Source organism: Rhinoraja longicauda, chromosome 4 (genome assembly GCF_053455715.1).
Source record: "Rhinoraja longicauda isolate Sanriku21f chromosome 4, sRhiLon1.1, whole genome shotgun sequence".
NCBI classification, from domain to species: Eukaryota; Metazoa; Chordata; class Chondrichthyes; order Rajiformes; family Arhynchobatidae; genus Rhinoraja; species Rhinoraja longicauda.
In genome coordinates, this window is record NC_135956.1 from 43,564,493 (window position 1) to 43,694,196 (window position 129,704).

A 129,704-nucleotide genomic window follows, 5' to 3' on the forward strand; every position below is an offset into this window, starting at 1 on the left:
AGTTAGGATTCAACTACTTTGTGTAGGTGACCTGATCAGATCAAGGTGTCCAATGTCCTTCTCAGGAAAATATGACTGAATCAGATGGATTTCACTGATAAGAGGGGAGGGGGTCTCCATTGCTAATTCTAGTCTTTCAATAAATATATATTGAATAAATATACTATAATATAAATATAAAATAATATATATATTACAATAAATATATATATATTTAATCACAGGATATGAATTTATGTTCCCCAGCTTTAATGGTTAGCTTGTACCCCACATCTATGGAGTAATGTAGCTTCCAATTGCTGGTCTTGTAACCCAACCAGTAATTTTGCTACCATATTCCATGATCTTGGTAAATACATACAGCATTGAATAGGCCATCAGACAGCAGTTGTGCCATGCCTATACAAACTACTGCAGCCAGTTAACTCAGCTGTGCAAATCTGTTTGCGGCAATGAAGCTCAAGGTTACGTTATTCCATGTGGTATTTTGAGACGGGGATGGGGATGTCTACGATATTATTTGCCAATGTTAGGGCATCAGCACACAAACCCAGAAAGCCAAAACAACAGAGGAAATGGACAGGTGGAAAACCCAATATTGGAACAAATTTCATCGATTTGTTTGATGACTGACAAGCTGCAAAAATATTTCTTTTTTTTTTCTTCAATTATTGATCAATCAATAAAATCAGTGTGGCTGGGGGCTTGAAAAACGTTGTTGGAGTGTGGACTCGGATAAGAATGGATCTTTCTGGTAAATCTCCCAATAGTCCGGTTGCGGTATGCTCAGTATCTTTAACTATTTACATTTTTGTGAATGAATTAGTTGATTCTGTCAGGTTCCCCTTGTCCCATGCTCTCTTCCACAGTGCACCACTCCTTCAGCAACACTTCACCAGTTCTGGTTTTCCTGCTATATGAAGGATGTCATGAATCGGGAAACAGTACAAAAAAAGATTTATGAGGCTATCTGTGACTTATAGAGGTTTATGAGGGGCATCGATAAGATTAAAGCCAGTCTTCCCCAGAGTAGGAGACACTAAAACAAAAGGACATAGGTGTAAGGTGAGAGGGGAAGGATTTAGAAGGGATCTTAGGGGCAACTTTAATGCAGATGGTAGTGGGTATGTGGAAATAGCTGCTAGAGGATGTGGTGTGGTTGAGGCAGGTAACATTTAACAGACACTTGGACAAATAGCAAAGGTTTGAGGAGGCAGAGGAAACTGCAGATAGTGGAATCTTGATACAAATTACTGGAGGAACTCAGTGGGCCAGGCAGCAGCTGGGGATGGAATGGACAGGTGATGTTTCGAGTCGGGACTCTTCACACTGATCAGTGGTCTGAGTTTCTCCAGCATTGGTTCTAGGGCTTGCTCGGTTAGGCCATTTGGTCGGCGTGGACGAAATGGGCCTGTTTTCGTGCTGTCTGTTCGAGTCGGTGCTCGTGAGAGTGTGACACTAAAACTCTGTCACCGACAACATCTACCCCTTCCTCACTGCGCAGAAAGAGTTGCTGCTTTTGGCTGGCGGGCGGGCTGGCTGCAAGGGCCAGATTAGCCTACAATACCCAGAGTGCTTTGCAGCGGGCGACATCGCGCGAGTGCGTCCTGGCCGCCGAGTTCTCGTGGCCGCGGTGGGTTTGTCGCGAGAGTTGGAGGCGGGCGGTGATGTAGAGCACAATGTCGGGCTGTGACAGGTCGTCGGCCGCCAGCATGGGTGAGTTGTACCGGCGGCAGGCAGCGGCTTGCCGCGCACCGAGTCCAGTCGCCCGCCCGCCCGCTCGCTTCGGCTTCGCTTGAAGGTCCGGTAAAGCTGGACCGCCTGCGGGTCTCAACTCGATGGTCGGAGGGCCGGTTAACAGCGCCTCTGGGAGGGGCCGGGCCGGGCCCGTTGCCGATCGGCGCGCCCTCGGGCCTGGGAGTCTCCCATCTCACGGCGCTCGTCGCCGGGCGCCGCATGGGTGGGGGGAGAGTCGGCCGGCCGGGGCCGAGAGGGAGACATGGTCCTGGGGCTGAGAGCGGGGATGTGGGGCCCACGAAGTGGCCCCCGCCGCCCATCCTTTGCGCGCCGCATGAACCATGTCTCTGGCAGCAGGAAGGGACTACTCTGTGCCTCAGACCAGCCTAACGAGTCTGGCTCCGGGAAGACATTCCTCCCTCCCAGTTCAACGTGGAAGCGATCTCATGAAAAACACACATTTAAACTGGATTCCTAATTTGTCACGGGTTTTCTAAGTTGTTGGAGTGTGGACTCGGATAAGAATGGATCTTTCTGGTAAATCTCCCAATAGTCCGGGTTGCGGTATGCTCAGTATCTTTAACTATTTACATTTTTGTGAATGAATTAGTTGATTCTGAGTTACATATATTTTTATCTGGTTATGAAGTGAACACTGGAATGCTTAATACTTTCTTTGTAACTAATACCAGAATGAATATGATGTTTTATTATGTTTAATAAAGTGGCAGAAATTTGGTAGGAATGCAGTGGAGTTGACATTTTGATTCATGGCATCTTCCACACTAGGAGGCCATTTGATTCTTTGAAGGGCTCTCCAATTAATTCCCTGAAACTTTCCTGTTATCTGATATGTTTTGCCTCTCAAATATTTTTTTTAAAAATTTGTAAAGTCCCTGTTGAATGCCCTTTCATAGACTTGAAAATGTCCATATTTTTTAATACTTTTCCTTCGGTCTTAATTGCTTTTTTCGATTAAAATGTTTTTTTTGGGTATCCTACCATTTCCCAAGCACTTTTAGCTTTGAATGCCCCTAATTTTGCCCATGGGTGTTTGGTCTAATGTTGCAGACATACTGAGGAGAAGTAGGAGGGAGTAGTCCACTCGGAATGTTGCGCCTGCACTGCCATGTCATTATTTATTTGCTCATCAGATTGTAATCTTCATTTTGGATCCATGTCTACCCACTGTAACATTATAATGCCGTATCACGGATGTGTCTGCTTCTGACATACAAAATATTATAGGTTCTGACTCCACCTTTCGAGCAAATTAGTTGCAAAGACACATAACCCTGTAACTTTACCAGATCTTTTCTTATGCACTTAAGCTATCTCTATTTCTTATCACCTTTTATCCATCGTTCCAAATAAATGTTGTCCTCTATCCCTGAAATATTAGCAATTCACCTGCAACTTACGCCTTGACATCCTTGTTGAAATGTCATCATAAACTAGGAGCATTGAAGCTGAGACTAAATCTTTGGTTTAAAAAAATTAAGTAGAGCCTCTTTTGGTGTGTCTGCCAGCTCATATGCTTATTTAATTCTAATCATTTTGCCGTCATCAAAGGCTTCCTGTGGCAGTTGCTCAACACATGATAGCTAATGTCCAATAAATAGAATCTATCTTGATTTAAAAAAAAATAATGCCTGGATCTAATTTTCAAGCAGTTTAATTATTAATTCATATTTAATCTATAATTATATCTGTAAACCGTTCCATATCTCCTCAAGCAATGTTATATGCAAATATGACGGAGCGTTGCTGAGTTGTCGCACCTCAGCCAAGCATTTCAGACATGGCAAGCCACAGTACTTCCTTCAGTTAACCTATCGATAAAAGGAATCTTTAGACATTCTGCTGCAGTTACTGGTTTATTTCAGGCAGCTGGAGGTTAATGCACATTTTCAAACCCCATCTTGTGCTGAAGGCGATACAGATCATAATCATACTTCATTAGCCAAGTATGTTTTGCAACATACAAGGAATTTGATTTGACATACAGTCATATGAATAAAAAGCAACAAGACACACAAAATACATTTTAACATAAACATGCTTATTTCAAATTTTAAATCCTTGTTTTCTAGGGCCATCTTGATCATGCACGTATAACATTCACGCTTATTAACCATTATTCTTTTGGCATCCATAGTTCTAAATTCAGAGCCCCTGATTTTAATGTTATTGTACTAAAAGTATCCCAATTGAATTTTTATAATTCCACCTTATATAATCAATAGTGGTGCTAATGTACCAAATGGCCTGAGGGTTCAAGTTGGTGAATTAGTCATTATATGAGACATGAATGAAAACAAATTCCTAGTTTGTTGTCTCTTGTTTTCCTTTGAACAAAAATTATAGTTTCAATTGAGTTCATTTTGTACAATACAAGGTACTTTAGTTAAGAGATACGCGGAAACAGGCCCTTCAGCCCACTGAGTCCACTCCGACCAGTGATTCCCGCACACTAACACTATTCTACACACACTAGGGACAATTTATGATTATACCAAGCCAATTAACCGACAAACCTGTACGTCTTTGGAGTGTGGAAGGAAACTGAAGATCTTGGAGAAAGCCCACGCTTGTCACAGGGAGAACATACAAACTCCGTACAGACAGCACCCGTAATCAGGATCGAATCCGGGTCTCTAGCACTGTAAGGCAGTAGCTCTACCATTATGCTACTGTGCTGCTCATATTCATAGCTATGAAAAGTTTTGGTAGCACACCAATGCGGATGATAGATGAGGCTATTTACCAAGGAGCCTTTGTCCACCCATCTGCCAATCAAACCTCCATCACTTGTATCCATCTGTCAATTGCCAGATTTCGACCTGCCCCCAACACATTTACAGCTTTCTCTCCCACTACAATCATCTTAAAAGACATTTTTTATGTGTCACCTCAAAATTGCTACTTGGCTTTATGATATGCAATGTATCTGTTTATGTACCACAATGTTGCCTGCAGTGGTGATATTTTTAATTGTATAATTGTGCAGTTATATGAAAGTTTAACAGCTGTAGAAAACAAACTAGCTGCAGCACTTTTAAAATAGTTTCTTTTTGGCATACTTGTACTAGCAATAGACGGTTTATTTATAAGCCACCACTTTTTAGTTGTTTGTGACCTCAAAATCTGATTTCTGTACTTGGAGGCATTGGTGGCATATTTCAGATTGGAATTAATTTATTATTTCAAGATCCATTACCAGAAATCCTTGCCATAATACTGTCAGTAAAAGTGAACAACGTCTATGGTAGAGTGCAACATTTGCATTCTAGACATTTATTGTTAGAATTAAGTTCTTATTATTAAGCCAATGTCACTGTGAATTCTTCTGTTTGGTCAATCATTTTTTAAAGTTAAAAGAACATATTGCCCAATTCCAGATGCTATAAAAAGCACCAAACACTTGTCTAATTTTGGGTGAGATCTGTTCGCCACAGTAGCACTATAAATGTAAATAAATGGCACTAGAAATAAATGTTACTCCAGCTACGTTATTGATAGTTATATTGGAATGTGAATGTTATCTTGGATATTCCATAATGCAAGGTGTTGATATGGTAGAAAGGTTAATTGAGATAATCTATTGAAGTACTTCCTATTCTGATCCATGTAAGAGTTTGTTTCTCGTAAAGCTGGGAAAGTACAGCCAGTACAGTAAAATATAATCAATGACTTTGTTGAACTACTGCAGTTAGGGTTGAATATCTGGACATTTCCCTTTACATGTACTAGACTTATTTCACAAAATAATAGTCATATACACAAAGGCCCAACTTATTCAAGCCAACCGCAAAGCCTCATCTAAGCTAGTCACATTTGGCCCATATGCCTCTGAACCTTTTTGAGATATTGTGATTTTTTATTCGGTGGGCGATGGGTTGAAGGACCTGTTTCCGGACGGCAAGGTGGCGCAATGGTAGAGTTGCTGTCTTACAGCGCCAGAGACCCGGGTTCGATCCTGACTACTGGTGCTGTCTGTACAGAGTTTGTACGTTCTCCCCGTGACCTGTGGGTTTTCTCCGAGATCTTCGGTTTCCTCCCACATTCCAAAGACGTACAGGTTTGTCAGTTAATTGGCTTTGTATAAGTGTAAATTGTCCCGTGTGTGTGTTAATGTGCGTAGATCAGTGGTCGGTGCGGACTCGGTGGGCCGAAGAGCCTATTTCCGTGCCATATCTCTCAACTAAACAAAACTAAACAAACCCATTCCTTCCCTCCAGAGATGCTGCCTGTCCTGTTTTGTGTCGAAACAAAACTAAATCCAGACCCATAGTTTTCACTTTGCAATCTAGGAGACAAATAAACTTGGTAGGCTCAGTGCTGTATCTTCTGTTTTCCAAAATGTAATTGCTTCCCCCTCCCCTCCTATTGTGATTGTGCCTTTAGATGTTGAGGTTGAGCTTTGGAATTCTTTCTCGAACCTCCTGCCTTAGATTTTTTTTCTCTCCTTGGAACCATCTTATTTGATCAAGCTTTTATTCATATGTAAAATATACCTTGCTTGCCGCCATTTAATTTGATAACGCTCTTGTTACACCTGAAAGAACGTGATTACAAAGTTAAATAAACTTTGTACCTCTGCCCAACTTGGTGCTTGGTCACAGCTAGGACTTGATCACTTATCTAATTGTCTTAGCCCAGCACAATATTAACCCTTGTTTCAATGGACCCCTTTATAACAGATGTGTAAGAAGGAACTGCAGATGCTGGTTTAAACCGAAGATAGGCACAAAAAGCTGGATTAACTCAGCGGGACAGGCAGCTTCTCTGGAGAGAAGGAATGGGTGACGTTTCGGGTTGAGACTCTTCTTCAGACTGAAGCAGACCCTTCTTCAGACCCTTTTATAACAAATTTTGGTTATTGAGGACGGACTTGCCGATGCAACCCCGGCTCGCACCTCCTACCCAGCTCCAGCTTCCGACACCACCCCCCAGCTTGCAAGGTGTAGCTGCGAGCCCTCCTTCACTTGCAGCACGGTCCTGTGGATGCGGCTGTTGCGGCTCTGTTGTCCGCCCTGGGGACAGGACTCTCTTCTGGATTGGTCACTGGGGCACCCTCCCCTCTCACTAGCTGTCACTTCTCTTCTGTCAATCCATTGCTTTGTCCACTTGGCCTCTTCACCTCTGCCTCCTCTTTTTGCCGTTTCTCTGCCCACTCAACCTCTCCCTCACTCCATTAGCGCCGCAACCTCCTTTTCCTGTTGTTTTGGTCATGGCCTTTCTCCCCCCCCCCTTCCAATATCCCCCCCCGTCCACCCATCCACCGCCACCTCTTCCTCCTCCCCTAGAGTCATCGACAAACTCAAACTTGGGAGTGGACAATGCGACAGCCGACAGGAAGAAGGAGTACTTGCTAATAAGGGGATGGAGCCCCACAGTGACCGAGTGTGACCTCGGTGGCAATGGCCTGATGAAAATGCTGCCGGCCAGGGGAAACAACGTGAACAGCAACCACAGCTGACTCAACCAGATCATGCAGCAGCTGATAAAGAAGGGCTCACTGGTTCAATCCAGCGGTATTGGCGGCTAGTTTTGAGGTAAAACGACATAGTGATGGAGTAACTCAGCAGACGGAATCATCTGAAGAAGAGTCTCAACATCACTTCATATCCAGTACTTTGTGTCCTTTTGTGTATTAACCATCATCTGTAGTTCTTTGTCTCAACCACATACAATGATAATATCTTACTCGGTTATAGCGGACTGACACTAACAAACACCATTCCTCCCCTATGGTCTGTTATAACAAAGGTTTATTGTATTTCCATGACAAAAGCAAATGGCTGTAGATGCCAGTATCCTAGAATGAAACCAAAATACTGGAGATTGTCTGATGCCATATCTGAGAGAGAAATGGCGTGAAACATCATTGACTTGAAATGCTATTTCCGTTTCTATCCACACGTATGCTGTTTGACCTACTAAGCATTTACAGCCTTTTCTGTTGAAATAATACAAAATACGACCATTCTGCTTTGTTAAATTTTGTTTTTCTATTCTATAATAGGAGAGGTTTATATTTGTTTGTCCAGTTCAAGAAATATTACTAACAATATAATGACAATATGGTAACAAATCAGCTTTTTGAGACAAGAGCAACTGATTAAAAAGTATTTTTGCCTTTTTAATGGATGAGAAATTTCAATATCTGAAATTCTGTACATAATTTATGGTGGGGGTAGTGGGCAAGAGAAGTACTGGCTTGTAAATATAGATTAGGGTGAATCATGGTTCATTCTTTTGGATGTAAAGATATGCTGGAAGTTGCTTGAGTGGATTTGAATAGTTATAATACTCAAATCTAGGCTGATCTGTAAAATAAAAGAATTATATTGTTGATGTCACCTGAACAATCAGACTGGGTGCTGTGGAGAAGTAGAGGGGAAGACATTTGGTGGTGACTTGAAAAACATGTTTATGCAGTGAATGATTGGTATATAAAATGTGCTACCTATAAATGTGGTGGAGGCAGGATCCAAAGTAGTCCCCAAGAGGGAATTGGATAAATATTTGTCAGGCCATGGAGAAAATGCTGAGGGGTGGAACAACAGAGTTGGCATGGACAATGGGTCGATCGACCTCCAAAGCGCTAACCATTTTATGATCTAAAAATAACGTTTGCATCTTAGAAAGAGTCCAGTCCATGCCAATTTTATTATTCCACATAAGCCTTTACCCTTCATTTAACTTTGGCAACATTTCCCTTTGTTTCTGTTTCTTTCTGCTTCTCAGGATTCCGTCAATTCCCTCAAACGGAGACGAGGAAAAACTTTTTCAGTCAGAGAATTGTAAATCTGTGGAATTCTCTGCCTCGGAAGATAGTGGAGGCCAATTCTCTGGATGCTTTCAAGAGAGAGCTAGATAGAGCTCTTAAAGATAGGGGTTATGGGAAGAAGGCAGGAACGGGATACTGATTGTGAATGATCAGCCATGATCACATTGAATGTTGGTGCTGGCTCGAAGGACAGAATGGCCTACTCCTGCACCTATTCTCTATTGTCTAAATGCGCCAATGGTCTTTATATTCCCTGATTGACTTTGATCTGCTGCACCCCTCTCCTCACTCCTGTTATGTTATTTCTCCACCCATACCATTTTTCTTTTCTACTCCCATCTTGTTCCTTTTCTGCCTCGCATAATCCCCTCCAAACCTTTCAGCTGCTTTCTTTTCTCCTTCCCTTTCTTGATGCTGGTCTCTGACCCTTCACCATTTTTCTTCTGGCCAGTTATTTCCTTTATGACATTTGCACAGAATAGTTTTCATGGGAGATAGGGAGGTAGTTATTCTGGCAATCGTATTGTGTACTTCTTTGTGGCATTCTGATAATGTTAATAAATGAACATTGTGGTACTGGCAAAATTGAAATGTAGAATGTTCTTAATGTTTTATGAGAAGTCCCGAATTGCACATGGCGAAAAGCCTGGAACAGCAGCAACCTTTGCAGAATGCTGGAATGAAGTGTACAGCTGGACCAAATCTTAATTGAGTTCTGGTGTCAGTTAGATCTGCCTCTAAGTAAACAGTTCTTGTAAAGTTTTGGTTGTGATCTTGCAGAAAAATTTACAGGTCATGTCTATCGTGCCAAATTAAGCAACAACTTAAGCTTTCCCTTGTCTTCAAAGTGCTGATGTTTGGCAGATTGCATTCTATTTTTCATCTTTATTCTAGAAATTAGGTCATGTTCTGTTTGTTAGTGAAAGAGAATGTCAGTTTTAGTTTTAAGACAGATTATAAATGTTTAAATTGGCAGTTACATTGAGTATGTAGTAAATGAGTTCAAGCAGTGCAGGATTTTAGTTAGATTTTCTTTTGGTTCCATTTACAGCTTATGTACTAAAGAACTCTTAAATGTTGTAAATTGCTTATCCTTGGTTGTCTGGTTTGGAATTGGGTTTTTTTTGTTGCTGACTACAAAAATAAAATTTCTCTGGCCATGAATGTAACAGATGACTTTGTGTAGGAATCATCATTGCGCATTTCAGTTCTATCTTTTTTTTAAATGGGGGTTCATATTTCTTCTGAAGTAGGGCCCCAATCTGAAGTGTCATCTGTCCATGGTCTCCAGAGATGCTGCCTAACCCACTGAGTTACTCCAGCATTTGTCTGTTGATATTTTCACTAATAGTTTCATATATCCAAATGGAGAAGTGGTACTTACATTATGCATTACTATTATAGTTAGTCTAATGGCAAAATCCAAAGATATCTCATGATTTACAAGAGAAATTACATTCTTTTCGGATATAAATATGTAATCCAGGTTAAAAATTGCTCGGCTTTAGATAGACACAGACTGACGAGGGATAGTCTGCATGGCTTTGTGTGTAGGAAATCGTGACTCTCAAATCTTTTTGTTTGGAGAGGTTACCATGAGGATTGATGAAAACAGGGCAGTGGACATTGTATATATGAATTTGGCAAGATCTGACATGGTAGGCCAGTCTGGAAGGTTATTTTGCATGGAATCCAAGATCAATTGGATTCAAAATTGGAGTAAGGTGTCTAAGGGTAGTTGTGGAGGGTTGCTTTTCTGATTGGAGGCCTGTGACTGGTGGAGTGTGGCAGGGGGTTGGTGCTGGGTCCCCTGCTGTTTGTCTATGCATTAATTATGTGGATGACATTGTTAAATTTGCACATGATACCAAAATTGGTGATTATAGCAGACAGAAGGATATCTGAGTTTACAACAAGATCTCAATTAGTTGGGATGGTGGGCCAAAGAATGACAAATGGAATTTAACTCTGGGAGGTGTGGCACTTTGGTATGTCATACCAGGGCGGAACTTGCACAGTAAATGATAGAGCCCTACATTGTGTAACAGACAGAGAACAGGGAGTACAGGTGCATGATTCCTTAAAAATGACAAAACAGATGGGCAGTGTGATGAAAAAGGCATTTGGCATGCTTGCTGTTATTGGGAAGGGTAATGAATACAAATGTTGGCACATAATGATGCAGCTGTATAAGACATTGGTGAGACCATGCTTGGTCAAGCTTGGTGTGTGATTCTAGTCGCCTAGCTATAACCATATAATAACCATAAACAACTACAGCACGGAAACAGGCCCGTTCGGCCCTACCAGTCCACGCCGACCACTCTCTCTGACCTAGTCTCATCTACCTGCTCTCAGACCATAACCCTCCAATCCCCTCTCATCCATATACCTATCCAATTTACTCTTAAATAATAAAAGCGAGCCTGCCTCCACCACTTCCACCGGAAGCCCATTCCATACAGCCACCACCCTCTGAGTAAAGAAATTACCCCTCATGTTACCCCTAAACTTTTGTCCCTCAATTCTAAAGTTATGTCCCCTTGTTGGAATCTTCCCCACTCTCAAGGGGAAAAGCCTACCCACGTCAACTCTGTCCGTCCCTCTTAAAATTTAAAAAACCTCTATCAAGTCCCCCCTCAACCTTCTACGCTCCAAAGAATAAAGACCCAACCTGTTCAACCTCTCTCCGTAGCTTAAGTGCTGAAACCCAGGCAACATTCTTGTAAATCTCCTCTGTACCCTCTCCATTTTGTCGACATCCTTCCTATAATTTGGCGACCAGAACTGCACACCATACTCCAGATTCGGCCTCACCAATGCCCTGTACAATTTTAACATTACATCCCAACTTCTATGCTCGATGCTCTGATTTATAAAGGCAAGCATACCAAACGCCTTCTTCACCACCCTATCCACATGAGATTCCACCTTCATGGAACAATGCACAGTTATTCCCAGATCCCTCTGTTCCACTGCATTCCTCAATTCCCTACCATTTACCCTGTACGTCCTATTTTGATTTGTCCTACCAAAATGCAGCACCTCACACTTATCAGCATTAAACTCCATCTGCCATCTTTCAGCCCACCCTTCCAAAAGGCCCAAGTCTCTGTAGACTTTGAAACTCTACTTCATTATTAACTACACCACCTATCTTAGTATCATCTGCATATTTACTAATCCAATTTGCCACACCATCATCCAGATCATTAATGTAAATGACAAACAACAGTGGACCCAACACAGATCCTTGGGGTACTCCACTAGACACTGGCCTCCAACCTGACATACAGTTGTCAACCATTACCCTCTGGTACCTCCCATTCATCCATTGTTGAATCCATCTTGCAACCTCACTATTAATACCCAACGATTTAACCTTCTTAATCAACCTACCATGTGGAACCTTGTCAAATGCCTTACTAAAGTCCATTTAGACAAATGGGAAGACTCCTGGCCCTATAAGAAAATAACTGCAGATGCTGGTACAAATCGATTTATTCACAAAATGCTGGAGTAACTCAGCAGGTCAGGCAGCATCTCGGGAGAGAAGGAATGGGTGACGTTTCGGGTCGAGACCCTTCTTCAGACTGACCCTGGCCCTGATGGCTTAAATAATGAATTTTATAAAAAATTCAGTGATTTGATCTCTCCACGTTTGCAAACTGTATATAGTCACGCCTTTAAACAACAGAGATTACCACAAACTCTGACTGAATCAACAATAATCCTCATTCCTAAAAAAGATAAGGATTCTGAAGACCCTGGTTCGTATAGGGCGATAGCTCTTTTAAATACTGATCAGAAGATATTAGCGAAAATCTTAGCTCAGAGATTAAGTCTAGTTATAGATAAATTGATACACCCCGATCAATCAGGCTTTATAGCCAAACGATATTCATTTTTCAACTTGAGACGCTTGTTCAATATAATTTATTCAAATAGACTATTAAATGAAGATTTATCAATCATCTCGCTAGATGCTGAAAAAGCATTTGATCAAGTAGAATGGCCCTATCTTTTCTCAGTGATGGAAAAATTTCAATTAGGTGAAAAATTTTGTTCATTGGTGAAACTTTTACATCCCCAACAGCTAGAATATTAACTAATCAAATGCTGTCATCTAAATTTCATTTATCTAGGGGTTGTAGACAAGGATGTCCACTATCACCGCTTCTATTTGCCCTTATTATAGAACCACTTGCTGAGAGTATTAGATCAAATTCAGATATTCATGGCTATAACACTAAACATACAACCAATAAAATTTCTTTATATGCGGATGATGTATTAATATATATTACAAAGCCAGAAATTAGCATTCCGAATTTATTAAATCTCATAACTCAATTTGGTTCATTTTCAGGTTATAGAATTAACTGGTACAAAAGTGAAATTATGCCAATAATGGAGCATAATCCGGCCATACTTCAACAATTTCCTTTTAAAATCGCCTATGAAAAGTTTAAATATCTTGGAATTTACGTGACTAGGAAATATACTTTATTTAAATTAAATTTTCCTCCTTTACTCACTAAATTACACAGAAATATCCAATTTTGGAAAACACTTCCTATATCATTAGTTGGTCGTAGTAATGTTATAAAGATGATCTTTCTTCCACAGCTACTATACTTATTTCAAGCAATTCCAATCTATCTTCCAAAAAAGTTTTTTTTTAAAATTGATTCAATTGTTACTAATTTTATTTGGGACTACAAGACTCATAGAATAAATAAAAGACATCTATGTAAGTCTAAAATTAATGGAGGAATTGCTTTACCTAACTTTTTATTTTATTATTGGGCGGTTAATATTAAAAATATAACCTCCTGGTTGGATGATTCTGATCAACAACCGGATTGGTTAAAGATGGAGAAAGAGGATTGTTTACCATTCGATATTGGTGCAATCCTCTTAGCTCCAATAAATTTAAATTAAAAAACATATGGAGGTAATCCCATTATACACAGTGTTATCCGTACCTGGAAACAATTAAAGCTTACGTTAAAATTGAGTAAATTATCTGTTTTCCTTCCTATTGCGAATAATCCTTCTTTTAAACCGTCTGTCTTAGATAGAGGCTTTGCTCAATGGAAAAGTTATGGAATTAAAAGGGTGGGAGATCTTTATCATAAGGGAACTTTTCTTTCTTTTCAGGATTTACAGCAGAAGTACGGATTACATGTTAATAATTATTTTAGATATTTACAACTTAGAGATTATGTAAAATCACACATGCAAGAATATAAGTTTAGAGGTCCAGAAACACTTGATGTATGCCTGAATCGACATTATAATTCAAATAAATTAATATCCTTTATTTATAATACTCTCCTTGACACTGACATTCCGTCATCAGAATCTTATAGACGAGCATGGGAGGACGAATTGAATCAATTTATAATGCAAGATATATGGGATGAAAGTTTACAACATATACATCAATGTTCATTGAATACTAGACATTCCTTAATACAATTTAAAATAATACATAGATTACATTATTCGAAGACGAAATTAAATAGGATTTTTCCTAGTATCTCCTATTTGTGATAAATGTCAATTTCAAGAAGCTAATTTAACTCATATTTTCGTAACTTGTATAAAAATGCAAAAATTCTGGTTGGAGATTTTTAAAATAGTTTCTAAAGTTATTAATAAAAAATTAGATATGGATCCAAAATTAATTATATTAGGATTATCAGAACATACTACAAATTTTACAGCAAGTCAGGTACATTTTCTTGATTACAGTCTAATAACTGCGAAAAAATTAATACTTAAATTTTGGAAAAAACCAATAACCCCCACAATTAAAATGTGGACTACGGAAATGACAGAGACCCTGCATTTGGAAAAAATAAGGTTTGTCTTAATCGACAAACCTGAGTTATTTTTAAAAATATGGTCTCCATTTATTGAATTTTTAGAAAAGTAAATGATTATATATATTGTCCCTAAGTATCTTTTCCATTAATTTTCCCACCACAGACGTCAAACTAACAGGTCTATAATTGCTAGGTTTACTTTTAGAACCTTTTTTAAACAAAGGCACAACATGCGCAATGCGCCAATCTTCCGGCACCATCCCCGTTTCTAATGACGTTTGAAATATTTCCGTCATAGCCCCTGCTATTTCTGCACTAACTTCCCTCAATGTCCTAGGGAATATCCTATCAGGACCTGGAGACTTATCCACTTTTATATTTTTCAAAAGTGTCCGTACCTCCTCTTCTTTAATCCTCATAATTTCCATCACTACTCTACTTGTTTCGCTTACCTCACATAATTCAATATCCTTCTCCTCGGTGAATACCGAAGAAAATAAATTGTTTAATATCTCCCCCATTTCTTCCGGCTCAGCACATAGCTGTCCACTCTGACTCTCTAATGGACCAATTTTATCCCTCGCTATCCTTTTGCTATTGACATATCTGTAGAACCCCTTGGGGTTTACTTTTACATTACTTGCCAAAGCAACCTCATATCTTTTTTTCGCTTTTCTAATTTCCTTCTTAAGATTCCTTTTACATTCTTTATATTCCTCAAGAACCTCATTTACTCCCTGCCGCTTATATTTATTGTATACCACGGCTCTTTCAAATTATTATTCTTTCCTTTCCACCGAACAGGGACATAAAGACTCTGTACTCTCAAAATTTCACCTTTAAATATCCTCCATTTCTCTATTATATCCTTTTCATAAAACAAAATGTCCCATTTCACTCCTTTTAAATCCTTTCTCATCTCCTCAAAATTAGCCTTTCTCCAATCCAAAATCTCAACCCTTGGTCCAGATTTGACCTTCTCCATAATTATATTGAAACTAATGGCATTGTGATCACTAGACCCAAAGTGCTCCTCAACACATACCTCCGTCACCTGACCCGTCTCATTTCCCAACAGGAGGTCCAACACTGCCCCTTCTCTGGTAGGTACCTCTACGTATTGCTGCAAAAAACTATCCTGCACACATTTTACAAACTCCAAACCATCCAGCCCTTTAACAGAATGTGATTCCCAGTCTATGTACGGAAAATTGAAATCACCCACAATCACTACTCTGTGCTTACTACTAATATCTGCTATCTCCTTACATATTTGCTCTTCCAATTCTCGTTCCCTATTTGGCGGTCTATAATACACCCCTATAAGTGTTGCTAAACCTTTCTCATTTCTGAGTTCCACCCTTCCTATAGGAAGGATGTTATTAAGTTGGGAAGAATGAATAAGAGATTCAGCAGGATGTTACCTGGGATTGCGAGGTTAGATTAGAGGGAGGTTAGATAGGGTGGAAATGTTTCCTTTGAGCGTAGGAGGATGAGAGGTGACCTTATTAAACTAGAAGATCATGAGGGGCATGGGTATAGTGAACAACCTCAATCTTTTTCTCAGAGTCGATGATTCTAAAACTAGAGGGCATAGGCTTAAGAAGAACACTCAGTCGTTTTCACTCAGTCTCACTATGCATAGACACGAACACGACTGTCCGCTAAGGCCTGCTGGAGTTCCTCATTGCAAATCATAACTGTGCTTTCTATACACTAACCTTTTTGTCCTTGGCCTCCTCCATTGCAAAAGTGAGGCCACACACAAACTGCAAGAACATCACCTTGTATTCTGCTTGGGTAGTCTGCAACCCAAGGGTATGAACATTAAATTCTCAAATTTTGAATAATACCTCCCCATCTCCCCTTTTTCCTCCTCTCATCCTGGTGCACCACATTTCTCCCTTCACCCACCACCCTGGTCACCCTGCTTCTTTCCCCTCCTTTATATACTGATCACCCACCCCCGAGGGCCATATTTCTGTTTTCTCTCCTGCTATGTACCCTTCCTTGCATATCCCTCCATCTGGCTTAACATCTCACTTCTCCTCTTCTGTTCCTTATCTAATGCCATTTTGTTTCCTCTTCATCGCTAGTCTTTGTCCCCACCCATTTACTCCACCCATCTACTAATCACACCCCCTCTTTCCTATATCCACCTATCATTTGCCAAGCTTTGCTCCACACCCACTTGTTTATTTCGCCCAGTTTTTGCCCCTTCTACTCCATTGGTCTGAAGAAGAGTCTCAACCCGAAATGTTTGTCCATTCCCTCACAGATGCTCCCTGATCTGAGTTACACCAGCACTTTTTACATTGAAAATCAGGTGTCCTCGTTGCGAGCATAGATCTTAATGGTCATGTGCCACAAGTCTAGCCACTACTCTGTGGCTGTTAGAAACTGAAAAACAAACGACAGAAATGCTCTACTGATAAGATACATGGTTTAATGTATGTTAAAATGTTACCAATATTGCCAAACCTTGGCTTTGCTCTTTGATATGTGTGATGTTTTCCTACTAAAATGGAATGTTCACTGTGATAGGCAAAACAGAAATGTTATGTCTGCGTTGCTAGGAGTCTCCGTTTGGATTCTGAAGCTTAATAATTTTTCCCAGACATGTAGGTGATTCGAAATCACTACATGAATAAATAGATAGTACTAGATAATTTTCCTATGTGAAATCCATGTGGCCATCAATAAATCATTTGCTGGCAATAAACTGAAATGCTGATGACACACTGAATTTGTGAAATGTGAAATCTGGCACAGGTTAGATTCAAAATTGTCCTTGGGAGTGGTAATATGTTTTAATTTACTATGACCTTTCCCTATAGTTCTTGAGTTTGAGTTTAGTTTATTGCCAAATGTACCGAGGTACAGTGAAAAACCTTTGTTGCATGCTAACCATGTCTTTCTTGAGCATGTCTTCCGCTGCAAGTTTTCAGATTTAGTTCAAACAAGATTTTGAGCGAGGGATGTGTTTTGTTAAACCTTGCCAAGAAGAGAAAAACTAGTGATGATGAACTTGCATTCTATCGAACTTTCCATCAAACTGAACATAAAATGCATACTAAAATTCAAAATTTGTAGTTGCAATTGGAATTTGTAGTCACAAAACCGCCTTCAGATATTCAACCTCCTTTCAACTTAATCAACTTAAATTTAAATTTATGAAATTCTCACTTTGAATAAAGTTGAATAGACCAAGGCAAGGATAAAATAATTAGACCACGAAGGTTCATTGCTTGTATTCATTTCATTAGTTTTCAGCTTTCAACACATTTCAAACTAAATTAATTTAGCAAACTTTCCAACATCTTGCATTGTACTTTAATTATTCAGATTTTTCAGGTAATCTGTATAACATTTAAGTCAATGTCAGACGGAGAGACAAGTGAAATATTATTAATTTTAGCCCACTGCAATAAAGAATTGGCTGATGATGGTGAAATAAATTCCCCTCAAGTTGCAAGCACCTTTGCTCCATAAAAATTATGTGAACCAAAGTTAGCTGTGCGGTATCATAAATGATATTAACTTCTGTGTGGAAGAAATTTGTCTCACAGCATGCATTGGATTTGTATTTAAAGGCTGGCCAGTTAACTTGCAGTGATTCAGTATGCAGAAGTGTGCTTTCTCTTCAAGGAACTTCTGTTCAAATTTTAAACATTTCTTTGGTGCATCCTTCCCCTAATCTAGCTGCGTGGAATATTGGTTTTAGTCAATATTCCCAACTATGGGACTCTGAGGAAGGTAGCAAATTTAATTACATTGGTTCAATAGGAAAAAGCAAAACGAGGGTACAGACTTTCATTATTTTTACATGATTTGTGCTTTGAATTACGAGTCACTTTCGGTCACATTAGTTATGAAAAGCAAGTGAACAAATTCTAAAGTGCATGTGTAAATTGTTGTATTTGTGAATCATTTGATTTGTATCAATGATTTTGTTTTGTTTAAATACAGAATAAATAATGTAGTTATATTTGAAGTCTAACTGTTTATCTCTTTTTTTTGTTTCATGCTCTGCGGGGGATGATGCTGGTTATTATACTGCATCTTATTTTAAATCTTCACGATGCCATTTGGATACTTCATTACTATCTGAAACTCTGGATTAACAACAGCGGTAAGTATCTGAAACCAAGTTATTTTGCCCAACAGTATGTGGAATTGTTTGGCTTCCTTGCCACTTTGTGAGTAAAATTAGGAAGTTTGCTGGAAATATAAACTCAATTTAAGATTTGGCTCTCCTACTCTTGAGAAGGTGGTTGGTGTCAATGAAATATTAAACTATTCTGCTGCAGAAACTAATTGCTATTATTATGTTACAGCAACAAAAGAATCTTGAAGGATATGTGGGGTTTGCCAACCTTCCCAATCAAGTGTACAGAAAGTCTGTGAAGAGAGGATTTGAATTCACATTGATGGTTGTGGGTAAGTGATTCAGAATGTATTGAATTTGGCAACATGTTTTTGTCATTTGATTAATGGAGACCTTGTTGAGAAACTGGTGAAAGAGATGGTATTAGCAATGAGTGGCTTTGTGCAGGCTGTAATTTTGAACTGTAAACACTAGAATGTCTTAAGCTTATTTCCTCAACAAATGAATTTATCTGCTGTTAGTTCAGATTACCTAAGACTAAGGGGAAAGGTCAGTTATTCATGTGTGGTTGTCAACCTAGAGCAGGTTCATGCTTGAGCCCTCTAAAGTAAAGTAGGCTTATCCTGTTAATTGAATAGTGTCCACTGGAGCTACATTTTGTGGTAGAAGGAGAAAAGGGGAAGAAAACTGAGGGAGAAGTTATGATATGTATATATATATAATGAAGCAAGGTAGTCTTCCAAGCAAATTTGGAAAAAATTGCATGTAAAGCCAGAGTATGTATTTTAAATTTGGCACAAACATTTAGTTTTAGGATCTATAATGGAAACCATTGAAATTCGATCATTCCTAGTGAAAAATTGTTAGATATTTGTGATGACTCTGCGAAAAGAAAATAGATAAACCTATCGGAATGGATGATAGGATCATGATAAGAGACATGATTAAAGACAACTTCATATTGCCAGTTGTTTTCGTGCATTTTCTTTTCGTGCATATTTTCCAACAGGCGTAGACCTAACTTTCTCTTGCCAACAGTATTTTGATGAGCTTCATGGTATGGTTTCCATTTAGCCACTTCAAAAGATAAAAATCATCTTTAATTTACTGTTCTCCCTTATTGGCTCAATAGTTTTTTTTGCATAATTTCCACTAATAAAGTGTCCAGCTTCTAGAGGAAGTGAAAAAGTACAGAAACACATTGAAAGGGACTATAAAAGTTAAAAAAAAAAAAAATGCTGGGGACATGTAGTTCTGATGAAGAATCTTGAACCTGAAACTTGAGCTCTGTACAGACTTTATTGGACCTGCTGAGTGTTTCTAGCATCAGTTTTGTTAGATTTCCTGCATCTGTAGTGTGTGGATTTTCTGTGAACAATGGTTTACATGGAGCACAAACAGTGACAGAGATCAGTTGGGTGGCAGGAGGCCTGTTTTGTGCTATATTATTTTGGGTATATAACTTTGGGTATTATTGGACCATAAAGAACATCAGAGGTTGAAATTGATTTTGTGGGCTATTGACAGTACTTTGAAAGTTAAGTGGAGCAGATAACCAGAGTGGTGCACTATCTGAAGAAGGGGGAATTAGGCAGGCTGGCCTCATTATTGTTATATAAATGGTGTCCTGTTTGACATGTTTATCTTAATCTTTGAGATGGGACAACTAATTTATTGTGTGGAAACTTGAGACACGGCAAACTAATTTGGTGGTTGGTATATTCATGTAAACATAATGTATATGGTGGTTGCTAAGTTATTGATAATTGCCTGGAGTAACAGCATGAGTGGAATCATAATACTTACGATGGCAATGTATTTGTTTATTGTCGCCTATGCCAAGATATAGTGAAAAACTTAGTTTGTCTGCTATCCAGGCAAATTATACCATACATGAGTATATCAGATAGTGCAAAAGAGAAAATAAAGTGCAGACTGAAAACAGATTATATTTGATTAGATTATTTTGGGTGTTTGTACGTGTATATACATATCAAAATAGATCATCAGCAATTGCAATTTATAGTTTGAATATGCTCTTTCTCCTGAGAATAGTCAGAATGTGGAACTTTTGACAATAATTGATGTGAATAACCATTTAACAATGTGCCTTTTTCTTGAGATTGGTATTTAATATCCATCTGTAACTTCTTTTAGAGGTGGTGTGAAAATCTGACTTGGATCACTGCAGTTTGTGTAGGAAGGCTTTTAAGGCGGATATTACAATTGTTACCCAGTAACAAGGGACAGTGCATTTCCAACTCTGAATGATTTGAGGCAGTCATATTTCTAAATTTACTCTTTGTCCGTGTCAGTAATGGTTCCAATTGCTATTGAAGAAACCTTGCTGAACAATTGTGGCCCATCTTCTACATGGCATGGTATGCTGAAAAATATGTAGGCAATAATTGCTTAAGGTTGCAGATGGGATTGCCAATCAAGAAGGGAAGTTCTGCCATGTTGTTGGAGGTATATTGATCCAGACAGAGAGCATTCTATCATACTCTGTGGGGGTTCATAACAGATTGTGGAAATGTTTAGAAGTTGATGATGAATCTCGCACCACAGGATACTCAACTTAGGATCTGCTCTTAAAACCATATTATTTATAACTGGCTCTTGTCTATGTCTTTCTTGAATGTTCATCTGAAGGAATTCTGCAGTAGCATTAGCAATGAATGTCTTTGATAGATGGTTTGACATTTGTTGGAAAATGGTCATTGATTGGGACTTGTGAAACATGACTGTTACGTAACATCTGTCATCCTGTGCCTAGATGTTGCCCAGGATTTGCCATGCAGGCATGCTCTCCATTTTCTGAGATGTTGCAAATGGAATTAAATGTTATGCAAAAAGAAAGTACTTAGCCCATGGCCTCAGTGCCATCTCCCAGCGAACCAATCCCAATATATAATTTGTATGATGTAAAATTTAAGCCAAAATTGTCTGATATAGTATTTGGGACAACTGCATGATGGTGTAGCTAAAATTCAACATGGAAACTAAGCAACGCTTTTATCAATGCTAATGTGAATAGACCTACGCAAAATGATTTTAGTTTAACATTCCATTTAGCTCAACTGATATTTTTGCTAATCATTGGGGAAGAGTGAGAAATTGCATTTTAAAAACGTTGCTTGAAAAATATTATGGTACACAAGGTTCTCGTTTATTTCTGGCCTCAGTGCTCCGCCTTTGCTCCCTCTCCCCCTAGTTGCAACAGAGACAGAGTCCCTCTAGTCCTTACCTTCCAACCCATCAGCCGTTGCATACAACACATAATCCTCTGAAATTTCTGCCACCTACAACGGGATCCCACCATTACCCACATTTTCCGATCTCTACCCCATTCCGCCTTCTGAGAGACCATTCCCTCCACAACTCCCTGATTAACTCATCCTTTCCCACCCAAACCACCCCCTCCCCAGGTGCCTTTCCCTGCAACCGCAGATGATGCAACACCTGTCGCTATACCTCCTCCCTCGTCTCTGTCCAGGTTAGTCCTCGACAGTCCTTTCAGGTTAGGCAGAGGTTCACTTGCACCTTCTCCAACCTCATCTACTGTATCCGTTGTTCAAGATGTGAAATCTTGTACATCGGCAAGATCAAACACAGACTGGGCGATCGTTTCGCAGAACACCTTCACTCAGCCCACGTGAACCAACCTGATCTCCCGGTAGACACAAAATGCTGGAATAACTCAGCGGGTCAGGCAGCATCTCTGGAGAGAAAGAATGGGTGACTTTTAGGGTCGAGACCTTTTTTCAGACTGAAATCAGGGGAGGGGGCGGGACAAAGATAGAATGTAGTCGGAGACAGGAACTACGATTCTACGCTCTGTGATTCCTCCTGCCCTCTGACTCTACGTTCCTGTCTCCGACTACATTCTATCTTTGTCCCTCCCCTGACATCAATCTGAAGAAGGGTCTTTTCGTTGTTTATCTTCTAGTAGTTCAGGATTGCTCTTTAGTTGTTGGTAGGATGGTTCAGTTGCTTGATAACAGCTGGAAAGAAACTGTTCATGAATCTGGAGGTGTGTTATTTTCACACTTCTATAACTTTAGTCAGATGGGAGAGGGGAGAAGAGAGAGTGGCCGGGGTGTGACTCGTCCTTGATTGTGCTGGTGGCTTTGCCAAGGCAGTGTGAGGTGTAAATGGGGTCAGTAGAAGGGAGGTTGGATGTGTGATGGTCTGGGCTGCGTCCACAATTCCCTGCAATTTCTTGTGGTCTTGGATGGAGCTGTCCCCAAACTATGCTGTGATACATACCAATGAAATGCTTTATATGGTGCATCTGTAGAGGTTGGTGAGAGTTGTTGAGGACATGCCGAACATCCTAAGCCTTCTAAGGAAGTAGAGGTGTTAGTGTGCTCATCCCAGTGTGTGATGGAAGTAGATGCAGATATTTATAAAATCTAAAAAGAGCAGCACAGTGGCGCAGTGGTAGAGTTGCTGCCTTATAGCACCAGAGACCCGGGTTCGATCTTGACCTCGGGTGCTGGCTGTACGGAGTTTGTACATTCTCCCTGTGACCGCGTGGGTTTTCTCCGAGTGCTCCTGTTTCCTCCTACACACAAAGACCTACAGGTTTGTAGGTTAATTGCATTTGGTAAAAATCGTAAATTGTCTCCAGTGTGTAGGATAGTGCTAGTGTACTGGGTGATCACTGGTCGGCATGGACCCCGGTGGGTGGAAGGGCCTGTTTCCACGCTGTATCTCTAAAGTCTGAAAGTAAAGTCTAATTGAATGTTGGATTTTTCTCAGTCCAGGATACGAAAGCCATGATAGATGTGCTGCTGTAAGTTACGAAAGAATGAGGCAATGTATGAGACCCCAGCAGAGAGTGAGGGACAACCTTGAAGCGATTCTGATTTAGACTTGAGCTGTTAAAGTAAAACTATTGAGATTTGATAAATTGAATAAAGGAAGTGGTTGTGTAGGGGATATGAGAGCAGGCTGGGAAAGTATGTGGTCTGAGTGAATAGCAGTTACAGTGGGTGTTGTTTGTGAACATCAGCAGGGTATTTGATGCACTTGCAGAGAAGGTCAAAGGAAGGATCCGGGAATGCTGTAGCATTTTTGTTCTTGTTGGTCCATTCACTTTATTTGCCCAAAATTCTAGGTGTGCTGAGCCCAACTGTAAATTAGGTCTCGAAGCAAGAACTGCAGATGCTGGTTTACATAAAAGTCCTGGAGTTACTGAGTGGTTCTGGAAAACATGCATAGGTGACATTTCAGGTCGGGACCTTTCTTCAGACTGATAGTGAGCCTGTAAATTCGTTTTAATCATGAACTGAAATCTTTTTATTATTGTTCATTTCGCCAAGCACTTTACTGGCCTCTAAGGCTCAGCTGCGCATCCTATAACTAAAAGAAAATGTAACTTGGGTTTGAATAGGTTGTCAAAATCTAGTCATTACCACTGGACATGCAAAACTTACTGAGCCATGTGAAATTGATTTGAATAGTTTGGTACAAAGGAAAACTTGCCATACCATACCCATGTGTGCGGCTGAGACTTCAATCCCACACAGTTTGATTTTCAGATGTCCTCAGGATAGCCAAACATATTCACTCAACACTGCCTTAAAGCAGCCAACCACATTCCAGATGTAATATTTTAAAGGATGAATGAAAGAGTCAGAAAAATGATACTTTTTTTCCTTTATATAGATTAAATCAAAATTTCATGATTTGTAAACATTTAGGCAAGATCCACTGCTTAAGAGTGGACTTTGCCTAAAGTGGAGTTGATCCTTGGCAGGACAGTGGTGCAGCGGTAGAGTTGCTGTTTACAGTGTCAGAGACCCGGGTTCGATCCTGACTATGGGTGCTGACTACGGAGTTTGTACATTCTCCCTGTGACTATGAGTTTTCTCCTGGTGCTCTGGTTTCCGCCCACATTCCAAAGACATGCAGGTTTGTAGGTTAATTGACTTCTGTAAATTATCCCTCGTGTATAGGATAGAGCTAATATATGTGATTGTGGTCGGCGTGTACTCGTCAGGCTGAAGGGCGTGTTACCACACAGTATCTCTAAACTAAAGAGATATGGAGGTGTAGGAAAGAACTACAGATGCTGGTTTAAATCGAAGATCGACACAAAATGCTGGAGTAACTCAGCGGGACAGGCAGCATCTCTAGAGAGAAGGAATGGGTGATGTTTTGGGTCGAGACCCTTCATCCCATTCCTCCTCTCCAAAGATGCTGCCTGTCCTGCTGAGTTACTCCAGCATTTTGTGCCTACCTAAAGAGATATGGACATGTATAGGCTGAGACAATAGACAATAGGTGCAGGAGGAGGCCATTCGGCCCTTCGAGCCAGCACCGCCATTCAATATGATCATGGCTGATCATTCTCAATCAGTACCCCGTTCCTGCCTTCTCCCCATACCCCCTGACTCCGCTATCCTTAAGAGCTCTATCTAGCTCTTTCTTGAATGCATTCAGAGAATTGGCCTCCACTGTCTTCTGAGGAGGGATATAGACTTTGTGCAGGCAGATGTGGAATTTATTTTGGCATAATGGTTAGCAGAGATATAGTGGGGCAAAGGGCCTGTTACTGTGCTGTACTGTTTGCATACCTTGGGTATGCAAGCAAATAATTTCACTGTGCCTTGTCACTTGTGACAATAAAGTATTCCGTTCCATACTGTTGTGGTTTATATCACTTATGTTAATTTAAAGAAATTCAGGTTCAATAAGAATCTGAATTCACTTGTGATATTACTTTTCTCTGGTGCAATAATATATTTTTCTTGGCACTGATTTCTGCTTTCTGGGTGGAGAAACTTCCTGCATTTTTAGATTGTAAAATGTGACATTTCAGATGTTAAATTGCTTAAATGAAGCAAAACAACAAGGAATATTTCCTGTTTGAACAATAGATGTTAAATGGTTCTTGAGTGGATTATGGATCCATTCACAGGTTCATCTTGAGAGGCTGTTTATGATTTTAGTGGCTCTATTTTTAGTTGTACATTAATAAATGTGACTGCTGAAGTGCTTCTTGGCGGCCCTCCGAGAAATCTGCTTATTCTGCCTTCTCGTACCTATTAGATGAAGTTATGAGCTAGAAGGACAAAGGGTTTACCTATGATTATAAGAATATCATTCCAGCGGAGAAAAAGCAAAATGTTTTCAATCCCATAGGAGAATAATAGCAGGAGTGTGTCATTCAGTTCCTTGATCTTTGCCTACCATTTTGTCGGGTCCTACATGATCTGGATTCTGTCTCTGTCTCTCTGTCTCTCTGTCATCCCTCTACACAGCCAAAACGGTACAGGACAGCGCAACAATTTTAGGCCCACCCTCCTCACCATTCCCATGTGGTGTGAATAAACCCACTTTTGTTACTTTTTTAAAATAAAAATCACCTAATAAAGGGGATGGGGGAGTGGATGGGGGGAGGGGAGAGGGGAGTGGATGGGGGGGGAGAGGGGAGTGGATGGGGGGGGAGAGGAGTGGATGGGGGGGAGAGGGGAGTGGATGGGGGGGGGAGAGGGGAGGGAGGGGTGAAGGGCATGGGGGAGGGGAGAAGGGGGTGCGACACCAATGCAGGAGAGGTTTGGACCCAACGGGTTCACTTGGTCTAGTTTGTTCTATATTCCTCAATAATCAGAAATAGTAAGTATTTCATGTTGACCTACTTTTGTTAGTAAGACACGATCTTTTTGGAAAGTGAGTTCCAGGTTTCCCATAAATTGAGGGGAAAAGTGCTCCCTGGCTTCCAATTCTCCTTTTTAATGTAATAGAAGGAGGCCTTCAGATTCGTGTGAAGGAAGGAACTACAGATGCTGGTTGACACCAAAGATAGAGACAAAATGCTGGAGTAGTTCCAGGCAGCATCTCTGGAGGAATGGGTGACATTTCAGGTTGAGGCTCTTCTTCAGACAGAAGAAGGGTCTTGATCCGAAACATCAACCATTTATTTTCTCCAGAGATACTGCCTGTCCCGGCAGGTTAATAGCTCGGCTTGCAGTGGAGGAATCCCGTTAGTTTCATTTCCTTTGCTTATTATGCAATTTATTCTAGCTTAAACATATTGGTGAGCTCCCCTTTGTGAGACTGAGAAGACTTATTAGGATTAAGGAAGTGTTTGGCATGGCATGGTACTGGCAAAGAGACTAATTAATACAACATAGATGCAATATCATTTTAGTGTGAAATTGGTTAATAGAACAGACTTACTCCATCCTATCCCTCTTCGTCCAATCTCTCCTGATCTATGTCCAAGATACCTCGCACACTCTTCGTCTCTTTAATGACTTCTTCTTTCCGTCTCCCCACTCCCTCATCTTTACTCTGGATGTTTAGTCTCTCTACACCTCCACCCCCCACCAGGAAGGCCTTAAAGCCCTCCATTTCTTCCACGATCACAGAACTAGCCAATTTCCCTCTACCAACACTCTCTTCTGCCTAGTGGAGCTTGTCCTCACCCTTAACATTTATGCTTTGACTCCTCCCACTTCCTCTAAATCAAAGGCGAAGCAATGGGCACTCGCATGGGCCCCAGCTATGCCTGCCTCTTTGTAGGATACTTTGATCAATCCCTGTTCCAGGCCTTATTCGCAAACTTCATCTTTGTTACATTGACGACTGCATCGGAGCTACCTCATGCACTCATGTAGAACTCATGGACTTCATTAACTTCACCACCAATTTCCACATTGCACTCAAATTCACTTGGACCGTCTCTGACACCTCCCTCCCCTTCATTGATTTCACCGTCTCTATCATAGGAGATAGATTATTTACTGACGTCTATTACAAACCTACTGACTCCCACAACTATCTTGACTGCACTTCTTTCCACCCTGCTTCCTGCAAAGATTCTATCCCCTACTCCCATTTCCTCTGTCTACGTCACGACCAAGATGAGGTGTTCCATTTGAGATGTCCTTATTCTCTACGGAACGGGGGTTTCCCTCTTCCATCATAGATGAGGCCCTCGCATGTGTCTCCTCGGTACCCCACCCTTGCAGGGACAGAGTCCCCCTAGTCCTTATCTTTCACACCATCAACCGTCGCATACAACACCTAATCCTCTGACATTTTCGCCACCTCCAACGGGATCCCACCACTAGTCGCATCTTCGAATCTCCACCCCTTTTCGGCTTCTGCAGAGACCACAGTCAACTCCCTGGTTAACTCATCCCTTCCCACCCAAACAAACCCCATCCCAGATACTTTCCCCTGCAACCGTGGGAGATGCAATACCTGTCCCTATACCTCCTCCCGCGACTCTGTCCGGGATCCCTGACAGTCCTTTCAGGTTAGGCAGAGGTTCACTTACACCTGCTCCAACCTCATCTACTGTATCCCGTTGTTCAAGATGTGGACTCTTATACATCGGCGAGACCAAACGTAGACTGGGCGATCGTTTCGCTGAATACCTTTGCTCCGCCCTCCTGGACCTACCTGATCTCCCGGTTTCCAAACACTTTAATTCCCCGTCCTATTCCCACACTGACCTTTCTGTCCAAGGCCTCCTCCATTGTCGGAGTGAGGCTAAACACAAATTGGTGAAACAGCATCTCATATTTGCTGATTGATTTCTCTAATTTCAAGTAACTCCTGCATTCCCTCACTCTCCATCCCTTCCCCACCCAAGTCGCACCAGCTTCTCATTCTCACATAGCAAACAGCTAACAAAGGCCTGTTTCCTTTATCATCGTTACTTTTTTGCATATCTTTCATTCATTTGTTCTATATCTCTCTACTTCAGTTTCTGTCTGTCTCATTTCCCTTTCCCCTGACTCTAGTCTGAAGAAGGGTCTCGACCTTAAATGTCAGCCATTCCTTCCATCCAGAGATGCTGTTGGTCCTGCTGAGGTACTCCAGCATTTTGTGTCTATCTTCTGCCCACTGAGGAATTTGAGTTGTGTGAATTATATTAAAATGGAATAAGAAAATAAAATATTGAAACGATTCAGGAGAGTCTGTGCAGTGTGTAAAAGTAAATAGAAGGCAAATTCTATAAGCATTTATATCAAGAGGACTGGAAAACAAAAACAGGTGTAATGCTGAGGTTCTGAGGTGCTGGTCAGGCCACATTTGCAGCACTGTGAGCACATCTGGGCCTCATATCTGAGGAAGGATGTGCTGGCTCTCGAGAGGATCCAGAGGAGGTTTACATGAAAGATTCCAGGAATGAGTGGGTTAGCATATGATGAGTGTTCGACAGCACGAGGCCTCTAATCGCTGGAGTTTAGAAGGTTGAGGGGGGGACCTCATTGAAACTTACAGAATAATGAACGGCATAGATAGCTTGGATGTGGAAAGGATGTTTCCACTGGTGGGAGAGTCTAGGACCAGAGGTCATAGGCTCAGAATTAAAGGACGCTCTTTTAGAAAGGAGGTGAGACACCTGTCCCTTTACCTCCCCCCTCGACTCCATCCAAGGACCCAAACAGTCTTTTCAGGTGAGGCAGAGGTTCATCTGAACCTCCTCCAACGTCATCTATTGTATCCGCTGTTCCAGATGTCAACTTCTCTACATCGGCAAGACCAAGCGCAGGCTCGGCGATCGTTTCGCTGAACACCTCCACTCAGTCCGTCTCAACCAACCTGATCTCCCGGTGGCTCAGCACTTCAACTCCCCCTCCCATTACCAATCTGACCTTTCTGTCCTGGGCCTCCTCCATTGAGGAACAGCACCTCATTTCGCTTGGGCAGTTTACATCCCAGCAGTATGAACATTGACTTCTCTAGCTTCAGGTAGTCCTTGCTTCCCCACTCTATCCCCTCCCCCTTCCCAGTCTCCCACTAGTCTTCCTGTCTCCAACTACATCCTATCTTTGTCCCGCCACCTCCCCTGACATTAGTCTGAAGAAGGATCTCGACCAGAAACGTCACCCATAATACCCTCTCTCCCGAGATGCTGCCTGACCCGCTGAGTTACTCCAACATTTTGTGTCCACCTTCGATTTAATCTGCAGTTTTTATTCCTACATAGGAACTTCCTTAGTCAGAGGGTAGTTAATCTGTGAAACTCATTGCCACAGTGGGCTGTGGAGGCTGTCAGTGGATATTTTTAAGGTAGAGATTGACAAATTCTTGATTAGAACAGGTGTCAATGACTATGGGGAGGCAGGAAAATGGGATTTGGAGGCAGAGATCAGCCATGATTGAATGGTGGAGTAGACTCGATGGGCCGAATGGCCTAATTCTACTCCAATAACTTGTGAACGTGAAAACAGAAGATCAGGCATGGATGGAATGAATGCTTGGAAAAAAATAATGTAAAATACATGATGCAAGGTGAATGAAGCTAGGAATTGAGAACAAAAGGGCATTTTGTAAATGCTGCTCAAAATTAAGATAAAATCTATTATCTGAAATTGTTGAAAGCAGCATTAACCCAGGAAGGATGGCATGTGAATATTTGAAAGATGAATGCTGTTCCTGAAGCGAACCTTGTGCTGTACTGACACAGCCAAGCTTGGAGTAAAATGGAGAATTAAAGTGACAGATGACTGGAGAGCAAATGAACCTCAATGGAGTAAACTGAGCTGTTCTGCTCTAATCATCTTGAGAGAAATTTGCATAGGTTGTTATAGAAAGGGCTGCTGGTAGCAAACTTTGTGTTAACTTCTCAGTATATGGCTGTATAATTAGATCAAAGTTATCTCAAACTAATCCTGCATGCTTTTTGTTTCCAAGTACATTTAATGTGCAGGATTGGTTTAAGATCATCTCCGGTTGGCATCCTTAAGCTGGACTGAAAAAGTAGAGGGGAGGGATCAGGCAAGATCAGGAGAGAGCGGGTTGATTGGCATATAGAGCCAGGTCGGGGAGGGAATGGTCGAAAGGAGTGAGAAGCTGCGAAGGGAATGTGGAGACAACAAAGGGCTCAAGTAATATGGGGCTAGTGTGTATTATCTGCTAACTGCAATGTAGTTATTGTTAAGGCTATTTCAGCAGCACTTCCAAGGCCTGTGCCTTCCAGCACAAAAAAAAATAAGGGCAATAGGGAACTTTGCCACCTACCATATTTTCTTGACTTGGAAATATATTGGTTCCCTCATTGTCACTGGGTCAAACCCTGGAACCTGTGATCATTAGCAAATGGAATTGTCTGCTGTGCCATTCAGTAAGAGAGAGGTTGATCATGTGTTTCTCGATCACCTTTACATCTGAATCACATTTCTGTGATTTGCTATAGTATTAAAAAATCTAAAAAATCTCAAATACAGTTGAAGTAAATAGAACAGGTAGTGCTAGCACTGTGGGGATTCTGTGCCACCAAAACAATACCTGACTCATGCTATTCAATTAAAATTTTTATGGTAGTTTTCAGGGGACTTCTGGGAAAAATAATATTGAGGAAGGCTGAATTGTCTTTATGAAACAAAGTGAAGCTTAATGATCTGAATGAATACTACCTGGGGATATTCATGATAAGCATTTAGCTTCAAAAGCAAAAGACTGGAGGTGTTTGAAATCTGAAATGAAATAGAAACATAGAAACATAGAAAATAGATGCAGGGGTAGGCCATTTGGCCCTTCGGGCCAGCACTGCCATTCAATATGATCATGGCTGATCATCCAAAATCAGTACCCCGTTCCGGCCTTTTTTCCCATATCCCTTGATTCCCTTAGCCCTAAGAGCTAAATCTAATTCTCTCTTGAAAACATCCAGTGAATTGGCCTCCACTGCCTTCTGTGGCAGGGATTCATAACTCTCTGGGTGGAAAAGCTTTTTCTCATCTCAGTCCTAAATGGCCTACCCCTTATTCTTATACTGTGACCCCTGGTTCTGGACTCCCCCAACATCGGGAACCTTTTTCCTGCATCTACCCTGTCCAATCCTCTAAGAATTTTACATGTTTCTATGCTGAAAATGCTGCAAACGCACAAAGCGCTATCAAGTCAAAACCTTTTTGCACAGTGCTGTGGTTCCTCTGCTTCTGAAACCTCCTATCTCACCATGCACCATTAAAGAGCTTAGTACCTGGGCTTTGTGGTTTCCTTTGCTGTGTGAAATTTCCTTTAAAGGAGATATGCAGAGTTAATCGTCATCCAATTAAGCCTGTCTTACATAGGATGAAGAACTGTTGATAGTGGAAAGATTGGGCTTCATATTAAGCCATTTAAGGTTCTCATTATATGCTCTTTTTAAGAAGTGATTTTTATTGACATGTTCCATTTTTATTTAAGTGGGAAGATTGAAGGTTTTTATTACAACAAAGTTTTGTTTGCTGCAGTAGCTTTCATGTGGTCATTTGAGGCGCTTGGAAGATGGGAATAAAATGACATACCCTTTGAGGAATATTCAGGCACTTGGAAAATACAGTGAATTATGCCAAGGATATCCAGAGGCTGGAGATGGGAGCTGGAACTTTATCAATCTTCATCAGAGGCTGTTAGATACATGCAGCTCTTTAACTAGATCTGAACCCAGATCTATTGAAATAGAAAAATAAACTTGGAAACCATTTGCTTGAAACTTTGGCAATTTGTTATTCAAATCCCTGTGGTTACAGCTTGCAATTTTATTTTGGTAAAGAAATTTTAGTTTGTTATAATTTAGATCAGCAAAATATGTTGTAATTTAATTTTAAAAAACTTATTTTCATTATGTAAAACTAAAATTAGGAAAGGACGAAGCAAATAAGCTTAGTCTTTTACAGGAAATGGGAGATTTGTGGTCAAGGTGTTGTAACTAGCAATTTCAATTCACAATATTTCAGTTCTAGGAATTAATCTTGGGTTTCAAATAATTTAAAAAAGCTATTAAGCATCCCGTTTCCGCCACATCTTTTATAGGACACTTGCATCTGAGAAATGTTCAATGTGAAAATAATTTGTCTCCTTTTATCCTGAACTTCTACTCATTTGGGGTTGTAGCAGCGAAGCAACTAAATATGTAATAGCATAATTTTCATTCGTGGTGACTTCAGCAAGCGATGTACATTTCATAATGTATCTCACCAGTTGCAGGTTATGTAGGTTGTTCACCAAAAATTACTGCAAAATATTTTCATCCAGCTTTGGCTGTTTCGGATCAATCTGTTACCTTTTTGATGAGATCTGCTTGAATGTCAAATTAAAACCTAACTCATCGTGGCCACACCTAACGTGACCGGAGTCTAAGAGCATCTGATTTTGTTTTTGTCCCTCAAATTTGGTGGATTGGTTAGATAGCTATACACTATTATAATATGGACGACAATAACATTTGATTGCACCGTGACATCTTCTCCAGTTTAAAACTCGTGTAAACCTTTGTTTTGTTAATTTTTTGAATGTCACTTCGTGGTTCTGTGTGGTTAAGAAGAATGGTATATATTTTTTTATGATTTTTTTCTCATTCTTCTATCAATACATTGTAGAACATGTCTGTGTTGATGAATTATACCAGCACCAACTGCCTATTTCGCTGAATTCTGCGTGCATTTCATCAGTGACTTGGTTTGTTGTTATGTATCTTCTGTAGATGTGCACCTATGACACGTTTCCTGATTGTTGAATAAGTGCAAACCACAGCATTGCAATGTGACAGGAAATTAGGCTTTGGTTTCCAAAGCATATTTGAAGGCATAACTAGAAGTGTAACCTATTCTGATGAAACAAGAAAACTGAAGTTGCCATTTTAAAAATTTGTTCTAATATCTATTTAAAAAATATTTATTATGCTATGGATATTGTTTTCTTGCCAAGCTGTACAGAAAGGTCAGATTGTGAATGGGAGGGGGAGTTAAAGTGCTGAGCAACCAGGAGATCAGGTAGGTTAAGGCGGACTGATCGCAGAGCCTGCGCTTGGTCTCGCCGATATACAGTTGACACCTGGAACAGCAGATACATCAGATGAGGTTGGAGGAGGTGCAAAGATAGTTGGAGTCCTAGGATGGAGTCGAGGGATGAGATAAAGGGACAGGTGTTGCATCTCCTGCGGTTGCAGGGGAAAGTACCTGGGGAGGGGTGATTTCGGTGGGAAGGGACGAGTTGACCAGGGAGTTGCAGAGGGAACGGTCTCTGCAGAAAGCAGAGAGGGGTGGAGATGGGAAGATGTGGACAAGTGGGTAAGATGTGTTTATACATAGTCCCCACATTTCAGGGCACCATAATGTTTGGGACACAGCAATGTCATGTAAATGAAAGTAGTCATGTTTAGTATTTTGTTGCATATCCTTTGCATGGAATGACAACTGGAAGTCTGCGATTCATGGACATCGCCATTTGCTGGGTATCTTCTAGATGATGATGCTCTGCCAGGAAACAGGATGGGAAGAAGTGTAGTCAAGATAGCTATGGGAGTCAGTAGGTTTGTATCTTGACCACACTTCTTCCCACCCTGTTTCCTGTAAAAACTTCCTCAATTCCCCCGTCTACGCCACATCTGCGCCCAAGATGAAGTGTTCCAAAAAAGGGCATCGGAGATGTCCGCATTCTTTAGGGAACGGGGGTTCCCCTCTTCCATTATAGATGAGGCTCTCACTAGGGTCTCCTCAATATCCCGCAGCTCCGCTCTTGCTCCCCCTGCCCCCATTCGTAACAAGGACAGGGTCCCCCTTGTCCTCACCTTCCACCCCATCAGCCATCACATACAGCATATAATCCTCCCAACATTTCCGCCACCTCCAACGGGATCCCACTACTAGCCCCATCTTCTCATCTCCACCCCTTTCTGCTTTCCGCAGAGACTGTTTCCTCCGAAACTACCTGGTCCACTCGTCCCTTCCCACTCAAACCACCAGGTACTTTCCCCAACAACTGCAGGAGATGCAACATCTGTCCTTTTACCTCCCTCTTCGACTCCATCCAATGACCCAAACAGTCTTTCCAGGTGAGGCAGAGGTTCACCTGCACGTCCTCCAACCTCATCTGCTGTATCCGCTGTTCCAGGTGTCAACTTCTCTACATTGGCGAGACCAAGCGCAGACTCGGCGATCGTTTCGCTGAACACCTCCGCTCAGTCCGTCTTAACCAACCTTATTTTCCGGTGGCTCAGCACTTTAACTCCCCCTCCCATTCCCAATCTGACCTTTCTGGCCTGGGCCTCCTCCATTGCCAGAGTAAAGGGCCTGTCCCACTTAGGCGATCTTTTTGGTGACTGCCGGCGACTGTCAAAGTCGTCTAAGTCATAGCAGATCGCCAAACTTTTCTTTTACCCGATGACAATGACCATGACAATGCCGAGTCAGGTCGAGTTTACAGCGTCTTCTGAAAATTCCCACGCTGTCAATGCTTCTCCGGCGTCCTGGTTTTCGCTGAAATCACTGACAAGTTGGTAAGTACTTGAGAGTTTTGAACTATAACACCTTGTATGGGTTACTTAAAAAACAAGCTTCACTGTAACAAGGAATAAATAGGATTTACTTCCAGTTTACTAATAGCTGTATTAAAAAGTGGTTAAGTGGATTTTTGTGAAAAGTGTGTGGGCATTCTTTGAAAATGTAAGGGAGATGCATATCTGGTTTCTGGGTTGAATATCTGGGTTTGGAGCCCACTTTAAATGTAATAGCTGAGGCCAAAAACATCACGTAAATTCCCACGCTTACCTGACCGTCAAACTGTCGCCTCCAATCTACCTGTCAAATGTCCTGACGGTAAATAAATTGGTTAAACACAAGCATTTTATGGTATTTTTAAATGACTTTACTTATTTTAATATTATGTGCTTCTAAATGCATCTTAAGAGAACCTATCAAACCTGGGGACAGCATGTGACAGCGACCGCAATAAGCTACGATGCCTGGCTGTCGGCGAGAGATTTCAAATCATTTGATTTCTCGGCGACGCGCCGAGATCCACTACGATCTTTGGAAGACTCCTCACGATCGTGACCGCGATACCCCGGCGAACTGTTGGCGACAGCCTAGTCGCCGGCAGTCGCCTTAAAATCGCCTAAGTGGGACAGGCCCTTTAGGCTCAGCGCACATTGGAGGAATAGCACCTCGTATTTTGCTTGGGTAGTTTACACCCCAGCGGTATCAACATTGACTTCTCTAACTTCAGATAGTCCCTGCTTTCTCTCTCTATCCCCTCCCCCTTCCCAGTTCTCCCACCAGTCTTCCTGTCTCCTAATACATCCTATCTTTGTCCTGCCCCATCCCCTAACATCAGTCTGAAGAAGGATCTCGACCCAAAACGTCGCCCATTCCTTCTCTCCAGAGATGCTGCCTGACCCGCTGAGTTACTCCAGCATTTTATGTCTACCTTGGGTGAAAATCTAGTTTTGTATAGGGGATCTAATAGAATCTTTAGAAAAATATCGATATGAACTATTATAGAAAAGGCTGAATTACTTTGAAGATGTGTGCTGTTCCAAGATAACTTGACATGACACAGCTGAGCTGAACAGCAGCCTGAGTGTAGTTGGAAATGATGCTTGTAATTTGAGTTTCCTGCCTGGGATACTTCAGTTCATTTCAACTGCCTCATTCTTTGTCAATCATGAGGGATATTTCCCTCCCAACTGTGACTTTAGTTGTGAACCATCTTTTGGAATGTGTAGCCATATGGGAAAAGAATTACTCAAAATCGTGGAACAAACATATTTTCCCTCTTTCTCAGGTTCACTGAAGATTGTACCATCTCTTGGACTAACAGTTGTGAAAGATAAACTCATACAAAGATATGTAGAAAAAAAATCACATTAATCAGTTCTTCCAAATAAATGCCCTAGACAGAGCCCTGGATTCTGTTGTAAAGCAGGGAAGCCGTTTGTACAAATGTAGCATCTTTATGGTCTCCAGATGTAACAAAGAATTCTGCATCTATACACTATTTCTGAAATGATGTCACATTTGTAATACATGGTTATGCAGCAGCCAGCTCACACACAATATTCCACATACTGCTCATGTCAATGTCAGTGAAGCTGGTTTAACAAGATTGGTTGATGGATTTGGGTTAGGATATTTGAAAGGACCGTTTTCCTTCAAATAGTACCAGGGGAGACTTTTTATATGTTTGAATGGTGTAAGATAATACTTTCTACAACAAGCAATCAAGGATGCCAAAGGAGACTTGCAAAAAAACAGGAGACTGAATTTAATCAAGTGGAATCCAGGGTCTGTGGCAGTGTCTGAACACCATCACTGGTTGGAAGCCAGTCAGTCAGGAATGATCTCTGACAACAATGTAACTCTGCCGGATGAGCTTAATGCCTTTTACAGTAAACCCTCGTTATAATGGCCAACAGGGGAGGGAGAGTGGGAGTGGTATCCGTTATTGCCGATTGTCCACTATAAACGATTAAGGGATTACCATTGTAGTTGAAACAAAGAACTGCAGAGGATGGTTAATATACAAAAGGATACGAAATACTAGAGTGACTCAGCTTGTCAGGCAGCATCTGGAGAACGAAGAAGAGGTGATGTTGGGATCCATCAGACTGATTCATTCTGCTGAGAAACTCCCACACTTTACTCTGGGCAAGAAGGAAAAGGAGGAGGTGGCGGTGGTGGAGGGGGAAAGGAGGCTGAGTGGACAGAGCAATGGGAGAAGAAGGAGGAGAAGGCAGCAGCCAAATACATGGGCTGACAGAAGAGAAGTGGCAGAAGGTGAGAGGGGAGGGAGCCCCACTGTGACTGAACATGTCCTGACAGTGGTGGCGACCTGAAGAAAGAGCTGTCCCCCAGAGCCAACACTGTGAGCCACAACGACAGCCAAGCTGACGGGATCGTGCGATGGGTGAAGGAGGGCTCACTGGTGCACTTTACGAGTAGGGGCTTGCGTTGGAAGCCGGAGCAGGGATGGGCATGTGAGCCGGGAGGTGGCTTGGCGGTTCTGTCCAGATACAGCATGAAAACAGGCCCTTCACCCACTGCGTCCATGCTGACCATCGGTCACATGTTACACTAGTTCTATGTTATTCCACTTCGTACACTCTTGATGCCAATTTCTAGAGGCCAATTAACTTACAAATCTACGATATGATAGAACTTTATTTATCCCAGGCTGGAAATTGATCTGCCAACAGTCTTAAAAATACAAAATACATGAAACATGAAATGAAAGTGATGAGTCGAAAGGCTTGGGAGATGTGCAAAGATTGGGGGGGGGGAGGGGGACAGGGAACGGGGAGTCGGTCTCATTCTAGCCCACAACAGAAGGTGGTGGAGTTGTAAAGTTTGTAAAGCCACAGGGCAGAAGGATCCTGTGGCGTTCTGATCTGCATCTTGGTGGAACCAGTCTGTGGCTGAAGGTACTCCAGGTTGACCAAGTGTCATGGAGGGGGTGAGCTGCATTGCCCAGGATGCTCCGCAGTTCGAGGAGCATCCTCCCCTCCAAGACCATCTTCCATGAATCGAACTCCGCCCCCAGGACGGCGCCAGAACCTGCAGGTCTTTTGGGATGTGGGAGGAAACCAGAGCACTCTGAGAAAATCCATGTGGTCATGGAGAATGTGTAAACTCTAGACACAGGAGCTTGGAAGACACAGGAGCTTGGAAGACACAGGAGCTCACATGGGAAGGCCATGTGAGCCGGGTGGTGGGTTGGCAGATCCGTCCACTATAATCAAAATCCGTTATAAAGGGGTCCTTTAAAACAAAGGTTTATTGTGTTTGAACAGGCAATCAAAGCTCCACCTGGGTGTTCATCTCTTGCTGGCTCTTTCTTTTGCACTCAGTGGTGGAAGTCAAATCTGCTTTCACGTGGCTGGCCCAGCTGAAGCCCCTGGATGAGTTCTGAAATTGTGTGCCAATCAATTGGCCAGTCTTTGATATCTTTCTCAGCCTCTCACTTCAATAATCTCCTTCAACTTCAAGGAAATCTGCATTATTCCAGCGCACAAACGAAATAGTGATCTGTCTTGATGATCTCTCCTCGGGAGCTCTCACATTAACCAAAGTCCTTTGAAAACGAGCCCACACCTCACCAATCTTGACCTGCAATTTGTGTACTGGAAAAATAGGTTCAAAGAAGACGCAACCTTCCTGCACTATATTCAGCCCTGGATCATCTTAACAATAAGAATGGTAAGCTTCCTAATAACTGTCAGTGGGTTAGCTTTGGTCATAACAGTTCCTCCACCTTGACCCTCAACACTAGTGCCTCTCGGGTTTGTGTGCTCAGTCCTGTTTTCTATTGCTGTACACTCATGAAGCTCTGATTCTTCCTTGAACAGAGATCTAATCTGTTCCCTTCAGCTAATGCTCCCCTCCTCCTGAATGAAGTTGTCCTCAATCACAACTTCTTTTTACTCCTTGCACTTTCTTCAGGTCAAAGGTGTGGCCATTGGTACTTGCCTGGGTCCAGCCAAGCTTATCTTTTTGTTTGTTATATTGAACACTGCTTGTTCCATATGTACCCTGATTCCATTCCTCAACTTTTTCAGCAATATTGATGCCTCCTGCACCCATGCAGTACTTAAGATAGACACAAAATGCTGGAGTAACTCGGCATGACAGGCAGCATCTCTGGAGAGAAGGAATGGGTTACTTTTCAGGTCGAGACCCTTCTTCAGAGGTTCTCAACCCAAAATGTCACCCATTCCTTCTCTCCAGAGATGCTGCCTGTCCTGCTGAGTTACTCCAGCATTTTGTGTCTATCTTCGGTTTAAACCAGCATCTGCTGTTCCTTCCTACACCATGCAGAACTTGTTGATTTCAATACTTAACTTCCACCCTGCCCACAAATTCACGGAGAATCATTTGAACCACTCTCCCTTTTCTCAATCTCTGTCTCCATCACAAGGGGAAGGGTATGTACTGATGTCTACACCAGACCCATCAACTTCCACAGTTATCTTGACAACATCTCTTCCAAAACTGGCTATCCCAATCCTTTGATATCAGTTTTTCTGTCTCTGCCAAATCTGCTTCCCAGGTGAGGTCTTTCACTCTAGCACATCCAAAATGCTCTTTTCCCCCAGTAAACATGGTTTCCTTCCCAGCTGTTATGGTTAGAACCATCGTCCATGTCTGCTCTCCTGTAATTTAGCTCTTGCTCCCCCGAGATAGAACAAGGAAAGAGTTCTCCTGATCCAAACCTTTCACTCCACTAACCTCTGCATCCCCACTAACATCTGGCACCTTTAATGTGATGCCACCACCAGTCACATCTTCTTGCTCCCATCACTTTCCAGTTTCTGTACACTCCTTCTGCAACTCCTTAGCTTACTCATCCCTTCCCATCTAATAAACCCGCTCACCAGCCACTGTCCCTGCAATTGCCGGAGATGTGATACCAGTCCCAACATTTACTCACTCGCTTCAATCCAGCAACTCCAGCAGTCCTTCCAAGTTAGACAGGTTCACGTGCACTTCTTCAAACCTTGGCTACTGCATTCAGTGCTCCAGATACAACCTTCTTCAGATTGTCGATATCAAGCATATACTAGGTTGCCAACACTTGCGCTCTTTCTGCCAAGGCCCGCTAACCATTTAACATCCCTTTCCAATCCTGTGTCAAGCTTTCTGCTCATGGGCTCCATTGCCACAGTGACACATAAGCTGGAGGAACAGCATAGAAACATGGAAAATAGGTGCAGGAGTAGGCCAATCGGCCCTTTGAGCCAGCACCACCATTCAATATGATCATGGCTGATCATCCAAAAGCAGTACCCCGTTCCGGCTTTCTCCCATTATTCCGTTCGCCCTAAGAGCTATATCTAACTCTCAATTAAAAACATCCAGTGAATTGGCCTCCACTGCCTTCGGTGGCAGAGAATTCCACAAATTGACAACTCTCTGGGTGAAAAGGTTTTCCTCATCTCAGTCCTAAATTGCTTACCCCTTACACTTAAATTGTGACCCCTGGTCCTGGACTCCACTAACATTGGGAACATTTTTCCTGCATCTAGCCCGTCCAATCACTTAAGAATTTTATGCTTCTGTAAGATCCCCTCTCATCCTTCTACATTCCAGTGAATATAAGCCCAGTCGATCCATTCTTTCATCAATATAAGCCCTGTTGACCCATTCTTTCATCATATGTCAGTCCTGCCATCCCGGGAATTAACCCGGTGAACCTACGCTGCACTCCCTCAATAGCAAGAATTAGGAGACCAAAATTGCACACAATACTCCAGGTGCAGTCTCACCAGGGCCCTATACAACTGCAGTAGGACCTCCTTGCTCCTAAACTTAAATCCTCTCGCAGTGAAGGCCAACATGCCATTAGCTTTCTTCACTGCATGCTGTACCTGCTTGCTTACTTTCAGTGACTGATGTACAAGCACACCCAGGTCTCGTTGCACCTCCCCTTTTCCTAATCTGACACCATTCAGATAATAGACACAAGATGCTGGAGTAACTCAGCGAGTCAGGCAGCATCTCTGGAGAGAAGGAATGGGTGATGTTTCTGGCCGAGACCCTTCTTCAGACTGATGTCGGGATGGGGCAAGGCAAAGATAGGATGTAGTCGAAGACAGGAAGACTGGTGGGAGAACTGGAAAGGGGGAGGGGATAGAGAGCGAAAGCAGGGACTATCAAGTTAGAGAGGTCAATGTTGATACCGCTGCGGTGCAAAACTACCCAAGCAAAATATGAGGTGCTGTTCCTCCAATTTGCGTTGGACCTCACTCTGGCAATGGAGGAGGCCCAGGACGGAAAGGCCAAAATGGGAGGGGGAGTTGAAGTGCTGAGCCACCGGGAAATCAGGTTGGTTGAGACGGACTGAGCGGAGGTGTTGAGCGAAATGATCACCGAGCCTGTGCTTGGTCTCGCCGATGTAGAGATGTTGACACCTGGAACAGCGGATACAGTAGATGAGGTTGGAGGAGGTGCAGGTGAACCTCTGCCTCACCTAGAAAGACTGTTTGGGTTCTTGGATGGAGTCGAAGGGAGAGGTAAAAGGACAGGTGCTGCATCTCCTGCGGTTGCAGGGGAACGTACCTGGGGAGGGGGTGGTTTGGGTGAGAAGGGACGAAGTGGACCAGGGAGTTTCGGAATAAACGATTTCTGCGGAAAGCAGAAAGGGGTGGAGATGGGAAGATGTGGCCAGTAGTGGGATCCCGTTGGAGGTGGCGGAAATGTTGGAGGATAATATGTTGTATGCGACGGCTGATGGGGTGGAAGGTGAGGACAAGGGGGACTCGTTACGAATAGGGGGAGGGGGAGCAAGAGCGGAGCTACGGGATATTGAGGAGACCCTAGTGAGAGCCTCATCTATAATGGAAGAGGAGAACCCCCGTTTCCTAAAGAATGAGGACATCGCCTTGCATGGAACACCTCATTCTGGGCGTAGATGCGGCGTAGATGGAGGAATTGGGAGCAGAGGATAGAGTTTTTACAGGAAACAGGGTGGGAAGAAGTGTAGTCAATTTAGCTATGGGAGTCAGTCGGTTTGTAGTAGATGTCGGTCATTAGTCTGTCTCCTGTGATGGATCCACTGATTCCTTCTCTCCAGAGATGCTGCCTGACCCGCTGAGTTACTCCACAAGCTTGTGTCTACTTTCGATTTAAATTAGCATCTGCAGTTTTCTTTCCTACCATTGAGATAATAACCTGCCCTCCTGTTCAATATAAGGCCAGTCGATCCATTCTTTGATCAATATAGAAACAGAAATTATGTGCAGGAGGAGGCCATTTGGCCCTTTGAGCCAGCACCACCATTCGATCCAGCCCAGTCGATCCATTCTTTCATTCATTTGCACTCATAATTCGCTTGGCTAGTGTACACCCCAATTGTATAAATATTGAATTTCAATTTCAAGTAATATCCCATCCTCCCTCTTTTCCATTTACGCATCCCATTCCTTTGCGAACATATTTCTTCCATCATCTCCCATTCCCCTCCTTCGTATGCTCATCTCCCATCCTTGGTCCCCAATACCTTTCTCTCTGGCTTTATACTTTATACACCCTTTTGTCTCCCATTCATCTCTAGCCTTTGTCAGTTATTCCACTCATCTGCCATTCAGCAAAGCCTTTCAAATTGGGTTTTTGATGTGTGCCCTGATTCTGCAAGCCTCCATCTTGGTCCAGATAAGGCGGTTTAAGTGTTATGACAACAAGGATATTCTTGCCATTGAGGGCGTGCAGCGTAGGTTCACTAGGTTAATTCCCGGAATGGCGGGACTGTCGTATGTTGAAAGGCTGAAGCAATTAGGCTTGTATACACTGGAACTTGGAAGGATGAGGGGGGGTCTTATTGAAACATATAAGATAATTAGGGGATTGGACACATTAGAGGCAGGAAACATGTTCCCAATGTTGGGGGAGTCCAGAACAAGGGGCCACAGTTTAAGAATAAGGGGTAGGCCATTTAGAACTGAGATGAGGAAGAACTTTTTCAGTCAGAGAGTGGTGAAGGTGTGGAATTCTCTGCCTCAGAAGGCAGTGGAGGCCAGTTCGTTGGATGCTTTCAAGAGAGAGCTGGATAGAGCTCTTAAGGATAGCGAAGTGAGGGGGTATGGGGAGAAGGCAGGAACGGGGTACTGATTGAGAGTGATCAGCCATGATCGCATTGAGTGGCGGTGCTGGCTCGAAGGGCTGAATGGCCTACTCCTGCACCCATTGTCTATTGTCTATTGTGTATGGTAGTTTCTTTTAAATTCGTGAATATCTTTATGGTAGGGTACTGGTTCTTAGCATGAATAAAACGTATAGGCAGCATTTGTGGACCACTGTCCATTATTTAAATTTCCTCTACTGATTTTTTGATATGCTCAGTAGTTAGGCTAACAAATTGATCCATGTTGAATATAATTGAGACTATTCAAATACACACTTCTTAAATTTGCTGAAATACATTCAAAAATCTAATGAGCATTGTTAGCAGTTTTTGATAATGCATCACCACTTGTCATTACTTCATGGTTCAGGTCAAATTGCTGACCACACAAAAATGTAAGTCTTGTTTGGACTTTCAAGCACCGATGGCTCAATCTGGTCTGGTAATCTGTTCCAGGAATGTCTCCAGCAAAGCTCTGCTGGATAGACAGGGCTGTTTTGGCACCAAAAAAAATTGCAAGAATTTTTGGAATGTTTCTGACAACAGTGCTGTAGCAAGGGTTCTCAGTGAAATGTTCGCATCTTGTGTCTCGTATATGTGCGTTTGCCTTCAAGAAAGGGGTTGTTTTAAAGATGACTTTGGCATTTGATGTGTTGTTCTTATCAGCCTTGTGTTCACCCAGTCGCATGCACCACTAGTTTTCTAATCACCACCCGCCTGCCCCTCCCCTGAATCTAACTATATCTTACAGGCTTTGCCCCACCCCCATTTTTTCCCCCAGCTTTCTCGTCCACTAATCCAATCAGTCTGAAGAAAGATTCTGGCCTGAAATGTCGTCTGTCCTCTCCCTCCATAGATACTGCCTGACTTGCTGAATTTCCCCAGTATTTGATATTTGGACCTTCAAATTATAATGCAGCTTAGTTCTGGGGAAACATGCATAACTGGTAAAACCACCCACCATCTCTACAGCCCTTCCTTAAACACATGTACCAACAATTTTGTAACTATTTGCATAGAGGGTGGTGCATATGTGGAATGCCAAATAAAGGGTAGAGTTTGATTCGGGTACATACATAGAAAGATTTCAAGAATATGTGCTGGCAGGTAGATTGGGCAACTTGGTGGGTATGGATAAGTTGGGCTGAAGGGCCAGTTTCAGTGCTGTGTAGCTCTATCACACTAACTGTATTTAATGTGGTAGTGGAACTGAGGCTCATGTTCCAATTATTCTTCAGAGATAACTGAACTGCCTTAATTCAAATGATTGCAGTTGTGATTACATTTCTTCAGTTGATTGATGTACTTGGACATCTTTAAGTTTTCAATGAGGTATGATGCAAGAGAAGATTAAATAAAATTAGAGCGTGCTGGGGTAATATTCTGATGTGAATCGATTAGACCGAAAGCAGGAAAAAGCAGGAAAGGCGCTATGACCACTGGGACTCCAGGGAGGGGGGGTTGATATTGAGATGCAGCCTTTATGCCATTTACCAGCGATTGGCTAAAGTTTTTATTGGTTTGTCATTGTCAAGTGTACCCAGATAGGTGAAAAGCTTTGCTCTGTGCTATCTAGTCAAATCATACTAAAGCTGAGTACAATCAAGCCATACAAAAGTATAACAGATAGTGACAGATATAACAGATATCCAGAACAAAGTGTTATATAATTATAGCATTATAATTATGGAGAAAAACGACCAAGGTCTACCATGAGATAGGGTGGAAGATTTGGACTACTCCCTAGTTTATGTAGGAAAATAATTGCAGATGCTGGTACAAATCGAAGGTATAACAAAATGCTGGAGTAACTCAGCGGATCAGGCAGCATCTCAGGAGAGAAGGAATGGGCGACGTTTCGGGTCGAGACCCTTCTTCAGACTGAAGAAGGGTCTCGACCCGAAACGTCACCCATTCCTTCTCTCCTGAGATGCTGCCTGACCCGCAGAGTTATTCCAGCATTTTGTGATACTCCCTAGTTTATGGGAGAACCATTCATTTGATAACAATGGAGAAGAAATTGTTCCTGAATCTGGAGCAATGTGCTGAAACTTGCAACTTTCGTGTTCTGCTCGATAGGAGAGGGGAGAAAAAATTACCAGGATTAAAACGGTCCTTGATTATGTTCGTTGCTTTCCCGAGGCAGCAAGTACAAATTCCTGCAGTTTTGGGCAGAGTTTGATGATACAGAGCTAGCTGGCAGACTGGGCTTTGAGGAGGATGCAGAGAGGTTTCAGATTCAATGCAAGAAGATAATTGGAATGGGATAAATGTGATTCATTTTTGCAGGTTAAATAAACACTTTTTGTGTCTTTTCAAATAGGGAGACACGGAAAAGTGTTGGACGTAATTGTACAGTGGAAAGCAGGAACCTTTCCCACCATATGCGCATACTTTGATTTATTTTAATGACATCACTGTTAAGCAGAATGCCTTTCAAAAATTTATGGCATAAGAGGATCAAAACTCAAAGACTTGATAATGCGTTTAAGTTACCTGACACTAAACCTTTTTCAACTTTATTTTTCAGGTGAATCAGGATTAGGGAAGTCAACGCTCATCAACTCTTTGTTTCTGACGGACCTGTATTCATCAGAGTATCCAGGTCCTTCACATAGGATTAAAAAAACAGTTATGGTATGTCATCAATCTGCAAACCACTTGTTTGTTGGTTTATTTTTACACTGTTTACTTTGATTTGAAGTACTTGCTGTGAATTTGTTTCGCAATGATTATCATCAATGAATCTTTAAAGCAGTATATCCCAGTTTTGATCTATTGGCAAATTCACTTTCTATAAAGATTAGTATGCCCACAATGGAAGAAGCAACCCAATATATTCAGAAGTTTAGTTTAGTTTGTTGTCACATTTACAGAGGTACAGTAAAAAGCCTGTACAGTACAGCGGAATTATAACAGCACATACAACAATACCGCATAGGAATAGGCCCTTTTGTGCTGAACATGACGTCAAGACCAGCTCTTATCTGCCCACTCACAATCAATTTCCCTCCATTCCCTGTATGTCCATGTGCCTATCCAAAAGTCTCTTAAAGGCCACTATTATATCTGCCTCTACCACCATCCCTGGCAGCACGTTCTAAGCACTCCGTGTAAAAAATAAATGTTGCCCTGCACGTCTCCTCTATACTTTGCCCCTTTCACTTTAAAACTATGCCTTCTAGTATTTGATATTTCCATCCCGGGGGAAAAGGTTTTGACTGCCTAGGTAGACACAAAATGCTGGAGTAACGCAGCGGGTCAGGCAGCATCTCTGGAAAGGAATGGGTGACGTTTCGGGTCGAGACTCATAAATATATATATTTTCCAAATCTCCCCTCAACCTCCGGCATTCAAGGAAAATCAATCAAAGTCTGACTATAGTTAATACCCCCTAACCCAGACCTCCCAGTTGCTAATCATTGTATTTCCTCTTCCCATTTCCCTACTGAGGAAGGGTCTCGAGCCGAAACGTCACTCATTCCTTCTCTCCCGAGATGCTGCCTGACCCACTGAGTTACTCCAGCATTTTATGTCTCCCTACTGACCTTTCTGTCCTGGGCCTCCTCCATTGCTAGAATGAGACCACATGCAAACTGAAGGAACAGCACTTCATATTCCACTTGGGTAGCTTCCAATGGTAAAAAAAATCGAATTCTCCAATTTTGGGTAACAACCGCCACCCCCTTCTATTCTCTTCACTCTGCCTCACCTTAACTCACACCTATTTCTCCCTCCCCACCTCCTTACACCTCTAGCTACACAATTCGCAACTCTTCAATCCTTGGGGGAGGGGAGGGTTGTAGGTTATTTAAATTTGGAGAATTCAATGATCATACCATTTTGGTTGTAAGCTATCCAAGCGAGGCACTGTTCCTTCAGTTTGCATGTGGCCTCACTCTGGCAATGGAAGACGCCCAGGACAGAAAGCTCAAAAGAATCTTAAAACCTTTTGAGTTATGATCATTATCCCCAAAGGGCTGAGGGCAGATCTTATAGAGGTATAAAATCATGCGATGCATGGAGAGTGTGAATGCACAGTCTTTTTCCCAGGGTTGGGGGATCAGGATCTAAAAAGCTTGGGTTTAAGGTGAGAGGGGATAAATTTAATCAGAACCTGAGGGCCAGCTTTTTCACACAGGGTGGTGGATATATGGAATAAGCTGCCAGAGGAAGTAATTGAGACAGGTATAATAACATTTAAAAGTCATTTGGATAGGTACATGGACAGGAAAGGTTTTGAATAAGGATCAAACATGAGCAAATGGGGATGAATTTAGATGAGCATTTTGGGTTTCATGGACGAGTCGGGCTGAAGGGCTGAGTTCTGTGCTGTATGACTGACTCCATTTTGGCATTCGAAGATTTTTTGAAGTTCTGGAATGTAGTAGTGCCGAGAAATTGCTGTAAAACTTCTATTTTATATGTGTTTTTATTGTGTGTTGGATTCTTTGACAAAAAAGACACTTGCCCATAAACTCAGTTCATATTATGTTGCAAATTTATCAAAATTCCTTGTGTTCAAAGGGCCTTGGCCCTTGCAAGAGCAAAGGCACAACAAGTGCCAAGACCTGATAGTATATTGAAATTCTTTGCTGTGGTTTAGACTCACCTGATTTTGAAAGTCCGTTTGGGGTGTTGTCAAAATCTACGTCACTGTAGTGATTCAAGAGAACCAGTTTTTTTTCACCACATGCTTATTTGCATCTGCTAGACATTGCCTCACTATGCAGCCTCCTAACACCAGCCTTGTCTGGCATAACTTGGCTTTAGCCCACGAAAGATTAAGTTAATTTTATTCATGTTGTATTCATTCCAATGCCTGTGATATTACTGGATGTTTCACTGTAGTTTAAAAATAAAACCAAATGTCAAATTTTTACTTTCACATAGACCAAACGGAATATTTTCAAAGTCTTTCCAAATTGCACGCTTTAGCCAGGATTAAATCTGGCTTGGCAAATTTGTTTCTTGGCCAGATGAAGAGGTGGGAGTTTGTTTTTACTGAATAAATAACACTGGCAAATGGTCGTCAATTTGGGACAATTTCACTCGACTATCACATTATATATTTGTTCAGTTTTTATACCTGCTGTTTAATTTTAGATTGGCTTAGATTAAGGAATAAAAGAGCTTTAAAGTTATTTATTAGGTGTCGTATTACGAGGAAAAAGACCGTTCGGCCAAAGTAATCTATGCTGACCATATTTGTAAATAACTGAGCTAGTCACATTTGCCTGCTTTGTTCCACATCCCTCTAAACTTTTCCTATCGTGTCTAATTGTTATTTATATGTCACTATTGTACCTGGCTCAACCGCAAGAAATTGCAGAGTTGTAGATGTAGCCCAGTCCACCACATAGACCAGGCTTCCCACTATTAAGTCCACACTGCCTCGGAAACGGAGCCAACATAATCAAAGACAAGACAGACACAAAAGGCTGATGTAACTCAACAGCATTTCTAGAGAAAATAAATTTGTGATGTTTCGGGTCGGGACCCTTCTTCAGACTGAGAGTAATGGGGGAAGGAAACCAGAGGTAGGAAAAGGTTCATACTGCTGGGTTGTAAGAGGCCCAAGAGAAATAGGATCTGCTGTTCCTCCAATTTGCACGTGGCCTCACTCTGACAGTGTCAGTCTGAAGAAGGGTCTCGACCCGAAACTTCAACTATTCCTTTTCTCCAGAGATGCTGCCTGACCAGCAGAGTTACTCCAGCATTTTGTGTCTATCTTTGGTGTAAATCAGCATCTGCATTACCTTCCTACACATAATCAAAGACTTGTCCCACCCTGGTCATTCCTCCTGCGCCTGTCTAATCAAAGGCACAGCAGCTTGAAAGCGTGCATCATCAGACACCAGAACAGCTTCTTCCCCTTTTGTTATCAGGTTTCCGAACGATCCTTCCATAAACGAGAGTACTGTCTGATTCACCTCTACCCCATTGCAGCCATTGGGGATTGTCTATGGTACTGATGCACTGTAATGCTGATGACTATAATCTGCATTCTGTATCTGCCCCTTTGGTCTATCTATTATACTTGAGTTTGACTTGATTGTATTTATATGATCTGTTTGGATAGCATGCAAAACAAAGCTTTACATTGTACCTCGGTCCTTGTGACTATAATAAATCTAAACCTACCATTTCCTCCATTAGGTACATATATACACACCGCTCTGCATGAAACAAATGCAGCTTGGGTCTTTTTTTTAAAATCTTTTCCCTCCCATCTTAAACCTTTGGCTTCTAGGTTTGGACTCGGCTGTAACCATTCACCTTCTATATGCCTTTCTTGATTTTGCATAGTTCTATAAGGTCATCCCTCAGCTTCCTATGCTCTGGGGGAATTATCCTGGGCTATTCAGCTTCTCATTTTAACTTGAGCCCTTCAGTTCTGGTAACATTGTGACTAAACTTTGCTGTACCCTTTCCAGCTTAAAATACATCATCCCGATAGCTGGGCAACCAGAACTGCACACAATACTGTGTTCTCACCACCATTGTTTCTAGACCTATTAGCAACAACTAATATATTACCTGTCAATCAAAGTGGCTCATTGTAAAGGTAAATATTTTTAAATGGAAGACTTTAATTCTCACTAAAAGGAACAGGTTAGAAACAATGATTTTTATTTTGTTGTATGTGTCTGAGGAGTGTTCTTTAGAGCAGCATTTTCTGGAACCAGCCAGGCAGCAAACCAAACTAGAGTGGGTAATGTGACAGAATGTTGTTAATCTGATAATGAGGCAACATCTATTAAAATGAAAAAAATAACTTTTACCCAGTCTACATTTTGTTACAGCAGAGTTTATAAAGTGAAATAGAGGCTGACAGTAGTAAATTGGGGAGAGATTTTATCGGATGAAACTACAAATAAACGTCAATAGGTGTTCCAAAACCAATTTTATACTTTAATGTAAGACTATTAGATACTTGTAGATAAAGCTGCATTTCACAAAATTAACGTAAAGTAAGTAAATGATTACTGTAAACTTTGGGGCAGGAACAAAGAACTGAAGGAAAACAACTGAGGAATGAAAATGTGCAATGTGTATCCCGACCGCGGGAGAACAAGAGGAGGAAGATTGCCTTCCATCAGTGAGGAATGTGGAATCCACTGTGATGGATGTTTATATTCACTTTTATGTGGTTGTGTGTCTTGTTGCTTTTCACTTAGGATGGCTGTATGGTAACTTAAGTTTCACTGTACCTTAATTGGTACATGTGACAATAAACTGACCATGAAACCTTAAATTAGTATTTCGCAACTGTATTAAGTTATTGTTGAACCTTTTGGAGATCGATGCAAGTGATATTTTAAATGAAAATAAGCCATGACACTTCTTGCATAGTTCATCTGCACAATGGTAATGGAAGCTAATGTATTTGATTTTCTATGGGAACAAATAACAAATGGAATAGAATTCAAAAATTTATGTGATGGAAAAAACCAGAAAAATTAATGACACTGGAGTGGCAAGTTGTCAGGGACTGTTGGATTCCATCTTATAATTTAAACAGAGCAGCAGAGGAAATAATAGATGCTACGACTCTTATCTTCCTTCGTGCTCTTAAATTAGGAATTCTCCCCTTTAGAAAATAGTGAAGGTAGACACAAAATGCTGGAGTAACTCAGCGGGTCAGGCAGCATCTCGGGAGAGAAGGAATGGATGACGTTTCGGGTTGAGACCCTTCTTCAGGTCTGAACCAGCATCTGCAGTTTTTTTCCTACATAGAAAATAGTGAATATCGCTTTGCTTTTGGGGGGGGGGGGGAAGGGAGTGGGGGAGACAAGAAAAAGATATGGACCTGTCAATGAAAATTATAGTATTCAGCGAGTCCTTTTGGGGAAGAAAATTATGCCTATTAGGAAGAGCCCAAATAGATTTTTAAAGACATAAATCACTAACCTAATTATTTCAAGGAACGAAGTGCAGTAGTAGACAGCGATGCATTTGGACATGTGACTGTTGACTAAAGTTGAACCCCATGTAATTAAAGCCAAGATAGCATCCAGGCCAGTGGCATATTCAGTGGTGTGGATAGCTGCTCAAGATCACAAAGATTGAATGGTTAAAGTTGTGTCAAAATGATTTTAGTAGGTGTGACATTACTGGGACCAAAATGGAACAAATTTTATATTTTTTAATGCAAAGATCAATGGAAGCCCAAAGAGATTTTGGAATTCATGCACATGGATTAATAAAACATGTTGATTGGATACAAAAGTAATTAAAATGGATTATAGAATGTTGGCCCTAGATTTTCTGCTTTACTTAACCAAAGTTAGATCACTTCTGATCTGCAGTATTACAAGGCATGCAAGAAGCAAATTATAGCATTTTATATTTTTACGAAATTATTGGGGTAATGGAGCCATTATGCTATTCAGAATTTCAATTAGTGTTATCATAAGCTTGATATCAGAAATAAGAAGTCATTCAGGAGAAAACATAGACATTTCTACATTTTAAAAAAAGAGAGAACTATGGAACATTAAGTATTAGATGTTGGCTTAATCTAATGTGATTTTGCTAGACACGAGTATAGCCAAGGAAAATTGACGGCTATAATACACAAAAGATGAAGGGGTAAAACAGGTTTGAGCAATTAAGTGGAGTTCTTCAGTTCCTGTGTCTTTTGTGAGGGTTATCCAAGGTAGATTCTGGTTGATTGTGTGTTGAGCTCACAAATTAATTAGTTGATCAGAGGATTTAGCACTTTGGTCTAAAATTTCAGGCAAAACATGTTTATAAATTATAATTTTTGGTGTGATAGTTTGGTTGACAATTGACCACGAAATGAAAAGGATTCTCTAGGCTTGAGAAAATTGGCACGGGGGTAAATATGATAAATTGCTAATGGTTAGCATATAGCGGAGAATAAAGGGGTAACTAGAGAAAGCATAGGGCCCTTAGGAACCAACATTTATGTGTGGAACTGCAGGAGCCGGGCAAGGTCTTCAGTGAATATTTCTGTTTTTACTGCAGATAACGACATCAAGACTAGGGATACTTAATGGCAAGTCTAGAAAACATTTTTTTATTACAGATGAGAAGGTGTTGGATATTCTAAAACATATGAAGGAAGATAAATTTCCCGGGTCTTATTTGGTAAATCCAAAAACACTGCTGGAAGTTAGAGAAGAAATTGCAGGAACCCTGTTTGAGATATTTGAATCATTGTGAGACGGGTGAGGTGCCAGGGAGTGGTCAATGCTGTGCCTCTTTAGGAAGAGGTGCAAAGAACAACCTGGGAACTCGATCAAAAGCCTAACATCTGTGGTAGGCAAGTTACTGGAGAGGATTTTAAAGGATACATGCGGTTTGATGCCTTTTGTCCTTTCGGATGCTGACCAGCACCTACAGTTCTTTGTTTCTATAACTGTGTATAGAAGTTGGAACATTGTGTTATAGTTGTACACGATGTTGGTGAGGCCGCACTTGGAGTATTGTGTTCAGTTTGGTTATCCTGCTATGGCAAAGATGCCATTAAGCTGGAAAGAGTGCAGAGAAGATTTACAAGGATGTTGCCAGGACTCGATGGTCTGAGCTACAGGGAGTGGTTGGTCAGTCAGGGACAATATTCCTTGGAACTCAGGAGGCTGAGGAGTGATCCTTGAGAGTTGTGTAAAATCATAGGGGATAGGGTGAATACAGTGTTTTTTCTTTCCAGGGTAGGGGTACCAACAGCTAGAGGGCATGGGTTTAAGGAGAGAGCAGAAAGATTTAAATGAGATCTGAGGAGTAACATTTTTTACATAGAGGGTGTGGCAATGTGGAATAAGTTCCTTGGTCAAGTTGTTGAGACAGATACTATAGTTATTTAAAAGACATGAACAGTTGCATGGATAGAAAAGGTTTAGAGGGATATGAGACAGGTGCACAATTATTTTGTTCCCCGCTTCTTGGACAACAATTGGCAGCCCTGCCTTTCATGCTGCTGCCTACAGGTTGCTTACAGGTTAACTTTTGCTTTTCATGGCTATGTGACCAATATTGAAATTGTTCTAGATCTCTTGTTCATAAAATATCAAAATAATTAGTTGTACTGTCTTGAAATTGTTTCATGTTTCCTTTCTCAATCAATTGTTGGGTGATGACGATTTCAGCTTTCCTCCTTGTTATCTGGTGAGCTTCATTCTATTATTCGGTGTGATTTTTAGCAGAACTAGCACATAGTTGCTCGGAGACACAAAATGCTGGAATAACTCAGCAGGACAGGCAGCATCTCTGGAGAGAAGGAATGGGTGACATTTCGGGTCAAGACCCTTCTTTTGACTGATCTTCGATTTAAACCAGCATCTGCAGTTCTTTCCTAGCACACAGTTGCTTCTGGTTTTGGGGACTTTGTTGAACACTTGGATTGGATCGTCATTTTATTGTTCTGATAAAATATTACTTGAAGCAGTAATTGTTACTATGAAGCAGTATAAAGGATCTGAGGATTTCATTTACAGAAGTTAATGATATCTTTCATCTCCTAGGTATTGTTTCCTCTGGGCCTGAATAGTGTTTTGTGCTGAGTGAAATTAAACTTCAAGTGCTACAAAAGAGAATTATGCTGCCCAAATTGGGGTGAATTATTAATTCCACTGAAATGGTTTAATGAGTGATGAAAGAAAATTCAAACTTGCATGTTTTGAGTCTGCTATAGGGATAGCAGGGGAGGGTTGTAATTAAATCTTACTGTGGCTATATTTTTCACATTTATAATACCTAACTTTGTAATTGCATTCAAGAGCAGATGTGTTCCATTTTGCAGTTTAGGCTTCCTGTTTGGGTGTCTCGTGGTGACCATTCATTGTGGAAATGCATGGTTTAATTCAAAGTGCATTGAAAGTCAGATTTCTTTGTAAATATGATGCCTGCATTTAAGATTTATTTTTCAAATTTATGCTATCAACTTTCAAACAGGCTTTGTGGGCTATATATTTAACAGAAATATTTTGCCATGGGTTTGGGAAGATAAACTCTATATTTTACATGCAGCTATTAATCTGAAGACATCAATCCATGGTTTTTATATATACCAACCGATATCAGGATTTTGGATGCCAGAAATGCTTATCAGTTATGTCACGATGAAGTGAAATATTGTAATATTCCAAGAAGAAAGGGCCTCATTCTATTGATTGAGGAACAAACAAAAGTTATCTGTCTGGAAACAATTGTTAGTTTCTGCATCAGGCTTGTCGGTGGTGCAAGCCTGCAGTGCCGTGTACTGAACTGCTCTTGTGCTTACGACTCCCATTATGTCTCCAATTGTCTGCAGAGTTTGAACTATTCAAATTAATGTAGAAGTCAACAAAACAATCCATTCTTGAAAACGTCTCTTATTGTGAGGGCATATTTCCATGTTAGAAGACTAACAAAAATGTTGTAATAATAAATGTTAATTGAATGACATGACAATTAACCATATTCTCTTATCGCAATTCCAACGCATGTCCCACCCATGCCCCAAAATTACCCCAGTTCTATGTACTTTCATTTCTGCCACTATTGAAGTCTAAAGAATGGCAATGGATTGACTTGTAGCTTGTGTCAAAAAGTCCTATGTGGTGAATGGTTCAAGAAAATTGGTGTCAAATTCAAAATTTGAAAGACTGGAGCGACCAGGCTCGTAGGCTAAGGGGTAGGCCATTTAGAACTGAGATGAGGAAAAACTTTTTCAGTCAGAGAGTTGTGAATCTGTGGAATTCTCTGCCTGGAAGGCAGTGGAGGCCAATTCTCTGAATGCATTCAAGAGAGAGCTGGATAGAGCTCTTAAGGATAGCGGAGTCAGGGGGTATGGGGAGAAGGCAGGAACGGGGTACTGATTGAGAATGATCAGCCATGATCACATTGAATGGCGGTGCTGGCTCGAAGGGCCGAATGGCCTCCTCCTGTACCTATTGTCTATTGTCTAAAATTCGTATTTGTTAATTCTCTAACACCTGCCACTACATCAGAAAAATTGAGATGTGATGGGGAAATAGTGTAGATCTATGAATGAGGATTAGGAGTAGGCTTCATTGTCCCTGCAACATAACACAGATGTACAGAAAGGAATCTTACCAGCTTGGTGTGTGGTGAGTTAGTTCAAATTGGAGTGCAATATCTTTCTGGAGCACGTGCTCGAGGCAGTAATTTATTCATTTCCCTATGTTCTCTAAATCTCTGTAAAGCGTCTTTGAGTATATGAAAAGCGCTATATAAATAAAATGCATTATTATTATTATTATTATCTTTCTGGTTTAAAGATGGGTAATTTTTGGTTTTGACTTTCTCACCAGTTTTCAGTAGGTTTTGTTTAATGTTGGTTCGGAGGAATAACAACTGGTCTGAGCTTTACTATTAGTGAGGAGTCTCTGAGAAGCAGTAGAATTGCACATATGGAAGACACAAATAATCTTGGTGACTAATTGATGATACATTTTGGGCAATGATCTACTAAGTTTAATATTATTAGGGAGTATGATTTTTTGGGGTAGAAGAGCAACGAGATGGAGTTGCAATGGCACAGCCAGCAGAATAAGTGAATAGGTCCAATCCTATTCCAACCAGGTCATTGATGTACAGATTTAAAAAGCATGATGCTAAAACTGATCCAAGACAGAGGTACATGCTGGCCAAGGGGACTGGGACATTTGCTCTGTACCAGTATTTCAACCAAGGAAATGATTCAGGCTAAATGTGTAGGAAGGAACTGCAGATGCTGGTTTAAACCGAAGATAGACACAAAATGCTGGAGTAATCCTGCGGGTCAGGCAGCATCTCTGGATAGAAAGAATGGGTGACGTTTCGGGTCGAGACCCTTCTTCAGACTAAAGTCAGGGGAGAGGGAGATAAAGAGATAAGGAAGGTGTGAAAACGAGACAAAGGGGACCCATGATCAAAGCAAATATAGAATAGATCATTGTTAGCTGGGTAGGAAAATAACTGCAGATGCTGGTACAAATCGAAGGTATCACAAAAAGCTGGAGTAACTCAGCAGGTCAGGCAGCATCTAGGAGAGAAGGAATGGGTGACATTTCGGGTTGAGACCCTTCTTCAGATTGTTAGCTGGGAGGTTAACAACAAAGCAAACAGGTGAAATCTCATAGAGTTGGAGAGCACAAGGAATCACAGAGGGGGAGCAGCAAGAGAGGATGTTGCAAAAATCTCGTGGAGAGAGGAGGATAACTTCTTCAAAGTAGACATACCTTGAAGAAATTTTGCTGTGGAGAAGACAAAATGTGTAGGAAGGAACTGCAGAAAGTTACTCCAGCATTTTGTGTCTATAAATGATTCAGGCTGATAGAGATACAATTTACTAAAAGACCAGCATGCCACTTTGCATTCCTAACATTTCTATTAGAACTATTTTGGTATACATCAAACTTTCTCACAGCTTTTAAACCCAACATTATGTAAAACTACCTTCCACATTTCACTTTAGTTTTATTTATTTCTCCTGCGATGAAAATGCATTGAGTGACATTACAATTAGAAACATTTTCAATTTTTCGTTTCAAAGCATCAGTTGTGTCTTCCAGTTGGTTTTTCAGTTCATAAATTACATGGCAATGGAAGTGGAGTTATCTTTTTTAATCTTTACATTCACTGATTTCAGATGGTCTGGAATTGAATTTCAGTGATTTGTTATTAGACAAAATGAAAGTTCATGTTTCATATGATCAAATTATTCTAAAATAGAATGAAACAATCATCCAAAATGGAGTGAAACAAATGTAAAATTGAGGTATCTTTCTATTCCTGGCTCAAATCTTTACCAGAGAATCATCATAAATTATATATATATAGGAAAAGATGAGATAGGAAAAGAGTCTGAAGAAGGGTCTCGACCCGAAACATCACCCATTCCTTCTCTCCAGAGATGGTGCCTGTCCTGCTGAGTTACTCCAGCATTTTGTGTGTACCCTCAATTAGAACCAGCATCTGCAGTTCTTTCCTACACAGTGCAAATTAATACCTGTGTTATGAGAAGTGAATAATTTGAAAATCTCAAATGTTTAAAAGGAACATGTCATTGGCTTAATAAGATAATGTAAATATTCAGCAAGTCAGGTAACATTTGGAGAGCGAAGCAAATTACTTTTTCTTCTGATTTGCTGCATGGAATTTTATTGAATTTCCACTTGGGATGTGAGAGCTGATTACTTTGAGTTCCAAACTTTAAATGGCATCACATCTGGCTGAATGTTTGGGGAGATGCATTGGAAATGTGTTTTGGTGGGCGGATCAGTTCAATAAAAGTGTGGTAATTTTAGTTAGTCATACTGCCAAATTCTATCAGCTAAACTGTGTAGCCATTCATCCATTTGGACTTTCATAGAAACATAGAAAATAGGTGCCGGAGTAGGCCATTCGGCCCTTCGAGCCTGCACCGCCATTCAATATGATCATGGCTGATCATCCAACTCAGTATCCCGTACCTGCCTTCTCTCCATACCCCCTGATCCCTTTAGCCACAAGGGCCACATCTAACTCCCTCTTAAATATAGCCAATGAACTGGCCTCAACTACCTTCTGTGGCAGAGAATTCCACAGATTCACCACTCTCTGTGTGAAAAAAAACTTTCTCAACTCGGTCCTAAAGACGTCCCCCTTATCCTTAAACTGTGACCCCTTGTTCTGGACTTCCCCAACATCGGGAACAATCTTCCTGCATCTAGCCTGTCCAACCCCTTAAGAATTTTGTAAATTTCTATAAGATCCCCCTCAATCTTCTAAATTCTGACTAGAGGAAATAGTATTTGTGCTGTGGACAAGTTTTTGAAGACACATGGGAGATGCTAAATAAATATAACTGCCAAGCAACTGGTTCCCTTGTTTAATTTACCATTACTGAACATATAAAATTCTACTGAAATAATATTCACTGGTTGAACTCTCAAAGCCCCACTTTCCAGAACTCTTACTCACAAAAGAGTAATGAATGAAATGTACGTAATTTTAGTTTCAACATATATAATGTGCAGGTTTTTAAACCCTGATTAGCAATTATATCTGGTTATTTTGATGGCCTCTATACTTTGTGAAATCAATGTGTGTGCAAAAATTGCTATTTTATTTAATGTTCGGCTGCAGTACTACAATGATGTGGGAGAAGTTTACATTGGAGCGTAATGCTCCACTTGCTATTAATTTACTTCCTTTGGAAAATATAAAGCATTAGGATTTGTTGCACTAATGTGAATCAGTCTGCTGTCTCCCTTTGAAATATAAAGTTTGCCAAACTATTGATTTAATCAACTCACTCTATGGTTTTTCATTGAAAGATCAGCAACAAGCCAGTTTAAAGTACATGTTGCTTAGCTTTGTAAAATTGGTTTACATAATGGCATAACATTTTCTCATCAGCTGCAAGTGTACTTCATCAAAGAGCTGAGTTGTAATAAATGGTTTTCATATCCTGGCATTTGTGCTTAAGCTCTGGAGGAACAGTTCCACCAATGTATTTGTATTTTATGATTTACTCCAACAACGGTGGCCCATCAAAAAATGTATTTAATATGCTTAGCCCTTTCAGGAAGACTTTTTTTCATGCTTTTTGACTTTTGTTCGAGTCAAAGTAAGGGAATTTTTAAAAATTTTAATTTGAGACAAATGGCAATAATACAGATTATCACCCAATAACCCCAATACTGACAGTTAGTAACCACGTTATTTGTAATTAATGTTTGTCTGCTTTGTAATCCAGGATCTAGGAATTAAATATATGGTGCATGATTGCACGTTCAACATTAATTCTGTACCTGAACAATGGCAAATTTGTGGAAAGCCAGAAGAGTCCATTACATTTAATTCCTCGATCCTGGATTACAAAGCAGACAAACATTAATTACAAATAACTTGGTTGCTAACTGTCAGTATTGGGGTTATTGGGTGATAATCTGTATTATTGCCATTTGTCTCAAATTTAAAAAAATAATAATTCCCTTGCTTTGACTCGAATGGTATATGCTCACTATGATTACAATACATTATTATAAAATAGATGCTCATGGTAATTAATAAATTAAAGTTAACATCTGACATAAAATGACATGTGAGTACCTCTCCATGTAATTAAAAAGCTTGTACCATTATCAAGAAACATTTGAGATGTGAAACATGATGTTTTATTATGCTTAAAAGAATTTCACCATAGTTGTTTTGCTCCCTGTCCACTGTATTGTTCTCTCAAATTTCACATTGAATGTATAACACACAATGCATTATTTCTCAATTGCTTATGAACCTTCTCGCATTCCATTTCCCTCATCTCAGCCTCTAAGCAGAAGTTTCCATTCCTGTTTCTCTTGCACTATTTCCTTTTTAAAAGCATTTAAGCTATCTGCCACAACCACATCCTGCGGTAATGAGTTCCACATATTAACTACAATGCAAGGGAATTTCTTCCTCTTTTCCTGTTCTTTATATGTGACCATCTTATATTTATGGCCCCTAATTTATAAATTGGCCATCAATGAAAACATCCCCAGACTTCTAAAATTTGGGGGATATTTATTCCATTCCAATATTTAATGTGTAGTCCTCCCAGTAGTTGGAACAAAAGTCTGATCCTTTTCCCAGGCATATGGACAAGATAAATAATAATTATAATTCTACAGCCTCTTTTGATGGCTCATTCCATACACCACGACTCTTTATGAAAATATTGCCCCTCATGACCTTTTTAAATCTTTCCCCTCTCAGCTTTTCCCTAGGCCTTGGTTTTATACTTGCCTACTTGAGAGACATGATTTCCCATTCACAAAGTCATACTGACTGGTCCAAATCAGTACTTGCTTTGGAAAATGCTGGTAGATTCTTTCCGTCACATTCTCCTCCAGTAACCTACCCACCATTGATGATTGGTTCACTGGCCTGTTCCCTAGCTTATCCATGCAGCTCTGACATCAAGGCACAACATTAGCCTCCCTCCAGTTTTCTGGTACCTCATGAGTAGCGAAAGATGATACAAAACCCTGTCCCAACAATTTCTTCCCCGGCTTTTTACAATGTTCCAGGATATAAAGACACATTATGTAATAAAGGCACATTATTTAGGCTCAAATATATACTCTCAAATCCTGCAGGGGTCTGTTGAAACATATACTTGGATATCAATGAATAATTTGATAAAGCATGTGCTCAGTTCTTGGTGTTCTTTGGATTTTGTTTGATCCCACTTTGGATGCCTCCTTGTTCAATGCCGGTAAATCCATGAGTTGTTGCAGGTCAAAAGAGGTTTGTGTTGTGTAACACAGCAACATCAAGAATAGAACAAGAAATAGATACATTTTTTCTGGAATCTGAGTGTCACTGGCAAGGTCAGCATTTATAATTCATTGTTAATTGCTCTCAAAGGTGACGTTGAGCCCATATCTTGAAACACGATAGTCCTTGTAAGGATACATGCGCAATGTTGCTAGGTAAGCAGATCGAAGATTTAGATCCAGTGACAATGCGGTTGGAGAATTATATTTCCAGGTTGGGGTGGTGTGTGATTTGGAGAACCTATTAATGTAAGGCAGGCCTTGCTGTCCTCAATAGTAGAAGTCATGGTTTGCGAGATGCTGTCAAAGGAACCTGTGCAAATCATTGCCGTGATTTTTATAAATAGTTCACAGAATAACTGTTGTGTGCCAGTGGCAGAGGGAATGAATGAATATTTGGGGGAGTGTGGGCAATAAATAGAATGCCATTCAAGTTCACTGGTTTGCCCTGGAGCTGTTGAATAATTAAGTTGTGCTAGTTTGGGCCTCAAGGTCCAGAAATGTGCAGACACCACACAAGTAAAAAATTGTTTAGGATCTGGAGAAGTAAACAGGACATACAATGTGTCGTAGGCAGCACCTATGCAAGTGAACAGTTAACAGTTCAAGTTGCCTTCTCATTGGAACTTTTTTTTGGCAGTTTGAGGAAAGGAAGCTGCCACGATGAGATTACTCCAGAAAAGTGCTGACTGGTTTACTTTGCAAGATGTATTTCATATCATATCATATATATATACAGCGCGGAAACAGGCCTTTTCAGCCCACCAAGTCCGCGCCGCCCAGCGATCCCCGCACACTAACACTATTAACACTATCCTACACACTAGGGACAATTTTTACATTTACCCAGCCAATTTACCCACATACCTGTACGTCTTTGGAGTGTGGGAGGAAACCGAAGATCTCGGAGAAAACCCACGCAGGTCACGGGGAGAACGTACAAACTCCTTACAGTACAGCACCCGTAGTCAGGATCGAACCTGAGTCTCCGGCGCTGCATTCGCTGTAAAGCAGCAACTCTACCGCTGCGCTACCGTGCCGCCATTTGCAGCACTGATGTCTGCATTAAAAGGCAACATTTTCAGATCTGCATTTAGTCTGGTTTTATCCATGTAATTTGGGCAAAGATTTGCTTTGAAGCTGAAATAATGTTGGAAACTGAACAGAATCCAGCAAAAAAATCTGCTTGGCTGTAGCCTTTCTGCAACCTTGCAGATTACGCTACTCACATATATACGCAGTGTGTACCAGGTAACGATTTGACCACAGTGACTTACTAAGGCTTTAATGCTCAGTACCTTTGGGAGGGGAAAGGCAGCAAGGGAATGCCTTCATTCGCAAACATTCCTAACTCATTACTTACAATCCTAAAACTCCCATCTAACAACACGGAAGGCTTAGGAAAGTGGCCTACTCAACTTGGGGATGGGCAATAAATAATGTGTGAATGAGATTTACTTGAAATGTCGCATTTATATTAGCTACAAAAGACCTGTTTTATTTTTGTTCATGTTCAATGCTGCAGGAAATAACTGGTAATCTTCTAAATTCTTGCTGAGTTGTGAAATCTTTTGTAATGGAAAATGCAGCAATTGTTCAAAAGCATTACACAAGTTTCTTTTGAATAGTTTCCATAAACCATTCACAATGCATTTGGTTACACTGTTTGAATGACTGATTCCTATGCAAGTGTTCATTTTGATATGTTCCCAGATCAGCTGACATGGAATTTTTCCTCCCCTCCCACCATAATCATTCAACACTCTCAATGACATTGGATCTAGTTGTTATAATGCTATTTTAAGAACTAGCATTTATATGAACAAGACTGAGCGCAAATGGCTTTAGATTCAAGAATAGCCTTCATTTTTCAAAGCAACAATGTTTGATATCCACCCTATTGATCGTCAAAAGAAGTCTTTGAGCTGGAGAAATTATTCCAAGGTCTTATGGATTTGTTAAAAAAGATAGTTGTTAAGCTTGGTACCTTTCTGCCTGTTAACATCGTTCTCAGTGAGGGAGTGAAAGTGGTATGAAACATGATGAAAGGATTGGAAGACTAGAAAATTCATTGCATGTTTGTTGTTTGTAGTTGCAGATACATCACAACGAGGCTAAGAGGAGATTAATTCTGAAAACTCCAAACATAATATTTTGGAATTGAATTTATTTGTAAGCCAGCGTAGAGATGATGGGTATACAAAGTTTGTCTGGGATTGAATACTGCCATGTTTTGGATTATTTTGAAGGTACTGAGGCTAAACAATTTGGTTGATATGAGACTGTAGGGATGGAATGGTTGAAAGGGTGGATTTTGTCACAGAGATTAGAATTAGTTTTCAATATTTGATGGAAGGAGCAAACGTCAGGTAAGATTAAAGGCCATGGATTGGTTGGGAAGGTAGGTCTGGGCGCTATCAACTCGCTAGGAAGCTGTCATGGTTCTATCTTAATCTATTTAACAGCTTCAGCCAAGGCAATGTGAATGCCATCACAAATAAATCATTACTGAGGTCCTGTATATTGGTAATGGTCTGAGTTGGGTGGCAGCAGTCAGAATTTGCGCTGCTCTGTCTATTCCACTATTGCATAGTTTAGTTTAGTTTATTGTCATGTGTACCAAGGTACGGTGAAAAGCTTTTGTTGCATGCTATCCAGTCAACAGAAAGACAATACATCATATCGTATCATATCATATATATACAGTGCGGAAACAGGCCTTTTCGGCCCACCAAGTCCGCGCCGCCCAGCGATCCCCGTACATTAACACTATCCTACACCCACTAGGGACAATTTTTACATTTACCCAGCCAATTAACCTACATACTTGTACGTCTTTGGAGTACATGATTACATGAGTACATGATTACAGTCGAGCCATTACAATGTATATATACATGATAAGGGAATGACGTTTAGTGCAAGGTTAAGCCAGCAAAGTTTGATCAAGGATAATCCAAGGGTCAACGATGAGGTAGATAATAGATCAGCACTGCTCTCTGGGTGTGGTAGGATAATTCAGTTGCCTGATAACAGTTGGGAAGAAAGTCCCTGAATCTGGAGGTACGTTGTCACACATTTGCTTGATGGGAGAGGGAAGAAGAGGGAGTGGCCAGAGTGTGACTCGTCCTTGATTATGCTTGATTATGACCACGTCTTCCCTGTCTTGTCTTAAAATGGTTGGTTTTCCAAATTTTCCCCAGTGTTATTCCTCATACTATGGTTGACGTTTGCAGTTAACTAAAATGTTAGTTAAAAAAGCTGCAAATATTAGGAGGTCATTAGTTCGTTGAGTTTGGAATGTGTTCTGGTCAGGAAAGTGGAATTTCAGACCGAGGTGTTTTGAGATTTTTTTTCCACACATTGTGAGTGTTTTCGTTATGGATCAGTGGTGTTCTTACAGAATGTTTTCACATGCAAGTGAGGCATAGGCACTGGATCATAGACGATATGGACAGATCCACAAGAAACGTAGATTGATGTGGCAGTGAGGCCAGGTATATTAAGCAGAATAAATCTGGCCCATTTACAAGAGTCATGTTTGTCAATAGTTTGATTTTGAAATATGTGTCAGTTGATAACATAAAGATAACTGATAGCTCGCTTATTGCCATTAAGCATTTCCAAGAAAGAGTGCACATGGGATCAGGGCTGAAGAAATTACTGCAACATGACACAAAGGTAGGTGGGCCAATGCTGGAGGAGATAAATATGTCAAGCAGCAGGTGTGACGGCAAAAGGACAGTCAATGTTTCGGGTCGAGACATTGCATCAGAACTGTGTGAGAACCTGCCACCAACTTCTGGCTTCCCCACGGTTGTTTAAGGAACCTGTCACAAATGGAGCACTGAATCGCCCATGGTTCAGTGAGAAGAGGCTGCCAGTGAGAAATGATAGTACGGCACATCTCTTTCGAACTTGCAGATTTTTCCATGGTAACAAGCTTAACTAAAAGACTGAGATAATGATTTGTGAGACATTGTTTCCATGCAGCCTGTCCATGTGTGGAAAATACCAGCTCCACCATGGAGACATTAAATCTGTCGGAATCAGGATCAGTCTGAAGAACGATCTCGACTCGAAGCGTCAGCCATTCCTTCTCTCCAGAGATGCCGCCTGTCCCACTGAGTTACTCCAGCATTTTGTGTCGATGGAGATATTAAATCTGAGCTGTACCCTGCCCAAACCTGTCATTTCCATGTAAACATCAGTCACATTGGCTGATGCCTTTTTTTAAAAGTTTAAGACGCGTTGATATGAATGGTCATACTGGCATTTGTCGATCCTTAATTGACGTCTTGGTTTTCTCAGCTGACTGAGAAAAATTGCTCAGACTTAGTTTAGTTTAATTTAGAGATACAGCACGGAAGACCCTTCAGCCCACTGGGTCCATGCCGACCAGCGATCCCCGCATATTAACCCGATCCTACACACACTAGGGACAATTTTTTAACATTTACCAAGCCAATTTACCTACATGCATGTACTTCTTTGGAGTGTGGGAGGAATCTGAAGATCTCGTAGAGAAGTCACGGGGAGAACGTACAAACTCCGTACAAACAGCACCCGTAGTCAGGATCAAACCCGGGTCTCTGGCGCTGTAAGGCAGCAACTCTACCGCTGCGCCACCGTGACTGTTGACACAGATTGGAGGCAGTGCTGAATTAGTTGTCCCCTTGACAAATAAGTGAATAATCCACATTTTCAAGGGTGTTGTCTTCAGTTTCGATAATAGAGGGGTGATTGATAAAGCACCTTTTGTCTTCCATCTTTTAGAGAAAAGAACACCCTCTTGTTTGTGTCAGTGAAAGAGTTGGCAGTGAGTTTCAGATCAGGACCAAATGCTCATAAATATAAATGGTGTCTACAACCTATACATCAATGAGAGAGGTTAGGATGATCTTTATTTGTTGAGTGAAGATGGCAAAAATTAAACAGCATGCCGTTGTCATGTAGATTAACTCCACTCCAATAGGAATCTTGCTTGAGATGGGGTGAAATATTGCAGGAGAAAGATTGAGAAGAGGTAGGTGCAATCGTATAGTTTTGTTTGATCCCAATCTTTACTGAGGTTCGGTCCAAGATGAATCCATTGATTGCGATTGCAGCTATGTCGCGGATGTAGAATAGTAATGTATTTCTGAGCATTGAGAAATTATGAAGAATCCTTCTCAAATTTCTCTATGTTGCCCCTGGGTGATTTGTTATAAAATGGAGTACACCAACTATTACGTAGACTGGAAGAGATCTTAGTCCAATGTCAAGGTGGAACATGCAGATGGTAGCAGGAACACTACCGCATGGCGCAGCGGTAGTGTTCCTGCTTTACAACGCCAGAGATCCAGGTTCGATCCTGATTCCAGGTGCTGTCTATACGGAAATTTTACATTTTCCCTGTGACCGCGTGGGTATTGTCCAGTTTCCTCCCACACTCCCAAAGACGTACACGTTTGTAGGTTAATTGGCTTCTGTAATTGTAAATTGTAAATGTGTAGGATAGTGCTAGTGTACGGGGTGATTGCTGGTCAGTGCAGACTGGGTAGGCCGAAGGGCCTGTTTCCACGCTGTATCTCGAGTCTAAAAGTAAAGATTGGCAACCAAGGTTTGGCGCATGGACTTCACATGTGTGCACATGGGCCGTGTGTTCCTACTGACACCTGCTATGCACAAGTGCACCATATTGGTGGTTATTAGGCTAGTATCTTGGAATTATTTGCCTGTCTTCAGCTTTTGTGGGAATGTTGTCAGCAGATTACAAATACAGTTCAGAATACTAAGTTATTGGCATGTGCATGTGACTAACATAATTGCTAGTCATGGAGCATGGAACCAGGTCCACAGATCAACAGTCAAGCACCCATCACCATTTATCATATGCTATCCCATTTTTATTCTGATGGAGTTTTACTTAAATTCTTGATTAACAAGTAAAATTAATTTTAAAATGTTTACCATCAATTTCACTACTGCATGATGCAAGGTTCTTGATTATATTTGAAAATCTCAAATTATTGTTTATTAACCAAGAGGTAGCAGGTTCTATCTCTTACTGTATGCAGTGAATCAGTTACAAAATTAACTGTTTTTTGTGAATAAATTAACCAGGAACTTTCACCAATTTGATCTATGTATAAAGCTAGATTTTTACTGCTTTGTTCAAAGTGTCATTCCAAATTGCAGTACAACTGTGGTTGTGTAATTTCAGTGGCAACAGAATCAAATTGTTTGCTCTGAGGCTTGATTTTAAAATGGGAATGATTTTAAAGTGGCAGCTACGTTCCCAATCCTAAATCCTGCACCATGCATCTTTAAAGGTTTGCCGTGTGCATTATGCAGAATTGCTGGAATAAATTCTGTAAAATAACAGTAGTAACACACCATGAAAAATTTAATCAGCACACTGTGTTACTTGGTTATACAGAATGGTAAACTGCCACAGAGGAAGGAAATAAAGATGACTCTAGCTTTGGTAGTGTAACATTGAGGATAAGTGTTACTACTTAACAGCCACAAATTCCCCAGTGGAAATTCTGTAAGGATTGTTGATGTCAGCCCAACTTTTTGCAGTAGTAATTGCTTTGATTTTAAGCTTCAAGTTTCCCATACCCTTTTAATAATGAAACACTTTGTTCCCTTGACCTAGTTGCATATCTGAGTCAATGAATCTCAACACTTGAATAAATGTAACAAAATTGTGATGAATTGTTTCCTGGTTTGTGGGTTTCTTTTATAACTTTTCCAGCATTGTTCTTGGCTTGTATATATATATATTCAGTACTTCCACTGGTTACTCAGTTTTCACCTACTTTATGAAGAACTCATGCCTATTAGTTGTTTAGTTCCTAGTTGCTTTTCAGTGTTGCACAAAATGCCATCTGGAAACGCTAAGATAGTACTTTGTTTGCAATTCTCTGGTCTTGCTGGTTCAGTGACATGAATGTCAACCATTTTTCCTTTTAAAAGAGGCTCTTTCATTTCTTTCCCACAGCCTAAACCATTAACATCTTTGACCTGGGCAAAGCTATTTTCTTTTATTATTGACTAGCTAAAGATATCTGAAAAATGTAAGTTTGTTTGCTTTTGCAGTGGAAACATTCTGAAGGGCTGAAAATTGTCAGTTTAACAAAAGTAAAATGATAGTAGAGAGTGCTAAGATTTGAACAGCGTCCGCTTGGAATGCTAAGAATTGGACTCTGGTTTCCAGGATTCTCAAGGGAATGATGTGAAAACCAGATGATGGAATATGGTCAGGGATTGTTATGTGAATCTGTTGTTTATATGAACATTCTCTGGATTGTTTCCAGTTGTTTCTGCTTTTTGTATTTTCCCATGTATAGCGGCCTCAATGCATGTGGGGCTTAGAAACCTTTTGTGGTAAATATAGGATTTTGTAAAATCTCCTCCGTGTGGAAATTGAGTGGGGGATTAAAAATTATTTCTAATATAAACAATATTCAGAACAATTATTTAGAAGTTGATTATTAAGGAAGGAATGAGAATTTGGAAAACTCTTGGGCGCTGTTAATTTTAAATCAAATTGCAGTGTCGAGGGAAAAATTTTATTTTCTGATTTTAGGCCATGAATTAACCAGTGAGTCAAGGATATTGCATAGTTTAAGAAATGTCTTGAAAGAAGGGCAGGGGGATGAGGAAGAAGGAAATGTTATATCAAGATCCATGACTCAAATCTCATGTTCATTACAGTATACCAATCGAAGTATTAGTCTATCCTGGTGTAAGGAGGGTGAAATATCATTAGCTGTGTTGCAAAACTACTATTTGAAAGCTTTGTGGCATTTGTGATGCAAGACTTGCTTTGGACTCATGATTCAAAGACTCCCTCTTGTGCTGCTGAACACAGCCATTGATTACTGTCCCAGAGATTTGTAGATTACACAAACACATTGTCAGCTCCTTTTCATCTTGCTGTGTGAATCCAATAACAGCAGCCAAAATTCAATCAAAATGACTCTGTTATTCTCATATTGCGACTGATTAACATTTTGTTTAATTGTTTTGCATGTGATTTGTTTTGAGCAAAAATAGTAAGTCAGTATTGAGGTTAGTTGACCGGTCTAATGCTTCTGAGAGGAAGTTCATCCAAGTGATTTAAGCATTGAATATTGCGTGACAGAGTGTAATGTGGTTCACTCATCGTTTTAATTACATAATTGGTATTAAAGTATTTAACTGACATAGGTACCGTAACGGAACAATTAAATTCTTACTTGCAATAGCACAAACGGTTTGTAAGTACTCAATAGATAACATAATAAACAAACAAAAAATAATTTCAGTTAAAACAATAGTGCAAACCAAAACAAAGTAACTAAATCACTAACTAAATCTGTGGAAATTTGCTCATCAGCAACGTAAATTTGTTAAAGTAAGATTCATGGTTAAATATTTGAACGTGGGCTACTGTTTCAATGCTGCATACTTTGATTTCTACTGAATAAGCAACTTCCACGTGTAAAATCCACATGAAATGGAAGTTGCTAACTGCTCAGCATCAACAAGACACTTTCTGATTCTTAACCTGTGACTGATCATATCCTGCCTGATTCATTGCTTTTGCTCCTTCATTGCATAGATAAAATAATGCAGGTATATATTTGGTTCTTTCATATCATATAATGGATAGCAAGTTGTATAATCTCTCTCCCAGTTTGAGGGCAATAACTGCAGCTAATGTGTTAAAAATAAAGCTATCTGAAATCAGTTGGCTAAATGGCAAGGTACATGAAGAGCAGTTCACTCTGGGGTTCCTCTATCTATTTTGTGGGCTTTCTGTGGTTACCAGAGCCTTGGAGCGTTCTTCATATCTCAGTTGTGTTGGCTTTTTGAATTATTTCTGGAAGAAACTGATATTTAACACAATGATTTTTTTTTAAACGTTGACGTTCTTCTTAGTCTCTATTTTGTTCCTGCAATGGATTGATTTTATCAGCACAGCGTGTGGTCTGTCAACAAAGCTCAATTGGATTTGGTGGACTTTCTTTGAATGTTTACATGTAGCTTGTAGATCTCCATGTTTGCCATTAATTATACATTAGATGCTTACTTTTGTAATATCAAGGTGCATTGCTTCTTGGTATCTTATTCCACTGGTTTTAACTTTATGCTAATAGTGTCACACATAGTGTGAGAGGATGGGCCAATGTTATTTATACTTCAACTCATTATTACTTCCAGCTGCAGTAACAGGAAGGCTGGTCGAGAGTGAAGGAAGGATGGAAGCTTGAATTGCAGTCTGTTAAGCAAATGTAGAACGCCATCATTGTTATTTTAAATCGTTGAAATTTCTCAAAAACTCAGATATTTAATTTCTTCAGTTGTGAAGAAATTAAATGTCTGATATAAAATGTTCCATTATAACTTTTGAGAGAACATAATTTGCTGAAGTTAAATTTTCATGAATTTGTGATAAATTTCACATCAGACTATTCTCCTGACAGAATTGTGCAGTAACCATATAGTTGCATTAATCATTTTCATGAATGATTCAGTTATAAATCCTCCATAACCCGAGAAAACCAGTTCCAATTCAATAAATAGTTGCAATCTTGTAAATATGATGCCTTATGTGTGAGTTTTGAAGCTGCTGTTCCAAGGATGTGAAACATTGCTACACAAGTGCACTGGTTTTGAATCCTGGTAGTATTCTGCTAATATTAAGACAGGAAATCGGTGTACAACCATCTATGGTGTTTAAAACAGAACAGTACAGAACAGGAATTGGCTTTTAAGCCCACAAAGTCTGTGCCAAACATAATGCCAAGTTAAAGTAACCTCATCTGCCTGCATGTGATCTATATCTCTCCATGTCCATGCACCTATCTAAACTCCACCACCATATCTGCTTCAAATTACCCGACAGTTTATTTTTAAACAAACAGTTATTTTAAACTGGAAACTTTGAATATTATTTTGAGCAGTTGTTTGTGATCATTTGACCTCCTGAGTAATGATTGTTGCAATTGGTCAATTCCATGTAATTGCATTCAGGTGGTAGTGAATGGATAAAATAGCGCAGAGTGTAAAGAAAAATATGCTGGAGAAGGAGGGAAATCAATATCTGATTGTTCATGTCCATTTAGATTCTAGTTTAATTTGCTTGGAAAACATATCAAATGTTCTCAACCGTCTTCAGCCAGAGATGAGGAGTGAAATTTCACGCTCTATTCCCTTTTGAACTCATCATCGCTGATGCCACTTCTCAACTAACTTGATTCACTCAGCATTGGCACGTGTACTAGACCCAGCAAAGATCATGGGGTTCTGTTAGTATTGCGTCAGGTTGCACGTAGATCCATGCTCCGAGGTGAAGCTAAGCTGCAGTGTAGCTACAACACTGATATGTGCCTGTTAAATGGAAGGCTGCCTGGATATAGCCTGATGAATAGTTTAAAGAGACCCAACAGTTGCATCACCAAACAACATAATAAATAGTTTAGGATTCCAGCAGTAGTTAGCCCACATAGGTAAAATTAAACCCAACATGGGGTCAGGAAGTTCTCTTCTATTTGCTAGACTCAGCAAAAAAAAAAAAAAATTGCACTTGTTGGAAGCTAATCATGTCAGTGCTTGGTGAAATTCCTCAAAGCAATGTCCTCTGCCTGAAGCACTCCTATTCAGTGTACAATGCTTTGAGCATCTGTGTTTCAAAAGTAGCATCTAAAATTTCCCATTTGAAGACAGTTTCATGATCCCATGACTTTCCCACTGGTTATGTTGTACCAAGGCATCCATTTTAATCCCAATAGAGTTTCAGTTATCTTGTATGGTGATTCTTCGAGGCACAGAAAGGAAACTTGTCCCAAAAAGGACTGTTTTTTATAAAAAACGGAGGCTGCCCAGTCAGTAAGGGGAAGAGAGAAGTGAGAATGTTATTGGTGTTGATTTATTATTATCACATGTACAAAGATACAGTGAAAGCTTTGTTTTGGGCGCTATCCAGACAAATCATACTATTCATGAATGCATTGTATGGTCTCACAATTCACTCCCAAGCCTACAAAGACCACCTACAGCACTACAAAGATGCCCTCTCCCGTACCCACTCCACCTACTACTCTCAAATAATTCACTCTTGCTCCGGAAACCCAAAAACACTCTTCTCTACAATAAACAAACTCCTCAGCCCCCTGGACACCATCTCCCAATCATTCACAGTTGACAAATGCACCACTTTCCTTTCATTCTTCCAAAGCAAAATAGACAACATCTACAGCACCTTAACCACCAACGCACCTGCTCCCCCTCAAACCACCTGCCCCCCCTTATCCTGTCAACCCCTGCCTCAGTTCTCCCCAGTCTCCACCACCGACCTCTCTGACCTCTTCACAGGAATAAAAACTGCCACCTGCTCTCTGGACCCCATCCCCTCCAGCTTTGTCAAGGCCTGCCTTCCTGCTCTCTCTCCACTTATCACTGCAACAATAAACTCCTCCCTGTCCACTGGCATCGTCCCGCCATCCCTCAAAATCGCTGCTGTCACCCCCATTCTGAAAAAACCTGGTCTCAACCCTGACACCCCAAACAACTTCAGACCAATCTCCAACCTACCCTTTCTGTCCAAAGTTTTGGAACGTGCTGTAGCTTCCCAACTCAAATACCACCTCTCTACCAATAATCTGTATGAAACTTTCCAATCCGGATTCCGCTCCAACCACTGTACTGAAACTGCGCTCCTCAAAATCACAAACGACCTTCTCCTTTCCTCCGACGCTGGCAACCTCAACATCCTCATCCTACTTGACCTCAGCGCCGCCTTTGACACCATAAATCACTCCATTCTCCTCACCCGACTTGAAACCTCCTTTAACATCACCGGCACAGCCCTATCCTGGTTCAAATCTTACCTCTCTGACAGACACCAGTTCATCTCCATTAACAACTGTAAATCCCCCACCGCTCCCCTCCCCCAAGGTGTCCCCCAAGGCTCAGTCCTTGGCCCCCTCCTCTTCATCCTCTACCTGTTCCCCCTTGGTCAATTAATCCGCCGTCATGGTCTCAACTTCCACTGCTTTGCCGATGATATCCAGCTCCTCATCTCCACCAAGTCAATCTCCCCCACCACACACTCTACACTGACGAACTGCATCACTGAAATAAAATCTTGGCTTCAATCAAATTTCCTCAAACTCAATTGCAACAAATCTGAAATCATCATCATTGGTCCAAAAACGCTCACCAAATCCACCCAAAACTTCATCCTCAATATTGATGGTCTCCCAGTATCCACCCCCCCTCACATCCGGAATCTTGGAATCATCTTTGATCAAACCCTCTCCTTCGACAAACACATCAAACACATCACAAAGACAGCCTTCTTCCACCTCAAAAACATTGCCCGTCTCCGTCCATCCCTCTCCTCCACAGCTGCAGAAACCCTCATCCACGCCTTCATCACCTCCCGTCTGGACTACTGCAACAGCCTCCTCTATGGCGCACCCTCAAAAATCATCAGTAAACTTCAATACATTCAAAACTCCGCTGCCCGTCTACTCACCCACACCCCGATCCGTGACCATATCACCCCCGTCCTTTACAAACTCCACTGGCTCCCCATCCCCCAAAGAATCCAGTACAAAATCCTCCTCATAACCTACAAAGCCCTCCATAACCTGGCCCCATCCTACCTGACCGACCTCCTCCACAGGCACACTCCCACCTGCACCCTCCGCTCTGCTGCTGCCAATCTCCTATCCCCCCACATCCGGACCAAACTCAGATCCTGGGGGGACAGGGCTTTCTCCATCGCTGCTCCCACCCTATGGAACTCACTACCCCAAACCGTTAGAGACTCCTCCACACTCACCACATTCAAAACATCACTGAAGTCTCACCTGTTCAGTACTGCCTTCAACCACTGAAGGTCACCTCACCTTCTATCTCCTTTCTCTGTTCGTTTACTTATTTACTTATTTATCTATTTATTCATTTCCCTATGTTCTCTAAATCCCTGTAAAGCGTCTTTGAGTATATGAAAAGCGCTATATAAATGTAATGCATTATTATTATTATTGTGTAGTGCAAAAGTAAAAAATAAACAGTGCAGAAGATAGTATTACAGTTACAGAGAAAATGCAGATAAAACAAAGTGCAAGGGCTGCAAAGAAGTAGATTGGAAATTTATCATTAGTGTATGAGGCCCATTCAAGATTCTGATAATGGTGAGTGGAAAGCTGTTCTTGAATCTTGTGGCAAATACTTTTGACCTTTTAGAGCTTCTGCCCTATGGGAGAGGGTAGAAAGGGAATGACCAGAATTTAAGTTGTCCTTGATGGTTAGCTATTTTCCCAAGGCAGTGTGAGGTATAAATGGATTTGCTTTGTGTGATGAACTGGGCTGCATTTACAACTCTTTGTAATTACTTATTGCCTTGGACAGAGCAGTTGCCACACCAAGCTGTGATTCTTCCACATTGGATGCTTTGTATGGTGCATCTGAAGAAATAAGAGTCATTGGAGACTTGCCTTTTGAGGAATTGGATGCATTGATGTGCTTTCTTGGCCATACTGTAAATGTAATTGATCCAGGAAAATTTGTGGTGATATTTACACTTTGAAACTACCCTTAAATCAGTATCTGCCGATCATGTTCAGGGTTGATCTTATCCTGATTGTGAGTAAAAAAGCTTTGCCTCTGTTGCATCCAAGTGGGTGGGGGCGAACTCTGAACAAGTGCACTCAATCTGAAGAAGGGTCCCAAACTAAAACACTGCCTGTCCATTCCCTCCATAGGTTCTGCCTGACATGCTGAGTTCCTCCAGCATGTTGTGTTCTGAGAAAGGAAATGAGTTTCCAATCTGCATCCTTGGGTTATGTGACATGGTCAAATAAGGATATGAAAGGATTTATTCACAAAATGCTGGAGTAACTCAGCAGGTCAGGCAGCATCTCGGGAGAGAAGGAATGGGTGACGTTTCGGGTCGAGACCCTTCTTCAGATATGAAGGGTCTCGACCTGAAACGTCACCTGTTTCTTTTCTCCAGAGATGCTGTCTGACCTGCTGAGTTATAATAATAATAATAATAATAATAATAATATTCATTTATTGTCATTGCAACGAGTACAACGAAATTAAAAAATAGCCAATCCTGACGGTGCGTACAAACATATATGCAATAAATGCAAAAACAAATAAATACATAAATACAATTAAATACAATTATATTAAGTACAAGATTTTTTAACGGTGTTGCCTAGTGCAAAGGTAGAGTTCAGTTCTCGTATGGCCCTGGGGTAAAAACTGTTCTTAAGTCTGTTTGTTCGGGATTTGATCGACCTGAAACGTCGACCAGAGGGCAGATGAACAAACAGACGGTGGCCGGGGTGGGATGGATCTTTTATTATTTTGCCTGCTCTACTGAGGCAGCGTAGTCTGAACAGGTGCTCCAGGGAGGGCAGTGAGCAGCCGATGATCTTCTGGGCCGTCGTGATGACCCTCTGAAGGGCCTTCCTGTCCTTTTCTGAGCAGCTGGCATACCATGTGGTTATACAGTATGCCAGCACACTCTCGATGGAGCAGCGATAGAAGGACAACATGAGCTTCTCCTGCAGGTTGGTTTTCCTGAGGATCCTCAGGAAGTGGAGTCTCTGCTGTGCCTTCTTTACTGTGGTGATGGTGTTGGTAGACCAGGTAAGATCCTCTGCGATGTGCGTACCCAGGAACCTGAAAGCTGGTACCCTTTCCACACAGACCCCATTGATGTAGAGTGGGTCGTAATCTCCACTGGTTTTTCTAAAGTCAATTATAAGTTCCTTTGTTTTGGAGGAGTTCAGGACCAGATTGTTCACTGAACACCATGCTGCCAGCCTTTGGATTTCATCCCTATAGGCTGTCTCATCTCCTTCTGAGATGAGTCCAACCACAGTCGTGTCATCCGCGAACTTGATGATGGTGTTGGTGGGATGGGTGGGGGCGCAGTCGTGAGTGTAGAGGGAGTAAAGGATGGGGCTCAACACACAGCCCTGTGGTGAGCCGGTGCTCAGTGTAATGGTGGAGGAGAGGTGAGGGCCTATTTTGACTGTCTGGGGGCGGTTGGTCAGGAAGTCCTTGATCCATTGGCAGATGGTTTGGGAAAATCCAAGGTCGGAAAGTTTGGTGACCAGTCTGCTCGGGATGACCGTGTTAAAGGCAGAGCTGAAGTCGAGGAAGAGCATCCTCACATAGCTCCCCTGGTGTTCAAGGTGGGTCAGTGCAGTGTGAAGAGCAGTGTCGATGGCATCCCCTGTAGACCTATTTGCTCTGTAGGCAAACTGGTGTGGGTCGAAGGTGGGTGGGAGGCTGGCTTTGATGTGCTGCAGGACCAGTCTCTCGAAGCACTTTGTGATGACCGGTGTGAGTGCTACCGGACGGTAGTCGTTAAGGCCGCTGATGACAGACTTTTTCGGCAGTGGGATGATTGTGGCGGACTTCAGGCAGGGAGGGATGGTGGATTTTAAAAGGGACAGGTTGAAGATTTTTGTGAAGACCTCAGATAATTGGTCTGCACATTCCCTCAGCACTCTGCCCGTCACACCATCGGGGCCTGCAGTTTTCCTGGGATTCACTGCTCTGAGCACGCGCTTAACATCATACTCCTGCACAGTGAAGGTGTTGCTGTCAGGTGCTGGAGAGGGTGTTATGTCTGCCACTGTAGCTTTCACCTCGAAACGAGCAAAGAAACAGTTAAGTTCCTCTGCCAGCGAGGCGTCGCCGTCGGCAGTCGTGCGGTTGCTGGTCTTGTAGTTGGTGATGTGCTGGATGCCTTGCCACACCCGCCGTGGGTCATTGTTGGAAAAGTGGTCCTCAATCTTCCTCTTGTAGGACGCTTTGGCATCCTTGATGCCTCTCTTCAGGTTGGTTCTAGCAGCACTGTATAGAGCTCTATCACTAGACCTGAAGGCAGTGTTACGGTCCTTGAGGAGAGACCTGACATCCTTTGTCATCCAGGGTTTTTGTGTCTTCTTGGGATATCAGTAATTGGTTTCCATAAACATAATAACACTGAGTGGAAGGGTTGACACAATCCTGTATATACTGAAGCAAATGTCAATAATTTTACTCTGAATCTCTTTAATAGCTTCTTAAGCATTCTGCTATCAAGCATTTTTGTGGATTACATTTTTTTTTCAATTTCCTTTTTAACAGGTTGAACAGTCAAAAGTATTCATTAAAGAAGGTGGTGTTCAACTACTACTCACAATAGTCGATACTCCTGGATTTGGAGATGCTGTGGACAACAGTAACTGGTAAGTTTTTAAATTTTAAAAGAAAAAAAATAGCTGCTGGAAATCTGAAATTGATAGCAAATGCTGGAAACAGCAGGTCAGGCAGCATCTGTGGAAAGAAAGCCAACATATTATTTCAGATGCAAGACTTCATCAGGACTGTGATTCCAGCATTTATCATTTTAATTGAGCATTTCACAACAAAGTAAATATTTCTGATGGGCATTCATGATCGAGTCAACTGCTTATGACTTTGTTCAGAGTTCGCCCCCACTCAAATGGTGATGATCAAGATCAAACCTTTGTCAATATTTTAAAGCCTAGTATGAACATTTGTATGCTCAGTGTTGTAGAGGTGCTGAAAGATTCAGTTTTGAAGCTAAAAATTGCTTCTATGAAGCAGCATGGAAAGCATATATCTACCATAATATTTATATAAAGATATTGGATTACTTAGATCCTAATTGCTGTATCTGCCAATTTTCTTTCCGGGTAAACTTTGTCATGCTACCATGTAACACTGAAGGTCATTCTATATTGTTACAACACCCTCAATTGTGCTATTCGTTTTGAATCATCTTTTTACGGATAGATAATGTGCTAGTCTAATTTTCACTTAATATGGTTTGAAATGAAGAAAATTATGAAACAGAAATTTGAGGGAAGGGACAAAATTTGACGATAGAAATTTTAAAATTAAAGCCTTGCTTATTTTGGAACCAATAGAGGACCAGTGAGCACAAGGTCATGGATGAGTAGGGATGTTTAAGATTAGAAATCAGAATTCCATATCACAAGGTTTAAAGTGTGAAAAATTGGACAAAGTTCAAATCCACCGGGTGGCGCCACCAATGGCTGCCTCACCAACAGTCTGTCTCGTCCCTTCTTTCTTTGTTGTTTTTTTAATATGTGTTAAATGTATGTTTTAGTGTTCTTTAGCTTGTTTTATGTGGGGGGGGGGGGGGTTGGGGGAAACTTTTTTAAATCTCTTACCTCGACGGAGATGCGTTTTTTCCCCCTGTACTGTACCTCCGTCCACACTGCGGCCTAACATCGAGGAGTTGGCGACTTTGCTGGACACCGACTTCAGGAGCTCCAACCGCGGGAGCCTGCGGACTTTAACATCGTGAAGCTGGCGATCCCTGTCGGGGATCGACCTCGGAGTTCCAACCGCGGGAGCCTGCAGGACCTACCATCACGGAGCTTGCGATCCCTGTCGGGGATCAACTTTGGAGCTCCAATCGCGGGAGCCTGTGGACTTTAATATCATGGAGCTCGCAGTCCCTGGTTAGAGATAAACTTCGGGAATTCCAAACCACAGGAGCTCTGACTGCTCCGACGCGGGAGCTTCGAACGGCCCGACGCGGAGGCTTCGATCGGCAGCTGCGGGAGCTTCGATCGCCCCGACTGCGGATGATTCGAGTGCCCCCTCCGCGGGAGATTAAAGAGGAAGGAGATTGGATTTTATTGCCTTCCATCACAGTGAGGAATGTGGGGAATCCACTGTGGTGGATGTTTATGTTAACTTTAATTTTATGTAGTTGTGGGTTTTGTTGCTTTTTTTTTTTAGTATGGCTGTGTGGTAATTCGAGTTTCACTGTACCTTAATTGGTACACATGACAAATAACCTTTGAACCTTTGAAGAACAAACCTGAGATGAGATTGGTAGAATAATGAATTGTGGAGTCATGTTTTAAAGTTTAAAAAAGTAACAATTAGAGCAAAGTAGATGTACAGATAACCACTGCATTACAGAGTGGGAGGCCAACGTTAGACTTTGTCGTGGATAGGAAAGGATTTAGGAAATGGGTATATTAAGGAATAGGATGGAGTTCATGGATCAGTGTTCATTGGAGAAAGGTGGTGTTGGCCTTCAGGGAAATAATGGGTTAAAGTACCTATCTGCAACTGCCAACCTAATCAATGCAGTGACGTATCCAAATCCGTAAGGGCAAATTTTTGTTACTTCAACTGCCTTAACTCTGGATCATCTGTACAAGTTTGAAAACTTTTCTTATAGCAAATTTACAACATGCTTGTGATTTGTTGAACATTCTGCCTATTTGCTTGAGACCATTTTACCCATTTTGATTTCCAGCTGGCAGCCTGTCATCGATCACATAGACAGCAAATTTGAAGATTACCTGAATTCTGAATCCCGTGTGAACCGACGCCAAATGCCAGACGGCAGAGTCCATTGTTGTTTATACTTCATTGCTCCTTCAGGCCACGGGTTGGTAAACATTTTGAACAGTTCTAATGACTTCTAATGGCTGAATATTTAATGTTTTGAGTCCATTTTATTTCGGCTGTTTTTACAGTGGTCTGATGTTTACTGATGTTTATCGTTAGTGACAAATCAATAAATAATAACCCCTTAAAAACTTGGAACATGTAAAGAAATCCCACAACTCAACCAGACCATGCTGATCCTCCTCCTCTTAAAACAAATATTGCAGCCCATGTGGGCTTCAAATCTGCCTTTTCTGCTCTTAAGTGCACATTAATGAAAAGCAAAGGAGTCTGCTGGCTTCAATTTCCTACTTGAGAGATAAATTTGGAGAATACATTTGGGTTCAATTGTGTAATTAAATTATCAATAGTAGCAAATTGAAAACTTTTTGATGTGAAATAATTCATTTGTCACGCAGATTTGTAGAAAGATGCAGCATGGAAATTGAGTGTGCAACAACACCCAATGACACTAATCCTAATCTAATCGACATGTATTATTTTTTAAATGGTTGCTCAATGGATGACTTTCATTTTGAATAATCTGTTAAACATATTAAATACATCCATCAAAGATTTGAATGGACAAGCAGTTTACCAATTTAAGTGTTACATTTCTGCAGACTAAAGCCTTTGGATATTGAATTCATGAAGCGCCTACATGAGAAAGTTAACATCATTCCACTCATTGCCAAAGCCGATACTCTCACTCCAGAAGAATGCCAACAGTTCAAGAGACAGGTGAGAAGATAGGCTTGTGGTGTTAAGAGCATTTCCCACTCCAGGTTTATTGGAGGGTATGGGTTTTTAATGTAAAATGATAATCTGCTTTCTATACGTCTCGTTGCCAAAATGGTTGCTTTGGCTACTAAGACTTGTTTTATGAGAACGGCTGCTCTCATAAAACCATTTTGTACTGTTTCAATTCAGTAAACCAGAACACAAATGTGCTTCATCCTCTCCTAGAGAAGATGGACTGAATGGATGTTATCACTACCATAAAATGAATAATAATGATCTTCACGGTATTATGGTCACATCAAATACCTTAAATTTTTATCCACTAGGCTATCTGTCAGCCTTCTAGCATCAAGCAGTTTACTCAATTTTGATGTAATTTTACCAAACTATTATTGGCCTCCCAATCAGGAAATTAAAATCAAATTCAAATTAATAACTTTTTGAACAATGAAGATTGTAATGATCTGTGTATTCTAATCCTCTGCGTATTTGCTTAGGAAAAGCAATTCCAGTTTGACTGAAATCTTTGGTAGGTCAATACATTGTAATATTGAAGAGATGTCATAAAGCCAACATTCAGGGAATTACAAGATGAAATGAGTTTAATCAACTGCACAGAGTTGCTGACACACTGAATGTGTTTTTATTCAAACTCCAGCAGAAGGCTGTTTTTATTCAAATTTCAGCAGAAGGCTGTTTGATCATCGGGCTTTTGCTAGCTCTTTGAATTATCCAATGAACTTGCACACTGGTGCGGACCTGAGCAATGTTCCATTAACTGTTGTGTTGCAGGTGATGAAAGAAATCCAAGAGCACAAAATAAAGATCTACGAATTCCCAGAAACAGATGATGAAGAAGAAAATAAGTTGGTAAAGAAGATAAAGGTGGGATATTAATAATAGTGTGGGGTTCTTGCTGCCTATTTGTGTTGAAATTTGTTGTGAAGATAACTAAAAAAGCAATACGGGGAGAAAAGATGAGGTACGAGGGTAAGCTAGCCAAGAATATAAAGGGTAGTAAAAAGCCTCTTTAGGTATGTGAAGAGAAAAAAAATAGTTAAGACAAGTGTGGGTCCCTTGAAGACAGAAGCAGGTGAATTTATTATGGGGAACAAGGAAATGGCAGACGAGTTGAACAGGTACTTTGGATCTGCCTTCACGAAAGAAGACACAAACAATCTCCCAGATGTACTAGTGGACAGAGGTCCTAGGGTGATGGAGGAACTGAAGGAAATTCACATTAGGCAGGAAATGGTGTTGGGTAGACTGATGGGACTGAAGGCTGATAAATCCCCAGAGCCTGAAGGTCTGCATCCCAGGGTACTTAAGGAAGTGGCTTTAGAAATCGTGGATGCATTGGTGATCATTTTCTAATGTTCTATAGATTCAGGATCAGTTCCCGTGGATTGGAGGGTAGCTAATGTTATCCCACTTTTCAAGAAAGGAGGGAGAGAGAAAACGGGTAATTATAGACCAGTTAACCTGACATCAGTGGTGGGGAAGAAGCTGGAATGAATTATAAAAGAACAAATTGCAGAACATTTGGATTGCAGTAACAGGATCGTTCCGAGTCAGCATGGATTTACGAAGGGGAAACCATGCTTGACTAATCTTCGGGGAATTTTTTGAAGAAGTAACTAGGAAAATGGACAAGGGAGAGCCAGTGGATGTAGTGTACTTGGACTTTCAGAAAGCCTTTGATAAGGTCCCACATAGGAGATTAGTGGGCAAAATTAGAGCACATGGTATTGGGGATAGGGTACTGACATGAATAGAAAATTGGCTGGCAGACAAGACACACAGAGTAGGGATTAACGGGTCCCTTTCAGAATGGCAGCAGTGACGAGTGGGGTGCCGCAAGGCTCGATGCTGGGACCGCAGCTATTTACAATATACATTAATGACTTGGATGAAGGGATTAAAAGTAACATTAGCAAATTTTCAGATGACACAAAGCTGTGAGGAGGATGCTATGAGGATGCAGGGTGACTTGGACAGGTTGTGTGAGTGGGCGGATGCATGGCAGATGCAGTTTAATGTGGATAAATGTGAGGTTATCCACTTTGGTGGTAAGAACAGGAAGGCAGATTATTATCTGAATAGTGTCAAGTTAGGAAATGGGGAAGTACAAAGAGATCTGGGTGTCCTTGTTCATCAGTCACTTGAAGTAAGCATGTAGGTGCAGCAGGCAGTGAAGAAAGCTAATGGCATGATGGCCTTCATGACAAAGAGGAGTTGAGTATAGGAGCAAAGAGGTCCTTCTGCAGTTGTACAGGGCCCTAGTGGGACCGCACCTGGAGTACTGTGTGCAGTTTTGGTCTCCAAATTTGAGGAAGGACATTCTTGCTATTGAGGGAGTGCAGCGTAGGTTCACTAGGTTAATTCCTGGAATGGCGGGACTGTCATATGTTGAAAGACTGGAGCGACTAGGCTTGTATACACTGGAATTTAGAAGGATGAGAGGGGATCTTATTGAAACATATAGGATTATTAAGAGACTGGACTCACTTGAGGCAGGAAACATGTTCCCAATGTTGGGGGAGTCCAGAACCAGGGGCCACAGTTTAAGAATAAGGGGTAGGCCATTTAGAACAGAGATGAGGAAAAACTTTTTCGCTCAGAGTTGTAAATCTGTGGAATTCTCTGTCTCAGAAGGCAGTGGAGGCCAATTCTCTAGATTCTTTCAAGAGAGAGTTAGATAGAGCTCTTAATGATAGCGGAGTCAGGGGGTATGGGGAGAGGGCAGGAACGGGGTACTGATTGTGAATGATCAGCCATGATCACATTGAACGGCGGTGCTGGCTTGAAGGGCCGAATGGCCTACTCCTGCACCTATTGTCTATTGTCTATTGAAATGTGTAGCAGCTTCCCTAGAAAAGACAGTGGAAGCATTACCTGAAATAAATGGGGACATTTGATAGAATGCACAACCTTGCAATCTTTGGAGTGAGACTTTGAAAATGTTTTCAATTAGCAATCATTGGCCTTTGTGGATTTATTAATCGCTAAGGAGCGATCACAAACTACTATTGCAACATCTGACTGGAGGATTTTGTAAATGTAGTTGCATTTATATGATAAAAATGTGAAAAATATTTAATCTTAACAAAATATGCAATTCATTTTTTCCCATCTGCAAGCCAGCCTACAAACGGCGCAATTTTTTTTGTTTAAAAATTCAGCCCAAACATAAATTCAATGGATATGTGCTAACGGTTCAGTTTGCAAAAGATTAGTGTCCCAGGAGATTAGTTCCTTGGTAGGCCAGAAAGTGACAGGAGGGAAGCCAAAGGAGCAGCTGTAACAATGACATTTTTAGTAGCAAGCCAGATGGAAAATTGATGGCTGGTAAACGGGCCTGAGTTGTAAACCAATACAATGGAGAGAGAATTAGTTCATGCATGCTTTGAAATAGAGCCAAATAATGGTGTTTAAAACTAAAATTAAGTTTGGTTAATGTGCACTGTGTCCAAGTAAATACGTTTCAACTATAATAAATTATTACAGCATTTGGTTTGCATTTAATATGGATTTGCGGATCATTTTCAAAATTGTTGGAAGAATCTCATGGCTCATTGCCAAGTTTGCTGCTGCCTTCAAACGAGAAAACATCCTCCACTTGTGTTCCAGTGAGAAAGATAAAATCTGTACATTAATAATCGAGCATTTAAATTAAAGAGAGCCTAAAGTGTCAGCAGTAAGGTGGCTTGGCACACCACAGACTGGTGTTGCAGAAAAGCCACATGTTTGGAATGGAAAGAGTATCACAATTAAATGGATGAGTGGGGAATTCCTTGCCCAAAGGATTAGAGATGCAGGGCAGAGGAAGCAGGAGGGTGGTGCATTGAGCAGTCGTGTTGTTTTGTTTACCAGCCACTTTGGTCAGGGTGCATATTAAAAGTCTGGCAAATGGTTGTGGTTTCCTGGGTCATTTAAAATTCATTCTTAAGGGTTACTTTTGAAAATTGCAATCTAATGCAACACGTTTCTGTCGGAAAAATGTTCACTTCTAACTTCAATGCTTGTAACAGTTTGAAAGACAATTTTTTGGAAAGTTTCCCTTTTAGCATATAACTGAACATTCCATCAATATAGCACTTCAAAGGGCACTATTGCCAATGACAATTAACAATGACATCGTAAGTATAAACTAATGAAAAAGTACCATTGCAAGGCCAGCAATCAACGGTTCATTGAAAAAAAACTATTCGCTTTTATCCTTTGGAAACTGCTGTTCATTCACATCAACTACACAAATTTCTTCTCTCCTTTTATCTTCCCCCCTTGTTACTCACCTTCTGCAGGGATATTGCCTGATCTGCTGAGTTAATCTAACACTTTATTTTGTAAACCAGCATTTGCAGTTTCTTGTTTATACAAAACTCAACCACAAAAACCATTTCTGTTTTACTCTTTCGTGATCTTCTAAATCTAAAACCAAAGGCACTTTCACAGTGCTCCAGTAAAGAGCTTGCACCCGTGTCTAAAACAAAAGGAAAATTAATCTCATTCTCCTCCCTTAAATTTACGTCCACTGGCTACTGCTTGTTAGTAGGGATACTTTTTCCTTATCTAATAAAACTCGTTACTTAAAACACCTCGGTCAAGACACCACCACTTCTGCACTGAGGAAATTGGCTTTATTTCTCCAGTTGTCATTTTAGCTCCCACAGCCCAATTGTACTAAATCCCTGCTCTCAAGGCCTTGATGCCTTTCACAAAGTGATGTTCAAGAGAGACCTTTTTCTTCAGCTGAGGCCCAGCAGTGGTTTATAAAAAATCAGCAATAACCTTTATTTGTTTTTCTCCTTTCTAAGTTTTAAAATTGCACCTGGTCTTTTTATTCACAGGATGAAATTTGATGACTTAATTTAACCCATAGATTTGTTTGATGGGTTTATTTAGCTACCAATTTAAACAGCTTTTAGGTTTTGGTGAATTATTCTTAACTATTTTTGTGCTAATCCTTTTTAGGATCGTTTACCTCTTGCTGTTGTAGGCAGTAATACTATCATAGAGGTGAATGGAAAACGTGTCCGGGGTCGACAGTATCCCTGGGGAGTGGCAGAGGGTAAGTCGCTTTTCCTGTTGTATTGTCAAGTTTTAATTTGATGAGAAATTTGCCTTTCTATAGTTCATTTCATGATCAAGGTTTGCCAAAAATCAGTAATGTAGTCAGTGGATGAACTGCAGCTAATTTCAATACATCAAGCTCCCTTTAGCAGTAATATGTAAATGAAATTATTTATGTTGTTGGCTGAGGCTTAACTACTACCCAGGACATGGCATGCTTTCTCGCCACTGTATTGAAATGTCATCTTAAATTTGCAGTGCTCAGCCTTTGAATTGGACCCAGAAATACACTTTATGGTTTGGTGGTGAGAGTGGTGCCCATCAAGATGTTTTGCATAATTAGGGATAAAAGTAAGCTAAATAAATAGCTGAAAATTAATGCACAGAAAGTTTTGCTTTTCCAACTGCCATTTACAGGAGATAGTGTGGAAGTATTCCCTCGAGTGTATCACAGAACAATATTAAGAAAGTTTTAAAAATATGAAAGAATTTAATATTTAACTTTAATTGTTCCACAGAAAAGGTCAATCGATGAAAATTAATATGCATGACCGTTAATGTTTTTTTAGCAGTAGAGGTTTTCAAATTTTGTTTGCGTTTGATGTTTCTTAAGTTTCTATATTTAATGCTGCATCGATCTTTAAATTTTTATTTCTGCTTTTTTAACAGCAGTGCAAGTCTTCTAATTTTATTTTTAATATTTGAGGGCAAGAAGGATCATCCATAACCGAGCTACAGGATTGGGTTAATGTTAGCTTATTTTCTTGTTTTCATAGTTTTCTTTGAGTTTAATCTACCAAATGCTACAAACTGGAAATCAGAAAAACAATGCCGGAAGCACTCAGCCGGTCAGGTAGCATGTACATAAAGAGAGGAATGGTTAATGTTTCAGACTGATGATCTTTTATCTAGCCTTATTCTAGCCTTAGAGGGAGTACAGAGAAGGTTCACCAGATTGATCCCTGGGATGGCAGGACTTTCACATGAAGAAAGACTGGATAGACTAGGCTTATACTCGCAGGAATTTAGAAGACTGAGGGGGGATCTTATTGAAACATATAAAATTCTTAAGGGGTTGGAGAGGCTAGATGCGGGAAGATTGTTCCCGATATTGGGGAAGTCCAGAACCAGGGGTCACAGCTTAAGGATAAGGGGGGAGTCTTTTAGGACCGAGATGAGAAAACATTTCTTCACACAGAGTGGTGAGTCTGTGGAATTCTCTCCCACAGAAGGTAGTTGAGGCCAGTTCATTGGCTATATTTAAGAGGGAGTTAGATGTGGCCCTTGTGGCTAAAGGGATCAGGGGGTATGGAGCGAAGGCAGGTACAGGTTACTGAGCTGGATGATCAGCCATGATCATATTGAATGGCGGTGCAGGCTCGAAGGGCCGAATGGCCTACTCCTGCACCTATTTTCTATGTTTCTATGTTTCTATCAGAATAGGGAAAAGAGGCCGTTTCATTGCAGAGAAAGTGGGCAGAATTGGAGGACAAAGGGGAAGATTGGTAATGAGGTTGGGGACAAGAACAGACTAAGTGATGAAATAGCAGAGTTAAAGGGTTGTGGTCAAAGCCTGTGATTGTCTGGAGGAGATATTAATGGAATACAGTAAATGTAATCTGAATTTACCAGAGGAGGTGAAGAAAAAGAACAGCTGGAAATGTGAGATACAAGTCTGAAATGCCTGGCTGTATTCAGCATTAAGTCTGGGAGGCTATCGTGCCTGGAGGGATGTAGGAAAATAACTGCAGATGCTGGTACCACAGAAGGTATCACAAAATGCTGGAGTAACTCAGCAGGTCAGGCCGCATCTTAGGAGAGGTGTAGGAAAATAACTGCAAATCATCCAGCAAATATCCAACAAATCATCCTCCAACATTTCCGTTACCTCCAATGGGACCCCCACTACTGGCCACATCTTCCCATCTCCTCCTCTTTCTGCGTTCCGCAGAGACCGTTCCCTCTGTAACTCCCTGGTCAACTCGTCCCTTCCTACTCAAACCACCCCCTCCCCGGGCACTTTCCCCTGCAACCGCAGGAGATGCAACACCTGTCCCTTTACCTCCCCCCTCAACTCCATCCAAGGACCCAAACAGTCTTTTCAGGTGAGACAGAGGTTCACCTACACTTCCTCCAACCTCATCTAATGTATCCGCTGCTCTAGATGTCAACTTCTCTACATCGGCGAGACCAAACGCAGGCTCGGCGATCGTTTCGCTCAACACCTTCGCTCAGTCCGCCTTAACCAACCTGATCTCCCGGTGGCTGAGCACTTCAACTGTCCCTCCCACTCCCAGTCTGACCTTTCTGTCATGGGCCTCCTCCAGTGCCATAGTGAGGCCCACCGGAAATTGGAGGAACAGCACCTCATATTTCGCTTGGGCAACTTGCAGCCCAGCGGTATGAACATTGACTTCTCCAACTTTAGATAGTCCCTCTGTCCCTCTCTTCCCCTCTCCCTTCCCAGTTCTCCCTCTATCTTCCTGTCTCCACCTATATCCTTTCTTTGTCCCGCCCCCCTGACATCAGTCTAAAGAAGGGTCTCGACACGAAAAGTCACCCATTCCTTCTCTCCTGAGATGCTGCCTGACCTGCTGAGTCACTCCAGCATTTTGTGGTGCCTGGAGGGATGGTGAGTTTCTGTTCCTCAAGCTTATGTTGAACTTTGTTGGATCAATGACATGGAACAGACTGGGAATAGAATGGAGAAGTGGGTGCTCTTATCCTTGTGGACTCAACCTAGGTGTGTTATGTTGTGATAAACCACTGTGAAAGATACCACTGAATGCAGTATTATAAATTTACACAGGTAATTTATTTTTAGGCAGTTCATTAGAGCCAGCATGACTTGCCTTCACTGCAGTTTGTGGATTCTTAGTTTGCTAATGCCACTGGGATCTGCAAACTCCCACAGGTGTGGCAGGAAATGTTTTCACCATAATGATGCTTGCCTAGCCAAGGTCAGCCCTCAAAACACTGCCATTCCACTGTGAACATGGGTGATTCGTTGCTGGGTGAGCTCTTGATTCCAGCACTGAGATGAATAATTTGACCACCAAAAGTGGGCACTGATATGGAAGTTCCCACCATAAGTTGTTGGGATGAATGGCATAAAGGGAAACCAGTGAAAGATGCAAGGAAAAAAGGGGGGCAAAATGTATTATCTGTGTGATGAAGGGAGCTGGACATTCTAAATGCTCTGTCGAGTGTATTTCTGTTCATCATTCTTTGGTTTAGTAACAATGGAATCCTAATCTAATTTACCTGATTGGTGGTGTGCATCACTAAAGGATTTTGCACAAGTGAAAAATTGTGTTATATCAGACTCTTAGATGGAATTAGTTACAAATAATTTGGTTATATTGATGCAGTGTACTGATTTGCAGAAAATGAATTAAGCCACTACAACCAGGAAATGGACGTAGCCTTTCCATTGTACTGTAGTTTTGATAAAGGCATGTATGTTGTATTATTGGGGGCTTACATAACAAATGGGTGAGCCTTATGCTCATTTAACCAGACTTGTTTGTGGCATTTTCTTAACAAATTGGACTTCCTGATTTGTCACTTTCCTATTTATATAACTAAATTAAATGTTTGTTCAGTGGCAACAGATTTATTTTGATTGAACGCTTGAATCAATGTTTAAATTATCATTAAGTTAAATGATTCCAAAAAGCATGTGTTAGTCGCTTTCTGTTTATTCTGCTAAGAAGGAAGACTGGCAAAGATTCAGCAATCCTTTTGGCATAATAAGAATCTGCATTAGGCCAAAAATCTCTGCACGTAGGAGTTGAAGGTAGTGGTACAAAAACATTATTTCCAGGCAGAGGAAATGCTTCCAGCCTTTGAAGTGTTGTGCTGTCAGGAAATTGACTGGCCTGGTTTTAGTGCAGAAGCAGCTGCACCACTGGGGAAATGAGATTGGAAGATTGTATCTTTATCCGTAGTTGTGATGAAAATGTGGATTAGAGAATGGCTGGTGGCTGTTGCTTCATGATGTCTGCAGTGGCTTAACTGAAAGGGCAGTGACCAAGGCTTCTGGTTGATGAATATGTGATTGGACTGCCGTTAGAAGTATTATCTTGATGGAATAAATGCTTGCAGTTGATGTGTGAGCCTTTGCCCTGCATATGATCATATGATTTCACATGACATATAATAGCATTATGGATTTAAAAAAAATGAAATTTAGTTGATTGTGGTATAAATCTGCTTTAAAGACAATTTGCAAATCTCTGGTAAAATTCTTCCTGTAATTGCTGAGTGCTAATATGCAACAGACTGTTCTTAATCTAATATTTGAGTTAATTATAAAGCAAATTTAACCCATTGTCTGGCCTAGTTAATCTCATTCACTAGAATTAATGTGGCTGTTGTAAACCTTGGGGAGAAAGTTTGACGCAAGTTTCTGCTCTCAGTAGATCGCAGTCTACGGATAAACAGCTGGGATTCGTCAGTAGACTAGGCTATTTTTAAAAAACAATATTCACTGCGAGCATTATAAAACAAATTGCCAACAATTTTATCAGCGCAAATCTAAAGTTTTTTTAGGAAACAAGGGACTGCAGATGAAGGTTTGCAAAAAAAGAGACAAAGTGCTGGAGTAACTCAGCGGGTTAGATAGCATCTCTGATAAACATGGATAGATAATGTTTCAGATCGGGAGCCTTCTTCAGACTGATTGTGGGGGGGGGGGCGAAAGCTGGAAGATAAGATGAACAGGACAAAGCTTGGCAAGTAGTAGGTCTGGTGAAAGGATGGTGGGGTGTAGATAAGCAGACCTCCCAACCCTTCCGAATTTGGCGTACATTTTCTGCTTTCTTATTTCATTTCCGCCATTCCGATTTCATATATATACAGCCGGAAACAGGCCTTTTCGGCCCACCAAGTCCGTGCTGCCCAGCGATCCCCGTACATTAACACTATCCTACACCCACTAGGGACAATTTTTTTACATTTTTACCCAGCCAATTAACCTACATACCTGTACGTCTTTGGAGTGTGGGAGGAAACCGAAGATCTCGGAGAAAACCCACGCAGGTCACGGGGAGAACGTACAAACTCCTTACAGTGCAGCACCCGTAGTCAGGATCGAACCTGAGTCTCCAGCGCTGCATTCGCTGTAAAGCAGCAACTCTACAGCTGCGCTACCGTGCCGCCGGTCTGGGGTAATGGGTACATGTGCTCCACACAAAGTGATCACCCAACTTACATTTGGTCTCTTCAATGGAGTGAACACTGAATACGGTATTCTAGATTGGAAGTGCAAGAGAATCGGTTTTATCTGAAAAAAAACTGCTTGGGTTCTTGGATGATGGGAAGGGATGAGGTAAAAGAACAAGTCCATGGGAAGGTGCCATAATTCAGGGAGTGATAGGTAGGGACAGAAGAGAAGACCAGGGAATTGTGAAAGCACCAATCCCTTCAAAATACTGAAATGAGAGTAGAAGGTATGCGTTTGTTGCTTTTTTGCAGTGGACAGAAATTGCAAAGGATGATCCAATGAATGCAGAGGTTGGGGGAAGGGAATGTGGAAGGTGAGGAACAGGGATCTCTGGGCCAGAGGAGAGCGGTGAGAAAAGGAGTGGGAGGTGGATGACATTTGGTCAAATACTTCGTCCATAAGGGTAGAGGGGAAGCCATAGTTCAGGAAGGGTTAGAGGTGAATTGACAGAAATGTTTAACAAATAAAATTGGGCGAGGAATTTTCTGGCTTTCTTCTTTTGCTGCCTCAAAGAGAAATAAGCTCATTTGCATGGGTGAAAATTTGAAGGATGCAGGGCTGAAGGTTGAGAATTGGGGGTGGGGATAGGGATTCTGTAATCATTAATTGCTTGGCTGACATGGAAGCAAATGGGCTGAATGGACCCCTGTTGTGCCATAGTTTTAAATGCTTTCACAAATGAAGATGGTCAATATTTTCAGCAGATGCAATGAAGTAGACCCCTCGACCCTGACCTTGCCCAATCAAACCCTGCTGTATCCCTGGCCCTGTCCCCATCAACATTGCAGTGGGATGGGAGACTCTGCAGGGGGAAGCCCTGGGAATCGGCAATCTCTGTGCAGACTGGACGAGAAAAGTCCAAAAAGAGAGAAAGGACGGGGACATTTGCAGATGGGATGGCTGAACTCTAATTGTTTCCCCAGGAGGGGCTGGGGAGGTAAGGGCAGTTCAGCCTGGGAATGACTAGGAGCACGGCCTGAGCTGCCAGCGGGGATACCAGTGTTGTGTGGATTAACTGCAGCCAGGCAGTGGAATGGGATAAACAGAACAGCCATTTCTGAATAAATCCAAAATCATCAGATCTAATGAGCCTGTCAGTGGGAGAAGACGGTCCCATCAATAAAACACTGGAAATATTTATGTATAATTTATGTTTCTGTGTTTTGTCCGAGTCTATGTACCTGTGATGCTGCTGCAGGCAAGATTTTCATTGTACCTGTAATCACCAGACTTCTCCATTGGACAATAAACTTGACCTCACACCACAACTGCTTAGAAGTGGCAGAGGGAGAGAAGCCTGCAGTGGAATTAAATATTTACAACTTCTTTAAAACATTTTATTAACAGTTGAAGTAGCTTCCCTATTGTACTAAAATCTACTCAATTGCATTGGATTATCCAACTGGTTCAGTTGGTTAAAACTGCCAACAATTGGAACCAAAACCTGAACATGAAACAAGCTAAGAACATTACAATTTATTAGTTAGGAGACAGACGTGACAATGAGCAGGGAGCATAAAGCAGTGTGAATCTTTCAGTTGGCAACACAGAGTCCAAAGTGATACTTCTGCATCCGTTCTCCCTGACACTGAAAGGTTGCCTTCCTCATATCGACAAGCATCTCATACCTATGCTCACAAACCTGCGTTATAACTAATCGCCAGGTACATTATTTAAATTTGGAACTGTGCTTCATGATGGGGCAAAATCTCCAAACCAAACCCCACCGCTTACTCACAATGTTTAATTACTGTTTTAAATATCATATCATATCATATATATCACATCATATATATACAGCCGGAAACAGGCCTTTTCGGCCCACCAAGTCCGTGCCGCCCAGCGATCCCCGTACATTAACACTATCCTACACCCACTAGGGACAATTTTTACATTTACCCAGCCAATTAACCTACATACCTGTACGTCTTTGGAGTGTGGGAGGAAACCGAAGATCTCGGAGAAAACCCACGCAGGTCACGGGGAGAACGTACAAACTCCTTACAGTGCAGCACCCGTAGTCAGGATCGAACCTGAGTCTCCGGCGCTGCATTCGCTGTAAAGCAGCAACTCTACCGCTGCGCTACCGTGCCGCCCCTAAATATTTTCATCCAGCTTGGGATTCTGCAAGGCCCAATCAATATCCTGGAAGATGGTGGTGATGATGATGATTTTTCGCCTCACATTTTTCCACAAAACACATGCCTCACCGCCCGCCCTGCCCCTCGCTGCTGGCCCCGCCTCGCCACTGGCCCTGCCTCGCCTCACCAGCCGGTCTCGCCACCGGCCTGGCCTCGCCGTTCGCTGCCAGCCTGGCCTGGTCTGGCCACTGGCCTGGCCTCGCTGCGTAGCGTGAGGCCCGTTGATGTTGAGAGGGGATGGGGTGGGTGATTGGGGGGGGGGGGGGGAGTGGGGGTTGGGGGGGGGAGATGGGGATGGAGGAGTGGGGGGGAGAGGGGGGTGGGGGGGGACATGGACCATTGTGATTTGCTGTTGAAGACCACTGGAGCAAGTATGTCTTCAATGAAATTAGGTTTGTGCAGTTTTAAATGAAACTCTTCATAACTTAGTCATACATTTTATGACCATTGTTCTTTTATTCAATACTAAGAGAATTGGGATGTGTAAGGAAAAAGCAAAATAGAAAAAAACAAAACAAAACATTTTTTTCTTTGTGTGAAAAGTATTTCTGTTCCATAACCTTTCTATAAATACCCGAATATACTCATGATAGGCCTGACATTGTACATGTAGTCCAAGAACTACAGGCTGTTGGAAATAATAGTCGTTTTTCACACACGAATGTAGTGCAACGCCTATGCGCATTTGGCATGCATACTTTTATTTTGCTGAAAAGTTGCATTATGCGCGATATCATGAATTTTGATGTAAAATTCTGATTTTGGACATCAAAATTATGAATTTGTAAAATCAAATGTTGGGAGGTCTGGATAAGCAGATAGCTGAGCAAAGACCAGAGATGAAAAGACAAAGGTGTGAGACAAAAGCTTTGAAGAGTTGTGATTTATGAAGCTAGAGGAAGGAATGTAGGTGGAGGGATTAAATAGATACCAAGTCCAGATGGGCAGTAACCAAGGAGCTGTGGAGGGAGCAATCTCTGCAGAAGGCAGAAAGGGGTGGAGATGGGAAGATGTGACTGGTAGTGGGATCACGTTGGAGGTGACATAAATGTCAGAGAAGGGTGTGTTGGATGTGGAGGCTGGTGTGGTAAAAGGTAAGGAACAAGAGAACTCTGCCCTTGCTCTGTCTGGGGGAGGGGGAAGCAAAAGTAGAACCATTTGACATGGAGTAGGTGCGGTAGCTTAAAGCCTGGGTAGCTTAAAGCATATTCTGCTTGGGTAGCTTACAGCCTCATATTCTGCTTGGGTGGCTTACACCCCAGCAGTAAGAATATTGATTTCTCCAATTTTCAGTAACTATCAACACCCACCCCCTCACCGCCCCTTCCTTGACTCCTCTTTGTTCCTCCACCTCTCCCTTGTGTCCCATTTGGATATGCCCCTATTTCTCCTTTTCCCCTTTCCCTTCCACCTACATTCCTTTCTCTTACTTCACTATTTGTAACTCATCGATGCTTTTATTTCACACCCTTTATCATTTCATCACTGGCCTTTTGTTCATCCATCTGCCTACCGAACTCCCCTCAACTGTATCCACATATTACTTTCCATGCTTTGTCCCTGCCTCGCCTCCTAGTTTTTTTTTCCAATCGAGGGAAGGTTTGAGAAGGATTCTACAAAATTTCATTATGTTGAGGCTTGGCATCTTTAGAAGCAGCTCGCTGACCATTGGAAAATCCAATAGGAAATTGTTGTGTCGAGCTTTCGTTGTTATTTTAGAAAACCAAATTATTCCTTCCAAGGTTGCGCTGGTGGATGCTGTTCTTCAGCTACATCGTGACTGTTGGTGTCCAGTTATATAGTTAGTATGTGGTGTTATCTGGAATTGTGAGACTCCAGATTGAGCTTCAGCATTCTGATATTTATAATCAACGGCGTTTTAAATAAAATTGCAGCTGGACGTAACAGTAATATTGGGATGCACATTGTGCTTTGAAGTTGACTACCCAGTGAGCGGTGGATCTTAGTGCTCCACCTCACTCCTCAGCAAGATTCAGCAGGTAATATTGACAACACAGACTGGGTTTATGGGCAGTTTTGTTCCGTGGTCTGCACCCATCAGGATTGGATTACTTCTGTCTCCAGCTCTGTTCTACCAGGACCTTTGTGATGAGTGGAAGTGAGACTTTCGGAAATTTTTCATCTCCATTTGAACCAAAATGCTGAACACTAATTTTGTTCACCTTGCGTGTCAATTTATATCCTGACCTGATTTATTAAACTAATGTATACACTATGCAAAAATGACTAATTGTGATGAAACTCTATGGTCATGACAGAGTTATTTGCAGCAGTGGGCCATGGGGAGTGTCTTTCTGTATTGTGGCCTCTTAAAAATCTAGTATATTAAGCATTTTGACATGGCAAGCATTGATATTCACTCATTAAAAAAAATGAAAACTGAAAGGTTTAATGTTTACCAATGCATGAAGATAGTTGTGAGATTGAGGCAGCCCAAACATGATGTTGGTACTATTGCAAGTGGCATGTTTAGAATAACCTGTGCATGAGATCACTCACCTTCAAGGGGTGGCATGGTGGCGTAGCGGTAGAGCTACTGCCTTACAGCACCAGAGACCCGGGTTCGATCCTGACTACTGGTGCTGTCTATGGAGTTTGTATGTTCTCCCCGTGACCTGTGGTTTTTCTCCGGGTGCTCCGGTTTCCTCCCACACTCCAAAGATGTACAGGTTTTATAGGTTAATTGGCTTGACGCAAATGTACAATTGTCCCTAGTGTGTGTAGGATAGTAGGATAGTGTTAATGTGCGGGATCGCTAGTCAGCACAGACTCGGTGGGCCGAAGGACCTGTTTCCACGCTGTATCTCTAAACTAAAAGTCATACACTGTATTGTCACAAGATCTTAACCCTGGAACTCTAGCCCAATAGGAGCTCCTTCACGATACAATACAACACGATAGAGCTTTATTTATCCCAGGAGAGAAAAGTCTACCCCACAACAGAAGGGGGGGGGGGGGGGAGTTGTACAGTTTGATAGGGAAAAAGGATCTCCTGTGGTGTTCTGTACTGCATCGTGGTGGAACCAGTCTGTTGCTGAAGGTACCAGATAGACTGGTGGTTCAAGAATGCTTCCGGCATCTTCTGGGTGATGAGGAGCAGGTATCAAATATGTTTGTTGGCTTACTTTTATGAATGGGATGAAGAGGGTGAGCTTGTTTTTATTTTTGAAATTTCATGTGAAGAAGAAAATACACACAATGATCTGTCACTTCAATGCATGCTAGCCGTGTCAGTCTTTCCAGGGCAATTCATTATGTTTAAAAACATTTTATTAATTAGCAATTCACAGTATTAGTACCAGGTACAATGAAAATCGCTAACCATATTAAAAAATGTGGTTTGTGATTTTCATATTATCTGGTAAAGGAGCATAAAGTCAATTCCTATCTCCAACTAGATCAGTAGCCTCTGTCTTGTTTCATGTCTGTCATCAAATTCTGTGGAGATAATGTTCTTGACAAGGGCGTATGTACTGGCCGAAGCATTTACCACCCTCCACCTTGCATGACTTGCTTTTATTTTGCTTCATGCCCACTTGGCTAATCCAAACAATGTTGTGGAATTTGTGTTCTATGCATTTTCATGTTATTTTTATATTGGTTCCGTTTTGCAGTGATAAATGTGGTTTTCTGTTATTTTGGGTTGTCTCACGTGGAGAGAAATTTTCAATCGCTTTAACCTTTGCGTTACCATACCCTGAATAAATTGAGTAAGTCAAAAGACTGAGCAGATAGCAGGATATGAGCTGTTTTCAGGAGGATGGGAACAATTTTGCATTTATTGATCACTAAATGATCTAAACTGTTTATTAACCATGTATCTATTTTGGAATTGGTTGGTGACTGACCTCGGATTTCCGCTTGTTCTTTTTCTATTTCTCTAGAAAATAAATGTTACACAGTCTCTCTTTGAGAACTTGTATTAATCTTCTTTGAGTCACAATTGTGCCTAGCAAGCTAATCATAGGGCTCTGATAGCTTTTTACTTGCATAATATAAATGTAACTGTTGATTAAAGACAGAAATTGTTGTCAGTGCTCAATGGATCAGGCAGCATCTGTGGAGGGAGAGGGGGTTCATGTTTCGGGTCACTTTCATTTGCATTATTTTGATATACAATTTAAAATTATTTAGAGTCAGAATCTGCGTTACTAGTTGTAAGTGAATTTGCAGCGCTCGGTTCTTTATTGTTGACTTGTGTTTCATGTGTTGTGCTGCTCTTGTTTACCGTGCAAGACCTTTTGTAATAGATATTAGGTGCTGTTTCCAGCAGGCATGAATGGATGAGTGCCCATCTTTTTTAGAGCTGCATCTGTACAATAAAAATATATTGTCTTTGATGAGAACTGAATCTTGAAACTTCCATCATTCTAGCTGACCTTCCATCAGTCTGAGTTAAATCCCAGCTGAGAGCTCCTTTGAGATTGCAGACAGCGTGTGTAATTTCAAGAACCATTCTTGTTTCTGATTAATTTTCTTTGCAATATTACTTTGCCTCTCCACTTGGAAATAGGTGTATGAGGGTGATTTAAAAAAATCTGCATTTACAAATAATTGCCGAAGTATATTTGTACCATAACAGGTTTTTTTCCCCACAGTATACAATAAATCTCACCAGTCTGAAATTCATAAGAACAATTCAACTTCATAGACTAAAAACACAAACATCTGAGCATTAAAACAAGCTGCTGGAAGAACTCAGCAGGTCAAGCAGCATCTGTGGGTGGAATGAATGAGCAGACCACATCTAAGGTTGGGATCCTTCTTCGAAGTTTCTCTTCCCTGATGCTGAGTTCCTCTGGCTGTTTGTTCTTTTGCTCAAAATTTCAATATCTGCAGTCGCTTGAATTCCCATGTAAGCATTACCTTGTTCGATATTTATAATAGTCATGTATACAAAGATAAAGTGAAAATCTTTGCATGCTGTCCGGTTAAATATTAGACATGAGTGCAATCAAGCCATGACCACGAGTATCACAGGTAGAGCAAAGAGAAAATAGCAGAGTACAGAATATAGTGTTACAGTGTTATAGAGTTACAGTTACGGGGAAAGTGCAGATAAAAAAGGTGCAGAGGCCATAATGAGGTAGGTTGAGAGATCAGACTGCGCCTTTAGTTTATGAGAGAATCATTCAGTAGTGGGGGAGAAGTTGGAAGCTGATCAAGCTTTTGTATCGTTTGCCCAATGGGAGAAGAGAGAAGTGGGAATGTTCGGGTGCAAATGTTTCTTGATTACGTAGGCTACTTTTGTGTTCTGGTAATGCAGTGGTCTGTCTTTTGGTGAAATATTGAACTGTAGATTTTCTTTGCTTTCTCAGATGGCAAAAAAAGATTCCTTGGCACTATCTCTACAGCATCCTGCATCAATCCTGATGTCTCACCCAACATTTCTAAAATGTTAGAAACTGACCATAGACACTGCAAGTGGGAGCTTGCTGCGCGGATATTGGCTGCAATTTTTGTAATATATTTCATGAAGTATATTAGTCCACCCTAAAGTCATGGCAAGCAATGAAAATGCATATCTTTATTTGACTATAGAGTGCAAGTCTTCTAAAACAAAGTTTTCTCTTACAGTTGAAAATAGTGAGCACTGTGACTTCACAATTCTACGAAACATGCTGATCAGGTAAGATTCAATCATAATAGTAGTGCTTATTGGCACTTGGCGCCTGCTAGTCTCTTTTTGTGCAAAATCATTGCTAAAAAGGATTCCAAAAGTAGCAGTGAAAATTTGCTCATGCTAATCTTTTAAAAAATCATCTGTTAAAGTGCACAAGACTGTAATGGATTTTACGTCTGTACTTAAATTTTTGGTCACGCCCTTGAGCCTTTTCTTCAATCTTCATTATTCCTGTTTTGTTATAATAACAAAACCATAAAAAGATTTTCAACTTTGGTTTTAAGCCATCTGTAAAGCAGATGCATTTGCAATGGCTGTAATTAATTTCCCTTCAAGTACGCATAGTATTTCTATCTCCATTATCTATATAATGAAGCATGGTAGGTTGCTCTGAAAGGATGGATTGCTTGGGATCCAAGGAGAGAGTGCTGAATGGATAGAAAATTGGCTTCAAGGAAGGAAGCAGAGGGTGATGATCGAAGGTTGCTTCTCGGAGTGGAGACCTATGACTAATGGTGTGCCTCAGGGTTAGGTGCTGGGCCCGTTACTGGTTGTCATCTATATTAATGATTTGGATGAGAACATACATGGCAAGATTAGCAACTTTGCAGATGATACAAAAGTGGGTGGTTTTACAAATAGTGAAGATGGTTGTGAAAATATGCAGCAGGATCTTAATCGATTGACCAAGTGAGCTGAGGAATGGTTGATGGAATCTAATGTAGAGAAATGTGAGGTGATGCATTTTGGGAAGTCGAACATAGTGAATGGTAGGGCTCTGGAGAGTGTTGTGGAGCAGAAGGATCTAGGAGTGCAGGTGCATGGTTTCTTGAAAGAGGAGTTGGAGGTAGATAGGGTGATCAAAAAGGCTTTAGGTATATTGGCTTTCATCAGTCAGAGTATTGAGTAGAAGTTGAGAGGTCATGTTGCAGTTGTATAAGACGTTGGTAAGGCCGCATTTAGAGTACTGTGTTCAGTTCGGGACACCGTGTTATAGGAAAGATGTGGTCAAATTGGAAATGGTACAAAGACGATTTACAAGGATTTTGCCAGGACTAGAGGGTCAGATATAGGGGAGAGGTTGAGTAGGCTGGGACTCTTCCTTGGAGTGCAGGAAGATGAGTGGTGATCTTAGATGTGTATAAAATCATGAGAGGAATAGATCGGGTAGATGCACAGAATCTCTTGCCCAGAGTAGGTGAATCGAGGACCAGAGGACATAGGTTTAAGGTGAAGGGGAAAAGATTTAATAGGAATCTCAGGGGAAACCTTTTTCACACAAAGGATGGTGGTATGCGAATGACATAAAGCTGGGTAGCAGTATGAGCTGTGAGGAGGATGCTATGAGGCTGCAGGGTGACCTGGATAGGTTGGGTGAATAGGCAGATGCATGGCAGATGCAGTATAATGCAGATAAATGTGAGGATATCCACTTTGGTGGCAAGAACAGGAAGGCAGATTATTATCTGAATGGTGTCAGATTAGGAAAAGGGGAGGTGCAGCGAGACCTGGGTGTGCTTGTACATCAGTAACTGAAAGTAAGCATGCAGGTATAGCAGGCAGTGAAGAAAGCCAATTTAGAGTACTGCTCTTCATTGTGAGAGGATTTGAGTTTAGAAGCAAGGAGGTCCTACTGCAGTTGTACAAGGCCCTGGTGAGACCGCACTTGGAGTATTGTGTGCAATTTTGGTCTCCTAATTTGAGGAAGGACATTGTTGCTATTGAGGGAGTGCAACGTAGATTCACCATGTTAATTCATGGGATGGCGGGACTGACATATGATGAAAGAATGGGTCAACTGGGCTTGTATTCACTGGAATTTAGAAGGATGAGAGGGGATCTTATAGAATAGAATCATATAAAATTCTTAAAGGATTGGACAGGCTAATATAATAATAACAATAATATATTCCCTTATTTGTCCCACATCGGGGAAATTAACAGTGTTACAGCAGCAAAGTGGAAAGCGAGAGCATTCATTATAAATAAAAGATACATAAATTGTCATCAGTTTTCTGTGTGATCTCAGCTGTTATTGTTGACTCGTCTGCTGGGAGCAGTGCTGGTTGTGTAGTCTCACAGCAGCGGGAAGGAAGGACCTCCTATATATCTCCTTCACGCACTTGAGGTGAAGAAGTCTGTCACTGAAGGAGCTACTCAGTGCAGTGACAGTGTCCTGCATGGGGTGGGAGTCGTTGTCCAGCAGCAATGTTAGTTTTGCCATCATCCTCTTCTCTCCCACCACCTGCACTGAGTCGAGGGGGCAACCCAGGACAGAGCTGGCCTTCCTGACCAGCTTGTCGAGTCTCTTCCCTTCCGCCGCTGAGATGCTGCTGCTCCAGCAGACCACTCCATAGAAAATGGCAGATGCAACTTGTAGAAGGTCCTTAGGAGTGCCCCCACTCCAAAGGACCTGAGTCTCCTTAGCTAGATGCAGGAAAAGAATGTTCCCTATGTTGGGGGAAATCCAGAACCAGGGATCACAGTTAAGATTAAGGGGAAGGCCATTTAGGACTGAGATGAAAAAAAAACTTTTCACCCAGAGTTGTGAATCTGTGGAATTCTCTGCCACAGAAGGTAGTGGAGGCCAATTCACTGGATGTTTTCAAGAGATAGATTGAAAACTAAAGGAACTTGGGACTAAAGGAATCCAGGAATATGGGGAAAAATCAGGAACAGGGTACTGATTTTAGAAGATCAGCCATGATCATATTGAATGGCGGTGCTGACTCAAAGGGCCGAATGGCCTACTCCACCAATTTTCCTCTGTTTCTATGTATGGAAAAAGCTGCCAGAGGAGATAGTTGAGGCAGGGACTATCCCAAAGTTTAAGAAAGTTAAACAGGTACATGGATAGGACAGGTTTGGAGGGATATGGACCCAGCGCAGTCAGGTGGGACTAGTGTAGTTGAGACATGTTGATCGGTGTGGGCAAGTTGGGCCGAAGGGCCTGATTCCACTCTGTATTACTCTATGACTATATATTTGATGATAAAACTAGCCTTTATGAATTGCTAGAACTTCGTTGATCATAAAGATGTTTTGTATTTGAAAATATTTGTTTGTCAGACTGTCAAGTGAATGCAAGCCCAACCTTTTCATCCTTCCTTCATACATCAACCCATCATCCCAGGAGTCAATCCCGGAATCGACCCAGTAACCTTTCCTGCATTGCCTCCAATACAAGCACATCCTGAAATATGGCAACCACAACTGTATGGTTCTCACCGGCATACTGTGAAGTTTCATCAGAACATTCCGCTTGCGATGAAGACTAACGGTCATTAGCCATCCTATGCCTGAGATGCAACCTAGACGAAGTGGCTTGGAAAGCTGTTGTTTTAGGATCGCTTATCAATTTATAATGATCCTGTGATCATTTGTGTTTTATTTTAAAGCATTTGAATGCCCAAGTATTTGCGGATGGGTATTGGGAGGCAGGGTAGCTGTTGACAATGTCAGCAGGCTTTGACAATCAGAAATACGCACAATGGGGAATCCACTTCCTCTTTCTTTTGCTCCTTACGATTGTACTAACCAAAATCTTTGTACTGCTGTTTTGAAGACGTTTGGAACAATCTCTGCACCTAGTTTTCCTTTGCTGTTCTAGGCTGGTCCAGTTTAGTTATCAGTTTCTTAGTGTTACCGATACAAAACACTTAATGCTTGCCTTATGCCTGGAGCCCCATCCAGTTCATTGTTCTTAAACTATCTCTTAGTTGGGCGATATTTGGATTATAATTCCAGTACCTTTTCTCTCTCCCAGTTTTATAACTTTTAATTTACTTTTAGATTGCAGGCAGAACCAGGATTTATCCTGTAGCCCTAATTGCTCTCACAGAGGCGAGCCACTGCCTTGAAATACCACAGCCCTTCTAGTGAAGGTGCTTCCACAATGCTGTTGGGTAGTATATTTACACCCAGCAATATTGATATTTTTGGAACATAGCACAGAACAGCACAGGAAGAGGCCCTTTAGTCTTAAACTAAGTCAGGATGATTTGCAACTTGGAGGGAAATCTGAAGGTATTGGTGATCGCGTGCCCACATCTTTCTCAGAGGTTTGGACAAGCTGATGGGATAGCCATAGTGAGTAACAGCCTTTCATTGCGCAATGGCATAGACTGCAGTCATGGTGTGCCGGTGGTGGAGGCTAAATTTCCAAAAGTGGTGACACAGGTAGCCAGAGTGGTGAATAATGTGTATGGTATGCTTGTCTTGAATGGATGGAGCATTGAGATATGTTACTGCTGAGCAGGACGTTGGTGAGAACACAAGGACTGCAGATGTGAGCAACAAACAAAGTGCTCGGTGGGTCAGGTGACATCTGTGGAGGGAATTAGACAGACGTCATTTTGTGTCTAGACCGTTATTCTGACTCTCCCAAAATGTTATCTGTTCAATTCCCTCTACAGATGCTGCCCACCCCACTGTATTCCGCCAGCACTCCCTGAATATTTAACTCTCCACTTTGTCATTTAACAGTTTGATCTCCATGAATATCATTAATAGATTCTTTGAGTTATTATTAATCAATTCCTGTCACACTGGAGTTGTTCCATTGCTGCCTTGATTTATAAATCCACTTTAATAGCTGCCACTGTTTCTCCTTTATCAAAGTAAGTTAATTTGGGCACAAACCTTGCCATTTTGTGCAATTTTAACATTATCATTGAACATCTTTCCTCACAAGGTCATGCCTCTTGGCCCTGTTGTCGTTGTGCTTTAGTGGTTTACAGTGCTGTTTAGAATAACCTCCATTATTTTACCTTGTCATATAGCACGGAAACTGGGCCTTCGGTCCAATTCGTCCATGCCGACTAAGATGCTCCATCTAAGCTAGTCCCATTTGCCCATGTTTAGCCCATATTCCTCCAAACCTTTCCTTTCAAAAGGTTTCAAAGGTCTTTTATAGTCACGTGCACCACTTAAGGTACAGTGATATTTGTATTAACATACAGCCATACTAAAAAAAGCAACAAGACACACATCTACATAAAAGTTAACATAAACATCCATCACAGCGGATTCCCCACATTCCTCACTGTGATGGAAGGCAATAAAGTCTAATCTTCTTCCCCCATTTTTATCCCGCGGTCGGGGCAATCGGAGCCCCCGATTCGGGGCGGTCGAAACCCCCACTTCGGGGCAGTCGAAGCTCCCGCGGCTTGGAGCTCCTGAATTCAGTCTCTAACTTGAGACCGCGAGCGCCACGATGTTAAAGTCTGCAGGCTCCCGCTTTTGGAACTTAGAGGTCGATCCCTGGCAAAGGGATCGCCAGCTCCGCGATGCTAAAGTCCTGCAGGCTCCCAAAGTTGGAGCTCTCGAAGTCGGCCTCCAGCAAAGACCTCCAGCTCCTCGATGTTAGGCCGCAGTACGGACGGAGATACGATACGGAAAAAAAATCGCATCTCCGTCGATGCAAGAGATTTTTGTAAAGTTTCCCCAACCCCACCCCCATCCCCCACATGTTTTATGCATACAAGTTAAAGCACACTAAACACATACACTTAACACATACTAAAGAAACAACAGAGAAGGAAGGGACAGACAGACTGTTGGCGAGGCAGCCATTGCTGGCGCCACCCGGTGAAATCCATTTTCCTGTCCGTGGTTTTTAAAAAAATGCTGTTGTAGTATGTGCCTCAACTAACTCCCCTGACATCTCCTCGTTCCATTTACCCACCATCTCTGAGTGATAAAGTTGCCCTTCGGACTCTTATTAAATTTTTCCCCTCTCATTTTAAAATCTTTGTCCTCTGGTTCTCGATTTACCTACCATGGGTAAAAGACTGTACATTCACCCTATCAATTCCCCTCACAATTTTATACACCTCTATAAGATTACTTCACAGCCTCCCGCGCTCCAAGAGATAATGTCCCTGCTCTGATTGAGCCTGCCCAATCACCCCATAGCTTCGGCACTTGAGTCCTGGAAACATCCTCATAAATTTTCTCTGCACTCTTTCCAACTGGACAACATCCTTCCTATAGCAGGGTGACCAAAAGTCTAAATGCATCCTCACTAACAACTTGCCTAATTGTAAGGTAACGTCCAAACATTTATACTGTGCATTTTTAAAAGCCTTCTTTACCACCCTGTCTACCTGTGAGGCCACTTTCAGGGAACTATTTACCTATACCTGTAGTTCCCCTTGCTCTTCAACATTCTCTAGATCCGAATGTGAAGGTCCTCCCCTGGTTTAACTAACTAAAATGCAAATCTGCATTAAATTCCATTGGCCATTCCTCATGCCACATGCCTAGCTGATCAAGATCCTGCTGTAATTTTTGATACCATCTTCACTTTCTGTGATACCACCACTTTAGTGTCACCTGCACTAAGTTTTCTGCTCAGCAGGCTGCAATCTTTAAATCAGTCCAGTTATCGTCTTTTACAGGTAGGCACTGCAATATCTTTAATGTCCCCTTAAATCTAACAGCACCTATCCAGTTACATTGTGTCTTTTTGAGCAGGTCATGCATTCTATAATCTCCTTGAATAAAGGTTGAGTTATTTATTTATATTTAAAATTACTAGCCTTTTAAATATTCCTTGTTTCCTACAATATGAACTCTTCTGTGCCTGTGTGGTATCAGCAATATTTCATAAAAATAAATGTTTTCATACAACCACCATTTCTGGGTTACCCAGCAGCACATTGCATCTCATTCTGATTATTCCGTAGCCTGCTACCTCAGATATTGAGTAATTGTTGATCTGAGAAAAGTAAAACATTTTTAATGAAATCCTTTAAAGATTTTTATCCACGTGATGAGAGAAAAATGATGCAGTGTGACAGCACAAGTTTGTCACTGAAAACTGAAGTAATTTCAGCAGCATTTCAAATGTCATTAGTTCCAGTTCAAGATGATGAAATCAGGATCTTATCTTTCAGTACTTGAAATGCAATGCGATCCAGTTATGGACCTATGACATAATTTGTGTGAAGTTTTCAACTAAGTCGAGCCTGCACGGACACAGCCATTAATTGCCGTGCACCTTTTGTGGGTCAACACTTTTGCTATGTGTAACAGTGAGTTTGTTTGACATGTCTGAATGCAAGACTCCGGTGACATATTGCTATGGTTGAGCGATGACCAACAGAAATATGAACATGTCATGTGACATCCGGATCGCATCTTTTCGTACCTGGAGGCAATGTACTTGAATACAAAATATCATCATAGGTTTCATTTGAAATAAATCTTTTGTGGGTCTGGTAGCATATTGTGACATATTGCTATCTTCCATTGAACAGCCCTTGTGTAAGGGAGGGAGAATGAATGACAACATGAACATTTTCTTTCTGTTCATTCAAGGCAATCCTCCCTATCTTTACTATCAGGTTAAATAGCAGACATTGGTGCTAGACCAGAAATTGCTATTGAGGGCGTGCAGCATAGGTTTACTAGGTTAATTCCCAGAATGGCGGGACTGTCGTATGTTGAAAGACTGGAGCAATTAGACTTGTATACACTGGAATTTAGAAGGATGAGAGGGGATCTTATTGAAACATATAAGATTATTAAGGGGTCGGACACATTAGAGGCAGGAAACATGTTCCCAATGTTGGGGGAGTCCAGAACTAGGGGCCACAGTTTAAGAATAAGGGGTAGGCCATGTAGAACGGAGATGCGGAAAAACTTTTTCAGTCAGAGAGTTGTGAATCTGTGGAATTCTCTGCCTCAGAAGGCAGTGGAGGCCAATTCTCTGAATGCATTCAAGAGAGAGCTAGATAGAGCTCTTAAGGATAGGGGGGTCAGGGGGTATGGTGCGAAGGCAGGAACGGGGTATTGTTTGAGAATGATCAGCCATGATCACATTGAATGGTGGTGCTGGCTCGAAGGGCTGAATGGCCTACTCCTGCACCTATTGTCTAGTGTCTAAATATGTTTGATCTGGAAATTACATTTCACCAAGGCTGTCAGCTCTGTGTTGCAAAGCTTTTTCACAAGCGCATTCCCAAACCCACATAATGCCTCTAAGAGATCATCCCAGTATTTCTTTCACATCTGTACACTCGGGAGAAAATTAGAATGCAAGCCCAAAGTAGCTTCAGTTTACGATCATTTATGATTGATCTGTTTGCTTCTACCTCAGTTTTAATTGAGAATTATTGCAATTGACAAATGTGTGCCTTTCCCAGTCTGTTTTAGGGGAATCTCGCAGGTCACATGGGTTTTCCATGTGACCTGCGAGAATAAACAACTAATATTAACACTGTAGCGCCTCTTGTTTATTTCACTCCAGAATAGCTCTTAAGGCATTATCTCCCCAGAATTATGTGGGGAATTGATCAAAGACTAAGTCAATGCAGAATTAGAAAGCCTTTTCCAGTGCTACTCATCAAAGCAACATCATATGATAAAAAAACAGGTTGAATTCCACATTGTGATTTGAAAACTGGTCATTTGAAATCTAGAGAATATGTCTGAAATGGTTATTTACATTGATGGCATTTTCCAAAGACCTTTATTCAGGACAGTTTAATTGTACTTGGGATTCTGTTTTCAGGGATGTCAGCTATGATGTGGTACTTTTGACATCTATTAAAGTGCAACTGATTACATCCACCAGCTATATCCATTTACATTCTCTTATCAATAATTCATTTTTGTTTCAGAATTACAAAAGAGGCCAAGTATGTGACGTACGTTGATGGATAAGATATTTGAGTTGTAAACTTTGATCATTTTTGGTCTATACTTGTGGCGTAATTTTTAGCTGAAAGAATATGATGTTTTCTACCTATATCCGACAAATAAAAACACCCTTGATATTTCATGTTTATTAGCAGTTAGTTCTGCAATTATAACTATAATTTCTGAACTATAAGAAAGTCATGCTGTATTATGATGAGAGAATTGGCCTTATTCATTGCTGTTCCCACATATTTTACATACCTGGTATACTTTTGTTGTGCTCTATAACCTGCTTGAATGCTTTATTCTCATCCAAAAGGTAACAGTTTGAGATAAAAGTTAATTTCAACCAAGAAATAACATTCTGCTGCAATGTCATGTAAATGAAAGTAGTCATATTTAGTATTTTGTTGCATATCCTTAGCATGCAATGACTGCTTGAAGTCTGCGATCCATGGACATCACCAGTTGCTGGGTGTCTTCTCTGGTGATGCTCTGCCAGACCTGTATTACAGCCATCTTTAGCTTTTGCTTGTTTGGGGGCTAGTCCCCTTCAGTTTTCTCTTCAGCATGTAAAAGGCATGCTCAATTGGGTTCAGATCGGGTGACTGACTTGGCTTCTTGGCCACTCTCTTGCTTTCAAGAGAGAGCTGGATAGAGCTCTTAAGGATAGCGGAGTGAGGGGGTATGGGGAGAAGGCAGGAACGGGGTACTGATTGAGAGTGATCAGCCATGATCGCATTGAATGGCGGTGCTGGCTCGAAGGGCTGAATGGCCTACTCCTGCACCTATTGTCTATTGTCTATAAAGAATTGACCATTTTTTAGCTTTGAAAAACTCCTTTATTGCTTTAACAGTATGTTTGTGATCATTGTCTTGCTGTAGAATGAATCGCCGGTCAATGAGTTTTGAGGCATTTATTTGAACTTGAGCAGATAGGATGTGTCTATACACTTCAGAATTCATTATGCTACGACCATCAGCAGTTGTATCATCAATGAAGATAAGTGAGCCTGTACCTTCCGCAGCCATACATGCCCAGGCCATAACACCCCCACCACCGTGTTTCACAGATGAGGTGGTATGCTTTGGATCTTGGGCAGTTTCTTCTCTCCTCCATACTTTGCTCTTGCCATCACTCTGAAATAAGTTAATATTTGTCTCATTTGTCCACAAGACCTTTTTTCCAGAACTGCAGTTGCTCTTTTTTATGTACTTCTTGGCAAACTGTAACCTGGCCATCCTATTTTTGCGGCTAACCAGTGGTTTTCATCTTGCCTCTGTATTTCCGTTCATGAAGTCTTCTGTGGACAGTGGTCATTGACAAATCCACACCTGACACGAAGAGTGTTTGTGATCTGTCGGGCAGGTGTTTGGGAATTTTTCTGTATTATAGAGAATTCTTCTGTCATCAGCTGTGGAGGTCTTCCTTGGCCTGCCAGTCTCTTTGCGATTAGTAAGCTCACCAGTGCTCTCTTTCTTCTTAATGATGTTCCAAACAGTTGATTTTGGTAAGCCTAAGGTTTGGCTGGTGTCTCTAACAGTTTTATCCTTGTTTCTCAGTCTCATAATGGCTTCGTTGACTTTCAGTGGCACAACTTTGGTCCTCATGTTGATAAACAGCAATAAAGGTTTCCAACGGTAATGGATAGACTGGGAGCTGAGAGCTCTCTTATACCTGCATTAAAGGGGTAATTAAACATAACTGAGCAATTACAAATGCCTATGAAGCCATGTGTCCCAAACATTATGGTGCCCTGAAATGGGGGGGGACTGTATAAACACAGCTGTAGTTTCTACATGGTGAAACCAAAATGTGTAAAATAGGCCTTTAATAAAATCTGACAATGTGCACTTTAACCACATGTGATGTTTTTTATTACAAATCTCAAATTGTGGAGTACAGAGGCATAAATGGTATACCTTTGTACCAAACATTATGGACGGCACTGTATCTGAAGAAACCTTTACCTTTTAAAAATTATTGACTGGCTTCATATTTCTTCTTTTTCCCCCTTATTGCCTTTTTCGTTGCCTTCTGTTGATTTTTAAGAGCTTTCCAATCATCTAGCTTCCTGCTAATCTTTGCAATATTATATGCCTTCTCTTTTACTTCTATGATGTCTTTGACTTGCTTTGTCAGCCACGCACACCTCATTCTCTCCTTAGAATCTTTCTTCCTCTTTGGGATGAAAATATCCTGTATCTTCCAAAATACTCCCAGAAATTCCTGCCATTGCTGCTCCACTGTTAATCCTCCTCGGGTCTCTTTCTAATTAACTTTAGCAGCTCCTCCCTCATGCCTCTGTAGTTACCTTTACTCAACAGTAATTACTGATACATCAGATTTCACCTTCTCCCTCTCAAACTGCAGGTTTCATTTTATCATATTAAATTGTCACTACCTCTTTAGGGTTCATTTTCCTTAAGCTCCCTCATCAAATCTGGTTTGTTACACAACACTAAATCCAGAATTGCCTTTTGTATAATAGGCACGACCAGAAGCTGCTCTAAGAAGCCATTTCGTAGGCTCTCTAGAAAATTCCTTCCCTTGGGATTCCCCCCTCCCTGATTTTCCCAGTCTACCTGCATATTGAAATACCCCCATGACTACTGTAACATTGACTGTCATGCCTATTATATCTCCTGATGTAATTTGTACCCTACTTCCTGGCTACTGTTTGGGGCTTGTATATACCTCCCTTCTGGGATTTTCTACCCTTGCAGTTTCTTAACGCTAACCACAAGGTTCTGATCCCATGTCATCCCTTGCTAAGGATTGCATTTCATTTCGTACCAGCAGACCACTGCACTCCCTCTGCCCACCTGCCTGTGTCTTCAATAGGAGGTGTATCCTTCGTTCTGCAGCTCCCAGCCACAACTCCGGGATGCCCACAGCTTTGTACCTACCAGTTCCCATAAGCTCATCCACCTTGTTCCATATACTGCGTACATACATATATAATACCTTCAATTCAGTATTCACCACCCCTCTTCTCAAATTGGTTCATTTTGCCTGACATTAAACTCTTTATTCCTTTTTAAACTTTCTATGCTATTACTTCTGGAGACTTCAGTAACCTCTCCTGTGCTCTCCTCCCCTTTAGCTTCATCCATAAATTTCCAATTTGTTGATCCCACCTCCTTCCACTATACAGTTTAAAGCCCATGTATGGCCCTGGTTATGCAGTTCGCCAGGACCCTGGTCCCAGAGGAGGTCTGGTGGAGTCCATCCCATTGGAACAGCTGCTTCCTTCCCCAAAACTGATGCCAATGTCCCATGAATTTAAACCCTCTTCTCCCACACCAATCTTTGAGCCACACATTCAACTCTTTGATCTTCCCAACCCTTTGCCAATTTGGGTTCAGGGCTTAGGTAGCAATCCAGAGATTATTACCTTTTTGGTTCTGTGTTTTAATTTAGTCCCTTGCTGCTCAAATTCCCTCAGCAGAACCTCTTTCTTTGTTCTAATTACATCATTTGTACCTGCATGGACCACGATAATTGGATCTTTCCCCTCCCACTCCACATTCCTCTGCAGGTCAGACAAGACGTCCTAATCCCCGGCACCAGGCAGGCAACACAGACCTCGGGATTCTCAGTCCTTGCGACAGAGAATCGTGTCTACTATTCCCCAGACTATGCTATCCCCAATGACGACTACATATCTCTTCTCTCTCCCTTCTTGAATGGCTCCCTGATCTATGGTGCCATGGTTAGGCTGCTCATCTTTCTGACGGCCCCCACAATTGTTTGCACAGGGAGCAAGAATCTCAGATCTGCTAGACAAGCTGAAGGGCTCCTCTAAGACTGCCTCTTAGATCCTTCTACTTACCTCACTTGCAATCACATCCCCCTCCTCCTCACCATGAACCAAATTGGAAGCAATTAATCAAATATGTGTGACTGCCTCCAGAAACACAGCATCCAGGTAATTCATCCCATCCCTGATGTGCTGCAGCGTTTGAAGCTCATGCTTCAGGTCGTTAACTTTGAACCCGATGCTTGCTGCAGATGTGGTCACTGGGAACAATCAAGGGATCCATCAGTTCCCACATCATGCAGCTGTAACACATCACGTGATCCTGCATGCTTCCTTTATTTATTTACAACCGCTCCTAGTTACCTTTCCACGTGCTGCTGCTCAGCTCTGGCTTGATAGGTCAGCACTTTTTCCCTCAGCCCTTCTCAATGAAGCCTCTCAAGCCAAAGCGGCAAGTTGCACTTTTCCCTCAACACAGGCACGGGTTATTGATTGGGGACGATCAGCCATGATCACAATGAATGGCGGTGCTGGCTCAAAGGGCCAAATGGCCTCCTCCTGCCTATTTTCTATGTTTCTATACAGCTCTTTGCCTCAACACGGCCGTTCCTAACAGGCCACTCCACCTTGCTTTCCTTTTCTTTGCTGTTCTACCTCTTGCTCAGCCAATCGAATGCTTTTCTCTATGTTCTGCCTTGTCAATCAAATACATACTAAACTTGCAAAAAAACAACTATCTTCACTTTTTCCCTCTGATTTTTTTTTAATTGATTTTTACCCGGCAAGATGACTGCTCTCCACTCTCTTCTGAAGGTAGAAAATCTTACACAGGGCTTTCAGGGAGGTAACATTTTGAAGACTTGTATGTTCACTAACATTTCAGAATTGGAGTTTGAATGGTATAGAATACGAAGGGTATCGTAATAGGATAGTAACCACACAGTAACGAAAAAGACTAATTCCTATGTGTTGGGGTTTTTGTGATTTAAATTGTTGTGCAAGGAAGGAAAGAAAAACAGTAAACAAAGGAAGGCATTTTTGTTTTGCGAATAATTTGAAAAGTTAAATTATATCTTTGCTTGTCAGACACCATGTCTATACTGAGCAATCATCATTATTTTTGACTGGATATAATTGCAGGAATAGCTCAAAGGCAGTATGGATAAGTTTGAATAGTGGTGCAATTTACTTTGGCAGTGGGAAATTAGAAAAAACACTTTAAAAACTGGATCAGATAAAAAGCTTGTCTCTGACTAAACCTCTGTACTTTATTTTCTTACGTTTTGAATCTTTAATGGTTAAGGGGCTGTTTGTACTCTGCTTCAAGCTTAAAAGCGAATAGAGAATGAACAGTGAATGTTATGACTAAGAAAAAGTGTATTGCTGGCACATGCACCCAAAGACTTTGATTGTAGGATAACTCGCAGCCAGTTGGTACTTGAGCACAGCCTGAAATTGTTGTGAACAACCGTGTTTCACGCTGGCCTTTGTAACAGGTTTTGGTGTTACTGCCAGTGCTGCCCCTTTGGATTTGGTTCAGCTTGTCAGCTGCTGAGAAGTATCTCCTTCAAGAATGGGTGTTGGAGAGAGACATAATTCATTGGGTGAGCAGTTAGAATGAAGATATTTTGAAGTAAGGGAGTCAAGTGCGTTTATTGCCATTTGTCCCAAAACGGAACAATGAAATTCTCATTTGCAGCAGCACAACAAATATATAAACATTGTACTCTGTAAACACCATAATACACACAAAACGTTTGGTGTATATATAAAAACCAACAATAATTGTGCAAAGACAAAAACAATGTCCCCAAGTCTATAGTTCGGAGCTTACTTGGAGATTGTAATGTTTAATAGCCTGATGGTTGTAGGGAAAAAGCTGCTCTGAACTTGGAGATAACAATTTTTGGGCTTCTATACCACCTTCCCAATGGCAGAAGTGAAATGAGAGTGTGGCCAGGGTCGTGTCGGTCACTCTCGTTGACTGCCTTTTCGAGGCAGCACCTCCTGTAGATCCCTTTGATTGTGGGGAGGTCAGTACTCTTGATGGACTAATTCTAATGTATTGTTATTATGACCTTCAATACACGGAACATTTGTTTTTATCACCTTGGTTATTGTCAGCGCGCATAGAATTTGGTTTGAAAAGATATTCAGTGGTTATTAAATGGCCATCAGACATAAGTTTGTTCCCTTCTTTACACAGAACTCACATGCAGGACTTGAAGGACGTAACCAACAATGTTCATTACGAGAACTACAGGAGCAGGAAGTTGGCTGCAGTTACATACAATGGTGTTGATAACAATAAAAACAAAGGACAGTTAACCAAGTAAGAAATGTTATTCTCTTTGCAGTTGTGTATTTACTTAACCTTTTAATTAACTGCTTTACAGAAATTGATTGCAGGATTTGTTCAAAGCGTTCTACATATCTAAGGGATTTTTTCCCTGTTCATTCACATTGTACAAAATGGTGTCTTCAATGAGCAAGCATCTGGCAACCTTATGTAATAGCTGGCTGCTAATACTTTTGTCTTTATTCCACTCCCCTAAGAAATATTTTTAACCCAGGGTATGGCTTCTCAAAAGTTTTGGTTCCTCGCTTTATTGACTGAGATAATTATTTTCTTCCATATTATTGTTTGGTGCTTAAATCTCTTGCTTATGTGTAACAAGTATAATATTTCTTGTATATTGGCATAACACAACATCTTCGAGGAGTGGCTTGCAATTCTATTTGTGTTGGCCATCTGCATTTAGTCAAGATATGGAATTATTTTAATCAAAACGTGGCACTTAACGGATGCAGTACTGCAGGATTGAAACATAGATATGGAGTTCTGAAGAGAATATTGCAATATTTGTTGGTATCACAAGCCACTGAGGTATTTAGCCCATTTCATCATCATCTCTGCCACATTATTAAACATGAACAATTGATTGGACAGGCATTTTCCTGCCCATGGGCATTGCAGACACACCTTTAACCTTAGTGTACCAATGCAGCATGGTTTGGGCCACCAAGTTCACACTCGTCAGCAACCACCAACACTAATCCCATTTTCTATTCTCCCCAAATTCTCATCAACTGCTGCTCTTATTAGGCTTATTTCTGCCTAATGGCTCCAACATACCACATTCTTCATCACAGTCAGAAAGATTAAAGCTGAATCTTCTTTCAATCTCATATTTGTTTATGGAGCACTATTTATATCTCAATGTTGTAAAATTGCTAGCCTACATAGTTGAAATTTAGTCTTGCTATACGTTTTGAATGGTGCCCGTTGGTCTAGTGAGCAGCATTATGATGCCTCTAATCTCTGTCGCTCGAAACACATGCAAGTTTAAAAACAACTGTGTATTTGATGTACTGTGGTTTTAAGATGGTATACATTTTGTAACTTGTTTAGGCTTTTTTTACTTGCCTACGATCTGAGCCATATTTTAACGATTTTCTTTTTTATGAATGTTGTAAAGGAAATACACATTTTAAAAAACATGGAGTTTGAAGACAGTGTTTCTGAATTTCCATGAACTTGTAAAATGTTATTTGATATAATAATTCAAATACACAAGTTAATTGCTTCTTCAATTTGGAGATTGCTTTGGCTTTAAAGTCTAAATTGAGTGAGTGCACTCAGAAGAAATACTGTCTTTTTAAAGCTGAAATAAGTTCTTTTTTTCAAACTGATAAGCCACCAAAACCTGTAATAAAATTATTTGGAAACGGGTAAATGAAATAACCAAGCAGCAACCTTCTCAGAATATCTGATGTGCAAGGTGTAATATGCTGCAATACAACTTCAGTGCTCTTAAAATGGGCAACTGGATGGGTGGTACCTGCAGCCGTTGATGGATCCAGCATTTGGGTGGGGAAATAGAATGCAGAATATTTTCTGCTTGGTTGAAAATCAAGATGGGCCGCAACCAGAAACAGAAATAGCAGATTGACCTGTCCACATCATAAGGCAAAATCATCTTTCTGTTAAAACTTGTGCAGCACACAGGGCAACATGTTTATGGTGTGGTATTCTTCATAACTTCCAATTTCAATAGGAATGTTATTAAAATTCAGTTAATTTTGCGCTGTCAGGGCAGAGTAGATCAACTTCTGAAACCTTGCACGTCACTTGGGAAAAGCTGAGAATGTTACAGATACAAGTTATATTCTCCATTTACCTTTTTGCACTATTGAATGAAATTGCATTAGGTCAGATTTTAAATGTTTTATTTCATCTTTACAACCTCTCCATGTAATTTAAGGCATTGCTGTGTTTTCCTTATCCTAAGTGTCTGTATATCTGTTTTTCTTTTTAGATTTGACACAGTTGAAGGCATGTAAGTGGTTGTTTAAATTATTTGAAACAACTTTTTCAACATTTGTTGGCAACAACTGGAATTTCAGTTCCATTGGACAACAACATATAAACTTTCCGACATCGGGTGGGCTTTCGTTGATGTAGTCTCCTAATAAAATAGAAGCTGCTTGTTCCAAAAATTTCCTTTTCACAAAACATATCTAAATAGTAGGGAAGGTAACTGAATCATCCAAATCTAACATCAAGCAAGAAAATACAAAAATTGGAATATTTTTCCTCTGGCAAAAGTGTTGTGGAATTTTACAGCAGGAATTTAAATGGCTTGTTTTTGGAGCAATCAACTATGCAAGTTCTCTCTTCTGGTTAACTCTACTTCCAGACAAACCCGTGGTAGGAAGGATGAGGAAGCTTCTACTTGATACTTAGCCCGTGAACTGCTTTTTGCTTTCCTGCTCCTTTCCACAGTTCCACACATCCTCTTTGGGAGTGGTGGCCAAACCAGTATTCATGCATTTGCTGTACCACATTTCTCTCAAGATTTTACTTTCATTTCCCTTTTGTTGAATGTATTAGGTAATCTGTAAATTATACTATCGTTCCTGCACTTGGAATAGAATTGACCGAGCTATGATTGCATTCCTCCAGTGGACATCCAGGAGAGAGGGAGAACCATGTGACTTTAGTCAAAGGATGTAACATGGTGTAATTCAAGCACTGGTCTACAGTCACACTAACCAGAACAATTTATTTGTTTATCTCTGTCATTTCTGGTATTCTGTTCTTGTCGTAAATTCCTTCCATCAGAATGTGTTTGGGACTTTGTCTTCAGGATTCTGCTGACTGGTTTTGCATTCCCATTTTCTTCTGACTTTAGGTATCATTCGGGCCTTGTTGGCCATGATGTGATTTTGTTTTCCTGTTAACTATGAGACACTGAGGATAAAATTAAGACACAGTTTTAAAGTGAACATGTACTTTCATCTTATCTTCATAAATCGGGAAGTTTTCTTTGTGCCTGGCCAACGTTATACAAGATATTTCTTTCCCACTCCCATACTGACCAAATCAAAACATATACCAGTTCAGTAAAAGAAAAGGAGAACGCTAAAAGATCTCAACAGGTCATCCAGGATCTGTGGACATTTGGGGTTGAGTCCTTGACGATTGAGAGGGAACGGGATAGGTTGCCAGAATGTGGCAGTACGTAAGAGAGTGGGATAGTTGCTGGAAGGTGAAGGGTGGAACCAGGCCGGGAGGGGATGACTGGCAGATAGAACCAGTGGGGGGGGATAAGGGGTGGAATTGGTGGGGGGAGGATTGACCAATCGGAAAAGAAAAGTAGGATCAGATGAGTGTATATTGCAGGAGAGTATCAGTGGTATGTCACCTTTTTTTCTTTTGTTCATCTTTCCCATCTCCTTTCCCAGCTGGTTTACAGTTGCTGATCATCCCCTTCCCATCTGATTCCAAATACCATCTCTATTCCCACTTCCCTTTGCATTAATATACACATGTAATCTTGTAATGTTTCCTCGCATTCCTAACGCATGGCCTCATTTGCACTTATGTATGTACCAAATCATTTGTTCACTATGGAAAAAGAAAGGTTTTCCCACTCATCATTAGATTTCCATCCTTATTTTGGAGAGGTGTGGTTTCTTCAGAGACTTGCAGCAGCCTTTTGGTCAATTTCTTATGAGTTTGGAGTAAAATGGAAACGAGTCTGCAGGAGCTGGAATCTTGATCAAAAAATGAAGCACTGGAGGAACTCGGGGGGGGGGGGGGCAGATAGCATCCAAGAGGGGGAAAGGAGGGAAATGGACAGATGAAGTTTTAAGTTGGAACCCCTCAGACTGATGGAGTAGTGGGGAGAAAGCTGATAGAGAGAGATGAGGAGAAAGGGTGGGATAAGAACTGGAAAGTTAGAGGTGCTTAACGTGGTAAAATACTGGGAGAACAGTAGGAATCACAGAGGGAAGCAGTGGGAGAGGGCTCACAGAACTCTCGTCTGAAAATGGCATCTGTTGAAGGGATGGCCTGGCACACAAAACCATTTCCTGATTTGGTTTGTTCTAAAACTGATATTGCATCTCTCCTAAAATTAAATTTGGTTTCCATTTAACTTGAGCATCACAAAGTTAACTGATTCTGTTTGCCGGTTACAGAAGTCCTTTAGCCCAGATGGAGGAAGAACGGAGAGAACACGTGGCAAAGATGAAGAAGATGGAGATGGAAATGGAACAAGTCTTCGAAATGAAAGTCAAAGAGAAGATTCAGAAACTGAAAGATTCTGAGGCAGAGGTAACTGCATTACTAGCAAAGCTCTCATCACTGCTGGGCGACTCCTCCCACCCCATGCAGGACACTGTCACTGCACTGAGCAGCTCCTTCAGTGACAGACTTCTTCACACCAAGTGTGTGAAGTAGAGATATCGAAGGTCCTTCCTTCCTGCTGCTGTCAGACTGCACAATCAGCACTGCTCCCAGCAGACCAGTAAATAAAGATAATTACCGCTATTTAAATTTTTTTAATGAATGCTTATTTATTTTTGCTATCCACTTTGCTGCTGTAACCCTGCAAATTACCCCATTGTGGGACGAATAAAGTACATTATTATTAGTACTTATTATTACAGAATTCAAATACCTTAGCCGCGCTTGGTAAAGGTTGTCTACTGAGATACAGTGAAAATCTTTTTGTGTACTATCCATGAGACCAAAAGACATAGGAGCAGAATTAAGCTTTTCAACCCATGCAGTCTACTCTGCCATTCAATCGTGGCTGATGATTTTTCTCTCTCAATCCCATTTTCCTACCTTCTCCCCATAACCAATGTACTGCACGGTGGCGCAGGGGTAGAGTTGCTGCCTTACAGCGCTTGCAGCACCAGCGACCCGGGTTTGATCCCGACTACATGTGCTGTCTATGCAGAGTTTGTATGTCCTTCCCATGACAGTGTGGGTTTTCTCCAAGATCTTTGGGTTCCTCCCACACTCCACAGACGTACAGGTTTGTAGATCTTGACGGTATAAGTGTAAATTATCCCTAGTGGAATAGTATTAATGTGTGGGAATCGCTGGTCGGTGGGCCGAAGGGGCTGTTTCTGCGCTTGTATTTCAGCTAAACTGAACTAAACTAAACTAGTTAAATCATGCTGTACAGGAGTTCAATCAAATCGTACACATGTACAACAGGTAGTGAGTGCAAAGACAAAAATAACAGAGTGCAGAATGTTGCACATTTATATCACATTTACAAGGAAAGTGCAAGGTCCGCAATGAGGTAGGTTTGAAAGATTGGAGCTACACCGTAGCTTCAGTTGTATGACAATTGGGGAAAGAAGCTGTTCCTGATTAAGGTATTGCGTGCTATCAAACTGTTACATCTTTTCTGCCTGATGGGTGAGGGGAGTAGAGGGAAAGACTGAGGTATGAATGGTCCTATATCATCATGGTTGCTTTGCCCAGACAGCTATGGAGTTGATGGGCTCGGGGGGAGTGGGGGGAAGGAGACCGGTTGTGGGCGATGGACTAGCCTGTGTTCACAACTTTCCAACTTTTATACTCAACGCACTGAGCGATGAAGACAAGTGTGTAGGTCTGATAGTAACTGTTTAAATAGCTGTGGAATTGGCAAAGCTGTAACTTTTGTTAGGTTTTCTGTCATTGTGATGCTTGTTTTAGACAATTAGACATATCAGTGTAGCTCATCAGGAACTGAAGATGCGCAGTTGGTAGCCAACTCGGGTTGTTTCAAATAATATTGAAATTGTACCAGGTTGGTAAGGGGCAAGGGTAAGGGGCAAGGTGTCCTCGGTTTCCTCCAACTCTGGCCTGGGACTGAAATAACTGGGACTCGTCCTTCATTCTGGGAAATGGGGGCTGAGGTGGTGAAATGTGAACAGTCCCAGATCAAATCAGGCGGAGCAAGGGAACACAATTTCCTCTCTTTAATGTAAGTATCTTGCCTTGTAGCTCCAGCGACGCCATGAACAAATGAAGAAGAATTTGGAAGCACAGCACAAAGAGCTAGAGGAGAAGCGCCGCCAGTTCGAAGATGAGAAGCAGAACTGGGAAGCTCAGCAGCGCATTTTGGAGCAGCAGAAGTTGGACTCCACCAGGTACCCTTCATTGATCATGCTCACAGCCCAGCTGTACTTGCTCCCTGGACTTCTGCCCCTCCTTTGCACTTATCCACCAGGCAGTTTGGGGCACTGAAGGTGACCAGTAAGCCAAAATAAATGGGTTGCCCCATTTTCAGTGCAGCCATGTGACCAGGATCTCTGCCCCCAGCAGACCCTTGTCGTTGACTACTCTTTGGGATCACACTGCACCTGCCTGGGTTTCTGTTGTCTGTCAGATCCTTCACTAATTAGGCAATGAATCAAATCCTAGATTCAGCACAGATGGTCTTGATACCTGGAATCTCTCCAGTAACCAGTCGATTCCCTGTGTTATGTGAGTTAATGAAGCTGTGTCCCTGATATCGTGCTAATAGGGCACAGAAACGAATAGCAGCATTTCTTTAGCCCTAATAGCAGCATTTCTTTAGCCCTTGATTTCTTTAGCCCGAAGAGCTAAGTCTAATTCTCTCTTGAAAACATCCATTAAATTGGCCTCCACTGCCTTCTGTGGCAGAGAATTCCACAGGTTCAAAACACTCTGGGTGAAAACGTTTTTCCTCATCTCAGTCCTAAATGGCCTACCCCTTATTCTTAAACTGTGACCTGTGGTTCTGGACTCCCCCAACATCGGGAATATTTTTCCTGCATCTAGCCTGTCCAATCCTTTAAGAATTTTATATGTTTCTATAAGATCCCCTCTCATCCGTCTAAATTCCAGTGAATACAAGACCAGTTGACCCATTCTTTCATCATATGTCAGTCCCGCCATCCCAGGAATTAACCTGGTGAACATACGCTGCACTCTCTCAATAGCAATTATGTCCTTCCTCAAATTAGTCCAAAATTGCACACAATACTCCAGGTGCGGCCTCACCAGGGCCCTGTACAACTGCAGTAGGACCTCCTTGCTCCTAAACTCAAATCCTCTCGCAATGAAGGCCAACATGCCATTAGCTTTCGTCACGGCCTGCTGTACCTGCATGCTTACTTTCAGTGACTGATGTACAAGCACACACAGGTCTTGTTGTACCTCCCCTTTTCCTAATCTGACACCATTCAGATAATCTGCCTTCCTGTTCTTGCCACCAAAGTGGATAACCTCACATTTATCCACATTATACTGCATCTGCCATGCATATGCCCACTCACCCAACCTATCCAAGTCACCCTGCAGCCTCATAGCATCCTCCTCTCAGCTCACACTGTCACCCAGCTTCGTGTCATCTGCAAACTTGGAGATGTTACATTTAATTTAAGTGAAGCCCGCCCACAAGTCAGTGAGTGTAAGTGCACTTGCTCTTCATCATGAGAGGAGGTGGCGTTTCCTGTCTCTGATCTAAAGTGATGTGTGTCCAAGTCTGTGCCAGATTTGAGTATTTTGCTCCTGACTGCCTGAGACATCAGCTAGGCCGTCCTCCCATTTAAATTAGTGCCAGTATCTTTGATTATTCCACTGCAGTTTGTTGATATTTGTGTTGTTTTCTTTCAAAGGACTTTGGAAAAGAACAAGAAGAAAGGGAAGATATTTTAACCATTTGAATGCCACAAATTATGTACTTGCCAATTTGCCAGCCCTGGACATAATTTTTTTTTTTTTTTTTTTTAAAGGACTCAACTGTGCACCTATTATCTCTATAATGTTAATGTATTAGCATGTGAAATGGCCAACTTAATACTATGTACATTAATTTCTATTTGTAGTCTCTGGTATAGGAAGTTAGACAAGTCTCACGTTATCTGGGGTGTATTGTATGTAGAGACACAACATCTGATTTTTTTTTAAACTGATGCCTCCCTTTTTATGCAGATAAATGTATTTCCTCTTATGCAATCATGTTCTGGTGGGTTTGTTTACAGAATATTATCTGTTCCTCCACAAATGTGAGAACTTTGAAAAATGCCGAGAGAAACAGTGCTATAAATCTGATTTAGAAATAACACAACTTTATGTGGATTGAGTGGAGATAGTTCAACTTGTTCTGGTCTGGTCCAGCACCTGTTTCTCTTCCACCTTTCACTGTTCTGTCCCCAAAACATCCAGAAATATTTAAACTAACAGGCTCAGCCACTTATGTATTGTGTTGTCTTAGATTTTCGCTGTTTTCATTCAATAATTAATGTTCTCTAGTAAAACATTAACTTTTGTAATTGCTTCATTTATTGTAACAATTAATTTAGATATTTCATTTATTGCCCAGCAACATGCTGAATTTTTTTTTAAAGCATAGCTTTTGTATGTTAGGAAATGGGGAAGGAATGAAGACCATGCATTCTCTTGCATTTTATTGTAACTGACTAAGGTGCTGCATTTTGCTGTACGCGCTGGAGCCATTAAAGCACCTTCTCCAGTCAGAAGGGCAGTCTAGCTTGCATCTCCTTGCTCAGTGGATTCATGGCCTCTGGGTGTTGGAGGGAGGGCGGGAGGGGAGGGAGGGAGTCACATCTAGCTGTATACACGTTACCCATCTCTGTATTTTTGTTTGTATTGTACAGAGTCACATAATAAAACAATGTTGTGATGATGTCAGTGCTTCCTGTAGCAATGTGATGTTTTTGATGGTCATGTTAATAGAAGAATGGGGTTAAATTTGATCTAATGATCATGGTTTTGTATTGATTCAAAAGTCAAGATGATCCAAAGGAATAAGCTTCACAGGCAAGCACCCCATTTCTCTGTGTGATGGTGCTTGGGATATCCTGCGTCTAAAGGCAGACATGGCCTTGGTTTAATGCTTCGTTGACAGCAGCCTCTCTGGTGTGCTACTCCATCGGAATACCTCGGAGCATGACTGTGATTCTGTGAGCCATTTCTGAGCTGAGACTGAACCCACGGCCTTCTGACTTGCTCACTGTGTTTCCCATTTCTGCTCTATTCCTACTAACATCTGATTTTGGCCACTGTGCTGGCTAGCAATCTAATGTAGGGGTTCCTTGTGTCTATTCTCGGATCCAAGCAGAAGGACCAGGGCCACTTTTGTTCCTGGCTCTTCTGTGTGAGTGACATGTTAGCACACCTCTAACCTCTAACCTCTAACCTATAAAGTGACATTAAAGCACACTTCCAACAATCGTTTAACGTTGCAATAGAATTTGACACTGCATGAGAATTGAGTGATCACAGAGTAGTCGATGGCCCAGAATAATGTCAACAGGAGGTGCAACATCAGCATGGGCTCTCTCCAATCCCATCCCCAGATCTCCATTGCCGCCGCCGCCTCAAGATGTTCCTTGGGATCGAGGACGACTTTATTTCACTCTGGGTTCTGAGGTGACTGATGAGACCGCTATGGGAACTGCAGGCTTTTCCATAGAAGGGGCAAGACCTCGAGAAGGTGGTTCAATGTGCTCCTTCAACCTTTGTGTATTGCTAATACATATGGTTTCAATACGATCCCACATGAGCGATTGTGGGCCAGAGATTCCCAAGAACATATTCAGTCTTTTCCCATCTGCCTGGTAATCTCTTCCTGTTCTCTCAGAATGTGGGAACAGAGTTTATTCTCATTCTCAGAATGTGGCCGACCATTTAATGTTCATGGCTCATATATGCAGCCCTCAACTCCTCTGCTGTGCCATTTATTCTGCATCAAAAATGTGTGCAATTGGCCTCCCCAACAACCTGTCCAGTTGCAACCGAACCTCCCTATTTTAAACTTCAACCCCTTTGCAATAAAGGTAAAAAGCCTTTTGCTGCCTTACGTACTTGTTGGAGCAGTCTACTAGCTTTTTGTGAGTCATGCACTAGACACCTTGAACCTCACTCGCTTGCAGTCTCTCTCCATTTAAATAATAATTGCATTTTGAATCCTCTTATCAAAGTGCATGACCTAGTACTTCCCCACATTTAATTCCATTTGCCAGTGTTTTCCTACTCAAACTATCCATGTCCTTACCAAAGCTTACCCTTCTCCCCATTTTTGTATTACCAGTAAATTTGGAAACCTTACATACCTGTCCTTCCTTCAGGACATTAATTAATGAGCACTTGCGAGCCAAGAACTGATTCCAGCCATATTCCACTAGATACCTCTGTCCCATCTGAAAATGACCGAATTGTTCAGTCTGAAGAAGGATCTCGACCCGAAACGTCACCCATTCCTTCTCTCCTGAGATGCTGCCTGACCTGCTGAGTTACTCCAGCATTTTGCGAATGCCTTCGATTTGTACCATTCTAAAACACTTTATCCGATACCGTGGACTTTTAATTTATACTGCTGCTTATCAAATTTTAGTGCCCTACATCTACAGGTCCGCCCTCCATCATATCTCCCTGTTAGATCAGCGTTTAAACAAATTTGTTAAATATTCACTAAGGAAGACACAAACAATCGCCCAAATGTACTAGAGGACAGAGGATCTAGGGGGGTAGAGGATCTAAAAGAAATTTGCATTAGGCGAGAAATAGTATTGGGTAGACCGATGGGACTGAAGGTTGATAAATCCCCAGGGCCTGATGGTCTGCATCCCAGCGTACTTGGGAAGGTGGCTCTAGAAATAGTGGACGCATTGGTAGTGTAAGAAAATAACTGCAGATGCTGGTACAAATCGAAGGTATTTATTCACAAAATGCTGGAGTAACTCAGCAGGTCAGGCAGCATCTCAGGAGAGAAGGGATGGGTGACGTTTCGGGTCGAGACCCTTCTTCAGGCTGATGTCGGGGATGGGACAAAGGAAGGATATAGGTGGAGACAGGAAGATAGAGGGAGAACTGGGAAGGGGGAGGGGAAGAGGGACAGAGGAACTATCTAAAGTTGGAGAAGTCAATGTTCATACCGCTGGCCTGCAAGTTGCCCAAGCGGAATATGAGGTGCTGTTCCTCCAATTTCCGGTGGGCCTCACTATGGCACTGGAGGAGGTCCATGACAGAAAGGTCAGACTGGGAGTGGGAGGAGGAGTTGAAGTGCTCAGCCACCGGGAGATCAGGTTGGTTAAGGCGGACTGAGCGAAGGTGTTGAGCGAAACGATCGCCGAGCCTGCGTTTGATTTCGCCAATGTAAAGAAGTTGACATCGAGAGCAGCAGATGCAATAGATGAGGTTGGAGGAGGTGCAGGTGAGCCTCTGTCTCACCTGGAAAGACTGGGTCCTTGGATGGAGTTGAGGGGGGAGGTAAAGGGACATGTGTTGCATCTCCTGCGGTTGCAGGGGAAAGTGCCCGGGGATGGGGTGGTTTTTGGTAGGAAGGGACGAGTGGACCAGTCCGCCTTAACCAACCTGATCTCCCGGTGGCTGCGCACTTCAACTCCTCCCACTCCCAGTGTGACCTTTCTGTCATGGGCCTCCTCTAGTGCCATAGTGAGGCCCACCGGAAATTGGAGGAACAGCACCTCATATTCCGCTTGGGCAGCTTGCAGGCCAGCGGTATGAACATTGACTTCTCCAACTTTAGATAGTTCCTCTGTCCCTCTCTTCCCCTCCTCCTTCCCAGTTCTCCTATCTTCCTGTCTCCACCTATATCCTTCCTTTGTCCCGCCCCCCTGGCATCAGTCTGAAGAAGGGTCTCGACCCGAAACGTCACCCATTCCTTCTCTCCTGAGATGCTGCCTGACCTAGTGGACTCATTGGTGATCATTTTCCAACGTTCAATAGATTCAGGATCTGTTCCTGTGGATTGGAGGAGAGCTAATGTTATCCCACTTTTCAAGAAAGGAGCGAGAGAGAAAACGGGGAATTACAGACCAGTTAGCCTGACATTGGTGGTGGGGAAGATGCTGGAGTCAATTATTCAAGAGGTAATAACGGTGCATTTGGTTAGCAGTAAAAGGATAAGTCCAAGTCAGCATGGATTTATGAAAGGGAAATCATGCTTGACTAATCTTCTGGAAATTTTTGGGGATGTGACAAGTAAAATGGATGAAGGGGTGCCAGTGGATGTAGTGTATCTAGACTTTCAGAAAGCCTTTGATAAGGTCCCACACGGGTGATTGGTGAGCAAAATTAGAGCACATGGTATTGGTGGTAGGGTGTTGACATGGATAAAGAATTGGTTGGCAGACAGGAAGCAAAGAGTAAGAGTAAACGGGTCCTTTTCAGAATGGCAGGCAGTGGCGAGTGAAATGCCGCAAGGCTCGGTGTTGGGGCCGCAACTGTTATATTAACCATAACCATATATATTAATGATTTGGATGAAGGAATTAGAAGTAACACTAGCAAGTTTGCGGATGACACAAAGCTGGGTGGCAGTGTGAACTGCGAAGAGGATGTTAGGAGGTTGCAGGGTGACCTGGATAGGTTGAGCGAGTGGGCAGATGCGTGGCAGATGCAGGATAATATAGATAAATGTGAGGTTATCCACTTTGGCGGCAAAAACAAGGAGGCAGATTATTATCTCAATGGTGTCAGGTTAGGTAAGGGGGAAGTACAGCGAGACCTGGGTGTCCCTGTACACCAGTCACTGAAAGTTGGCGTGCAGGTACAGCAGGCAGTGAAGAAAGCTAATGGCATTTTGGCCTTCGTAACGAGAGGATTTCAATATAGGAGTAAAGAGGTTCTTCTGCAGTTGTATAGGGCCCTGGTAAGACCACATCTGGAGTATTGTGTACAGGTTTGGTCTCCTAATTTGAGGAAGGACATCGTTGTAATTGAGGCAGTGCATCGTAGGTTCATGAGATTGATCCCTGGGATGGCGGGACTGTGATATGAGGAAAGATTGAAAAGACTAGGCATGTATTCACTGGAGTTTAGAAGGATGAGTGGGGACCTTATAGAGACATATAAAATTATAAAAGGACTGGACAAGCTAGATGCAGGAAAAATGTTCCCAAAGTTGGGCGAGTCCAGACCAGGGGCCACAGTCTTAAAATAAAGGGGAGGCCATTTAAAACTGAGGTGAGAAGAAACTTTTTCACCATGAATGTTGTGAATTTGTGGAATTCTCTGCCGCAGAGGGCAGTGGAGGCCAAATTACTGGATGGATTTAAGAGAGTTAGATAGAGCTAAAGGGGCTCGTGGAATCAAGGGATATGGGGATAAGGCAGGCACGGGTTACTGATTGTGGATGATTAGCCACGATCACAATGAATGGCGTTGCAGGCTTGAAGGGCCGAATGGCCTCCTGCACCTATTTTCTATGTTTCTATGATTTACTTTTCACTAAATTATACTGAGGTTTAATTTTACTCGGCTCCCTAAATGATTAGCTATTTCCTCTTTGGTTGATGAGCAGCTTGCTGATAACAGCTGATAAACTAACTGGCCCACACCTGCCTTATTGGTTGTTTTCCATCTTATTATTCCTCCTGGAATTTGCCTTCCTCTCCTTCCCTCACTCCCTATTACCCCTTTTTGCTCCCTATTTTCCTTGCCCTCTCTCCAGCTCTCTCTCATTCCCTCATGCTCCCTCCTCCCTTCCCTGTACCTTCTCCTAGAAGGTAAGACAGAAAAGAGTATGGCCTGTGTGCCTGGCATCCTTGGCTATACTTCCAGCTTTCCTGATGCAACGCACAATGAAGATTGAAGGAAGGAACAAGCTTGTGAAAGACTGGGCTGTATTCAGAACTGGGCTGTATTCAGGTTTAGGTGGTCAAGAGCAAGTGAAGTTGCTGTATCAGGTTGAGATGCATCTCCTCAGAACACTTGCTCTAATACCTATGTAGACGTTTGAGAGCTTTCGTGGACATGCTGAACCTTCTTGGACACCTACGAAACATGCTGATACACTTTCCTGATCACTGCATCATGTGAAAGGACCAGGCTGAGTTGCTGGTAATATTGATGCCCAGGAACCTGAAGCTATCTACCATCTTGGCACTAGGTCCTTTCACCCCCTTGCTTCCTTAGGTTAATAACCAACTCTTTTATCTTGCTGATGATATAGAGATTAAAGAACAGTACAGAATAGGAATAATCTTTTTGGTTCACAATGTTCATGCAATCCTTCACATTCCTTCTGTAATGGAATAACCGCAACTGCACACAATACTCCAAATGTGGCTAAACCAAAGTTTTATAAAGCTACAGAAGGTAGACACAAAAAGCTGGAGTAACTCAGCGGGGCAGGCAGCATCACTGGAGAGAAGGAATGGGTGACGTTTTGGGTTGAGACCCTGCTTCAGTCTGAACGTCACCCATTCCTTCTCTCCAGAGATGCTGCCTGTCCCGCTGAGTTAGTCCAGCTTTTTGTGTCAATTTTTTTTAAACCAGCATCTGCAGTTCCTTCTTACACATTTTGTAAAGCTACAACCTGACCTTCTGACTCTTAAACTTGAAGACCCAACTGATGAAGGCAAGTTTCATCGGCGAACTTCAAGATTGAATTGGTGTTGTTATTGGCCACAAGTCATGGATGTACAGGTTGTAGAGAAATGCAACCCGAGGGGTACCAGTATTAACAGTCAGAGTGGAAGAACTGTTACGACCAATTCTAACTGATTAAGAGTTGCTGATTAGGAAGCCCAGAAACCAGTTGCCGATGGAGGCTCTAAAGTCAACGTTCAGACATCCGGGAGTGAGCTTATTCAGTATTGTGGTGTTGATGGCTGTGCTGTAGGCCTATATCATCCTGACATTTTGAATATAGGGGTTACGTTTGTTATTTTCCAATCTATGAACCCTTCCCTGAATCGAGGGAATTTTGGAAAATTTAACCCAATGCATCAAATCTTTCACGAGTCACTTCTGTGAAGACCCTGAAGAAGTCCTTCAGAACCTGGAGACTCGTCAGACTACTGCTCCAACAATTTGCTCAGTCCCACTGCTCTGGTGACTGTAATTCTCCTGAATTCCTTCCGCCCTTCTAATTCCCTATCTACAGTCATTTCTGGAAAGCTACGTGTCCTCCACAGTAAAGATTGATGCAAAATAATTGTATAATTTGCTATTTCCCGTTTTCCCTCAGCAATTCTCCAGCTCCCTTTCAATCAGACACTCACTTGTGTTGTCTGCATTTTCAAATATCTATAGTAACTCTTACTATCTGTTTATATGTGTAAAGCTACCTTTATTTTAAGTTCTATCTCCTTCCATATGTACTTTAGTCTGAAGAAGGGTCTCGACTCGAAACATCACCCATTCCTTCTCTCCAGAGATGCTGCCTGTCCCACTGAGTTACTCCAGCATTTTCTGTCTACCTTTAATCCTTTAGTCATTCTTTGCTGTATTATATACACCCAGCAAGTATATAATTGCACCAGTCTGTCACCTGTCTTTGAACAAAACTTTAATTGACCATTAAAAAACTGCAGATGCTGGAAACACTCAGCAGGTCAGTCAGCATCTGCAGAAGGAAACGTACCAGGTCAGATATCTTTTCATCAGAATGCTTCACCTTTACATCCTCGACATTCAACATAGCAAAGAAATATTAACTCTTGTTTCTCCTTGCACACACATGACCTGACTTGCTGAGTGTTTCTAGACTTTCCTTTTTTATTGTTTTTTTGTTAAGTTTGATCTTTGGCTATTTTAGTTTGCCATAAATAGCGAGTCCACCCATTGGAATTTTTATTTCTCATTGGAATGCTTATTCTCTAAGGTCCAATTAACTGTCTGCTACATTTCGATTGATTGATCCTTTAATGTAATTAATCAGTTTACCGTTGCCATCTCTATTTCTATATATTTATAGTTGCCCCTAAAAGTCTGATCTTGGACCTATCCTGTCCCTCAATCTGAAATTAATCTTAATAATCGTTGAATCCTAGGATGTCTTCACTGTGGCGTCAGGAATTAATTCCATCACTGCACAATACCAGGTCAACATATAAAATGATGTCCGCAGTAAATTGCACAAATGAACAAAACATGAGATTGTGGCACCACCACTGGATACTGAGGAGCTGGGCCCTGTGTAACAGCCTTTTAAACCCTTCATGGCTGCACTATTTAAGGAGGTAGACACAAAAAGCTGGAGGGTCAGGCATCATCTCTGGAGAAAAGGAGTAGGTGATGTTTTGGGTTGAGACCCTTCATTAGACATAGTCAGAGGAAAGGGAAATGAGAGAAAAATAGCGAGGAGATGTTTAAAGAGGTGATGACTCATTATGAGAGAATGTATTGAATTAATGATACGATGAATGCAGAGGAAGACACCCTGACTGCAGATGCTGTATATGTTAAGGTATATTTGTAAAAAGAGGAGAACATGGGGTTGAGTATATCTTAAATTTTGTCTTAATCATGTTGGCCTTGTTCTCAGTTGAAACCCAGTGGCAATAATGCAATATTGAAAAGGAAGCTGCTCAGAGTACTGAGCGCGTTTGAGCATCCTGTGGTTTGTGGTATGTCTGCAAACTTCATGCAGACTCCTATAACATACTTCATTACATAACTACTTTGGTGGATCCTGGGACATGGAGCACTCTCACTGTCCAAAAATTCAAAGGTATCACTAACAGTGAGTAGTTGGTTTGTGAAGACTGGAACAGCCTGCACGATCAGACAGTTGGTCATGGTAATAGATGTGGCACAGCCACTCTCCAGCTTTGTAACCTCAGGGATACAAGTGTCTGTGCTCAGAGTTTGGTTTCACACCTTTCTGGGTTTGCACCTATTCATCTACTCTCTGTTCTGCAAATTTACCATGTAGACTGGTGCTTTTCTAAAAAGAGTAAACCAAAGTGGGTAGGGAGAGTTATGCAAATAAAGAGAAAAAGCTATTCAGCCCAACTCGTCCCTTCTATTCTTTGACAGCCTACATGATCTGTTCAGAGTGCAGAGTCATGTTTTAAGATCCAGATGAAGGCCCTGCCAGTAATACTGTTCCTGCTTGGAAGCAGAGTTGCACTTTATTCTGCACTCTCTGGCTTGGGATTTAATAAGGTTGTACCAAATGCAGTACTTTGTCTGGCTTGCACTTGGCCTACTTACCTACTATAATGGATCATTTATTGCAATGATATATTATTGCATATTTATTTGTTGTGTTATTGCATTCATGTCCTGCAATGTTGCAGCAAGTAAGAATTTAATTGTTCCAGTCCCGGTGCATGTGACAATTAAGCGCCATCGCTCTTTCGTCAAGGGTTCATTCAGTACCACACAACTCAGACCCAAGGACTCCATGTATGCATCAAGAGCTGAGCTGGCCTTTGGATTTGCTTCTGTTTTTGACACACTCTACCATCAGGCTGGCCCGTAGGAAGGTTGGCTGCTGTAGGCACCTTCGTGGACCAATGATGGGAAGGAACTAGACGGCCAGGCTGCTGGACAGGGTGCGGGGTGGGGTTTGTGAACGCATTGATTCCACATCCTGCGCGAGCCCTTCAAATAACAGGAACACCGATTACATCCACCTAGGGGTTCACAGATTATCCAGACATGGGTGTCCCTCCATCCTGGGTACTGAAGTGAACAACTGATGTCCAGCAGATGGAGAATGTTAAACTGATCATGTCGACACTGCATCAACATTTTTCCAAAATTTATTTATTGGAGCAGTTTCCATGAAAAGATTGAAAATCTTTATATATTTCATATTGCTTTAAAATTATCTTTGATTTAATAATAAATTTATTTTAACACAGGAAAAGCTAAATAATATCTCATAGTTAAGAGG

The 129,704-nt window shown here is 41.5% G+C and overlaps 1 protein-coding gene across 2 annotated transcripts; it reads left to right on the top strand.

Annotated features, from left to right (window-relative positions):
- Nucleotides 1–18,695: 18,695 nt before the first annotated feature.
- On the top strand, nucleotides 18,696–120,612 carry LOC144592717 (septin-7). 2 transcript variants are annotated; one of them, XM_078397615.1, is made up of 13 exons: nucleotides 18,696–18,807; nucleotides 45,357–45,463; nucleotides 76,219–76,319; nucleotides 78,398–78,532; nucleotides 79,155–79,272; nucleotides 80,065–80,157; nucleotides 84,247–84,343; nucleotides 97,312–97,363; nucleotides 111,974–112,099; nucleotides 114,087–114,107; nucleotides 116,254–116,389; nucleotides 118,064–118,209; nucleotides 119,704–120,612. In XM_078397615.1, exons 1-13 carry the CDS (start codon nucleotides 18,696–18,698, stop codon nucleotides 119,741–119,743), a joined length of 1,284 nt encoding a protein of 427 aa, XP_078253741.1. In that variant the 3' UTR covers nucleotides 119,744–120,612. The 2 variants fall into 2 exon arrangements, with proteins under 2 accessions (XP_078253741.1, XP_078253742.1); XM_078397616.1 differs by lacking the exon at nucleotides 114,087–114,107.
- Nucleotides 120,613–129,704: the final 9,092 nt, after the last annotated feature.

Coding starts and splice junctions, on each gene's coding strand:
- LOC144592717 (XM_078397615.1), top strand. CDS start 18,696: ATGTTACAGCAACAAAAGAATCTTGAAGGATATGTGGGGTTTGCCAAC. Junction 79,273..80,064: donor GCCAACAGTTCAAGAGACAG/GTGAGAAGATAG, acceptor GTTGTGTTGCAG/GTGATGAAAGAAATCCAAGA. Junction 84,344..97,311: donor TCCCTGGGGAGTGGCAGAGG/GTAAGTCGCTTT, acceptor TTTCTCTTACAG/TTGAAAATAGTGAGCACTGT.